The sequence below is a fragment of the Hyaena hyaena genome, unplaced genomic scaffold (assembly GCF_003009895.1).
Source record: "Hyaena hyaena isolate Hyena2069 unplaced genomic scaffold, ASM300989v1 scaffold_456, whole genome shotgun sequence".
NCBI lineage: Eukaryota > Metazoa > Chordata > Mammalia > Carnivora > Hyaenidae > Hyaena > Hyaena hyaena.
The window spans coordinates 128789-272967 of record NW_024081087.1 but is presented as its reverse complement, the minus strand read 5'-3'; the positions used below and the strand labels follow the sequence as shown (position 1 = coordinate 272967).

At 41.3% G+C, this 144179-nt stretch overlaps 4 protein-coding genes across 5 annotated transcripts; all 4 read right to left on the bottom strand.

Annotated features, from left to right (window-relative positions):
* Positions 1 to 38546: 38546 nt before the first annotated feature.
* On the bottom strand, positions 38547 to 51798 carry LOC120246165 (B-lymphocyte antigen CD20-like). 2 transcript variants are annotated; one of them, XM_039253532.1, is made up of 7 exons: positions 51718 to 51798; positions 45664 to 45838; positions 45108 to 45227; positions 43884 to 43940; positions 42114 to 42353; positions 41242 to 41343; positions 38547 to 40356 (listed from the first exon to the last, which is right to left on the bottom strand). In XM_039253532.1, the coding sequence occupies exons 2-7, from the start codon at positions 45820 to 45822 to the stop codon at positions 40141 to 40143; spliced, it is 894 nt and encodes a 297-aa protein (XP_039109463.1). In that variant the 5' UTR covers positions 45823 to 45838; positions 51718 to 51798; the 3' UTR covers positions 38547 to 40140. The 2 variants fall into 2 exon arrangements, with proteins under 2 accessions (XP_039109463.1, XP_039109464.1); XM_039253533.1 differs by lacking the exon at positions 43884 to 43940.
* A 5274-nt stretch (positions 51799 to 57072) lies between these two features.
* Positions 57073 to 75315, bottom strand: MS4A5 (membrane spanning 4-domains A5). The gene is made up of 5 exons (XM_039253589.1): positions 75066 to 75315; positions 73334 to 73462; positions 70934 to 70990; positions 69583 to 69735; positions 57073 to 57219 (listed from the first exon to the last, which is right to left on the bottom strand). The coding sequence occupies exons 1-5, from the start codon at positions 75210 to 75212 to the stop codon at positions 57118 to 57120; spliced, it is 588 nt and encodes a 195-aa protein (XP_039109520.1). The 5' UTR covers positions 75213 to 75315; the 3' UTR covers positions 57073 to 57117.
* Positions 75316 to 85074: 9759 nt separating this feature from the next.
* On the bottom strand, positions 85075 to 106799 carry MS4A14 (membrane spanning 4-domains A14). The gene is made up of 6 exons (XM_039253494.1): positions 106536 to 106799; positions 105129 to 105257; positions 100988 to 101038; positions 97393 to 97542; positions 94698 to 94796; positions 85075 to 87447 (listed from the first exon to the last, which is right to left on the bottom strand). The coding sequence occupies exons 1-6, from the start codon at positions 106671 to 106673 to the stop codon at positions 85258 to 85260; spliced, it is 2757 nt and encodes a 918-aa protein (XP_039109425.1). The 5' UTR covers positions 106674 to 106799; the 3' UTR covers positions 85075 to 85257.
* Positions 106800 to 112614: 5815 nt separating this feature from the next.
* On the bottom strand, positions 112615 to 126494 carry MS4A7 (membrane spanning 4-domains A7). Its single transcript, XM_039253536.1, is given in 6 exon segments — positions 112615 to 112755; positions 114296 to 114424; positions 118005 to 118241; positions 119938 to 119994; positions 121692 to 121826; positions 126348 to 126494. Coding segments are annotated over 6 exon segments (846 nt in total).
* Positions 126495 to 144179: the final 17685 nt, after the last annotated feature.

Sequence of the window (144179 nt, the reverse complement as noted above, 5' to 3'; positions counted from 1 at the left end):
ATTATCTTGGATTTGAGGATTTTCTTGGACAGGGTACCAAATATGTACCCGTATTTATCCAGTGAATACAAGTACATATTCATACATATTCAGTATGAACGTAGGCAAGAATAGATAAGTAAGTCAAATTGTGGGATAGGCAAAGTTCTTTGGTACTTCTTAATTCCTCTGATAATATCACAGATCAGTAAACCAGTTTTGTTTTTCTCGGCCCCCATAAACTGGGTTTAGAAATTCAGAAATTAATTTCATTCTCGTTTTTGTCCTTGGTTCTCAAAACTCTGCATCCTTCAACAATAAAAAGGGAGTCAGTCATGGTATAGCATCCAATATGACTTACTTTTTTTTCTTTTTTGACTTTTTAATTTTTGTCATTTAAATTATTTCTCCACGCAGGTCATGTTGTTAATTTCCCTTGAATTGGTTCTAAGGATAACAAAGACATTACAAAAATATGAGGAAATGTGATGAGATCACTATCCTTCTTGATAATAATGTTGTTAAGACCATTGTTGGGTCTTATTACAAGGACTCCAGTGGCTATAAACCCTAATAGAATATTTTGTCGAAATTGCAGTGAGGAATTTCATTTCACTTATGTATAGGAGAAAACAGTTATATCCTCTGTGTAAACATTACATTATTCTAGTAAGATAAATGGAAATAAATCTGTTTAACAGTGGGGAAACTAAGCGTTTGAGTTTAGTGTATATGTGCAATAAGTATATATGTATATTTATATAAAATATAGTATTTTTGTGTATGGATACCATACTTGCACACATACATACATATGTAGTAGATTTTCATTTACATATAATTAGCATTATTACTTAAATTCAATTAAAAATTTTTTTTTAATGTTTTATTATTTCTGAGAGAGAGAGAGAGAAAGAGAGAGAGAGAGAGGGACAGCATGAACAGGTGAGGGTCAGAGAGAGAGGGAGACATAGAATCTGAAATAGGCTCCAGGCTCTGAGCTAGCTGTCAGCACAGAGCCCGATGTGGGGCTCGAACCCACGAATCGTGAGATCATGACCTGAACCAAAGTCGGATGCTTAACTGAGCCACCCAGGCACCCCTTAAATTCAGTTCTTTAATGAGATGCTAATTAATAGTTTGAAAATTATTTTGCCTTTTGTTTTGTTTTGTTTTTTTGCACTTCCTGTGTCCAGGCAATATGTTATGTGCTTAACATGTGTTTAAAGGTAAACTGAGATACATTAAAAGTTTGAGGAGTTTGAGCAAACATTGATTTGAATTGGGCAACACCAAACTGAAAATAGTTAGGAGCACTCTGTTCTGAAGAGCTAGGGAAAGGTTTTTGTCTAGATGTGGAAGCAAAGCAAGGAAGTTATGTGATTGACTGTAGTTTAGACCGCCGCCTTATTTGGGAGAGCCTCGTTGGGTGTTTGTGGTTAGTCATTCTTCAGTTTAATTTTCTTAGATTGGAGTGCATTGATCCTGGTGTTGATTTCGGTTTGGTTATGTAGGCTATCAAGGCATTAGAGCCACTCTGGTCTAAAGGCGCCCTTGTTCAGCTAACCAGGCTTATCACATTGGCTTTTCCTACTTAAACTTCACCATTGTTATTATTTAACCGGTGAGAATACTGAGGCTTAGAGAGGTTAAGGGCCTTGGTCACAGTCACACAGCTTATAAAGTGTGCAAGTTGCGGTTCAAACTCCAGCAGTCTTGTTCCAGAATCAGTGCCCCTTTGCTTTCTCGGGCTTCTGGAAGAGCTCTGCCTGAAGCCTGTCCCGGAATTGTGTAAGGAGTACTGCTGGTGAAATCACAAGGCCTAGGGATAGTTCTCGGCTCCAGTTCTGGCGGCGCGGACTCCCTTCTACTGCTCTTTGACTTTGCTTTCTCTGATTGCCAGTGCTTCCGTTCCAAAGCGATTCCTCTCAAAGAACCTATTGCCATCTGCTTGACACAGCTCCTAGCAAGATAACTGGAGAAGAAACAGGCTGCTTTACTTAAGATTTCCTTCGAAAAAGGGCTCGTTAACATGGGTAACTAACCGCTAGAATGACCCCACTTTCCCCTTCCCATGCCCTCATTCCTGATCTTATGTTTATTAATATTTATTTTTGTAATTTTTAAAAATGTGTATTTAATTTTGAGAGAGAGACAGAGTGTGAGCAGAGGAGGGGTAGAGAAAGGGGGAGATGCAGACTCTGAAGCAGGCTCCAGGCTCTGAGCTCTCAGCACAGAGCCCTATGCAGGGCTTGAACTCATGAACCATGAAGTCATGACTTGGGCCACCCAGGTGCCCCTTAACGTTTATTTATTTATTTTTACTTATATATTTTTAATATTTTTATTTATTTCTAGGAGAGAGAGAGAGAGACAGCGTGAGCAGGGGAGGGTCAGAGACAGAGGGAGATACAGACTCTGAAATAGGCTCCAGGCTCTGAGCTGGCAGTCAGCACAGAGCCCGAGGCTGGGCTCGAACCCACGAACCGTGAGATCATGACCTAAGCGAAAGTCGGACGCTTAACCGACTAAGCCACCCAGGCGCCCCAACGTTTATTTATTTTTGAGAGAGAAAGAATGTGTGTGTGCTAGGGAGGGAGGGGCAGAAAGAGACAGGCACAGAGGATCCAAAATGGGCTCTGTGCTGACAGCATTGGAGCCTGATACGGGGCTTGAACCCATGAACCCTGAGATCCTGACCTGAGCCGAAGTCAGACGCTCAATGGACTGAGCCACCCAGGTGCCCTATTCTGCTCTTATGTTTAAATTCACCCGTAAAGGGGTGCCTGGGTGGCTCAGTTGGTTGAGTGTTTGACTCTTGATTTCGGCAAGAGGGCAAATGGTTGTGGGAACTACAACTGGTAGGGCCCAGGCAAGAGCTTCAGACATTCAGGCTGATAGCATCACAAAGTAATAATATAATACATTTTTTTGAGCAAATGAATATGTTTTTAGATAATCCAGAATGAATATGATGATCCGTAGATCATCATGGATCCATCCAGAATGATCTGTAAGGCCTTCAAATAGTGATTTAGTATTAGTAATAGGCACATGACTTCTATGCTAGGATTTAATATTTCTACTCCAGTCGCTTTCTAGGTCTCAGATCACAGCTGCATTTTTAGAAAGCTGAGGCAATTTAAAGCTTAAAGTTAAACTTACTTGATTTTATTTTCCACAGGAAGTCTAACACTTAGGTGATATAAGAATCTGGGGCGCCTGGGTGGCTTAGTCGGTTAAGCGTCCGACTTTCGCTTAGGTCATGATCTCGCGGTTCGTGGGTTCGAGCCCCGCGTCGGGCTCTGTGCTGACTGCCAGCTCAGAGCCTGGAGCCTGTTTCAGTCTGTGACTCCCTCTCTCTCTGACCCTCCTCTGCTCACGCTGTCTCTCTTTCTCTCCTAGAAATAAATAAAACATTAAGAAAAAAAAATTAAAAAAAAAAAAAGAATCTAAGGAACAGAAGCTTTGTTTTTCTCAAGCACACGGAACAGCGCCCTCTACAGGGTAGGCACTCACTAGCTATTTGATGAGTGAATGAATGAATGAATGAATGCTTTCCCAGATTGCATAAAAACATGATTGCATTGTTTAAAATGAATCCACTACATAAGAATGTTATGCTTACGGCATTGTTAAAATTGCAGAAGTAAGCTGTCTTTTTTATTTACACTGTAAAAGACCTCAACTTAAAGTACAAATTTTAGATGGTTGAAACCCTTATCTATTAGCATCTTTTGATTGTCCAGCCCAAAGAGGAATCAGATGGGGCAAATCAATTGACACTCTAGATATTGAGATAAGAGACTCGTAGGTGTGATTAAAAGGTACCAGGGCAACTTTCAAGAAGCAAGTGCTGACAGTACTAATATTCTATTACTAAACTCCTTCTTTCCCATCGGGGTCAGGTGGTTCCTTCAACATGGACTACAGGTTTACTGTAGAGAAACGTGATTGTTTGTTTGTTTGTTTTGGAGCTACAAATCTCTGATTCTACCCCAGACCATAAGAAGAGTGGGAATAGGGGTTAGGAACACTGCCTGGACTTGGGAGCCAGACTGCCAGGGTTCAGGTTCATGCTTGCATCTTTGCGAACTGCATGTCTCAATGGCAAGTTTTTAATCTCTCTGCTATGGTTTCCTCATCTGAAAATGATGCTGATATAAAAAAAAATTTTTTTTTAATGTTTATTTCTTTTTGAGAAAGAGAGACAGAGTGTGAGCAGGGGAGGGGCAGAGAGAGAGGGAGACACAGAATCTGAAGCAGGCTCAGCACAGAGCCTGACATGAGGCTCGAACTCACGAGCCATGAGATCATGACCTGAACCAAAGTCAGACGCTTAACTGACTGAGCCCCCCAGGCCCCCCAGAAAATGATGCTGATTATAGTACCTATTTCACAGGGGTGTTGTGAGCATTAAGCGTATTAATTTTACTTAAGTGGGATGTACCTGGCACATAGAGTGGGCTAAATATTTGCTATTATCATTATTACTGCTATTAAAATAAAATGAAAAATAGACTGTGTTTGATGGAAATTTATTTAAAAAATCAGCTTTGCTAGAAATGATTCTCTTCCCTAAAGCAAGCCTTACTTTTTAAGTTGTTTAGCTAGACTTACAGTATGCCACCCCCCCAGGCATTTGGGGTCACTATTTAGTGCCCTCAGACCGTGCATGTCTTTATTTTCATTCAGCTGCTGAGCTTCATGGTGAAGGACACAGCATTCCTGATCACCCAGGTTGCTAAGTAGTTGGGACCCAGGCAGACCAGGAACTATGTAATACTCACCTGACATAATACATCTGCTTTCCCCGATGCAAAAATTCCATTCTTCTCATCTACCTCTTCCTTGGTTTTGATGTCTCTGCCTACTCTTTCCCTATATATTTTGTCTTATTTGGCTTTTAATTTTTTTCTTTTTCATTTTGTTTATTTTAAGAGAGAGAGAGAGAGCAGAAGCAGTAGAGAGGGGCAGAGGGAGAGAGAGAATCTTAACCAGGCTCCATGCTCAGCACGGAGCCCGACTCGGGGCTCGATCCCACAACGCTGGGGTCATGTCCTGAGCCGAAATCAAGAGTCGGGTGCTTAACTGACTGAACCACCTAGGCACCCCTTGTCCCATTTGGCTTTTAAAAATAATCTAGAAACTTCAAAACCACTTTCCATAATGTTATGAAACAAAACCACTTTCACATAATGTTATGAAACAAAACCACTTTCACATAATGTTATGAAATATTTATTTGATCTTTACAATAGTTCTACTGGAGAAAGGCAGATAACAATTTTTAGTCAATCTATCTGTCCTTTTTGCTTCTTCCCCTCTTAATCTAGTTTAGATTCCGCAGTCCATCATTTCAGTAATACTTTTGGCAGTGTCTCATGCTTTTCTGTCCCTTTGGTATTTTATCATCCTGTCTTGCAAAACCCTAATCCTAGATGAAACCAAATCGGCACTTTATCTGAATTCACAGCTGATCAGCCCAAGCCTTGCTGAAGCTCTAAGTTCGTGTTATAAATTTGTGAGCACCGCTTCAAATGTGCCTTCAGTATAGCCTGGCAGTCCTCTTCTGTTTCTCTGATCAGTTTGTTCTCTATTTCCATGACTTCCAACATTACTCTTTCTGTGCAGTATTCTGATTCTACACACGGCCCCTACCTTGGACGTGACCTCAACTTCCACTTATTTAAAAAAATTTTTAAGATTTATTTTTGAGAGAGAGAGAGATAAAGAAAGAAAGAACATGAGTAGGGAGGGGTAGAGAGAGAGGGAGACACAGAATCCGAAGCAGGCTCCAGGCTCTGAGCTGTCAGCACAGAGCCTGACTCGGGGCTCGAACCCACGAATTGAGGATCATGACCTGAGCTGAAGGCAGGATCTTAGAGGCTTAACCAGCTGAGCCACCTAGGCTCCCCGTCACTTCTGCTTTGACAGGGATGACACAGGGAAGGTATCGTAACGGAGCTTCCTACATCCTGGGTACCATTCCTGCAAACCTGTTGCTATCTGCGACAATGACATCTTCTTTTCTTTCTGTTATATGGATAAACCACCCTTCCTCGTCACGTGGGCCTTGCCTCTCATATACACTTTTGATTTCTTGAAACTTCACTACAGTCATCCCTTTTCTCTAATACATTAAACAGCTCTCTATCTTAGCTGGATTGTTCCTATTTAAACATGCCCAAGTTTGTCCTATTTCAGAGACAAAATAGGCATAACTCCAGCAAAACTCCCTCGGTGTTTCATCCTTGGGCTGCTGTTACCCCATCGCAAATGAGTTTGATGTACGTGGAAATAGTCTGTAAATGACAAAGCTCTGTAGCCATCCAGGAGGCAGGGCTTGACGATATTAATGTACAAAATGCTGTGAGCTGTATTTAGTCTTCTGGTCCTTCGCCTTTGCCAGTGTGGTGGTGGTGGTATGTGGGAAGAAACAGTGGCAGGGAAATACATGCAGTTATCAATAGTGACAAACTAAGAAAAATCTCAAACACAGTCTTTAAAGATTAGCAATCATCGCAGAATGTAGAGGACAGTTTCTTAAGTTCCTGCAGAACAGTTGAACCCCATGAGACTGCGTGGTGCTCTTTTTTGTTTTAAGTGGCACAGGCGAGGTGGCTGTCATTTCTGGGAGGAGCTGAGATACTAGTTGCATATATGTTTGAAATAACCAGGACAGGCTGGAAAGAATGAATAAAAGAAGCACTATTGTTACCACAATCTTATTCAGCCCTGGTGCCCAGCCCCTTCTCCCTCCTGTGACTCAAGTGACTCAAGGACAAAGTGGACTCTTGTGAACCCACAGCGGGACTTGGCTGACACTTTTCTGGATTTCTCCAACACATGCTCCAGTTATTTTACAGAGAAGGGGCCCGGCTCACCCTATGGTCTTGGTGATTGCTTGGTTGGCAAAATGGGCTACAGTACAATTTGCGCAGAACTCCAAGACAGAGAAGATAATCAGTATGGCTGAGATTCCTCTCCCAGAAAGCTGAAATCAAGAAAAAACACGCTGAAATTTTGACTAATCAAGAGGGCTTCACGCAGGCCTCAAAAAGTTATTGACTCATCAAATGTGCCGTTGCTTTTGCTCATCTTATTCCGTGATTTTTTCTCTAGTATCACCAAATGCTTGTTTCAAGGAAATGTGAATTAATTTTGAATTTTCTTTAAAATGCCACAAGACTTTCCTTTTCTCCAGCAGACTGTTCAGAAACATTAGAAAAGAAGTGCATTGTTTTCTTTGCAATGAATTTTTTGTTTTTATAAAAATGTTACCTGCTTATTAAAAAAAAATCAAGGCGTATGGAAATAATTAATCATCCCTAATGTCACTACCTAGAAATAAACAAAATTGATATTTTATGCCTATTTTTCTAGAACTCTATGGAGAGGCCCAAAAGGCTGATAGAAAAATGGATGCATGGTGAAACGGCAAGCACTCTCGAAGAATAGAATTGTTTTGTACTTACCGTTTTGAAGTTTGAAAGTCCTGTTTGATTTTATTTAATTAATGAATTTATTAAAAAATTTTTTTAATGTTTTATTTATTTCTCAGAGAGAGAGAGACAGAGCGTGAGCAGGGGAGGGTCAGAGAGAGAGGGAGATACAGACTCTGAAACAGGCTCCAGGCTCTGAGCTGGCTGTCAGCACAGAGCCTGATGCGGAGCTTGAACCCACGAACTGTGAGATCATGACCTGAGTAGAAGTCAGAAGCTCAACCGACTGAGCCACCCAGGCGCCCCTGATTTTAAAAGGATAGAAATAAGTAAATTAAGTCCGTTGAAATTAAAACTAAAAGTGTGTGACATCCATGAAGAAGTTGAAGTAATTTTAAACCTGCCAGTTTTAATTTTAGACAGTATGAGATGATCGCTTATGAAAAGTGAGGGGACCAGGCACTTATACTTGACATCTTTCTCGTCTCACCTTTCAGATTTTGGTGATTATGTCACCTTTCACAGTTTTTTTTTGGGGATGGGGAGAGGTTAACATTAAAAGCTTTATATTCACTCCTGTAGCTGTCATTTTCCCAGCTGTTCAGTCTTATAGTCCCTGATAAATAATTCATTGGTTTAGTGCTCCTCGCTAATCTTTTTAACAGACCTTCTCCCTGCCTTTCTGAGTTCTCAATTTCATTTACATCATGTGTGGTTGAATGTACCTTGTACAATAATTTTATTGGATGTGTTATTCTTGACTCACAGTTTCTTTTCTGTCAAAGACTTTATGACACTGGATGTTTCTGCCTAAAACCTTAATGAATCCGCTGTTATACTTTATACCTTAACAAGGGTCTATATCTATGCCATCTTTCCAATTATTTTACATGTCTTTCTCCCAGATAGGTTATTCCCTTTCAACATAAACATTCAGTTATTCTCTTAGTTCAGGATTTTTTTCTCAGTATCCCTGGATACTTTTTTTCTGTACCATATGTTGGATTCTCTACTCAGGGAAACCAAGCATTATTATGTTGGATGAAACTTGCCTGTCTTCCATGTTTATCATCTTCTTTCTATTTAATATATTTGTCATTTTCTTCTGTGAAGACTGTGATTATGGTTTTTCTCTCTACCATTTTTATATGAGTCCATTCTGTTTCTTGCTGTGTGTGATTTCTTTATTAGGTCTATAATGGTTTGGGGTACTTGATTTCTCTAGTGCCACACAGTCATTTTTTTTTTCTTTTAGAGAGAGAGAGAGAGAGACTGTGCTCATGAGTGGGGAGAGGGAGAGAGAAGAATCCTGAGCAGTTTCCACACTCAAAGCAGAGCCTGATGCAGGGCTTGATCCCATGACCCTGGGATCATGTCCTGAGTTGAAATCAAGATCATATGCTCAACTGACTGAGCCACCCAGGTGTCCCCATTTTATTTTCTTATTAATTAATGATTTTCAGTAGTATAACATGCTCATGAGAACTCTTCTGTTGATAATTGGGTAATGTTTTCTTCCATATATATTTTCTTTTTTATCTATACCACTGACAAGATATGGTATAACATGGCTTGATCTGCTACTTGGAAATTTCTTTTGTTGTCTCCGTGTTAAATTGAAAAACCTATACCTGGGATTGAATTGAATACCAATACCTGAAGCCAAAGAGCTGGGTCATGTGTTAATCACAGAGCAGAGTCATTCTTTCAGAGGACAGGAATTTGAGCTAAAATTTGAGGAAGTGGTTTCCCAGATTACGAACGAATCTAACCACAAGAATGAGGACACTCCGTATATTTCTCGTTTGTGTGACTCACATCTCCATCAAACCAGGGCACATCTTGTGAGGAAGAGGGAAGGCACATGTGTTTGCATCCATTTTATCATCTGATATTTCTTTTGTTCTCATCAGTTGAATTGTATCTTTTATTCAGAATAAATGATAGGCATCTGAGTGTTTCTCCTGACCCATTAACCCATGGGAATCTTAAATTTTCTTTCTTCTCCTCTTCTTATTTTTCCTTCCATTTCTTCCTTCAATCACTCTGCGGTGTTTAGATAGTTTCCCTACCATTTTTTTGGTTCAATTTTCTCATTCTTCAAGTGAACAACTGTATACAGGCTTTGTGTTTGTTCAGATATAGTACAGGTGAATTTTCCTTGATTATTTTTCTACTTAACTATGTCCACTTTGTCTTCCTTGTTTCCAGCTTCAATTTAAGGAATAGATCTAGTTTTCTGTACATTTTGCTGAATGCTAACCATGCAGCTGTCGCGGTGAGAAAAATAGCTTAGCCGGCACTGAGCACAATTCTTCCTAGTGAATGTGGACCCTGCTTTCTGTCTCTTTTGAGAGATGCCTATGCTAATACTTGCTCCAGGGACAGAGGTATATTCTGCTCCTGTGGATTTCTGCTCATTCCTTCATGTTTTCAAGGTGCACTGGAAGATGTTAACGCTGGTGACCTTTCCTAATCCTCTTGAGGTCCTGGGCTACACAAGGGCTTTTAGCATTCAGGTTGCTTCATACTTTCTTAGAATTGCCTGCTCTCCGCCTAAGTCTTTTTAGCTCTGGATTGGAGAGCATGAGCGAGACTTCTCTGTATATTTTCGTTTCCTGCTTTTCTTAGTTTTGTTGCCGGGGAGTAAGAAACCAGGTCAGGAGCTGTGCTCTGCCACCTCGAGACACAGCAGAATCATTTGGCTTTTCACTTGGGTGCCAGTTTAAATGGTGACTTTTGAGCGATGTGTGTTCTTTGCTTTGGTATTACAGAGGAGCTAGATTGTGTTCTTGCTTCACTGCACTGTACTGACCAAGAAGTCCCCTCATATGCTTGCCTTCTTATAAGCATTTCTGTACATTTTGCTCTTGGGGTAATGGTCCGAGTCCATGATATGGACTATGATAATGAATGAGTGATAATGAATGAATGAATGATTCTGTCTTGAGAACATTGAGAGGCACGTGCTTCATTCTGAAGTTGCTTCATTCTTGGAATTTCTCTAATGAAAGTTGAAATCCATATAATGCCCAGTTTCTCCTCATCCCATTCTCGGTCTAAAAGGAAACTACTCAAGAGCTTAACTATCTTTTTTTACACAGAAGTTCATATCTCTGGAAAATACTGTCTGGGCAAATTGCTCGTGTGACCCACTGTATGAGCAGTAGCGGATGCCCGTTCTACCCCAGTCGTCTGTAGAGGTAGCTCTCCCACTTCATTCTACGGTCCTAGACATCACATGATGTGGCAGCGGGGCTACTCTCCGGTCTTGAGAGATAGGAGCGAGGCTGTCTTCCCAGTAGACTCCATCTCCTTTCCTGCGAGGCTGTCTTCCCAGTAGACTCTGTCTCCTTTCCTGCCAGACTCTTGAGGTTCAGAGTCCTTTGGCTTCAGCCCTTCTTTGTTTGAGAGATGCGGGCAGGAAGTACGGATCCCCCCATTTCTCCGCCATCTTGGCCCCCGAGAGCTAGGTGTGAGAACAGCCAGAGAGGAGACGTGTGGTGGATGATGGGATACTTACCACCGCCCAGTAGTCTTGGTTGAGGATCCTACTGATGCTCGCATCCAGCAGCAGCAGTCACTCCAATGAAGACAGAGGTCGCACTGACGATGCTCATTCCTAGGCTGCTTTTAATCTAATGGAGGTGTCAAGAAAAAGAAATCATATGAAGGAGAAAAGAAAAGAAATGAAATAAGAATCAGTTAAATATAACGGTTCTCAATCCTTGAAATCTTGAAAAAAATCTTCAAGTTGAAATGACTTTCTTTCCCCCTGCCTTTCTGAGTTTCCATGAAAACTGTGCTGTATGCAGCTGGAATGTCACATACTTCTAGAATCTGTAGAAAAATGTACATAATACAAAGCAGAAACTCATCCGTTATGTTTGTCTAAAAGCCTCACACACAATAATGATTATGTGCCCCGTTTAAAGTACTAAAACGACAAATAGACCTTCAGTGAGCGTTTTTCTGTGGCAGGCATTACGTGAAATTATTTAAGTACATCGTCTCATGGAACTCTTAAAACCACTGCAGGAGGTAGGACAGCAAAGTGTCCAGTATTATACAGATATAAAAGCGTGTCTGCAAAAACATGTCTGCTGATAAATTTAGAATTGATGAAAACCCTGAAATCGTTCCAAGGACTAGATTTTAAAAAAACCAAACACCCAGGTTTAGAATGAGGAAGTCAGTAGGCTTTTGTGGGTAGAGGTGTATATGTAGAGTACAAAATTTTCCTCAGTTTCTACGAGAAGATTTTGGCCCACCGCAGGCTAATTGGGAAACCAAGCCTTCAGCTGACTTTCGAGCAGTGGATGAGTTCGTTCTGTAGAATTCTCCAGAGCTTCAGCCTGCCTGAGGGTCTCCTACAGGCCTCTAAGAGGCTGCTGGGAAAATTGCTTCAGGTACCATTTTAGTAGCTGTCTTCTCCAAATGGGCACATTCTGTGCTTGGACCGCCTCAGTTAGAGGGAAGGACCCATAAATGATGCAGAGAAAGGGTGCTTCATTTTGTTTTTTAGATTACAACAGGAGTGGTTAATTGAGAGTAGACTGAATTTAGGTTCGTCTAGTCTAGTCTAGTCTCTAGCCTAGTGTTTCTTGAGTCTCGTTCTCCTAGCATCTGGTCTAGGAGAACTTGAGCCGCAGGACCGTCTGTTCCCATTTTCCCATTCTTTCCTCTTGCGCTGGATTAAATCATTCCTGAAACCACCTTGCTCTAGTCGTCCCCATTTCCTTGCACATCACTTTCCTGCCCCTGTTTCTAAAGGGGACCAGGAAATTGTAAAAGGTGGAGAGCTGTGGCCAAGAGAGATGAAAGACCTGTCTCAGTGATTGGTTTTATAAACTTTTTATGTGCCCAGTTGGTGCTTTCAGTGATGATTTAACACACTGTAAAACAAAAGTCACATCGGAGTAAAAATAGGATATGTGCAAATAAAAAATAAAAATACAAGGCAAGGCAGAACTGAGAAATGGCAAATGAATAAGAGAGTCTTTGATACCAAAGTGGCAGGTGGGTATTTCCTGGCTCCTATATTCTGCTGTGGAATTCCCCTAATGTAGTGTGACCCGGCAGAGCCAGGGAGCCTTTAGGATACAGCTACAAACGGGGCGCCTGGGTGGCTCAGTCGATTAAGCGTCCGACTTCGGCTCAGGCCATGATCTCGTGGTTCGTGGGCTTGAGCCCTGCTTCAGGTTTTGGGCTGGCAGCTCAGAGCCTGGAGCCTGTTTTGGATTCTGTGTCTCCCTCTCTCTCTGCCCCTCCCCCGCTCATGTTCTGTCTTTCTCTGTCTCAAAAATAAATAAACTATATATATATATAAAAAAGGATACAGCTACAGACCTTACCTACACCGGTTCCCACGCTTGTGAGTTAAGTAAGAGGGTCAGGACGTGGAGCTGTGCCATTTCCAAGGGGCAGATTGTGTGCACCGTGCTGGGGCACACATACCGTGGAGGCAGCCAGTAGAAGTATTTTTTAGGGAAGGAGTGCTCTCCTTTTGCATTTTCTGAATCCACTTTCTCAATTTTCCTTTCCAGATCAATTAAATGAATCTTTCAAAGAGTTTAAAAAGTAGAGACACTCTGACTTACCAGATGAGGGGAAAACTGCTTGGACACTAGTATAGAGAGAGCACTGTAGCAGTGAACTGTAGAAACAGACACATTTACTTGTGAAAGACAGGTTCTTTGGTCCTGGGAGCTTCTCTCTTAGTAGGAAAGATTGGTCTGTTTATGTTCATCTAGTTTCCCTGTCAAAAGTTCCTCTCATACTTCTCCATTTTCTGGAGTAACTTTCTGAGACTGTTTCCTTTTGACTTTTCCCTTTTCAATCTCTCCTTAGTTTCTTGCACATAAGGAACTATTCTCCTGTGAGCTTTACCGTAGCTGGTGACTTCTGAGCTCACAGCTCTGTCTCTTGTCATGATCTTTTGCATATTTTAATCATGTTCCCTATCACCTCCTTGTGCCTCCCTCCACCCAGCACATACATTTCCATCTAAAACGTCATCAGGAACTAAAACTTTGGCCTGTTGGTTACTCGATCAGAGTACACTCAAGGGCATGAGTTTAAACTGCAGGTTAAAATAGAGAACAAAAGCCCTTCTTTTTTTAATACTCAGCCAGAGCTGATATAGCTCAATTTTGCAGCAGATCAGATGCAGGGCTTATTAAAACATGAGCTGTTGCCTAGGCTTGGGAGAGCGATCTGATAAACTGAGAAGGAGAGGTATTCTAGCAGTCTACTCACAGAGATGCCACCCCAGATCGGATATCTGCTAACAAAAGCAAAGGACAGAAATCCAAAAACTAGTCCATAAATGGAGTTCATTAAACCTAAAATAATTCCGAAACCAATGTGCATCAGTCTCATCAGGATCTGGATTGTCTGAACAAAAGAAAACAGGCATTTTAAGGTTGCTTCCTCATTTTCAGGCACGAATCAGGCATTGTTGTCATTGCTGCTGCTGCTTATTTATTTATTGTCAACTCTGTCAAGATGCTGGGTGTCCTTTACGCATATATACCTGTACTGTAGGAGCTGGGCCACGAAGATTTTGGCATACACTGGAGCCAGGCCCTCGGCCGAGGCCTTGTTTGAGGTATTTGGGGAGGCTTGTACAGATGGCCCAAGGAGAGTTCTTCAGAAGGTGCTACTGGTTAAGCATGCAGTGGTGTCCCCTGAGAGCCTCTAAAAGACTCTTTAAAAATGCTTTAAAAAAAAAGTTTATTTATTTATTTTGAGAGGGCGAGCACACATGCATGAGGGAGGGGCACAGAGAGAATTCATTCTAAGCAGGCTCCACACTGTCAGCCCAGAGCCCAGCGTGGGGCTTGAGCCCATGAACCTGTGAGATCGTGACCTGAGCCAAAATCAAGTATCAGACCCTTAACCTACTGAGCCACCCAGGCGCCCCTAGGAAAAATGCTGTAACTCTGACTTTGTCGGCTATTCCAAGTGGACCTATCTTCTGCTTGGGAAATCCCGGTTGTGGGGAAAATAGCAATGAAGGAAGTATCAGTGAATTTATGGGGCATTAAGTACATGTTTGATAATATTTAAAACACTTCACATTTATTGTTTCACGTAATCTTCCCACCAATTGGATGGAGACACAGAACTGTCTGTCTTAGTCTTCTCAGGCTGCTGTAACAAAATACTGTGCTACCCTCTGGGTAGCTTATAAACAACAGAAATTTATGCCCACAGTTCTGGAGGCTGGCAAGTCCTGAGTTCAAGGTGGTCGCTTTCTGGTGAGGGCCCTCTCTTTGATTCACAGCGGGGGACTCATCACTGTGTTCTCATGTATTGAAAAAGGCTCAGGATCCCTCAGGAACCTCTTTTTATAAGACACAAATCCCATTCATGAGGTTTCTGCCTTCATGAACTAATAAGCATTTCCTAAAGGCCCACCTCCTAATACTGTCATCTTTAGAGTTAGGATCTCAACATAGCAATTCAGGGAGGACATTCAGAACACAGTAGTGTCAAAGGTCATACAATTACTGAAGAGCAGATCTGGAAATTTAGTACAGCATATTGATTCCAAAACTTGTGTCTTAACTATTGAATCCGGCCTCCTTGAAGGTTCAACTTTACCTCTCCACAAAGTCATCTTGATTATATTGGTCAACGTAAACTATCTTTTTTCTTCCTAAATTCTTGTTTTATCTTATGATACAGATTATACACCTTATTAGTAGGTTTCATACTTATTTATATTGTTCTTTTTTTTCAATCACAGGTATGCAAACATTTTCTTATTGGCCAAGACATATTGTCAAAAACAGGAAATACATCTTTGTACCTTTTAGAGCACCTTCCTTCATCCTGGATAAACACATTTGTGAGAAGTAAGTACTGTTAGATTGGGCCTGAAGTTAACTATAGATTTATTGTTTGTTTCTTCCCAACTTTATGTCTTAATCTGCTCAAGAAGATGGCAGATAGAAAGATTGTTGTGTTTTATTTCTTCAGTAACTTGCTATTGAATACAATTAAGTTAAGAAGTGGAATCAGAGTTGGGGAAAAAAAATCACAGCTTCCTAAGCAGTGCTAAGAGGTTTATCTGTTCTTTGAATAATGAATTTTTTTGAAATTCAGCCAACTGTGGATCTCAGGTGAAGCTCCTGTTATATTTGGCTTTCATAGGCTCTTTTCTAGAGCAGCGGTTCAGTCGTCTGACCTCAGACTTCTTATCCTCACCCTTGCTGTCATCTTTTTTTTTTTTTTATATTTTTATTTATTTCTAGGAGAGAGAGAGAGACAGCGTGAGCAGGGGATGGTCAGAGAGAGAGGGAGACACAGACTCTGAAATAGGCTCCAGGCTCTGAGCTGGCAGTCAGCACAGAGCCCAACGCGGGGCTCGAACCCACGAACCGCGAGATCATGACCTAAGTGAAAGTTGGACACTTAACCGACTAAGCCACCCAGGCAACCCCCCTTGCTGTCAGTTAACTGTTGGATTAATGCTGGTATCTTCTTCTCCTGGTAGAACCCGGGCTACACCATATACCGACCAAACTTGCCTATAGGCCAGACTTAGCAGTTCGGTCATTTAACTCACTCTGGAGTCTTGGCCACAGAACCACTTTAAGTTCTGAGTCCGCTGGGGCAGATGTTCCAGTTCCTACCACCTGAAGCCCCTGTACCGTTGTGGTGACTTGGTAAGGCCTCTTCTCAGCTTCAAGTGAGCTGTCTAGAGAGCTAATATTTTATTAAGCACTTACTATAGGCACAGGTGGGGCTGTACAGTGTCATGGTCAGGAGCATGAACTTGGGGTTAGAATCCTGGCTCTGATATCAGCTCTGTGTCTTTGGCTGTTGTTAACCCCTCTTTGCTTTGGTTTCTTGTCTGTAAAATGAGGATCATGGGAGTACCTTCCTCATAGAGTTACTTTGAACATTAAGGAGTTATTCCGTGTAAATTTCTTAGAATTGTATATGTTAGAACTTCATGGGTTGGTTCCATGACTGCCAAGTTGATGAAATATCTTATCTCTTAGTCTTTAACACCCTCCCCCCACACCCCATGAGGTAGATACTAATATCCCCATCGTACAGTGAGAGAACTGCATCAGCACCTACACTGTAACCCTTAGCTTTGAGCGGCTTGGGTGCTACATACATCTGAAAAAGGTGGAAAACTCAGGGGAAAGGTGAAAAACCCATTTTGGAAACCTCTGCGTACAAAGGGATTACTTTTTCAGAGTGGAAACCAATTTTAATTCACAAAAGGTTTTTTTTTTTTAATTTTTAAAAAATATTTATTTTTGAGAGAGAGAGAGGCAGACAAACAGACAGAGTATGACCAGAGGAGGGGCAGAGAGAGAGAGGGAGACACAGAATCTGAAGCAGGCTCCAGGCTCTGAGCTGTCAGCACAGAGCCCAATGCAGGGCTCAATCTCAAGAGCAGCCAGATCATGGCCTGAGCCAAAGTCAAACGCTTAACTGTCTGAGCCAGCCAGGCATCCCCACACAATATTATTTTAAACAAACAAAATAAACAGTATGATAGCTGTGACTCTTGGAGTGACTCCCTGTAGCTCTCTCACGAGTGACCTGTGGATGTGGTCTCTGTGACTTGTTAGTGCCCAGGCCCTACCAATCTGCTGTTTCCCTAACCCTCCCATCTGCCCCTTTGATAACTCTGGGGCCTGGAGCAGCTTTCTTAACCAAATCCATGTTATTCGCCCCTGTGTCTCAGCTATGACACGAGCCTAAGGATGTCATTCAGAGTGGCAGGTGTGAAGATCGGGTTATCCTAATTCCTGTGAAGCTGTTGGATCAGTGCCCATCTGGAGCTTGATAAAAGGCAGCTATCACTTTATTGTCAGAGCCCAAAGTCTAGGTTTAAGAAGTGGATGTGGGCATATGAAAAGTGTATAATGGAGCTTGAACTTGAAAAGTCAATGCCGAGACCAAGGAGATAGGTGATGGGAGCTCATGGTTCAGTAATTAACCAGAACAAGATTTTTCTTAAGGTTTTTTTTCTTTAAGTATTACAGCAATTAAAGGATTTCTCCATGGATGTGCTGTCGTTACCTCCTTCCTTTGTGGTTGATCATTGTCATTTTTGTTTCATTGAGAAATTTAATAAGAAATGTCAAGGCTTTTCATTCCTTTATCAATATTCTTTGATTTCATATCTGCTATTTATTTTCTGGACTAAAGCCTGTGTGTTCCATATAGAATCCAGATTATTAATAGTTTATAAGGGGTAGGCTAGTCTCAGATGCAGCCTTATGGGGCCAAGTTTTGGTTTTAGAAAAAGGATTAAAGAGCTGAGCCAGTCTCGATCCTTTGACTTTATACCAAAATAACTTAATGTATACACAGCTCTCCTGCTTCCTTAGTTTGGTACAAAGGGAAAGGAAGATGCTCAGGGGAATAACTAAGTAATAATCCAGTTGAAGTGAAGATAATCCTGAAAATGATGGAAGAAAAGAGAAACCAGTGAAATGACTGTTTTCACCAATAGCGCCTTTTGTGCAATTTTTTTTTCTTGACCATTGGTAAGATACTTACTATCAGTTATCTTGTCTTCTAAAAATCAGAGCCACTATGATTATTTGTACACCCAAAGAACACATCAAAAATAGTTCCGATGAGATCAAAAGCACAGGAGTGTTGCAAATATAATTGGAAAAATTTGCTTTATTCTAGTTTCTTTCCTCCTCCCTTCTGCATGAATTTCACTTTTAATGTTACAGGGTGAGGATGACACTAGCTTTGAGGAAAGGTTGTAGCACACAGTGGATCCGAGTCCTAAATCATTTCTGCAGCGTCTCCCCGTGCACACGTAAATAGGAATACAGACCTAGTGAAAATGAGTGATCTTCCCCAGCAAGTTTTGCTTTTTTCCCCCCATAACAAAGTGCCTTAATCAAAAAGTGTTACAGAAGCAGTGCTACAGTGTTTCTTCCGTGCACTGTAGTCTCCTGGTAGCCTCATTATCATCAGATCGCTCGCAATGGGACATTGCTTCCCCTGGTGAATATCCTGACATTCTTTTTCACTTCTGTCCTGTTTTTTGTTTCCCCTTATTTCATTTCTTCCCCATTTCTTCCCTCTCCTGGCCTCTTTTCCCTCACTTATCTACTTGGCCTAACTTAGAGTCCCTCCAGTCCAGAGAATGGGATGCTGTAGAGAACCCACACAGAGACAGATCAGCCTTGCTGTTTATGCCCACTGATTTGGGGGAAGAGATAGACAGATGTTTCAGCGGACTTAACTCTGTTCCTTTGGCACCCGTCTGCTTCCTCTTTTTCTTCTCCAAGTTCTGTCTCAGTCTGAGATGTTTATCTGGTTATTATCGGCACTTTTCACTTCCTTGCTTCAAACCAACCTGTCTCCTATTTTTATTTAATTCCAAAGTCCTCTGTCTTTGACTTTTCCACCTCAAGTGGATACATGGGCCCAATTGTAAACTTTGAAATAGGCTGCACTTTCACGCTTTCCTCCCCTTTGTCCTGGGAAGAGTTTTCTGACACACCGAACACGTTAAGTGCTCATTTTTTCCAGCCCCTTGGCATTCTCTGACACTCTTTAGTGCAACATCCTGCTGCATTTCAGCACCTTTTAAGTTAGAGGAACAAAATTGGAAAACGTAGGTAAGAAAAAACAAGAGGGAAAAAATTTCCATACTCCCACCAGCCACAGGTAATCGATGATAATATTATCACTTAGATTTTTAATATTTTGATGTAAATACATATTTTACATAGAGACATTTATGATTTTTGTAGTCACCAAATTAGGATCATAATGCATATACATTTTGTAACCTGATTTTTTAGCCTGATGTTTTTTAAACAGCTTTTCATGTTAATAAGCTCCTAAGTATTATAATTATTTTTTAAAATTTATTTTTAAATGTTTATTTTTGAGAGAGAGACAGAAAGAGCATGAGTTGGGAGGAGCAGAGAGAAAGGAAGACACAGAATCTGAAGCAGATTCCAGGCTCCACACTGTCAGCACAGAGCCCGATGTGGGGCTTGAACTCCCAAACAGTGAGATCATGACCTGAACCAAAGTCAGACTCTTAACTGACTAAGCCACTCAGGCACCCCACTATTGTAATTCTTCTTCTTCTTTTTTTTTTTTTTAAATGTTTTTATTTTATTTTTGAAGGAGAGACTGAGTGCGAGCAGTGGAGGGGCAGAGAGAGGGAGAGAGAATCTGAAGCGGGCTCCAGGCTCTGAGCTGTCAGTGCAGAGCTTGATGTGGGGCTCGGACTCACGGACTGTGAGATCATGACCTGAGCCAAAGCCAGACACCCAACCGACTGAGCCACCCAGATGCCCCAGTATTGTAATTCTTAATAGTGACATTCTATTCTGTTTTGGGGAAGTGTCCTATTACATTTTAGTTATTTATTTTCAGGTCTGTCCCACAGTGACACCTGAATGCCTTCAGGGCAGGGATCCTTGGGCAGGACCACTGTCCCATCTCCAGCCCTGTGTATTGTACAGCATCTCAACCGTGATAAGATCATTAAATGTATGTCGAATGAGGGGCGCCTGGGTGGCTTAGTCGGTTGAGCGTCTGACTTTCGCTTAGGTCATGATCTCGAAGTTCGTGGGTTTGAGCCCCGCGTTGGGCTCTGTGCTGACTGCCAGCTCAGAGCCTGGAGCCTGTTTCAGAGTCTGTGTCTCCCTCTTTCTCTGACCCTCCCCTGCTCATGCTGTCTCTCTCTCTCTCCTAGAAATAAATAAAACATTTAAAAAAATGTATGTCGAATGAGTTAGTGGAGTAAATACAGAGTCCTCTTCTATGTTGTTCCCCCCACCCCCATATGTATTATTGAAGGTTTTCTTTCTCTTGTGGTTTTACATTTTGATGTATTTTTCTAAAATGGAAAGAAGAAGTACTGAAGATTTATGAATGCTGTGAGCTTGGGAAGGTGACAGTTTCAGACAATAACATTATTCAAAGGCTGAAGGTGATTCAGGGAACAAGAAATTAGTGTGGGTTTAGAAGGACCACAGAGTCAGGGTGACCATCTGGCAAAGTATCACATGACTGACATGACTCATGTTATCCAGATAGCAGAAGGAAAAAGGTGAAAATAAATGGTGTTTTTTTTTAATGTTTTATTTATTTCTGAGAGAGAGAGAGAGAGAGAGAGAGAGAGAGAGACAGCGTGAGCAGGGGAGGGTCAGAGAGAGAGGGAGACACAGAATCTGAAACAGGCTCTAGGCTCTGAGCTAGCTGTCAGCACAGAGCCCGACGCGGGACTCGAACACACGAACTGCGAGATCATGACCTGCACTGAAGCCAGATGCTTAACTGACTGAGCCATCCAGACGCCCCTAAATGGTGTTTTTTAAAACCTAGACTGCCTTCCCTTCCCCTGTGGCCTTCCAGACCCACCTCCCTGCAGCAGATCTTACTGAGTAAGACTTCTGCAGTGCTCTGTCCCCTTCCTGGTCTCAGCAGTGTGCAGTTGGTGCTGCTGGGATGCGATTCTTTCATCTGTTATTTTGATTCTTACTCCTTCAACTTGTCTCTACCTTCCAGGAGGGCAGAAGATACAGCATCATTTCATAATGCCTTTTGCCTCACTAGCTTAGGAGCATTCTTGTAAAACTGAGTTTATATGTAAACCAACTTGACAATAAACTATAAAAAAATAAAAATAAATAAAAAGTAAAACTGGAAAAACAAAACAAAACAAAAAATAAATATTAAAACCTCCCCCCATAAAAAGAATAAATAAACTTAAAAAAAAGGAGGCAAATGTTACTAGTTAATTGAAAAAAAAAATGCTTCCTTCATTTTTATAAGGGAAGAAAAAGCTTTCTTAGGTGAATATGGAACTCATTATTCAGAGTTCTGAAATAAGAGCTACCAGGAAATATAAGTATTCCAGAACATGTGTTTTCTTTTTTTTTTATTTTTTAAAAAAATTTCTTATGTTTATTTTTGAGAGAGAGCGAGAGAGAGAGCGCGCGCGAGAGAGAGCGAGAGAGAGAGGGGAGGGTCAGAGAGAGAGGGAGTCACAGACTGAAACAGGCCCCAGGCTCTGAGCTGGCAGTCAGCACAGAGCCCGACGCGGGGCTCGAACCCACGACCGTGAGATCATGACCTAAGCGAAAGTCGGATGCTTAACCGACTAAGCCACCCAGGCGCCCCTTAAAGTTCCACATTTAAATGAGCTTGTTTCTTGGTTATTAATTTGTTTAATATAAATTGTATTGAAGGCAATGCTACTTGCAAAGGATAATGTATTTTAAACTATTTCTGCTTTGTTTTAATCATACTCAGAGAAATCAGTCACACAGCAGTATGTTGATAGGAAAAGGAGAGATTTAGAATATTTTCAGCAAATACACAATAGTTATTTTAACATTCACAATAAAATCATCGATGCCATGTTCTCAGAACACGTCTTTACCCGGCAGTCGTCAGTTCCAACAGTTTATCCAGTAAAGTTCTTTGGGTTAAACGAATGGATTCCAGAAAGATTAACTTTCAGTTTATGAGCTTCTTTTGATGGAATATAAAATTCATAAGGTGATTGGTCATGGCTCTTTGCAGATATGTTAAATCATCCACCATTTCCTTACTGGTTGCTGTTAATATAGATTACCTGCATTAGCATCTGTAAACACTCTGGCTTTCTCACCTTCTGGCATTTGCTTTTCCTTTTCATCTTTTCATGGTAAAGTATTTCGCAGTCCTCTTGGCATAGAAATATTCAGATAATTCCTCTCCAGGGAACTGGTTCTCTGAGATTGTAGGCAAATATGAGCCAACCAGGAGGAGGGGAATCAGCCAGAGCCGAGTGCACTCATGAATGAACGCATGCGGCCTCTGTGGTGCAGCTTTTTACAGGCCTTGGAAACTGGGTGTGTGTGTGTGTGTGGTTTCAGAGCCTGAGTTGTGGCCTCAAGTGACAAGTGCGGTATGGAGAAGTAATTGTGACATAAAGGTGGCAGATTTCATCACCAGATGGCCTTTGAGATTAGTCTTTTTTTTTTTTTCCCACATTACAGTTTTAATTCTTTTTCTGGAATAGCAGGAAAATAATTTTGTGGAACCTTGGGACGCAAGAACACATGTCCTTCTGCTTCTCCCCTGACACCGTACAATCCCAGAAAATAATCAATAGTTGGGAATCTTATAATGATGCTTGTACAGTATGTCTATTTGGTTCAAATATCTTGAACCTGAGAAAAGTATTTGTCTACGAAAGATCTTGAATTCTACTAGGTAAGGATTAATTGGTTTTGTGACTCTTGGTAACACTAATAAAGTGCAGAAGAACAGAGCACATTTAAAAATTCACTAGATATTTACTGAGGGCCAGTTCAGTGCCCGATACTGCCTTGCGTTCTGATGAGTGAACAGGACAGAAAGTACTTTCCCACTCTCGGGTTCTGTGTCTTATAGATGCTTCTCTTTCTACTGTTCTGCATAAAAGCTTCAACTGAGCAGGCCACGTTTCTTCCTAAGATAGGATCCTATCATCAGAACCCTCCAAGTTAATGGCACAAGGAAGGGTAAAGTCTACAGACATTGTCAGATACTTGTATCCTGTTCGTGTCAGGGTGGGGGATATTTCTGAAGTATTAATACCTTTCATTTCACTAGTGGGAACCGATTTCTAACACGCCGAAGCTAGGGAACAAGCCACCGGTTTTCAAAAAAATTATGACATTTATTGCTCTAATTAGCAAAACTGAAACTAACTGCCTCTGAAGAATGTGTTTTGTAATTGGAATGCCAGTTACCCATCGCCGTTGCTAATGTAAACGGTATCTCCACTGGTTTCTGGCTTAATACAGCTAAAAAGTAACCATTATTACAGTGTGCGTTGAAGTGTTTGAACTGTGGATATTGTAACCCTAGACCTTAACCCACAGAGAGTCAGATTGAATGGATCTGAAATGGGGTTCAGAATTTTTAATAATCGTTCCCATTTGCAGGGAGACCACAATATTTTGAGAATCACTGGATTATTATTGTAGAAGCATAGGGGGCTGGATAAAGCTACAGTGACAGATAAACCGTGTACCCATTCAGTGGAATATTAGTCAGTAATAAAGAGTCATAAACTGCCTGTAACAACTGATTGGTCCTAGGAGTATTATGTTGAGCGAAAAAAGCCAATCTCAGAAGGTCACATACTATATGATTCTGTCGACAGTATGTATATTCTTAAAATGACAAAATGCGTATGGTTGGCATGGTTAGTTGTGAGGGAGGAACCAGGAAGGGAGAGCATGAGGGAGTTGCTTTGTGCTTTTGGAAAAGCTCTATAATCTCAAGGGAGTGTTTTGGGGATGGTTTTGACCATGGTGGTCATTACATGAATCTATACATGTGATAAACTATATAAACATAAAAAATACCGTAGGTAAAAACTGGCAAAATAAATCCTGAGGTTTATTATTTGATAGGCATTACACAAATGTCAATTTCCTGGTTTTGGTAATTGTGCTATGATCATATAAAATATGAACATGGGAGAAGCTGAGAGATGGGCACTCAGGGAGTTTTTGTGTTTTAGCATCATGAATCTAAAATAATTTCAAAATAAAAAGTAGAAACAAAAGACGAAACAAACCGAGGTGGATGTGAGGTTCTAAATGTGAATGCTAAAGGTGACGTTTGAAAAGAGAAAAGGTAAGCTGATCCCATGTGGATTCTAATGCAGAAACCCCAGGTTCTGATTCCTATTTTCCCCCTTGCTAGTAGTGACCTTGGGCAAGTTAGTTAGCCTCTCTGTCCTTTAGTCAGCTCATCAGTCAGTTAGTGTTTGATATATAGGGAAAGGCTCAGAGACTTTTGTTTTTCGCTTGGAGAAGTGAGGAAAGAGCCGTGGAGATGTGGCTAAGAGCGGCTGGGGGAACAAGGGCAAGTGCAAGATCCCAGAGGAGCCACAGAAACACCTGCGGGGATTGGGGAAGGGCGCTGGGTTAGGGAGGAGGTCAACCTGGAAGACTAGGAGAATACACAGGTGGGGTTCACCTGCTGGCTTGGAGATGGGGATGTTGGGGTGAATGAAAAATGGCTTTTACCTTCACAAAGCTGATATCCTAATGGGAGGGTAAGTGAATGAAAGTTAATGAAATATGCAGGTACTCTGAAATCCAATTAGGTTTTTTTTTTTTTAAGATTTCATTAAAAAAATATTTTTTTAAATGTTTTATTTATTCCGGAGAGAGAGACAGTGTGAGCAGGGGAGGGTCAGAAAGAGAGGCAGACAAAGAATCTGAAGCAGAGCCCGATGCGGAGCTCAAACCCACAAACTGTGAGATCATGACCTGAGCCGAAGTCAGATGCTTAACAGACTGAGCCACGCAGGAGCCCCTGAAATCCAATTAGTTTATAAAAGAATTTATGGTGCTTGGTGAGGAACGCATCCGCCTTTGAGCAGGACTTCCTCTGAGGTAAGAGGGTCTGTGAGATCTCTGGAGCTAGGAAGCAATCTTTGTTTAAAAGTAGCAGCATGAGAATATAACTTCGGCTCATACTGGGGGCCATTAGTGGCCTCTGCACTCTCACTTGTTGACTCTTCCCCAAAAGAATCCATTAAAAATGATGAGTGGTCGTGTTTGGTGATCGCTTTTCATAATCTCCCCTGGGGTTCTGAGTGGGAGAAATGGAACCCACCCTCTCCCTGTGTTAGGAAACAGAGGCAGAGATGTGGGGGCACACAAGGTTGGTCGGCACCTACCTGCATCCCCAGATGGACACCCTGTTCACTTCCTCCCCCCGCCCCCAGCATGAGTTACTGCTTTCTGGAGTAGGAGATAAAGGAGGTGCAGTGTGGACCTAGTCTCTTGGGGGCCCTGAGTTTTTTCCTCTATGATCCTTTGATTTTACAAGGTAACCGCCCCCCCCAACAGCACACCTTAGTTTTTGCATTATTAATGAAAGATTCTTTTTGTGGGTGTAGTCTGTCATAAGATGTTCACTTTTTTTCAGAGAAAGCAAAAGAGCTTCCGTAGAAGATGATTTTTGGCAGTTAGTGGAAGGTAGAATATTTCAGAGAGAAGAGTCATCATTTAAGTGTAAAGAACATAGCCAAACAAAGAAGCCACCTCTCAGAAATTTTCAGTTCCAGACTCCTGCCATCCATCCAAGAGTCAATATTCACATCTGAACTGCTGTTTTTTTTCTTTTTTTTACTTTAGAAAATGTTTACTTATTTATTTTGAGGGGGAGAGGGAAAGGGAAAGAGAGAGAGAGAGAGAGAGAGAGAAAGAGAGAGAGAATTCCTAGCAGGCTCCACGCTGTCAGTACAGAGCCTGATGCAGGGCTTGACGTCACAGACCACAAGATTGATTTTGAGCGCTTAACCAGCTGAGCCACCCAGGCACCTTGCTTTGTTATTTTTAAAAATATCTCTGCCAGAACTTCTATCAAGAGGCAGTCCTATATTGTACTTCATTGATTTCTGTCACATCATTATTGGTAGACTGCACCATGACTTTATATAACACTAAGAAAGTAAAGCAGTGCCACTTAACCTGTGAGATTTCAAAGATGTTGTCACGTGAAAAAAGGTGAATTATAGAATTGACATAAGATGGCGCATCTTTAGGAGGAAGACAGAGATTTTCCTTCCTAGCCTTAAGAGAGATAGTAGGAGAAAGGGTGAGGCATTTGTGATTAGACTGAAGTGTGAATCCCAGCTCCCCTCTTACCGCGTGTGTGACCTTGGGAAGTGACATTTCTTATAAGTCCATTTCTTCATCTGTAAGATGCAGTCACAACCACCGCAGCTGGGTTGAAGGTGAGGAGTAAATAATTTACTGGGTAATAATGCTTCTCTCCAAATGCCTGTTACATGGTGTATATTTTTTAAAAAAGTAGTTTCTCTTCCCCTTATTTAAACCATATATTTATATTTCTTGTTTTAAGTGCATTTCCTCATTTTGGTCCTCTGATGTGCAGGCATAATTCTAAATTGAGATGCCTTATAAAGAGAGGTCTTAGGGCAGCGCATTGCCCTTTCCTGCCACTGCTGTCCCTTTGCTCTTTGTCCTCCTTCCTGCCCTGTGGTTGAAATGTAGACTTGAGTGACCATGACCTGACTGATGCATTACCTGGACTGCTTTGAGCCTACACAGAAGCGGGACGGGCTCATGAGCCACTGGACGTCTCATCCAGTCCTTGATTTTACCTCCTCTCGTTAAGACTCTGCCTCCATCGTAATCTCTGATTGTCTGTGAGATGTCTCGTGGGCCACCTCAATCTCTGCTTGCTGAATATCCAAAAAGAGCAACTCTCGTTTCTTCTATTAAGGACAGTGGCTTCACTCAGCAAGGTTATCCCCTATGTTCAGGGCCTTCCTCTTAGGTAATGCTACAGAATGCTGTTAAATACTGGCTTTTCATTTTCTCTTTTCTCTCTGATAACATTCTAATCGTATCTTCTTGAGCTCATTGTATCTTTTCTGTCACCAAATCTATTAAATTGCCTCTTCATTATTTCTTTTATTTCATTGACTGAGAAATTATAGCATCCACCTTCTTTAAAGGTAGCCCCCTCAAAAAACATTTAAAAACCCAAGAAAAACAAAGAAGAAGGAATAAAGGAAAGAAAAAGAGAAAGAGAGAAAGGAACATAGTTTTATCCTACACTATTTGGATATTGTGGTTTATTATGTTATGCATTTCTACTATGTTTCAAATATCTAAGAGTATTAATTTACTAAAAGCATAAAGAAAGGTAAAACACATTTTAGTGCACAAATAATATGAAACAAAAAAGGGAAATTCATTGAATATATTAGAATGCTTTTCCATTTCACTAGCAATAAATTATTAAGCTGACATACAATTTTCTGCTTAGTGAATTAATAAAGAAGAGAATATGAGAAAGTTGTAATTTATTAAAATTATTCTAAATTTAGTGAGCAGGGTACACCTATCTTTTAGAGTGACTGTACATCTTTTCTACAAACGATATAGAACAAATTGTCACACATGAGAAAAAGTATTGAAATCCCTTTGATTCAGTATTACCCTGACTTCTAATGTAAATTTATTTAATAAAGGGATAAAAGGAGAATACAACTGAGCATTTTTTTTTAGTAGTTATGTGAGAAAACAGATACATAGATGTATAGATAGCTAGGTAGAGCATACAGCCAGAATCAACTGTAGTGTTCACCAACAGGACAGTTGGGTAAAATAATTTTGGCATTTCTAGTGTAGCCATTAAAATGAGGATATAGAGGGGTGCCTGGGAAGCTTGGTCAGTTTAGTGTCTGACTTCTGCTCAGGTCATGATCTCATGGTTTATGAGTTCAAGCCCTGCTTCGGGCTCTGTGCTGACAGCTCAGATCCTGGAGCCTGCTTCAGATTCTGTGTCTCCCTCTCTGCACCTCCCCTGCTTGTGCTCAGTCTCTCTCTCTCTCTCTCTCAAAAATAAATAAACATTAAGAAAAATAAAAAAAAATAACATGAGAAGATAGAAAGATAAAAATACATACACAAAACCCATTAGAAATGTTACGCAGAGAAAAGAGTATGTCTGTTAATTAACAGGAATACAAATAACCATTAACAGAACTGATTTTCAGACATCATTATTTAATAAAAATTGTTTGAGGTCCTTCTCTGTACTACACACTCTTAAGTGCTGAACGTTCAGTGATGAACACCGTACACAAGTCCCAGCTCTCAGGAGCGTGTGTTTCAGGAAGGAGAAGCGAACAAATAAGGATACGTCAGACTGTGGCAGAGTATCAGGCAGAGAATTACGATGAAGTGCAAGTGTGTAAGAGAATGAGGTGAAATCGGGTGGTAAAACAGAAAATTCAGTTTTATGTTGTTTTCCTCCCCATCCTTCCTTCAAAATTCTTGAAATAATAATGGCTTTACAATTCAGAAGTGCCTTTTAGAAGCTGTTTAAAGTGATAAGAAGTTATCTAAATTCTTTGATCTTAATCATTTGGATTCCATGGAAGGAATTTAGACCAGTGGTTCTCAAACCAGAGCACAGTAGAGTCACGTGAGAGTTTAAAAATGTTCAAATTTAATTCAAAGAAAAAGACGCGTGTGTCTGCTTCATTCAATAAGCTTTAATAAAGTTTCCTACCGTCTTGTGACTTGGATTGTTCCTGTCATGAACTTAGATTCACTGCAGCTGTTTCCTGCGAATACAAAAGTGTAACTTCAGCCAAGTTTCATTTCCTACGAAGATAAAAGCACAGAGCTGTGGATGGATCTCTCAGCAGCTCTTGCACCGCAGGAGCTGCTGAAAAATGCCGCCAGAGTCACAAACGCTAGAGCCTCTAGACGCCGTAGGGCCAGCCAGGTCTCTCCACCTTGGTGTCACCTGGTCCCTGGTCGAGTATGACTCCTGGCCCTGAGGCTGTGGCCCACAAATCTGTTTCAACTGCGTTCGCTGTTGGTCGTTCCTATCAAAGCTGAAAACAGACTGGTGTGAAGATCAAGGACGTTGTAAAAGCCATTGTGAGTCAGCTGGAAGTGCTACAACTGAGCCCCAGCTCTTAAGAGAGCACAGGTGTCCCCCCGCCCCCCGCCTTTGCCGCAGCCTCTTCACCACTCACGAGTGACAGCAGCTTAATGCATCTGAATGGAGTAAACCCCACAAAGGCAGGAACGTTTGTGCTGTTCACAGCGTACGGCTTCATCACTTAGAACAGTACCCATGGTAGGTGCTCAGCAGATGTTTGACTTTGTTAAATGAACATACCCTCAGGCTTGTCTGTGCCCGCAGGTTTTTTTTTTTTAATGTTTACTTATTTTTGGTAGAGAGAGAGAGAGAGAGGGCGGGGGAGGGTGGAGAGGGAGACACAGAATCTGAAGCAGGCTCCAGGCTCTGGGCTGTCAGCACAGAGCCTGACTGGGGGCTCAGACTCTCAAACGTGAGATCATGACCTGAGCTGAAGTCGGACACCTAACCGACTGAGCCCCCGAGGCTCCCCTGCTCTTATCAGGTTAAATGTCTTCCTGCTGCATCCATTTTTCAGTGAATGGCAGTCTGCCGTCTTTCCTGAATATCTTCTACAGTTGATCCTCCTAATGCTGCCAGTGACCTCCCAGTTCCTGAACCCAGTGGCCTCCATGCGCCCTCATATCTTAGGACGCTTCCCGCCAACACCACTCTGCTGCCTTCTTGCCCCTTTGAGTCACATGTCCTTCCTCAGCCTCCAACACGGGACATACTCTTAAGTCCCCTTCCTGCTTTCCTGGATGTCCTCAATTCCATCCTCACTGATTTCACTGTCTCTGGCAACAGCTAAATGTTGGGCCTTCTTTGCAGAGTGTCACCTTCCCCTGGGAGCTCCCATTCATTAACTCTTGTCGGTTTTAGGCAAATCTTTTGTGCGATTCCATTTTCAATCCTGTTCTCCCAGCTGTTTTCAAACTTGTTTTTGCAGGTATTTGCATATCAGAATGAACCTTCAGTGTACAGTGAGAAATTCTAGATCCAGTCCAGTCTGAGCTCGTGATCCAATTCTCATGCTTCCAGTTTCTCAGCTTCCCCTCTCTCTCCACCAGCCCTGTCCTCGTTTCACACCCTTCCTACCCTGTCATCCAAGCTCAAAGCCGGGGGAGATCTTTGATTTCTTCCCTTTTATAGCCAGTAAAGTCCTACACACCCATTAAGTCCTTTAAATATCTTTAAATACACTTTAAATATCTTTAAACACTACCCCCTTCTCTCTAGTTGATGCAGGTCTAGTTTCTTATTTACTCCTGTTGTTTCTCTTATTTTTTCCACTGTTATTTATAATTTCTTTCTTTCCTCCTCAAACATCTGCAGCGATTCCCTGATGCTTGTGAGTTCAAGTCCAGATGCTGTGGGCACTAAAAATTCTGCACAGTGTGATCCCAGCCTTTCTCTACTGCCTTGGGTATAATTACCCACTAATTTAACCACAACCCATCTAGGTGATTCTGTTACTGTCTGTGAACACAACTAGGATGCTTCTGATTTCATCTTGTATAGGTATTGCCCTGCTTAACTTGGAGTATTTGTTCCTTACTCTCCTACTATAGAATCTCTGCCTATTCTCAATTCAACTCAAATCCCTCCCATTCCATGAGATTTTCTTATGATCCACTACGCCTTCATAGAGCTCAGTCCTATCCTGTAACACTCTCGAGCAGTTATTTTGTGCTATGAACTAGGACATTTGACTGTTACTTAGTCCTTCCTGGCTGTCTTCTCTCTCTCTTTTTTAAAAATTTTTAAAATGTTTTTTTATTTATTTCTGAGAGAGAGAGAGAGAGGGAGAGAGCATGTGCAAGCGCATGAACAGGGAAGGGTCAGAGAGAGAGGGAGATACAGAATCTGAAGCAGTCTTCAGGATCTGAGCTAGCTGTCAGCACAGAGCCCGACGCAGGGCTCGAACCCACGAACCGTGAGATCATGACCTGAGCCGAAGTCGGACGCTTAACAGACTGAGCCACGCAGGCGCCCCTGTCTTCTCTCTCTTTAAAAATGATTTTATTGGAATTCAGACATGATAAAACTCACCCGTTTTAAGTGTTTTTAAATATATTCACCAAGTTTTATAACCATCACCACTATAAATCCCAGGGTATTTTCATCACCTCCAAAGGACACCTGAATTAGCAGTTACTCTACATTTTCCCCTCCCCTTCTAGCCTTTGGCAACCACTGATCTACTCTCTGTTTCTATAGATTTGCTTATCATGGGCATTTTGTATAAATAGAATAAGAAATATGTGACTTCTGTATGTGCCTTCCTGTACTTACCCTGATGTCTCTAAGGGTAACCCATGTTGTGACATGTACGTGTTATGGCATGTACCAGTACATTGTTCCGTTTGATGGCTAAATAATGTTTTATTCTATGGATACACCACATTTTCTTCATCTGTTCATCAGTTGGTAGACATTTGGGTTGTTTCTGCTTTTTGCCTGTTATGAATGATGCTCCTGAGAACATGTGTGTAGAGGCTTCTGTGTAATTGTGTGTTTTCAGTTCTCTTGAGACTATTGGTGAACCACTGGGTCTTATAGTAACTTTACCTTTAGCTTTGTGAAGAGCTGCCAAAAACAGTGTTAAAGGAGTTACACCATTTTCTATTACCACTGGCACTGTATGAGATTTCCAGTTTCTTCAGATACTCACCAATACTTCTTACTTCCGTTTTGCTTATAGCCAGCCCCGTGGGTGTGATGTAGTCCTCATTGTGGTTTCAATTTGCATCTCCCTAGTGACTAATGGTGCTGGGCATCTTTTCATGTGCCTCTTGACAATTTCTTTGTTTTGCTTGGAGAGATATGTATTCAGACCCTTTGCCGCTTTTTAAGTTGGGTATTTGTCTTTTTCATTGTTGAGTTGTAAGCTTTCTTTATGCTTTTGGAGACTAGCCTCTTATTAGACCTAAGATTGACACATTTTCTCCCCTTCAATGGGTTGTATTGTTACTTTCTTTATAGTGATGTTTGTAGCGCTGTTTTTTTTAAGCACATAAGTTTTTAATTTCAGTGATGTCCAATTTATTTTTTCATCATTGCCTTATCTAATGGCATGAAGTTTCCACCTAGGTTTTCTTCTAAGAGTTTTCTAGTTTGAGCTCTTATGTTTAGGACTCTGATCCATTTTGACCTAATCTTGTGTATGCTGTAAGTGTCCAGTTTCATTTTCGTGTGGCTAACCAGTCTTCCCACCACAATTTATTGAAAAGATTATTCTTTTTCCATTGAATTTTCCTGAACCTGTACTGGTTATCTTTTTTACTCCAACAAAATAGTTTTTATTTTATTTTATTTTATTTCATTTCATTTCATTTTACTTATTATTTTATATTATTTTACTTTATTTTATTTTTTATTGAAGTAAAATTGGCATACAATATCCTGTTAGTTGAAGGTGTACATATAGTGATTCAGTATTTTTATACATTATGAAATGACCCCAAATTAGTCTAGTTACCATCTGTCACCATGCAAAGTTATTACAGTATTATTAACTATATTCCATTCCCAATGCTGCACATTACATCCCCGTTACTTATTTATTTTATAACTGGAAGTTTGTATATCTTAATACCCTTCATCTGTTTTGCCTCCCCCCCCCCCCAAGCCCCCGCAATCCTTTCTCTCTGGCAGCCACCAGTTTGTTTCTTATAGCTAGGAGTCTGTTTCTGTTTTGTTTATTCATTCATTTTGTCTTTTAGATTTCACATATAAGTGAACCATATGGTATTTGTCTTTCTTTGTCTGACTTATTTCACTTACCATAATACCCTCTAGATCTATCCATGTTGTCTGGAATGGCAAGATTTCATTTCGTTTTGTTTTCTTTCTTTCTTTCTTTCTTTCTTTCTTTCTTTCTTTCTTTCTTTCTTTCTTTCTTTCTTTCTTCCTTCCTTCCTTCCTTCCTTCCTTCCTTCCTTCCTTCCTTCCTTTCTTTCTTTCTTTCTNCCTTCCTTCCTTCCTTCCTTCCTTCCTTCCTTCCTTCCTTCCTTTCTTTCTTTCTTTCTTCTTTCTTTCCTTCCTTCCTTCCTTCCTTCCTTCCTTCCTTCTTTCTTAGAGAGAGAGAGAGAGAGGGAGAGGGGGAGAGGGAAAGACAGAAGTTTAAGCAGGCTTCATGTTTGGTGCAGAGCTTGACACAGGGCTCAATCCCATGACCCTGGGATCATGACCTGAGCCAAAATCAAGAGTCAGGTGCTCAACCTCCTGAGCCACCCAGGCACCCAATGCCCCAAGATTTCATTATTTTTTGATGGCTGAGTAATATTCCATTACACACACACACACACACACACACACACACATCCCTTACATCTTCTTTTTCCATTCGTCTGTCAGTGGACACTTAGGTTGCTTCCATATCTTGGCTATTATATATAATGCTTCAGTGAGTATAACTTGCCTATATCTCTTTGAATTGGCATTTTTAATTTTCTTTGGATACTCAGAGTTGGAATTGCTGGGTTGTATTATAGTTCTGTTTTTAATCTTTGAGGAACCTCTTTATTGTTTTCCATAGTGGCTGCACCAGTCTACATTCCCACCACCAGTGTATGGTGATTCCCTATTCTCCACATCCTCACCAGCACTTGTTATTTTTTGTCTTTTTGGTAATAGCCAATCTGATCTGTGTGAGATGATACCCGATGTGGTTTCCATTTGCATTTCCCTGATAATTAGTGATGTTGAGCATCTTTCCATATGCCCGTTGTCCACCTGTATGTCATTGGAAAAATGTCTATTCAAGTCCTCTACCCATTAAAAATATTTTAAATATGAAATTGTGTAAGTTCTTTATATATTTTGGATATTAAACCCTTATTGGATATATGACTAACAAATGTCTTCTCCCATTCAGTAGTTTGCCTTTTTATTTTGTCAATGTGTTTCTTTGCTGTGCGAAAGCTTTTTAGCTTGATGTAATCCAACTTGTTTATTTTAGCTTTTGTTGCCCCTGCCTGAGGAGACTCTTATACCAAAGTATTGCTAAGATCAATGTCACAGAGGTTACTGCTTATATTTTCTTCTGGAAGTTTTATGGTTTCAGGTCTTACATTAAGTCTTTAATCCATTTTGGGTTTTTTTTTGTTTTTTTTTTTTTTTAAATTTTTTTTAATGTTTTATTTATTTCTAGGAGAGAGAGAGAGAGACAGCATGAGCAGGGGAGGGCCAGAGAGAGAGGGAGTCACAGACTGAAACAGGCTCCAGGCTCTGAGCTGGCAGTCAGCACAGAGCCCGACGCGGGGCTCGAACCCACGAACCGCGAGATCGTGACCTAAGCGAAAGTCGGACGCTCAACCGACTAAGCCACCCAGGCGCCCCGTCTTTAATCCATTTTGAATTTGTTTTGTATATGGTGTAAGATAGCGGTCATTCTTTTGCATGTAGCTATCCAGTTCACTCAATTCCATTTACTGAAGAAACTATCTTTTCCCCATTGTATATTCTTGCCCCCTTAATCTAGATTAATCTATAGACCATAGAAGTGTAGGATTATTTCTGGGCTTTCTATTCTATTCCATTGATGTATACTTGTTTTCATGCCAGTACGATACTGTTTTGATTACTACAGCTGTGTAGTAAAGTTTGAAATCAAAGACTGTGATAACCTCCAGCTTTGTTTTTCTTTCTCAAGATTGTTTTGGCTATTTTGGGTCTTTTGTGGTACCATACAAATTTTAGGATTCTCTGTTCTAGTTCCGTGAAAAATGCCATTGGTATTTTGATGGGGATTGCATTGAATCTGTAGATTACTTTGGGTAGTATGGACATTTTAACAATATTAACTTTTCCAGATCATGAGCACAGTATATTTTTTTCATTTATTTGTGTCATCTTAAATTTCTTTCATCAATGTCTTACAGTTTCAAGGTACAGGTCTTTAATTTCCTTATTTAAATTTATTCCTAGGTATTTTATTCTTTTTGATGCAGCTGTAGATGGGATTGTTTTCTTAATTTCTCCTTCTGATAGCTCACTTTTAGTGTATAGAAATGCAACCAACTTCTGTATGTTAAGTTTGTATCCTCATTTGTTAGCTCTAAGAGTTTTTGGTAGAATTTTTAAGGTTTTCTATATATAGTATCATGTTGCTTGCAAATAGTGACAGTTTTACTTCTTTCTTTCCAATACAGATGTCTTTATTTCTTTTTCTTGCCTAATTTCTATGTCCAGGACTTCTAATAACCATGTTGAATAAAAGTGATTAAACTGGGCATACTTATTCCTGATCTTAGAGGAAAAGCTTTCAATTTTTTCATTGTTGAGTACGATTTGGGCTGTGGGTTTGTCATAAATGGTCTTTATTATGTGGCGGTACCTATTTTCCTTACCAACTAGGTTGTGAGTTTGCTTATCTTTTAATACGTACACTTTTAAGTCATCTCCAATTAGCACTACAATTTTTGAGGACTTGGAGCTTCCCTTCAGTATACCCCTCTACACTTAACAGTATGCCTTACCCATAGTAGGTGCAGGTGGATATTTTCCTACTGTCTCTTTCTCCAACCAGATAATAAGGCTCCAAGAGGAGAGATCTCTGCTTACTTTTGCTCCTCATAGCCTGTGATCAACAAATATTTTTGGATGAATGAATTAATGATTTTCCAATGATTAGTTTGTGTCTTTAGATTTTTGTTCTCTCTTGCAGCAGAATGCATACAAGTTACGAATAATTTTTTTCCTAGTAAATAAGGAAGGGAAGTGATGAGTGAAGAGCAAAGATAGCTCCAGAGGATGATCTTAAACTAGCTTTGATTTTGCCACTGTATGATCCTACCATAGTCATTTTATGTTGGTCCTCATTAGCTCAGAACACACAACCAGGTTTTAAAAGAAAGGAAACCTGTTTAAGAAGTTTAGATTTGGGGCACCTGGCTTGCTCAGTCAGAAGAGTACGTGAGTCTTGATCTCAGGGTTGTGAGTTTGAGATTACTTAAATAAATAAGAGTTAAAAACAAAAGCACTATAGACTTAACTTAGGAAAATTTCTGATTTGAACCTTCCCCATCAGTGTTTCAGGTTTTTTGCCAAGAATTTAAAACATATCACAAATCAAAACCACACTGAGATACCACCTCACGCCACTCAGAGTGGCTAAAATGAACAAACCAGGAGACTCTAGATGCTGGCGAGGATGTGGAGAAATGGGCACCCTTCTACACTGTTGGTGGGATGTAAACAGGTGCAGCCCCTCTGGAAAACAGTGTGGAGGTTCCTCAAAAAATTAACAATAGAACTCCCCTATGACCCAGCAGTAGCACTGCTAGGAATTTCCCCAAGGGATACAGGAGTGCTGATGCATAGGGACACATGTACCTCAATGTTCATAGCGGCACTGTCAACAATAGCCAACACATGGAAAGAGCGTAAATGTCCATCAACTGACGAATGGATCAAGATGTGGTTTATCTATACAATGGAATACTACATGGCAATGAGAGAAAATGAAATCTGGCCATTCGTAGCAATGTGGATGGAACTCGAGGGTGTTATGCTAAGCGAAATAAGTTAGGCAGAGAAGGACAGATACCATATGTTTTCATCTATAAGTGGAACAAGAGAAACTTAACAGAGGACCATGGGGGAGGGGAAGGGGAAGCAATAGTGGGGGAGAGGGAGGGTGACAAACCATGAGAGACTCTTGAATACTGAGAACAAACTGAGAGCTGATGGAGGTGGGAGAGAGGGGAAGGGGGGTGATGGGCACGGAGGAGGGCACTTCTGGGGATGAGCACTGGGTGTTATATGGAAACCAACTTGACAATAAACTATAAAAGAAAAAAAAGAATTTAAAACCTATCAAATCCATAAATGAACTCATGCTAAATCAGTCTGAAGTTACCTTTTATATGTATTGGATCTTTGACTATTCTCTTGTCAAAGTGTAAAATTAATTTCCTGGCTTTTAACATATGTCATCACTTCCTATTGACAGACTTTGTCAGTGTTTGAAGGGTAAGCCACATTTTGAATAATGAGAAGAGGAAGTGTGTGTCTTGCTCATGGTTTCTGCAGCTCCAAAAGTGATTTGCAAAAAAAAAAAAAAAAGAAAGAAAGAAAAAGGCCTTTAGTACTCAATTATAGGGGAATATTGATTATTCTGTACTGATTCAATGAACTACTAAGTTGCAACTAAGTAACTTATGAAGATTATCAAGAAAGAAAAATATTTATGATATAATGTTAAGTATAAAAAGCAGATTATAGGGGCACCTGGATGACTCAGTCGGTTAAGCGTCCGACTTCGACTCAGGTCATGATCTCACGGTTCGTGGTTTCAAGCCCCACGTTGGGCCCTGTGCTGACAGCCAGGTGAGAGCCTGGAGCCTGTTTCAGATTCTATATCTCCCTCTTTCTCTGACCCTCCCCTGCTCACACTGTTGCTCTCTCTCTTTCTCAGAAATAAATAAAACGTTAAAAAAAAGCAGATTATATTATGCAGTGATTGAAACCAGGTACAATTATGTAGCACTATGAACTGGGGTGATCATCCATCTTGGTTTACCTCTGACTGTTTAGGCTTTAGCACTGAAAGTTCTGTCTCTCAGGAAATCCCTCAGTCCCGGACAGACTGGGATGGTCAGTCACCCTATTAGGAACAAATTGCCAAAGAGATAATTGGGGAGAAAAGTCATAGCAACAATTTTCATTCTTCTTTAACAAGACATTAATGGCATCTCAAAAGGAGCTACGTGAGGTCAGTACAAAACCGATTAAGATTTGAGATCATAAAAAATGAATAAAATAACTAATATAACATTATGTTAATTATACTTGAACAAAAAATATATATATAATGAAATTTCCTTTTTTTAAGGTTTTTTTTTTTTTATATTTATTTGAGAGACAGAGACAGCATGAGTTGGGAAGGGGCAGAGAGGGAGAGGGAGAATCCCAAGAGGGAGAGGGAGAATCCCAAGCAGACTCCACACTGCTTGCAAAGAGCCCAATGCGGGGCTCAAACTCATGAAACCAAGAGTTAAATGCTTAACTGACTGAGCCTCCCAGGCGCCCCAATAAAATAAAATAAAATTCTTAAAGACCAATGGTTTTGGAGAGGGATCCTCTATGTATATTTCAGAAATGGGGAAAATACTATAGAAGTGAAAGCCTGTCTTCTTTGAAGATTTTCTCATTAATTTTTTCCTTGGGTCTGCCATTGCTCTCTTCCCTTTCCTCTACTTAAGGCAGAAGTGCCTGCCACCTATTTCAGGAACCTTCCAGAGTGCTTACTGTGAGAAATTGGTTATTCACTTATTAAATCTTCTGTGAAAATTTTCCTTGGGATTGCACGTGTGTAAGAATACACTGACACCCAGGGGCACCTGGATGGCTCAGTCCGTTGAGCATCCAACTTCAGCTCAGGTCATGATCTCACAGTTCCTGAGTTTGAGCCCCATATCGGGCTCTCTGCTGTCAGCACAGAGTCTGCTTTCAGATCCTCTGTCCCCCTGCCTCCCACTCTCTCTGTCCCCCTCCACACTGTCTTTCTCTGTCTAAAATAAAAATAAAAATTAAAAAAGAATACACTGACATACATAGTTGATGTTCTGACATCCCACAGCTCAAACCCAAATTGGGTTTATGTGAATATAAACTGAAGGCTATAGGAGCCTCCCTGGTGGTCTGACGTTACAATAGACTGGGAAAACACTGTGTTGGAATCATCTGTTTTAGACAAGAACACAAATATAGTTTTATTTATTTAAAGCTAATTTTGAGGACTTTACATATAATGTTTCACCTTTTTTTTTCTAAGCACAGGAAATATCTTCAGTTGGTGGTCCCTAGCAAAGTAGAAATATCACAAGGAGGGGAAATTACTTTGTCTATTTACGTAACAGAATCTGGCAGCATTTAACATATAGAAAATGCTCAAATGTAATTGATAGATTACAGACATTCTTCCTATGTAGGTTACTAGTATCTCTGAATATGAACAGGAACTGAGAAATAGGGTAGCTATTGCCTGAGATTTGGCATCGTAACTAATTCCGTTATTTTCAAACGCGATCTTCTTTTCTGAGAATGTCCATATACTTAGTGTCTTCATTATGTCATCTAACAACTAAGTATATATTAATGATATGAGTAGTTTTCCAAATGTTGTGAATGTCTATGTCCTTTTATTCCTGAGAAGCAAAACTTGATTTCTGACTCCTTTGTGTCTCTCTGAACACCTATTTCGTGCTAATCGGAGAGCAGGTGCTTCTTAAAACCTGTTGACTTGGCTCAAGTTGTTTATACAGGCAATGTGGTTATTTCAAACATTATAGGATTTGAGTAAGAAGATCTGGGTAGGAAAGAAGGCTCTCAAAAATCACTAGCTGTGACCATTAACAAATTACCTTTACTTATTTTTAAGTTACTTAGGCTCTTTGAATCATTTGTAAAATATGGAGAGGGATTTTTTTTCTTGATTATGGAAGATCAAATGTAACTATCCCATAAACTACTCTGTGAAATGGAAATTACAAATACAACCGTTGATTATCATTTCAGATGTGGCTATTCATTATGGCATCTTCTTTGATTCTTTCTTCTCTTGCCTAAAGGCTGAGAGTAGACAGTGCAACCAAAAGCCTAGAGCAGGAGTCAGGGAAAGTTAAGACAGAAACAGATGTGCCCATTTATAAGCTGTGCTATTTGTATGAAGAAAGGGTTGGGTATTGGCCACTTGGAGGCTCCCTGATGGGGTGTGGACAGTCTAAGAATGTACCGCGGCGTCAGCCCCATAGAAAGATGGCCAGACTGGTTCCTTATTGCACCTCATTATCGTTAACTTTTTACTCTCCTTAGGATAATGGTGCAAAAGGGACTCCACAACCTATGTGGACGTGGAAGGAATTAAAGAAAGTGTAGGGATGGCCTGGACGGTGATTTATCTTACTCATCAGAGACAGAGTCTCTGGTTCAGAGGGACGAGGCAGATCATCTGCTCCCACTACTGCAAAGCCTCACCCAAGAAGGAGGCTGGTGAGAACTGACAGGTGTGCGGCGCTTACTCCACCCTGTTTGAATCTAAGGAAGCTGCCCCAGACAGGAAGCATGCCTACACGGTCGCCTGCCATGGCTGGGTTCTCTGCGTGAGAGAGCGAGCGAGAGCGAGCGGGTGTGAGTGAGCTGTGGTCACTCCGTGCAAAGGCCAGAGAGACGTGTGGAGGGTGCCTGCGGAGGGCCTCAGGAAATGAGGGTGACTACATCTCTTCGAAGCTGTGAATACTAATGCCTAAGAAAAAGAGACAGAAGACAGGAAAAGAGTAGTTTAAGGAATGCTATCGTTCTCTATTGGCAAAGATTCCTGTTCTGTGGGAGGTTCTGGAAAGTTCATTTCTGTTCCCTCCTCTTCTTCTTGGACTGGAATGATTTCAATGTCTTCATTCTTTGGTTGGGGAGGTATTTCAGTCAGCTCAACCGCTTCTTCTGTTACTTCAATTGGCTGTTCCTTTTTTTCTTCAGCAGCTAACAGGACAACTACATCCTGGAACACAAAATTGAACAAGCATTTCTGGACCTTTACCTTTGGCCATTTGTCAACAGTCTCTATGAATGTCTATCAAAGATCTGCTGTTTTCTATGCTGTTTATGTTATTTCCTATATGCCTCCAAATACCTGGGCTGATTTCCCAAGTGCTCAGATCCTTTCCAAATCACCTATCAAAGCTCATCTTCAAGGTGCGCAGATATTTGCCACTTTGCCTGGAATGATCACACAGTATTTGGGAAAGAACGCTGCAATAATAGAGGAATTTAGATTCAAGTTTTGAGTTGCCTTTTATTGGCTATAACCTTGGGAAGGTAATTGTCTCTCTAATCCTGTTTTTCTCATCTGCAAAATGAAGGAATTGTGACAGTCTCTAAATTTTATTGTAAATCTAACATTCTGTGGTTCTGAAGCAGTTGATAATAGATCTGTCATGGAGATATTTGCATCTTCCAATCGTGGAGCCTCTTTGACCTATAGCTTTGGAAGTGGGGTCTGATGAAAGGTGCCAGTGGGGTGGGGTGGGGAGGGGATATTGGGAAATGAAGTGGGCAAACCAATGCTTTCATCAGCCTGTCCTGCTTCTGCACGTTACGTGTGGGATTGCGAAATCAAGATGAACACCTGGAGTGAGGCAGAACTGAAGGCTAGTCAGTGCACATATTACAAGGCTGTATCCTCTGTCTAACCTTTAGATTTACTTCAAATTTCAAGACACTTTTTCCTCATTATTGGTATTTTCTGCTTTCCAGAAATCTGCCAAGACCACTTTTCGTGAAACTTTTAGTCTCAAAAGTTATGTTGGATTACATTCCCCAGAAACGATTTTTTGTAGACATGATTTCCTAGAGGGGCTGAGACACGGTGGCTACTACTACTTACAGCTTTAGGTTTGGAGCACAGTTTTTTCCATTCATTCTCAACAATGCCAGCTGTCACAAGTTTTTGGAATAAGGTAAAGATCACCATCACGGCAAAAATGCTCTGAAGAACACAGAAAAAGTGAGGGCAAGAATGTAATAACGACTTAAAGAATGTAATAACAACTTAATGGTTGGTACTCACTAAATGACTCATGGCTAAAATTAAGTGATTACAAGATCAGTTCTGTAGAAGATGGGTCCTTTAGAAGATGAATTCTATAGGTAATGACTAACTGTAAGCACTACTAGTATCTTTATAACCCCAACCCTTAGCCCAGCTGCTGACATGCCAGAAAAACATGCGTTTTATCAGGGGCAGCTGATAAGAAATAAGGCAGCAACAATTAATGGAAGAATCAATTCTATGTAGGAAAAATTAATCAGCGACTCTCAAATTAAGTTTAGGTAATATGGTATCACAACCAAGGAAACCTGTCTATACTCGAGAGGTGCAGTTTTCCCCTTCAAACTCTACACCTAAAACTGGAGGCAAGAAGTGTTCATAACAACTTAGGTAATTCTTCAGTGTTCATCTTAATCATACTAATACATGTTAACCAATACTAACATAAAAAGTGAAACAAACACATAGCACCTTCTGTGTACCAGCTAACTTATGTTAACTTATTGCTCAAAACAGCCCCATGAGATAAATACTGGCACTTGCCCCACCTTACAGTTGAAGAAACTGAGGCAGAATGTGGTTAAAATTCTTGCCCCCAAGCCATATAGGCAGCAAGTAGCAGAGGTAGCCAGTCTGGATCCAGAGTTGACACTTATAATAAAAATGCCAAACTTCTTCCCTGAGAAGAAATCCAGCCTCACACTTACCAAGAAAACAGATCGTATGCTGTCACAGTATTTTATCGACAGAGAGTTTTTCTCAGAGGGCTTACTGTCTGGTTGACAGGTGTGTATGTCAATATATGGCTTGGTGGCTTTAATAAGATTCAAATTCTCCATTTTAAAAAAATGGGAAATTGCAATATTAAATATGTCCATGATCAAAAGAATTAATCCAGAAATAGCAGCAAAGAGGCCCAACGAGTTCATTATCGTTTTCGCTTTGACCTGAAATGGAGACATAAAGATGTGTTATTGGGGTTTGATTTCATTTGGAGAATACAAGCGAGGAAGGAATCCCGGATCCCACCCCTCTTATTCATAAAGGCACTGCACCCAGATCATACTAAGCCACACTTCCCCAAGTGGTTTTTAATGCCCTTGTCACCGTAAAATGAAAACCTTCATCTCTCACTCCTGTTCCTTCCTCAGTCTTCCCCGTCTCATTTTACCCCATCACATTCAATCAGTTTATCAAGAGAAAATTTTAGGAATAATCCTAAATTCTTCTATTTTGTACCCTTGCGGTTCCTTTCACTGCCCCTGCCACCGTGCTGGTTGTCGTTTGGTAAATATTGGCTAAGTGAACATAAATAGTCTTCAGGTTATATCTGTCTGTGTTAGAAGCTAGAGGGAAGAGAGGGAAGGATGTCCGTCCATCACATTGAAGTGGGCTCGTACTGTGGGTGTGGGGAGAGAAAGAGCAGATGGAGCCCTCCGGGTCTGTACCATCAAGTAGAAACTAACAGTAGCGAGAACAGCCCCACCTACTCTTATTGACATGGGTTGCAGTCAACCTCAGTCTACCATCTTTGAAAACATAATTAGGGCTGATGCCTCTGGGTAGCATAGGGGAAGGGTGTCAGAATGAGTATTCTACCTACAGAGATGATAGAAGGTCAAAACAGGAAAGTATAAGTGAATAGTGTGGGATTGTTGATGATTATTTTAAGACCTACAATAGTTCATCCCTGGCTGAAGGACAAGTCAGTAGGACTTGCTGTATCTGGAGAATAAAACAACTTTATCTTCATAAACATTTTTTTTTTTTTCAAAAACTGAGTTTATTGGACCACCTCTAGAGAGGAACCATTTTCAATCCACTCCATCCATCACTGACTTTGGGAGTGTCACAAGTTAGTAATAATAGCTTATTATTAGTAAGTATAAAAAACTCGGAGGAGGAAACTTGCTGGTAAGCTCATGACCTAGGTGTAAATGTGTTGGGAAGGCTATTGGATGAGACCCTCAATAGCTCCTTATGTAGCCTCTGAAGCATGCTCATGTATATTACTCCATTACATCCTCATGACAATATGGTAGCACCGTTTTATAGAGGTACATAGAGGTAAACTGACTAGCTCACTGCTGAGTTAATCACAGTGTTGAGTTAATCACAGTGTTGAGTTAATCACAGTATTGATTAGAGTTTTCCTAAATGGTGGTCTAAGAGAACTGACACAGCTTTCAAAGAGATCTGTTAGTCTCAACGCGTTTAACATCCATAAGACCATAAGCATGTTGCTGTTCATCGGTCTGCCTTTAATTCTGTTTCCGTGGACATAATTCAGGTAGGTCTCATTTCCAAGTTTTTCATGAATACAGTCACAACAGCTTTGTAGAGGATCTTTTGCCTTTTGGGATTAGGAGAGAACTCAGTGCTACTGTGATTCCAAAGGTGTGGAACAGTTTTTGTTTTCAACTGAGAAAGTAGGTCTTTCTCTGACGTGTGGGGAAGAAGGACATAAGATTACTTGCCAAGCTTTTCCTGGGGTTTTTCTCCGCTGCTACCAGGAGTGATCCAGAAATGATATACTGTGAAAAGAGAGGTGGTAGGTGGGGAAGACATGAGGTACATGGGAGAAGAGGCAGACAGGGAGGAAGGCAGAGAGGGAGATCACTTTTAACATGGAGAACTGGTTGTTAGAAATCTATCCATACTTCCAACCACTTTCACCAAACCGTCCAGCCATTTTTGCAGTATTCATTCATTTTTCAGCAGTCGTATTTCCCCTTTGTTCACGCCCAGCTATATTTAGTTGATGCCTTTTATGCAACCAACTGGGAAGCTGTGACTAGGAATATAGTAAGACCAGAGGCAAAACCCAAGTTTTCGTGTCAATGAATACTAACACTGAATTTACAAGCTTTATTTTTAGTTTCTCGTTTTTCTTTTTTAAATTTGTGGAATTTCTCTTTGGAGTTCACAGTGATTTCAGTGATTCTGATGCCAGTGAAGAATGAATCAACGTGGCCTGAATGCCATGGGCACTCCATTAAAACGTTTGCTGCTACAGGAAGTGATGGTGATTATTTCCCATCTTCCTTGTTTAAGCTATGAAATGGAGGGAACTCTTGTTCTCATCCATCTCTCTTTGTTCTGAACATCTCAATCCTGGGCATATCTTTTTAGTAGTAACTATGAAAGTATAATGGGGATATAAAGGTGCCCGCTCCAGACTACACCCAGACAAGTTACAAGCTTGGAAAACGTGCACAAAACAGCCGTAAGGATTGCTGCTCTGCTGATAAGCCCAAGCAGATTCATTTGCGATGGGACTGCTTTCACCACCTGAGACAGTAGCTACACAGAACTGTAGGAAGAAGGAACAGGTGGGAGGAAATGGGATGCGCCTGCTCCTTCCTGCTTCTGGAACCACCCTGTTGTACAGTCCACATGTTTAGTGTCCTTCTCACCCCTCTCCACATTGATTTAGGAGAGTCCTGCTTTGAACGATCTTCCTTCCCTGTGTAGATCCATGCAGGGCATCTCTCTCTGAATTTACATGAGGTGTGACCACTGACTCCATGGGATTCATGCTCAATTCAGTCAACCTCTCTTTCCACTAAATTACTTTCACCTCATAAGCTATTTCCCAGCCACATACTTTCCTCAACCAGAAATAATCTCGCATGTTACTGTGGAGCTTTTAAACCTCTTTGTCTGCATCACTACCCTAATGGCTGTTAGCTGTTACTCACCAGAATACCTCCCCAGAGAGGGTACCACACAGTCATACAGATGGGTGCATAGACCTCCATGTGGATCATCAGGAGGCCACCTAGGGCCATGTGGAAGAGCCCATTCATAATCTGGACAGCCTGTAGAGAGAATAAGGGGACTGATGAGGAACTGGAGTCATCATCAAGTCAGAAAGCGAAAGCTGGTGGCCCTGGCCCCTGACCTGGGACTGTGTAAAATGCCTAAAGGAAGTGGCCAAGGTGCCAAGACCTTTGTCTTGTTCAGATCCACTTTCCTCATCACCTGGGACATTTCCAAGACAGATACGTCTGGGATGCTGGTGACAAACTGGGATGTGAGACCCTTAAGTATGCAGACTGCAAAATCCAAAGGAGATGTAAGATCACTGTGACATCTCTGCACATCCCCGATTTGGCACACTGTGTCGGACATAAAGGACACCTCATGTTGGATCAACCACCTTCTAGTTGGATTGCATTCTGTACCTGGCTTGTAGCCTCTGCCTGTTGAGGCCAGAGAGTCTTTACGATATGGACTGGAGTGCAGCTGACTTACCCCCAGTGGCTTAGATTCCCTCATGAAGAAGCTTTGTGTAGGGCCCACCACTGAAGACATCTTTTTGGGAATTATTTTTTGAACAGGATGCATGGCAGTCGGGCCTTTCATAACATCTTCTGGGAGAGTCCCACTCATCGAATTTCTGGGTGTCGCCATTTCACCCTCAGAACTCCTAAAAACAAATAATAAAACAGGAAGAGGGAGAATAGGATTTTCAGCAGTCTTTTGTCTCCTGTATCTTGAGTACTTTCCCCTATATTCTCTCCATGAGTGTCGTTGAGAGTAGACATGGACTTTTGCCAGTGGCTTTGGGTCTGAGGCCGAGCCTACTGCTGTGTTCTAAGACAAGATCTGAAGGGGGCATCTCAGGCAAGGACACAGGGCCCCTGGAATCCCTGCCAGTATTCTCAACAATGATGTCTGGTGCATCCTTTATTGCCGAAGAGAACGCCATGCTCATGTGTCTACATGCCCTGTTTGTCTCTCGTCCCTGAACGCTTTTCTTATGCTCTCATGTTGGAAAGTGTATTTTGTATTGACTTCTCCTTGTCCTTTGGCTTCTCAGCGTTTGTACATTGTGATGGGCCAGAGGCATCATGAAACATAAGTGTCTGACTTCGGCTCAGGTCATGATCTCGTGGCTCAGGAGTTTGAGCCCTGCGTTGTACTCTGTGCCGACAGAGTCCCTCTCTCTCTCCAGTCGTTCTCTCTCTCTCAAAAATAAGCATTAAAAAGAGAGAGTATGGTGAGGACTGTCCTTCGAGTTAGCAGAGGCCGATTCTAGTCTTCCTTTACCACCAACTCTGCAACCTTGAGTAATCACTTTAAGGAGGCTCTCAGAGGTTGTACATAAGACTGTGGCCTCCTGACATGGGTTGTCTAGGTTTAAGTCAAATTCTTTTTGTGGTGAAACTACAGGCAAGTTCTTTAAACTCTGGGCCTTACACCTTTCAGCTATAAAATGGGAATAATAGTTCTTGTCTTACGGTACAGGGTTTCTGTAAGACTCAGATGGACTGATGTCTGTGTGTGGCTGGTGGCTTTTCATTGAGCATATCTCAAAGGTCAGCTCCTCAGAAAAGCCTTCCGCAAATCCTCAGTCCACAGCGCAGCCTTTTTCACAGCGTCCATTTGATTTGTGTACGTGGCACATAACACTGTGGGGAATTACCTTGTTTATCTGCTTGCTTCTTTATGGCCAGTCTCTTTCCACTAGAATATAAGTGCCCTCAAAGCAGAGACCTTGTCTCTCTTGCTTAATCCAAGCGATGCCTGGATTGAATAGTTTCTTAAAATTGCCCAGGAAATAAATGTATGTAAAGCCCCCGTATCTGAATAATCATGACCTGTTTTTGTTGCTCTTCTGGTTTTCAGTATCATTACCTCTATAAGCATTAGTTTCTATTTTTTCCCCTCATGGGGAAAATGAGAACATCCCTGTCACAGACATGTTGTGGGAAGTAAGTTCAGACATGAAAATGCCTCCTACGTGGGGAGAAAGTGGCAGTTGCCATTTGTTCTTAGAATTCATGATTTATTCATTTCTCAGGTTGGTGATTATTACCAAGACCCTTTCCAGCTCTCATGGGTTTTTTGTTTGTTTAAAAAATTTTTTTTTTTACTGTTAACTTATTTTTGAGAGAGACAGAGCGTGAGCAGGGGATGGGCGGAAAGAAAGGAAGATACTGAATCTGAAGCAGACTGAAGGCTCTGAGCTGTCATCAGCACAGAACCTGACATGGAGCTTGAACTCACACACCATGAGATCATGACCTGAGCCAAAGTCAGAGCTTAACTGACTGAGCCACTCAGGCGCCCCCCTTCCCCTCCCCCAGCTCTCATGTTTTAGGACTGTTCAACTTTCTTCATCTTGCACTTTCTCTTGGCATTTATATGTTTATGTCAGTTACTTACATGGAATCTATCAGGTCTTTCCTGGGCCCTGGAACTCTCTTTAGATACGCATCTTGGGTCTCGTCTTTGTTGGCTGTAAGTCACTAAGGAGCCTTGGAGACCAAGACTGTCCAGCTTGCGTGGTACTATACAACGGTGCCTGTACCGAGCCTGGCACTGTGGTATAGGACAGGCACTTGGGAGTCACCCAGGCCTCACCTTTGCACCCAGTGTGTAGTTAACAAAGAGGTTTCACGTCCGCAGTTCACTGAAGTCTCCCAGAGTAGACAAGGGGTGGATCATTGCTACTGTTTTGTAGAAAAGGTGGCCAGGGCACAGAATAGTTCAGTCCCTCGTTCCCAGTTCCACGACTACTGGAGATCAAAAGCGAGGGCTTGGACCTATCCAACGAGGTATCTGTGGCTGCTTTGTCCCCTGTGTGGGACAGGGGGTCAGCCTTTCACTTACAAACCTCTGCCTTCTTCAGCTGTGTGTGCTGTCTGGATGACTATAAAGTGATCGAAGCCCGAATACCTGTCAGGACGACAGGGGAGGCTTCGGCTTGGTGCTCTGCACTTGATCCCACCCTACCTGCCAATCCCCAGATGTCGTGTGGTTTGGGAGGTCTTGGTGCTTTGCACACAAACTACCCGACAAGACCCCTAGCAAATGGGAGTGCAGTAAAGCAGGCCGCTGCGGAGCCTCCGGGTGATTCTGGCCAGCAGGCAGGACTTGGGGAGCTGGTCAGAACCTCTGAAACCATCCTGGTCATTCGACAAATGAGGAAACCGTGGCCCGGGGATGGGCTGCGCCTTGTCACAGACCTTACACTTGGTGACAGAGCCAACCAGAAGGCAGTCACTGTGGCTCTGAGGCCGGTGCTCTCTGCTGCCCCACGGCCACACCACGTCGTGTTGTTGTTTATGGAGCACCTCTGTGTGCGGGGGTTACTGCACATCCAGCCCCTGGGCGCCCCACACCTGTCTTACCCAGAAGGCATCTTGTCTTTTTTTTTTTTTTTTTTGCAGATGTGGACATGCAGGTTCAGAGGTTTCCCATTTGTAGGAAGGGAATGGGCCGGGAGTCACCACACTCCTCTCCCAGAGGACTCCTTTTAGCGAGGACAGCTTAAAGAGCAAAGGGCATCAATTATCTGGACAGAAGGAGAGGACAGGACTAGTGTTGTTTGGATTTCGCCTTATTTTTCAGCTGCCTAAGGCTGAGTCACTCTTACTGGTGAGATAAACCTCTCAACCTAAGCAAATTCTACTGTGGCTCTATCTGTAATGGCTGATGGCAGTAATGACCACTGTGGGAGGGGGGGAATATTTTATTTCGCTGTTAAAAATGTCTCAGGGCACCTGGGTGGCTCAGTCGGTTAAGCGTCTGACTTTGGCTCAGGTCGTGATCTCACAGTTTGTGAGTTCGTGCCCCTCATCGGATTCTCTGGCATCGGTGTGGAGCCCGCTTGGGATTCTCAGAATTCTCCCCCGCCCCCCCCCCCCGTCTCTCTCTGCCCCTCTCCCATTTGCGTTCTCTGTCGCTTCCAAAAGAAATAAATGCACTTAAAAACATGATGCCTCATTATGGCAACTATCCTTCAACACATATTACTGTAAAATAGTAGTTTATAAACACAAACATACCCATTTCTATGTGCTATTTCATTTTGTATGGAAATAAACTTTCTAAAACACATACGTATTTTTATGCGAGGGCATCGTAGAAGACTAGGAACTGAAAATCATCATTGTGTGGGAATACATAAAATTAGGCCACATATTCCCAAGGATATTGTAGATTCCTGCAGCTTTTCCCCATCATTGTTTCTTAATTGTTTACGATGACTTAAACAGGGCACAGCACACGGCTCTGCTCAAAGCCTAGGTGGTATATCCACCGGGGTGACTGAGCACATTGGCCCAAATGCGGTAACAGTAGGATTTTGTGCTCACTAAACTATATCACCATCAGGGCTCCGTTTCCCTGACACTGCCCCCACTTTATTGCAGTGACTTCTGCAAATCTCTTCTGGTTTTTAAAAGGCACCACCACTTCTGGGTGCATCCGCTGCAGAGCAGTCTCACTGCCTTTATGGGTTTTGGTTTGAATAATGACTTTTTAGGTCCAGTAATTACATCATTTAATGAGAAGTTCAAAGCTGCCTAGCTTTCGTTACCTCAACTTCCTCCCCTGCCACTCAAAATAGTTCTGCATTTCTGTCCTTTCTGGTCCTGTGCGCTGAGGTCCCAGGAGGAATGTTCTCACTTCCATTCCATTCCCTCTGCCTGGGCTCCCCAGCCCGTCCCCAGCCCCTCTCCTTCCTCCAGGACATCAGTCCCAGAGAAAGCGGGTCTTGCGTCTTCAGTCTGTGTGCATAGAAGGTGCTAGTCCCAGCTCTGCGGCTGGCTACTTCTGTGATCTCACTACTCAAAGTACTGTCCGAGACCATGGGAGAATTTGCAATGTACAATGTACTAAATATTCAAAGGATACCTGTATCTTTTGTAGGATTACAATGTGCTGCAGCATTCCTTTCCCAGAGCCCCTTCCTTTAACCCAGCGGCCACTGCCCTGGCTCCCCTCTGTCACCCCCGCGTCTTCAGAGCCTACCCTTCCCCTCTGTTCCTCCACTTGCTCACCACCCACCCTTCTGGGGGCCTCACAGCCTGTGGGCAGAGGTGCTGGGCCGAGGCTGCTCTACATGGAGTCAGCGGCCTTTCATCAGGCACGAGCGCTCAGATGGCTTTATTCCTGTCCCCCTGGACCCAGGCTCCAAGAGTCAGAGCCACGGTTCTCTCCAGGCCATTCACCTCCATGCCCAGTCAGGGCCCAGGTCCTGCGGCCTCTTCCTCTGTAAGGTTTCTTATCTTGGGCCACTAAACCAGGCCCCAAATCACTACTTTAAGTCCTGCTCGTCCTGAGCTTCAGCTCTCTGTCTTGCTGTCATGGCCTCCTGGCCATTCCTCAAGGGCTGTCACGCTAGGGTGACATGGAGAACCTGTTGTCCATGCACCATGAGCTTAATAAACATTAAACTGAACGACTTCCTCCAGGAAGATTCACACAGAAACATGCAGGATGTTGGACCAAAAGGTGATGGTTTCACCCCACCTGATGATCAGTGACATCAGGCCGTTCCGTGGAAAACGGGAAGGCAGTCACATTATATGCTGGATTCAGGGAACAGTTATGACTGGGCTAAAACTCATCTTTGTTGCCCTTCATTAGCTCTTCCTCCTCTGCAGGGCCCACTCTCACTGCAGGCTTCTGTGATGGCTTTGAGGTGGGATTTTGTGCTCAGTTTGATGTCCTCCACACCCCCCTCCCCCCGTCATTCGTTCCCCTGCAGAAAATGTTAGCCTGTGAGGTTTAACTACATCGAAGGGTATTCACATTTAGCAGCGTATCTTTGGAGACAAAATCATTCAAAGCAAAAGAAATGGAAATATTTTCATTATAGCCATGGCTGATTATTTTCTTCTTCAGTGCCAAGGGTTCTGAGAGCTTTGGGCTGTTAGCTCAGTTAACCATACATAAAGCGGTGGGTGTTAACCATCGCTTCCATCTTGTGGGCAAGTAAACCCAGGAATGTAGGAGTTTGGTAACTCGCCTGCGGGCTTATAGGTGGCGGAGCTCTGGTTTGGGCCCAGCAGAGTGGTAACCACGCTCCCGTCTACATGCTTCAGTATGCTGCTTTTGTTCAGTGACTCCCAGTTCACTGGCCAGGGTCTTTCTTGAGAGATGGAGTGGCTCAGGAAGTAGGTGGGCAGCAAAGCCTTGTACCCTTCCTCAAATTGCGACACTGTCAGAAAACCTGACCGGGGAAGGCCTAGGGTGAAAGCCAAGAATCTCTAGTCTCCAAAACCATACTATGCTTTAGGCATCACTCCCTTGTAGTCATTTAAAAAAAAATTTTATTTATTTATTTTGAGAGAGAGAGCGCATGCAGGAAGGGCAGAGAGAAAGCACGCAGGAAGGGCAGAGAGAGAATCCCAAGCAGGCTCCACACCGCCAGTGCAGAGCCCACCACGGGGCTCTAACCCACAAACCGCGAGACCATGACCTGAGCTGAAATCAAGAGTTGGGTGCTTAACCGACTAAGCTATTCAGGCGTCCCCTTTTTAGTCGCTGAAACAAAGCAAACTGGTCCCTTACCTGAATGTCTGAGGCCTTTGGTCTCGAGGCTGGTTTGGATGCTGGCTGCCAAGTTCACTTCCACTGCTGATGTCTTGGGTACACAGGAGGTGAGTGACACAGGGCAGGCCTGGGGCCTCTGATAGATACCAGGTGACAGGAAATCAGTGGCTTCTGCTACCTTGGCCTTTGCCCCAATCACTTTGGTTTAATGCACACATGCCAGAGCCAAAGGATGTACAGAAAAGTTTCTGCCTTACCACGAGGTTTCACTTCTTGAAAAGGGTCCTGGGGGACTGCCTGGCGTACTTTACGCTACCCTAATTAGAAGAACTTTGCAGCCCCCACCCTGTAAGCAGGTGTGGATGGTGGGTCCCCAAGGGCAAGAAGGGCTCTAGAAATTCTCTACAGATGGGCTGCTAGGACTTTTACCTTTTTACTTCACTTTTAGGAGCGAGGAGGTGGGAAGAAGGCATTCAAGCAGAGAGATTCAGGAATCAGGATGCCTGGTCGCTTTGGAGTATTGCAGGTATCCCTCTGCAAATATTGTCCACATTTGCCCGCACTTAAGGTCCTCGTGGGAGCATGTATGTCTCATGTGGGATTTTCTAGGAATGGCCTAAAATATAGCTTGGTGTTGGAGAGCACGTCCCCAGAAGCTTGAGGCAAGAGCTGCATGATTTGGGATACAAATTCGAGTTGCACATTTACCTACAAACTCACTTTTCCCTCCATCTTTCTGACTCCCTTGCATCCCCTTTCTTTTCAGTCTGGCCTGGAGCTGTGCCAGGCATAGATCAAATGAGGGATGGAGGATGCCGGTGGCCAGGAGAGTATGAACATTTGGAAAAGGAATTTTTGCCCGAAGCTTTTATGCCTCCACCATATACAACCTTTATGCTCATACTGCTGGATTTTTTCTTCTTGCTTTTTAATTTCCTTGTCCATTGTTTTATCTTATTAGGGACTCAGGGCCATAACTAGGCAATTTTTTGCCTAATCAAAAGGGCCAAAATGTGGCAGCTCTGCCGCCAAATCTGAGGTTAATTCCTGTTTTCCCTCCATCTCTTCCTCTCTCCCTCCCTTTCTCTCCCTCCCTCCAATCCTTTCTCTCCTCTCCTCCTCCCTCCCTCCCTTCTTCTTTATTTCTCCTTCAGACTCTCTTCTTTTTCTTTAAGATGGTTCAGATCAGAGAGTCATAACCAATGGGTAGTAGTAGTTCTGGAGTGGCTGGTCTGGGTGCAACATAAAACCAAATGCCAACTCCCCACCATTGAAGGAGTCCATCAGTGGAACAGGCTGCCATTTGAATAGAGGACTTGCAGTCATCAATGTCCATGATGAGTGAAAGGCATGCAGTCGCTTCTCATACATTTCATAGAAGAGGAGTGGAAACATAGGCTCCACCATCCATCTAAGATTCTGGTTGTGGCTCTGAGGATCTGCTGAAGTGCTTGAATGGTTGGTGGCAGGGATGATAATTACACGAGACCGGAGTTATAGATGATGGGGAGGTTGTGAGCTTGGAGTCCAGGATGGCGGGTGGTCATTGGAGCCCACCTTCATTTCAGTGAGCATGGAAACAGGGTCCGGGCTTGGCACATGTATGGAATCAGTGAGGCTCGGACTGGGCTTGCACAACCTGAATTTCACATCCTTTTTTCGTGTAGGCCCTGTTCTTCCCATGTCTGTCTCAGAGTGTTTGCTACCCTGCCTTTGGTGGCCAGTGACATCAGTTAGGTGGCTCTATGTGTGATCCCTCCTGAATAAACTTGAATTTGAATCTATATAAACAAACTTTCACTTTACCTTTGCTGGTTTGGATTGATTAATCTTCAGTGCTCGAGTGTCTTGACATCCCCGCCACAGTTTGGATTTGTCAGTAGCCTTTGCTCTATAATATTTTTTCTCTCTGTAATATTTGAGGGTATTAGTTCTATTACACATTTAAAAATCTCTCCCCCTCTGAATTAAACCTCCTGTCTTTACCTGGCTGCTTTCTTGCTTCCTGATGATGATCTTTCTTAAAATCTACACAAAAGTTTATTAACTAAACTTTAATTTAGTTCCATTTGCCTTCCTTTTACCCCCTTACCTCCTAACATACCTACCTTTTTTTTTCTTTTTTTTAATCCTTGGGACGTTTTGCCTCTCTTATGAAAATTATGTCCTATATCACAATGATTTCTGTCCCTGCCTTACTCAGTTGTTGGTCTCTATGTCCCTTGAAAGCAGGGCCAGTTTTTCTGATTGCTGAGACGCGGTGGTTCGGTTTTGGTTCTTTGTCCCCATCCAGATGATTATCACAATGCTATCCAGCATCAGGGGGTAATATTATGGTGCGTTTCCCAAGACAAGGCGCCGCTCAGCAAGACATTGGGACCTCGAATTATCTGGTGTTGGAGGGTTTCGGTTTCAGAGAATTGGCGAGGCAGAAGCAGGGTTCCTCAGAGGCGAAACTAAAGGTCTTTCTGCAGACAGATCTTGGTTATGACTTAGAAAATGTCAGTATTGTATTTGTAAATCATTGATGCTAAAGGAAAATGTAAATTCCAGTGGGTAAGAGCTTTGTAGTAAGTGAGGTCTTCCTTCTGATCTGAGGAACTGCTTTATATTTTTAACAGGCAGTAGCATTAGTTGAGCACCTACTTATATGCCAAGCACTGTCCACATAACACCTGTAGTAGTGATTCCATTTTATAATTGTGGAGACGAACATTCAGGAAATGAGGAAAACTGGCCCCAAGCCACATAAGTGACCAAATGTGATGTTTAGAAAGCAAGAAACCCTCAATTATAAGTTTAAAAGAAATTCTGCCATTTACTACCTGAGTTTTAAGTTCCAGGCTCTGGTTAAATTAGTTCACATTTCATTTAAGGCTCCTGGTAACCCCATTCAGTAGGTATTATTGTTGCATTTTAGTCTAGGAATTTAAAGCTCACAAAGGTTAAATGACTTGTCCAAGTCATTAAGCTTTAAATTGCAAAACTCACATTTAGACCTAAATCTGACTTAAAAGGCCTTAGCGTTAGGCGATGGCCTTCGCACCCTTAAATAGATCTCATATATCCACATATCTCAACCTTACCTGGGTGCCAGGTAGTTTTCATCAGAACATGACTCCACTGGAAATAAATATTTTAAATAAAGAAACTATTTCTCATCAGAATCTTACTCCCCTGACTCCTGCCCTCACACATGGACGCCTAGGCCTTTCTCCTTCCAGCTTACGTCCGAAACGAAAACCCAGTAGTTGATTTCTTTGCCTAGGCTAAACGTTTTCCGTGCCAAAAGCAGCAAGGGATAATGAGATTTGGAGTTCGGAGTCTTGCTTCAAATCGTGGTTCTAAATCTTACTCTCTTTTGTGGTCTGAGAAAACTCAACCACTTTGAGCTTCGGTTCTCATGCTTGAAGTGCATGCTGGATGTGCCTACCTCGGAGGGCTGTCCTGACAGGTGGAAGATCCCCAGCGCTTAGCAGGTACTGCCAGCGGAAGGAAATGCAGTGTAAGGCAGCCGTCTCTGCATGCAGCCTGGGAATCTCCCGGCGTCCTTGAGGCTCTTGGAGGGTATCTGTGACCTCAAGACAACTTTCAGAATAATACTAAGACCTTAGTTCCCCTTTCCACAAGTTCAGAGCGGTCGTCTCCACAGAACACAAGCCATCACATCAGACTGAGTGCAAAAGCAGTTACCAGAATCCAGTTACCTTCCGTTAAGCTAGGGAGAAGCTCTGCACTGGAATCACCTGGAAAGCTGTACAAATTATTGATTCCCAGCTCTCACCATGTTCTTATTTGATTGCCATCGGGTGGTATGTGGTGCATTAATGGGGGGGGGGGGCATTTATAAAAGTTGCTCGGCTGATTTGAATGTACAGTAAAGTTAAATGGGCATTTGATTTTCAATGGGTACAAAGTTTTTGTTATGCAAGATGAGTAAGTTCTAGAGATCTGCTGTACAATAGAGTACTCAGTGACTAATACAGAATTGTACACTTTAAAATATGTTAAGAGAATAGACCTCACATTAAGTATTCTTGCCAAAAAAAAAAAAAACCAAACAAACAAAAAACCCCACAAAAGGGCACAAGGAAATTTTTGGAAGTGATTAATATGCTGAGTACCTTGATTATGGTAACAGCATCAGGGAATATGTATACATTAAATGTGTGCTTTTTTTGGTATATAAACTATACGTTTAAAAAGCTAAAAATAAAAAGAATGTTAAACAACCTAAAAAAAAAACCCAAGACCATTTGTAAAACTATGTAACAGTACCATTCTCCACGCTCATTTTCTGTTTTCTTTTGAAAGAAATGTTATGTTAATAAAATGTTACGTTACGAAACCATTACCTGTGTAATGTGTACTGAGTCTTGAATCAGTTTTTCAGAGTGTAAAGGGGTCCTGAGACCAAGAGTTTAAGGGACGTTGGTACAGGGCTGTAGGGATTAAGAGCTAGACCACCCGCTGCTCTCGTGGCTCTGCCATTACAAGTCTTGTCACCAGGGCCACTTTATTTACCCTCTCTTGACTTCAGCTCCCTTGCCCGTGAAATGAATATAACAGCAACAGTCACCTCTTAGATTTTTTGTGAGGTTAGATGAGTCACACACTTAAAACCCTCAGCACAGTGCCTGGACCGCTCTAGTGGCTTTTACCAATATATACCCTCACTGTTAACCCTTCTGGTCATTATGAGTGGCTGGCATTGATGATCTTGCAGTATCATTGTCAAATGTGTGGGCCGAACCATTCTTCCAGCCAACTCATTTTCCTATACAACCATGGAGAAGGAGCCGCTAGGTAGAGTTTCTTGCACAAATCAGCAGGACACATCGTGGACCCGGTCACTCCACACCGTGGGCTTTGGTTCATTTCTCTGTTTGTACAGTGGTGATGCCACATTGCTAGCCTTCAGTTCAGTGGATGGGTGACTAACCAGGGGCGGCAGCAAGTTGACTGTGTGGTTTGGGGAGAGGAGAACATGGCATTGCAAAGAGCAGGATGTGTTTTATTCACCAGAATGTTCCCAGAGCCCACCCTCTGAAGTCATTCCCCTTTGGCTTCAGACAGTTGCCAGCCTTAAGAGTCTATGTTCCTGGGGTGCCTGGGTGGCTCAGTCAGTTAAACATCCAACTTCTGCTCAGGTCATGATCTCACGGTTCATGGGTTCGAGCCCCCTATTGGGCTCTGTGCTGACAGCTAGCTCAGAGCCTGGAGGCTGCTTCAGATTTTGTATCTCCGTCTCTCTCTGACCCTCCCCTGCTCACACTGTCTCTGTCTTTCAGAAATAAATTTAAAAAACATTAAAAAATTATAAAAAAGATTCTATTTTCCGTCTGGCTTCTCACAAACAGAACTCACTCTCGGTGATATTATAAGACATCTTTATTCCCACAGTGCGCTTCAGCCCCATTAGTCACAATTGCAACAATAAAAGCAACTCCTCAGAATTGAGAAAGACAGAGAGATGAATAATTCAATAATGCTGAAGGCCATCAACATAATCAAAATTCCCTAGAACAGAAGAAAGAAAAAAAAAAGAATCATAGTATTAGCACAATAATGATTATTCTGATGACAGGTAGAAATGTCCAGGTCAAAAAAGCCCTCCCATATGTCTCGAGTGGATCTGATGCTTATGAAGTTAATTAGGGGAAGATCATGAGAATATACAGCTATTTTAACACAGCACAGGACAGCCTATTATTTTCTTAGAGAAAGTCGTACAAAACAATATATGTTCTGTATTATATGCAGGAAATGCTCTATTTCATAAATATATACAGGTACCCAAAAAAATGATGTCAAAAAAGCGGTCTGTTGAAGGAGACAGATTAAGACATAGGAAAAAAATAGAAGCAAAAATAGAAAAAGAAAGTAAGTAGAGGGGAGAAACCCTACAGACCCAGAAAAAAGAGGAACATGTAGAAAAAGGCGTATAGAACAAAGCATGGGCTAATAGTACCATCTTCTGTTCTTTTTATAACTGCCAGAGACCTTTAAAATGCTTTGTATCTTGGCATCAAAGAGCATGAACAGGATATACACTTTGTTAGGAGCCCAGAGGCGGGACACACAGGTGTTGTGCCAGTGAAAGTTTGTGAAGATCATAGGGCTGACATTCTGTTCTGCAAGTCTGTCTACATGTTTTGAGGATATGTTGAAAACCTTGTTTATTTTAGAGTCACATGGTTTTTATTTTATTTATTTATTTATTTTTAATGTTTATTTATATTAGAGAAAGAGTGCATGAGCAGGGGAGGGGTAGAGAGAGATGGAGACAGAATCTGAAGCAGGCTCCAGGTTCTGAGCTGTCAGTCCAAAGCGGGGCTTGAACCCATGAGCCGTGAGATCATGACCTGAGCTGTAGTTGGACACTTAACCGACAGAGCCACCCAGGCACCCCAGGCACCCCTCTTTTTTGTTTCTCAGTAGCATCCTGTTGTTTGAATAATCAGTTTCTTTAGCCACTCTGTTGTTGATAGACATTTGAACTGTTTCTGGTTTTTACTATTAGAATAGGTTTTCTATAAATATTTTTATATTTCTTGTTGAGACATAAAATAGGCCTGATTAATTTTGATAAAAACTACCAAATAGTTTTCCAACGTGGTTCGGTCATTTTACATTCCCACCAAAAATGTATAAGATTTCTATTTGCTTTGCATTTCTGCCAACATTTGGTTTTTCCAGTCCTTGTAATTAAAGTCATTCTGATGTGATACAAATATTGGGTTTTGAATTTGCATTTCTCTCATAACTAATAATGTTGAGCAAATCTTTTCATGCTTACTGGCCATTGGCAGGTCTTTCTTTGTGAAGTGCTTGTTCAAATCCTACTCTTTTTTTTCTTTTTTTTGTCTTTTTATTATTGATTTTCAGGAGTGCTTAATATCTTCTGGATATGGGTCTTCAGTCAGAGAGATGTATTGAGGAGATTAACTCCCATTCTGTGCCTTGCCTTTTCATTTACTTTTTTAAAAAATTGAGTTATAATTGGTACATAACCCTGTGTAAGTTTAGGGTATACAATATGTTGATTGATAGACTTAAATATTGCAGTATGATCCCCGCCTGGTTAGCTAATACTTCCATCATGTCACCTAATTGTCAATATATTTTTTTGTGGTGAGAACATTTAAGATCTAATCTCTTTGCGACATTAAAGTATATAATACCGTATTGTTAACAGAAATGACATTGCTGTGCATTAGACCTCCAGAGCTTATTCATCTTCTAGCTGAAGTTTGAACTCTTTGACAGACATCTGTCCGAATTCTCTACCTCACAGTGCCTGGTAACTACCATTCCACTCTCCATTTTCATGAAGTTGCCCTTTCAAAACTCCCCACATAAGAGATAACATACAGTATTTGTCTTCCTCCATCAAGTCAGATGGAGATTTCACTTAGCATAATGTCTTCAGATTCCATTCATGTTGTTACAAATAGGTGGATTTCCTTCTTTCTCATCACTGAATAATATCCCATTGTAAGTGTACCACATAAATATCTGTTGATGGACATCTTGCTGGTTTCCATGTTTTGACTATTGTAAATAAGCTGCAGTGAATATGAAGGTGCTCATATCTTTTGGAGTTAGTGTTTTCTTTTCCTTCTTATACATACTCAGAAGTGGATTTACTGGATCACTTAGTAGTTTTATTTTTAATTTTTTGAGGACCCTCTGTATTGTTTTCCATGGTGGCTGCACCAATTTACATTCCCACCACCAGTGTACAAGGGGTCCCTTTTCTCCACAGCCTCACTGACTCTTGTTATTTCATGCATTTTAGATAATAGCCTTCTAACAGATGTGAGGTGATATTTCATTGTGGTTTTGATTTGCATTTCCCTGATGACTCATGATATTGAATACCTTTTCATGTACTCGTTGGTCTTATGTATATCTTCCTTAGAAAATGTCTATCCTAAAATTTGTATGGAACCACAAAAGACCCTGAATAGCCAAAGTAATATTGAAGAAGAAAACCAAAACGGGAGGCATCACCATCCCAGACTTTAGCCTCTACTACAAAGCTGTCATCATCAAGACAGTATGGTATTGGCACAAAAATAGACACTTAGATGAATGGAATAGAACAGAGAACTCAGAATTGGACCCAAAAATGTACAGCCAACTAATCTTTGACAAAGCAGGAAAGAGTATCCAATGGAAAAAAGACAGCCTCTTTAACAGATGGTGCTGGGAGAACTGGACAGCAACATGCAGAAGAATGAAAGTAGATCATTTTCTCACACCATACACAAAAATAAACTCAAAATGGATAAAGGACCTGAATGTGAGACAGGAAACCATCAAACCCCTAGAGGAGAAAGCAGGAAACAACCTCCTTGACCTCAACCGCAGCTTGACACATCCCCAAAGGCAAGGGAATCAAGAACAAAAATGAACTATTGGGTCTTCATCAAGATTAAATGCTTCTGCAAGGCAAAGGAAACAATCCATTAAACTAATAGGCAACCTAGGCAACCGATGGAATGGGTAAAGGTAGTTGCAAATGACCTATCAGATAAAGGGCTAGTATCCAAAATCTCTAAGGAACTCATCAAACTCCACACCCGAAAAACAAACAATCCAGTGAAGAAATGGGCAAAAGATATGAACAGACACTTCTCCAAAGAGGACATCCAGATGGCCAACAGATGGATGAAACGATGCTCAGCATCCCTCCTCATCAGGGAAATACAAATCAAAACCACACTGAGATGCCACCTCACGCTGGTCAGAGTGGCTAAAATGAGCAAATCAGAAGACTCAAGATGCTGGCGAGGATGTGGAGAAACGGATACCCTCCTACACTACTGGTGGGAATGTAAACTGGTGCAGCCCTCTGGAAAACTGTGGAGGTTCCTCAAAAAATTAACAGTAGAACTCCCCTGTGACCCAGCAATAGCACTGCTAGGAATTTACCCAAGGGATACAGGAGTGCTGATGCATAGGGACACATGTACCCCAATGTTCATAGCAGCACTCTCAACAATAGCCAACACGTGGAAAGAGCCTAAGTGTCCATCAACGGACGAATGGATCAAGAAGATATGGTTCATCTATACAATGGAATACTACATGGCAATGAGAAAGAATGAAATCTGGCCATGTGTAGCAACATGGGTGGACCTTGAGGGTGTTATGCTGAGTGAAATGAGTCAGGCAGAGAAGGACAGATACCATATATTTGCACGTATAGGAGGATTAGGAAGAACTTAACGGAGGACCATGGGGGAGAAGGGGAAAAATAGTGGGGGAGAGGGAGGGAGGCAAACCATGAGAGACTCTTGAATGCCAAGGACAAACCGAGGGCTGATGGGGTGGAGGAGAGGGGAAGGGGGTGCTGGGCATGGAGGAGGACACTTCTGGGGATGAGCACTGGGTGTTATATGGAAACCAACTTGATAATAAACTATTTAAAAAAGAAAAAAAAGAAAAAAAAAGAAAAATGTCTATTCAGATCCTCTGCCCATATTTTAATGTTTTCTTTCTTTCTTTTTTTTTTTTTTTTTTGCTATTGGGTTGTACAATCTCTTTATATATTTTGCATATTGGCCCCTTATTAGATATATGACTTGTAAGTATTTTCTTCTATTCCATAGGCTGCATTTTCATTTTATTGATGGTTTCCTTTGTTCTGCAGAAACTTTTTATTTTGATGCAGCCCCACTTGTTTATTTTGCTTTTAGTGCTTTTGCTTAGGGTATCAAATCCACCATCATTGTCAAGGCTGCTATCAGAGAGTTTACTACCTATGTTTTCTTCTGGGAGTTTTATGGTTTTAGGTCTTAATATTCAAGTCTTTAATCTATTTTGAGTTGATTTTTATGTATGGTGTAAGATAGTGGTTTAGTTACATTTCTTTGTATGTGGCTGTGTAACTTTCCTAATAATCATTTTTTGGAGACACTGTCCTTTCCCCATCATATATTCTTGGCTCCTTTGTGTAAATTAATTGATCGTATACACATACGTCTATTTCTGGACTCTATTCATTCCGCTGGCCTGTGTGCCTGTTTGTCTACCTTACCATGTTTGATAACTACAGCTTTGTAGTACATTTGAAATTAAGAAATGTGATGCCTTCCGCTTTGTTTTCCTTTCTCAAGATTGCTATTTGGGCTCTTTTGTGGTTCTGTACAAATTTTAGGATTAGTTTTTATTTCTGAGAAAAATGTCATTGACATTTTAGTGGGGACTGCATTGAATCTGCAGATTGCTTTGGGTAGTATGGACATTTTAACAATATTAACCCTTCCAAACCATGAACAGGGGATATCTTCCCATTTATTTGTGCCTTCAGTGTCTTTCATCAATGTCGTCAAGATCTTTTACCTCCTTGATTAAATTATTCCTAGGTACTTTATCTTTTTTGATGCAATTGCAGATGAGATTTCTTAATTTCCTTCTCATAGATCTTTATTAGTATATAGAAATGCAGCTGATCTTTATATATTATTTGGATCCTGCAATCTTACTGAATTCATTTTATTAGTTCTAATACTTTTTTGGCGGAGTCTTTAGGGTCTATGAAAAATATGTCATCTGCAAACACATTTTTACTTCTTCCTTTCTGATTTGGGTGCTTTCTCTTCTTTTCCTTTCCCTTCTCTTCCCTCCCCTTCACTCCCCTTCTTTTCTTTTCATTTTTTTTTCCCCTTTTTTCCCCACAGTTGCTCTGGCTAGGATTTCTTGTACTTCATTGAATAGAAGTGTTAAGAGTAGGCATCCTTGTCGGGTTCCTGTGGGCTTGCCATATATGGCCTTTATTATGTTGAGATACGTTTCTTTATCTCAGTGTATTGAGAATTTAAATTAAATTTAAATTTTTCATGTTGAATTTTGTCGAAGTCTTTTTTCCATCTATTGAGATGGTCATGTGATTTTCACTCTTCATTATGTTATTGTGGTCTGTCATATTGACTGATTTGTGTATGTTGAACCTTGTGACCATGGAATAAATACCACTTGATGATAGTGTATGAGACTTTTAATATACTATTGAATTCAGTTTGCTAATAATGTGTTGAGGATTTTTATGTCTATATTCATCAGGAATATTGGCTGGGAACTTTCTTGTAGTGTACTTGTCTGCTTTTGGTGTGGGTATTCCTGGGCTTATAAAATGAATTTGGACACTTCTTCTTTTTAGCAGAGTTTAAGAAGGATTGATATTCATTCTTCTTTAAAAATGTTTGGTAGAATTCGCCAGTGAAGCCATCTGGTCCTGTATTTTTCTCTTTTGGGAGGTTTTTGATTACTGATTCAATATTCTTCAGGGCTAATTTGCCAATGCCAATTGTTTTCAGTTTGTACTGGTCTGATATCTTTATTTCAACTTTACTTTTAAAGAACATTTTCACTGGACATAGAATTCCAGGCGTTATTTTATCTCAGCACTTTAAAATATCATTCCACTGTCCTTTGGCCTCGATGAGCCCTCCAAGTGAAAAGTCAGTTGGAAGTTTACCTTTATTCCTTTGAATGGGATGTATTCACCTCCACCCCACCCCCAGCTTTCTTTTAGGTTTTGCTCTTTATCCCTTTCCCCCTCCCCTTGCCAGCAATTTAAGTATTGTGTGCTTACGTAGTTTTCCTTTATTTTTTAATTTTTTTATTTTTTGATTCCTGTCTTGTCTTCATCCCTTTTAGAAAATCACCAGCAATTCTCTGCAAGTATTGGCTTGCGCTGCATTTTCACTTTCTTGTCTTTTGGTTCCTCAGTTATATGTAAGGCACTTTATGTTCTAAAGGACAATGATATTTCATATCATTTTCTTCTCTTCAGGCATTAGTCTTTGTATTGTATACCGATTCTCTTCCTGGGTGCTTCTGATGTGTCTGATAGGCTGTTGACCCCATCTGTGGAGTGCTTAGTTTCCTTACCATACTTTCCAGTTCTACAAATTCTAATGGCTTTTTTCTAATAGGTGTCAATTTGCCTGCAAGATTCTCCAGTTTGTTCTTTCTTGAACATAATAGCCATCCATGTTCATTTTCATGACCCTACCATTGGGTCACCTCTGCGTGGTTTCTAACATTGATTATTTTGTTTTGTTTTTGTTTTTCAGATGTTCAGCCCTATCTTCTGGCATGAGTGGTTCTTTCTGCTTTGTTTTGTTTATACTTTTTAAAAAAAATTTTTTTAAATTTATTTCTAGGAGAGAGAGAGACAGCGTGAGCAGGGGAGGGTCAGAGAGAGAGGGAGACACAGACTCTGAAATAGGCTCCAGGCTCTGAGCNGGAGAGAGAGAGACAGCGTGAGCAGGGGAGGGTCAGAGAGAGAGGGAGACACAGACTCTGAAATAGGCTCCAGGCTCTGAGCTGGCAGTCAGCACATAGCCTGATGCGGGGCTCGAACCCACGAACCGCGAGATCATGACCTAAGTGAAAGTCGGATGCTTAACCGACTAAGCCACCCAAGCTTAAATGTAGTATACAAAAACTGGGACAAATTCTAAATTATGTTGTCTTCCTCTGGAGATGATGTAATTTTCTTCCATCAGACAGATTAGGGGAAGGTTACCTTGATCAGGATAATTAAAGGATGAATTTCAGTTTTGTGATGGCTGATCTGTTTCCTATATCCTTAGTTCTAGGGTGTAGTCTTTCTTCAGACGTGAACTTTGGGGCGGGGTGGTGGGGGGTTTACCAGACTCCACCACTGCTAACTCTGAACTATTTGTGTGTGTTCCCAGCACTGCAAGACTGCTGAGATCTTTTCTAGGCCTTTTAGCTTCTTAGCTTCGTATCAGCTTGGCTTTTGAGCTTTGCCTCCTACACATGGTAGGAGTCAGCAAGTAACTTGTGGAGGAAAGTGATGGAGAATTTTGGGTTTACTTCAATGTGTCCAGTTTTTACATGATCCTTGCACTTCAAATCCTGGCTGCCATGGTATCTTTCATGTGTATTGCAACAGCTGGACATTTTTTGAAATTTTAATAAGCCTTTAATAAAAGTGGTTTTCACTAGAGGAATGCCCTGATATAAATTACTCTGTCGTAACCATCATAAAAAAGGGTGTGTATATTTTATGAGTGTTTTCTGTAAACCAATCATTGGCTATTTTACTCCATTCTATTGTATGCATCATTTTTACTAACTTCTGCTCTTGTCATTATATATTAATTCCTTTAGTCTTCTTTCTTTGGGCTAGCTTTTCTGTCCTTTAATCACTGAGATTAATGTATGGACCATTGTTTTTCAAAGTTACATAATTTAGTATCTGTATTTCTAAGCTACGAATTGCCTTAAAGTATTCCTCTAACTTCTGCCCTCAAATTTTTGAGCTTTCATTTCAGAACATGTTTGGGTTTTTATTACAATTTTTTCTCTGATCTGGTAATTCCTTTGAAGCACACTTCTTAATATCCAACCACATAGGGGCTTTTGAAATTATTTTAAGTCATTGTTTATGGTTTTATTGCATAGGACATACACTGTGACTTCAGCCTTTGTTTTTAATTTGGAATTGTCATATTTACCAATATATAGTCATTTTGGTTTGGTTTGGTTAGTATGTGTTACAAAAATGGGTATTCTGTTGATTGGTGGTGTAGTAGACAGACTACATCTGTTAGCTCTAGTTGTTTACTTTTGATGACACCATTAAGTTTTAAAACATATCAGAATCTATTAAAGTTCTTCAAACCTTCTCCCTCTTCTCAGGGAAAACTCAGGCCCTTAGCAAACACAAATAACAAAACCATGGTTTGCCCCTTTCTATACTTACATGTTCATTTTGTCTGGTATTTTAAATACTTTATTTTTACTCTCACTGTTTATTATGATTGCTATATTACACCAGTAGCCTTCACTCATATTTGCCCACATGTTTATCACATTCTTTGTTTTTCCTTCCTTTTTGTGTCTCCTTGTGCTATTATTTTCTTTGTACTTGGAGTTCATTCTTCATTATTCCTTTCATGACGCTCTGCAGAAGGGAAGCTCAATTTTTGTATCTCTGAAGAGACTTTATTTCACTTCATTTTTGTAAGATGTTTTAATGCGCCATAAATGGTTCGCTATTGGTTGGTATTTTGTTTGTTTGTTTGTTTGTTTCAGAACACTGAAGCTATTGTTCAGTCTTTGGCTTTTATTGTTGCTTTTGAGAAGTTAACTGCTAGTCCAGTGGCTTCTACTTTTTCCTTGTGGTAATTTTCATAGTCTTTAGTTTTGGTTAAGATTACTGAGAATTGATCATGAAAAGAAACCATGATTGAAAAATAACTGTACTTCGACCCAGCAAATTGATAAACTGCACCAAATATGCAAGACCAAATATCTAAGTTCAGGGTTTTAACATTAGGTTCCTCAGAGCCTTATGTTCAGGGTAAGACCACAGAGAAATGTTTTAGTGTTAATTCCGTGTGAATTAATGTTTTCCAAAAATCAGACCACTGACTGTCCCTGGAACTATTCTCATTTGCAAATCCAACCGGATCCTTTCCAGACTACTGTTACTATCCCCTAAAGTTACCTTGTGACTACTCCAGCTGATGAAATCCTAAAAATGCCCTTTTCTGTTTCCCCCTATTATGTTGGAGACCCTATGCTCTCCTTGGATTAGCAAATTTAATACATTCAGCCTTTAACTATCCTTGACTTTCCTGGTAGTCGTTGAAGGTGCCAGACAGTCACAGAGACCCCAAGAGAGGTCTAGGCAGACCTCTCACCATTTTGGTTCTGATCCTTTGGCTCATTTAGTACCTCTTCCACTGAATCTGTTTGAGCAACCCTGTCCAGGGTTTGCACGTCCATGTTGGTGAGGGGCGCCTGGCACTTATTTACTGAATAGAGTTTATTTGTCCTAGAAATCAGGTCTCCCAGGACTTTTTCATTATCTCTTCACATTTATTCTTGTTTACTTTTTCCTTGGTGGGGGAGGGCATGGGGAGGAAAAAGATGGTCTGCCAAAGCTTTGCCACTAACCATCCTATTTGCCCATCTGCCTTTTGTCTATATTTTTGTGTATCTATAAGAATAAATCATGGGGTGGCTCAGTTGGCTAAGCGTCTGACTTCAGCTCAGGTCATGATCTCACTGTTCATAAGTTTGAGCCCTGAGTCTGGCTCTGTGCTGACAGCTCAGAGCCTGGAGCCTGCTTTGGATTCTGTCTACATTCTCTCTGCCCCTCCTTACTCGCACTTTTATGTGTCTCTCTCTCTCAAAAATAAACATTAAAAAAAAAAAGAATAAATCTTAGGGAAGGAATTATTATAGATTTAAAATTCTGTCTCCTTATTCAGCCACCAAGACTAATGAGAAAAGGTCTTTTTGACCAGCACCCATTCTAGGACCAATTATCTTGGATTGCTCAGTAAAATCTTGTAAAAGATTTTAAAAGAATCTTGCTCTGTAAAATCTTGACAAGACCTTTTCCAGTCTTGTCTATGTGTAGGAAATTGGTTGTAGGAGAAACTCTTCTTCATATATTCCACCTGTTGGAGGCTGCTGATCTCTTGTATCAGCAGATGGGTAGATTTCCCAAGGCCCTCGCTATCCCTGATATCGTCTGGTATCCTCATAGCTTCCTGGTAATCATTGACGAAATCCTTAGAAATTGATTCTGTGTTATATCTCAGTGAATCATATGACTTCTTTTCTGGTAACTCTGATTATATAATAAATTTGTTATCCCCTGCCCCCCCCCCCCCCCCCCCCCCCCCCCCCCCCCCCCCCCGCAACAAATGTGGATTACTTCCATCGCCAGCCAGCTAATCATTTTTGTGTCACCTTAGGTAAGGGATTGGTTATTTTGGAAATACTACCAGGGAAAGAGTATACTTGAGTCTTTTTTGCATGCAATCTTATGAAAACCTCCACCACCACCACCACCACCACTACCACATTTATTACAGATACCACACTATAGTCCTCTAGAAACTTTACAGAAGCAAATTATCTAAAAGATTAGGACAGCTGGGGTGCCTGGGTGGCTCAGTCAGTTAAGCGTCTGATTTCGGCTGAGGTCATGATCTCACAGTTCATGGGTTTGAGCCCTGTGTTGGGCTCTGTGCTGACAGCTAGCTCAGAGCGTGGAGTCTGTTTCGGATTCTGTATTTCCCTCTGTCTCTGACCCTCCCCTGTTCATGCTGTCTCTCTCTCCTTCAGAAATAAATAAAACATTTTAAAAAATGATTAGGACAGTTAATGCACAGGTAGCCCTGTGCGCCTCAGAATTAGGAACTAGACTGCATCCTACACTCAAGATGACCAGAAGAAAAGTACACCTCCTTCAAAATGACAGATGCCATTGATGGTGATGGGCTTATCATCTTGGCTGTTTTATATCCTCTGTGCTAGTTCAAGGTTTTAGATTATTGGTAGACAACCCTACATACACAGTACTACCATGGCAGCCTTCCTTGAATATTAGTATTGTCATGTTCCTTCATTCACTCAGACTGACACTAAGGGACAAACTCCTGAAACTGACCCAAGAGGAAATAGAAAATCTAAATATACTGACAGCAATTTTAAAAACTTCCCACAAATAAAAGCCCAGACCCAAGAGACTGTGCCAGTGAGTCTTCCAAATGTTTACAGAAAATCTGGTATCATTTTCCACAAAATTTACCAAAAAGTATAAGAGAAAGGAATATTTTCCAACTAATTCTATAATGCCAATATTAACCAGACACAGAACACAAAGACATCACAAGGAAAGGCCTATATTGACTATAGGCCAATATCTCTTATAAATATAGATGCAAAAATCTTTAACAAGGTACTAGAAAACTGAATCTGATAACATTTATAAAGGATTATACACCATGACTGAGTGGGATTTATCCCAGAAATGTAAGGTTTAAGACAAAAAAGTCAATCAATGCAATACAGCATAATAATAGAATAAAGGACAAAGTCCACATGATTGTCTCAATAGATCAAGAAAAAGCATTTCACTAAATTCAACACACAACAAACTAGGAAGAGGAAAAAACATATTCAATCTGACAAAGTCCATATAAGAAACCCTCAGCCAACATCATACCTAATGGTGAAAAACTGCATGCTTTCCTTCTAAGCACAGGAGAAAGATGAGGAAGGATGTCTGCTCTTGCAACATCCACACTTTACTTTTTTTAAATGTTTTTATTTTGTTTTTCAGAGAGAGAGACAGAGTGTGGGCAGGGGAGGGGCAGAGAGAAGAAGATGAATCTGAAATATGCTTCAGGCTCTGAGCTGTCAGCACAGAGCCCAACATGGGGCTTGAACTCATGAGCTGCCAGATCATGACCTGAGCTGAAGTCTGATCCTTAGCTGACTGAGTCATCCAGGCGCCCCACCATATTTTACTCCTGTAAGGACTCCCTTTTCCTTAGGTGATTATTTTCCAGCTTTCTCTGAAAATTTTGAAGGGTCTTGTTGACTGTTTTCTCTTTCCCTGTAGATTTACATATTTTACATTCCCCTAAACTAATATTAGTGGTGTTTTGGAAAGATCAGAAATAAATGCCTATTTTCAATATACACCATGTTTTATCAGAAGTCCAGTCTAACTATTAAAGCCAAAACCAAAACCATGAAGACTTTCCACTCATGATTCTAATGTACATCTAGGGCTATGAATACCACCATTCTTCCCATTTCTTCTTATAACACTCTATCTTTAATATTATACTCATTGGCATATGCTTTACCTTCTCTACTTATCTGTGAAATCTTAAAGGTGGGGGTCGTAATGTGTTTATTTTTCTATTCCACAATGCCTGGTATACCTATAAGATACTATTTTTTCTGTAAATGTTTGTAAATAAAACACATGTGTCTATAATGTTATTTAGATTTTGCTGATGGGGTACTAATACATCTTTATGATTACCCCCATTATCCCTTACTGTAAAAATGCAGCATACTTACAATGAATAGGGTAGTAATGGCCTGACACTGACTATTTGTGTTAACATAGCCACAAAAGTAGTTTTGATCTAGAATGAGACCAAAGGTGATGAGAATGATTCCAGCTGTTGCTCCCAAGGCACTAAGAGAATTCATTACTTGGGTCATCTTCACCTGAAAGAGATGAAGAACATAACACGCCGGCTATAGACAAAGCACTGGTGGGGAGACTCAAGAGAGGGTGTTAGTCACAGTCTTGCAATGCCGCTAAGCAGCTGTGTGATCATATGTGAGATGCTTCATTCCTTTGGGCTTCAGGCTCTCAGCCTGAATAATGGGATCCAGTGAGCTTTGAATAGTCCTTCTGTCTTCCATGATCTGCACCCAAGTTAACTCCCACTTAGTTGGGAAAGGGGTGCACAGCGAACAAAAGAGGTACTTAGGTGTTGTCTCATTGTATTGCATTTTGGTGCTCTGGTTAAAGTCATGACCTAGTTACATTTTTGTTTCATGACTCTAACAAAACATTGTATTTCTTTGCAATTTTTAGTTCTTCCTACAACTTCAAACCTACAGGGGACATCCTGGGCTGGAAATAATTTATTGGCTTGTTAATTAATGTCTCGCATTTTTTATTCTTTGAGAAAAGTAAAAATATTCTACTCCTCATTTATCTGTAAGTTAAAATCTTGCACTCATTAACACTGTATTATTTATTTTGAACTTCTCCTTATAAAGGTTTAATTAGGTTGTCTTCACGATATGCCTGTCATGTGAATTAATAAATGAGTGCCTGTTGAAATGTCTGGCAGGAGGTGGCACCAAAAATACTTACAAAAAGAATGAATGAGTGTGTCACTGGAATACTGCGGCCCATTTTACCATTTTGGGTATTTATTCTATGTTTCAGTGTTTTCATAAATAAGAAACTGGATGACCTAGAAAACTCTTCTGGCACCAGGGGCACCTGGGTGGCTTGGTTAGGTAGGTGTCCAACTTCAGCTCAGGTAATGATCTCGCAGTTTGTGGGTTTAAGTCCTGCGTTGGGCTCTGTGCTGACAGCTCAGAGCCCGGAGCCTGCTTCAGATTCTGTGTTCCCCTCTCTTTCTGTCCTTCCCCCACTTGGACTCTATGTCTCTCTCTCTCAAAAAAATTAACACTAAAAATTTTTAAAAAAGAAAAAGAAAACTCTTCTGGCAGTAGTGTTTTATGATTCTCTGGACAAAATAAAACCCCAAAAGCCATTGATTGGTATCAGCACTTGACAGTTTGTGGAATTATTGTGGTTTAATGATTCTCCAAATTCATTTTCAAGCCTAGACTTAATTATTTCAATGCTATACATTTTTAGGAAAGGAGAAATCTAACTCACCAGACTTGCTGTGGTTTTTCTTTCCAGTGCAACTAGGAAGGCTCCAGAATTAATGAACTATTAAAAAGAATAAATATCTTAGTGGTGGGCTTGTTTAGCTGATGCTCAAGAGGTCTCAGAGAATAGACCTCAAAGTGTTTGTTGTATATGCCTTCCTAATTCATACAATCCTCAAAGCAGCTAGCAGGATGAGATGCCTCAGATGATTGTCCACAAATAATTAGTGGACACAATACTGAACTAGAAATTAGCTTTAGTCTTAACTACCTATTTGAACATGAGATTTTTTTTTAATTTTGCTGGGCTTTGGTTTTCTCATCCATCTTCCTTTTATAGCTGTTGTGTACTCAGCTTTGGTATCATGACACACTGGTGTCAAATCAGTTCACAGCCAATAAGATCAGATTCTGTCATCCTTTTAAGAAACATCCTTCATGCCCACTTGCAAACCAGTGTGTTCTCTCAGCTAATAGACTGAGCATTCTGAAAAAAAATCCCCAGGATTTTCATGGAGGTAAATTGTATGTGGTAGCATCATTGCCTAGTAGAAACTTCAGATGGGATGACAGCACACCCGTTCTTAAGTTCCTTGTCCCACTGCCTGATATTTCTTCAGCCTCATCTCTTACCCTCACTCTCTGTGCTGAACTCTTACAGGTCTCAGAGTAGAAAGCATACTCCCATACCTTGAGCCTTTTCCTCATGGTTCGCCTTTGGCATGCAGCAAGGTATCCCTACCCCTAACACCCAACCATTCCCCGCTCCCTTCCTCTGTGTGTGCCCTCCCCCTGATTAACCACTGGTCCTTTAAAACTCCCTCAAGCTGGAAGTATCCCTGGGCAACCTCCCCTCCTTGCTGTGGGTGCCCTTCCTCTAGAGACAGCTTGAGTGTCTGTTATCACTCATCACACCATATGGCAATTATCTGACTCTCTACTTGGGAGACTCTGAGACTGAGAACTGCTTTTTCTATGAATTCCCACACACTGTCTATTCTCTGGCACTATACAAGGTCCAAAAATAATATTTATCGAATGTTATGAAATTGGATTAAATAAATTTCTCTGTGCAGCTCAAAGATACATCTGAGAAGCCTTCCCTGTTTCTTTACTTCTCTAAAGAGTCCACTGATCTTTCATCTCCACTTTCGTGAGCACTTTCTACACCTCTGTGGTATTATTAGTCATAGTACCCTGAAATGACCTGTTTACATGTTTGCTTTCATGGTAAACTGAGAGTCCTTTGAAGGAAGCGCCCATGTATTATTATTTTTGTTTGCTTATTGCCCCCCCCCGCTCCAGATTAATTGAGATATATTTGACATGCAGTGCTGTTTAGGACATACAGCATCATGATATGTGTTAAATATAGTGTGAAATGATTACAATAAGTTTACTTGACATCGATGATCTCATATAGTTACAACCCCCCAAAAAAAGAAAAAAAAAGAGGAAAAATAGCATTTTTCTTTGTGATAAGAACTCTTAGAATTGACTCTCTTAAAAACATATCATATAGCAATGTTGACTATAGTCATCCTATCATACATTGGTCTTATAACTGGAAGTTATATTTATTTATCTTATAACTGGAAGTTTGTGCATTTTGACCACCTCCCTCCATCCCTTCTCTCCTCACTCTCTGCCCCTGGTAACCTTAAATCTGAGCTCTCTTTCTGTGAGTTTTTAAAAAATTCTAAATATAAGCGACATTGTGTAGTATTTGTCTTTCCCTGTCTAACTTCTTTCACATAACACAATGCCCTCAAAGTCTAACCATGTTATTGCAAGTGGCAGAATTTTCTTGGTATTTTTATGGTTAAATAATACACACACACACACACACACACACACACGTACACATATATATACTTCTTTATCCATTCATCTGTTGATTGACACTTAAGTTGTTTCCATATCTTGGCTTTTTTGAATAATGCTTCTATAGACATGGCGGTGCAGATATATTTTTAACATAGTGTTTTCATTTCTTTTGGATATATTTCCAGAAGTGGAATTTCTGGATCATAGAGTAGTTCTATTTTTAATTTTTTGAAGAAACTATACTATCTTTCATAGTGAGGGTCCCTGTATTGTTAACTTTTGGATCCTCATTGCCTTCCTCTATATATCTGGTCTATAAAGATGGCAACTCATTTTGAATGAATGAATGGATAAATAACATCAGGACCCAAGGAAATGTTCGCAAAGGTACTTCAAAGCCCAATGATGGAACATCAGCAACTCTAATGAATTAATGGGGAAATAATTTCAACAGTTGATTTTTATTTTAACTTTTCAAAGCATACCATACAACTGAATGCAGCTCACTTTGTAATTAAGAACTCCCTAGTGTTCCTGTTGACATGGCCTCAAATTGAACTCAATTGCCTATACTCACCAAAACAGAGCTCCAGAATGGATATCCTGAAATAAATATAAAGGGGAACCTTGGGTATGGGTTTTCAAGGGTGAAAAGAAAAATGACTCCAAAAGAAAAGTTCATCAGTCCAAACAGGATCTGGATAGCCTGTAAATAGAGGAAAAAGTCATGGTAAGGAGAAAGCCAAATGGTAGGTTCCCGTTTCAAAAATGTGCACGATCCTCTTTTGGTTAAGAGGATTTGGCAATTACTTTCCTTATAAATAAGGGGAGGATAGTAGAAGCTCTTTTATAATGCTCCCTGTCTCCCCTCTTCCCCGCCCCCGCCATTTATGGCTCATATAAGATGCTACATTGAAATATGGTTTTTAATATTATCATTTTATTATTTCTAAATTATGTATTTATTCTTCTCAATGAGAGAAAGTAGATTGTGGTTATTTCTGTAACCCCCATAGTACTTAACATAATTTTTTACACATAGTTCAAACCATATTTGTTAAAGTAATATGAACTCTTTATTGGAAGTTTGAGTACCATTATATCTGAATAGAAGCAGAAGCAGTTTAGACTGTTGGCCCTTTCTGGCATGTCAGCAGGCCCTCTTTCTCTACTTTTTTGGTTTTTTTTTCTGGAAAAAAAATCATTTTTTTCCAATTTTCCATTCTTGAAGGCTTGGGATTGAAAAGACAAATAATTCATAAGTGGGGATGAGCACTGGGTGTTATATGGAAACCAACTTGACAATCAACTATTTGTAAAAAAAATAATAATAAAATAAAATTTAGGGAAAAAAAGATACAGGCACTATCACAGCCTCAAACATACTGAATCACATTATCTGAAAGGAGGATTGGTAAATCAAAAATAATTAATGTTCAAGAAATGGATAGGTCAGTGGATAGATGAGCATTTATAGTATTAAGGGGATTTTCTGCAAAAGCCCCACATATAAAAATACCATATCATGTTATCAAAATGAATTCTGAGTTCTGAGTGAGAAAATATAAAACTGTAGAACTCAGTACATATAGAACATGATCTATTGACTTCTACTTGATTTTCTTTTCCTTTTCTCTGAACTTGACTAGGAAAAAACTCCTTGTTGGTCATTTTGGAGATTTTTACTTTCAACTGTGACCTTGAAGAGCCCAGAGGATTATTTTCCTCTCCATAGAAATTTGTACATAGTTGGTTTAGGAATGTGATGCATACTTCCTGAATTGAATGGAAATAAAAGTTGGGATTAGCCTCTACCTTGAAACATTGCACCACCAGGTATTTTTTTCCCTTTCTTCTTCTCCCAAGCCCCATCTTAGTTCAGGCTTCTGAACAAAGTAATAGAACCCGTAACACCCTGCTGGGGTGGCTGATTAAGCCCCTGGTTCATTGACTGGGTGGCTTATAAACAACAGAAATGTATTTCTTATGATCCTGGAGGCTGAAAGTTTAACACCAGGGTGCTACACGGTTGGGTCCTGAAGTAGACCCCTCTGGGTTATAGGCTGGCAACTTCTCTTTTGTAACTTCACCTGGTTGAAAGAGAGCTGGCTGCCTCTCTGACCTCTTCTTATAAAGGCACTAATTCCCCTTATGAGAGTTTACTATCATGAACTAATTACCCCCAAAAGGTCCCACATCTAAGCACCATTACATTGGAATTATGGTTCCAACTATGAATTTTGGAAAACACAAACATTCAGTCCATAACACACCCTCAGTAGAGTATACTTAGGGCAAATCTTACTTACCCCTAAGATTTTCATTTTTGTGGTAAGTGATTTTGGAAAAGGGCTGCTAGATTCATAGACTGTAAGCTCCGGTGACTGAAATTCTGGAGCAGTGATCTCCGGAGGAAATAACAGAAACACAGGATTGTGTGAAGAAGTTGAATCCATGATGGTGTAGTTGATATTTTAAAATGAAAAAATGTTCTTGTTGATACTTTCATCTAGACCATGTTCTTCTCCTGTACCAAGGCTGTCTGGAGCACTGGTATTGTATGCTTTGTCTTGGAATTATAGAACCATAGAGTCATAGAGTCATGGAATCTCAGGGCTGGTTGAGATCTCAAGGTTAGTGAGTAAAATCCCCAGGACCTGCCCAGTAGTCCTAGTGCAGTCAGGAACTCACCGTGACCTTGGACAAGTCATGCCCGTCTCTTGGTTTCAGCCTCCATATATGCACATTGATCAGGCTGGGCTAGATGATCTGTGAGGACATTTTCCTTTCCAAATAAAGGAGTATTATGGACATTAATTCTAGTCCTCTTTCATCAGGAGGTCAGGTACTCAGAATTAATTAGTAATCCACCTCTCGAAGTATATAGTGTCTATTCAGGTTGTCACTTTGTTTTTGCCACTTATTTTATTAGCTTTAGCTGTGAACAAACCCCCTCAACACTGAGAGGTGTCGAGTAACTACCATTTGATTTTGCTTCCAATTCTGTGTGTAATGTGAGTGGTCTTACTGGTCTGGTCGAGCCCAACTCTTATCTGCCAGGTTTTCTCTGCATCTGTGGTCAACCACTGGGGTCACCAAAGCTAGGTGATTTAGTGCAGCCTCAGTCACTTAGCTGGCAGTTGGCAGACTCTTGGTTCTTAACTCGCAGATGTTTTCTTAACTTCTGCAAAATCATGTGTGCTAATCTCTCATTGACTTAAGCAAACTGCAGGGACAACTTATATTTAAGGGTAAGGAAACAGACTCCATTCCTTCATGGGAAGATCTGTACTGTCATATTGCAAGGACATTGATGAAGGGGGGAGAAAAATTGTACTCATTTATACACTTTCCCTTGTCATCCTCTGGTGTTTCCTTTTTTTTCCTTCTATTTCTTTCTTTTTTTTTTTTTTTTACAGTTTATTTATTTTGAGAGAGGCAGAGAGGGAGAGAACACGAACAGCAGAGGGATAGAGAAAGAGGAAGAGAGAGAGAATCCTAAGCAGACTCTGCACTGTCAGTGCACAGCCTGATTTGGGGCTCAAACTCACAAACTGTGAGATCATGACCTGAGCGGAAATCAAGGGTCAGTTGCCTAACCGACTGAGCGACCCAGGCGCCTCTGGTGTTTCCTAATAAGATCAAGTCTCCCTAAATTGAAAATCCTGATGTGACAGCCTCTAGCCACTTGGCAGTTATTACATACTAAAGTACTAATCCCCTTACAGTTTTTTTTTTTTGAATTTACTTTCTTGCATTCAGTTTTCCGGAACATGGAATCCTAATGGTGATCTTCCTTTATGGAATCTTTTGAGAGTCTCATGCTCTACTGAGTGAGCTGGCTGGCTGACTGTGGAAATCCTTTGATACTGGATTAGTGGTCTCTGAATTAAGCAAACTCTATTCCAGTACACTTCGTAATATACCTTTTCATTCTCATTACTCATGTTGTAGCTTTCCTCTAAACCTTTTCCAATTTCTCTCTCTCTCTCTCTCTCTCAGCATGGTGATTAGGCCAGTGCTATAATAGCCATGAAATGGTAGAAAGATAACCTGAAGTTTTGATTATGTTTAATTCATGCAAGCGAATTCTGGAGATGCAGTTCTGAAAGTCTCAACCCCTGGAACATAAAAACCTAGAATTAATTCCCAGGCTTTTATTTACTGTGTATGAAGTCTTGGCTAAGTGCATATTAACTTACATATTCCTATTAAGTTACTATTCATTAAAATATTGCATCTTTTATCTAAAATTGAGAATAAAAATTGTTACCTTATAGGGCTTTTGTAGGTGAATTATAAAACATCTGGCAGATAGTGGATTCTAAATAAATTGTAATTATAAGAATAGTAGCAATTAGCCTTATTTTTCATTATTGCTATTTTAATCATGGCGGCTAAATGCTTTGTTTTGCTTTATGTTTGCATTATTTCCGAAGTTTATTTTGGTTGATTATTTATCAGCTAAGTGTTCAATGTATTTTTGTGAGCTTAACTATAGGAACTTTAGAAATGGCCAGGAGTTATTTTACCTCATTTCTACATTTCAGGGTGGCCATGGAATGCCATGGCCCTCCTGATAATAAAGCACCTAGGCCCTTCAGCACATGAATAAGACAAATTTGTGCCCTGCCTTTCTTTTTTCCCATATCTTTCAATTTCTTTATTTTCCAAACTGCCAAAACCTCCACTTTCCGTGAGAAATGCTCAAGCTTTAAAGTGGTTTATGGAATAATATATAATATCCCTGTATCCCTCAATGTTCCCAAATCAAGCTTCATTTGAAGCCTCTTACTGCTGGCTTTTCCAGGGACATTACAATGATCCAAGCGACCCACCTTCTCTGATTCACAGTTACTGTGTCAGGTCTCTCATTCCCTCAGCTGCCCTAGTTCCTGTGCTAGAAAGTTCCACGAAAGGGCCCCTGTGCTCTTTCTCTTATCCCTTCCTTTCTGTAGCTGAAGCTCAACTTTGCTCTTAAATTTCTTGTCTTTCTCTCTGTTGCAAAATCATCCCCTTTTTAAAGATCCATATTCAAACTCTAGATAGTAGCAGCCAACTCCTGTGACTAGATGTCAATCCCTTGGGCATTTCCAGATCCTCTAGTTTCCTCTTGCTCTTTAAATTACAGAGATCTCATCCCGTGAATGATGGTAAAACCTAATGTCCCTCCCAGATATATCTCAGAATCCAATTACCCAGCTGGATATGAGGGAAGGGGATTATTTTAACCAGGGACTAAGGGGCAAATAAAATCATTGCCCAGAACATCATATAAGTAAAAACATACAATATATCAGAAACTAAAAAGAAAGCCCTTAGTCAGAAAGTAAGAAGGATACTGAAATGTAGGGTTTCTTTCTTTTTATATTTTATATTATTTATTTTTTTAGAGAGAGAGTGCAAACAGGAAAGGGGCAGAGGGATGGAGGGAGGGACAGAGAGAGCGAGAGAGTCCCAAGCAGGCTCCATGCTCAGCATTGGGCCGGTTGCGGGGCTCCATCCCACGACCCTGGGATCATGACCTGAGCCTAAAACAAGAGTTGGACACTCAACAACTGAGCCACCCAGGTGCCCCTGAAATGTAGGATTTCTTAAACCAGTAATACAGTAAGTATATCTAACAGAGAAGCTCACGGATGACAAACACTGTGTTCCAACCTTTCAAAGATAAACTTTTCTCATATTTCCCTCTATCATATGAGCAGACAACCAAAAATAACTCGAAATAATGAGGAAATGTGAAATATAGAAACTGAAAGGAAGAAAAGTCAGACTAAAGAGAAGAAAACTTGGCAAAAAAAATCCATTAATATACTCAGAAATGTAGGAAGAAATATTGCATCCATGAAATGGGAAGAGAACACAATACAGTGGAAACAGAGAACAAATAGATCTCTTGAAAATGAAAATAAGCATTGTCTGGGTGGCTTGGTCGGTTAAGCACCTGATTCTTGTTTTGGCTCAGGTCATGATCTCACGTGTTCATCGGATTGAGCCCCATTTTGGGCTCTGTGCTGACAGCATGGAGTCTGCTTGGGATTCTCTCTCCCCCTCTCTCTCTCTACTCCTTCTCTACTCACGGGTACTTTGTCATGCTCTTTCTCTCTCTCCTCTCTCAAGAAATAAGTAAACCTTAAAAAAAAAGAAAGAAAAGAAAACTGATAGCCAAAAAGAACATCTCAGTAAAAGTGTTGAGATGTTAAGTAGAGAAAATTAACTAGAATGTAGGGGGAAAAAAGATCAAGGTAATGTAAAATAAAGAAAATATAATAGTAATAATAATAATAATAATATGGCTAGTTCAGGGCATTCAATAGCAGCTACAGAAAGAGAAAAGAGAAAAAACAGGAGAAAATCACTTTAAATTTTACAATTAAATACTCAGAAGAACTGATGAAAATAGAGCCACATGAATAAATTTCAGTACAGTTGGTGCAAACAAAACACCCTTTAAGATTCCAAGAGGGAAAAAAACCCGAGTCACACCTAAAGGGCGAGAAAGCAGAATGGCTTTGGACTTTTCAAAGCAATTGAATTGAGAAGACAATGAAGACTTAAACTTTCAGAAGAAAGAGCTGTTCTATTAAAGAATTTTATAGCTAAGACAAACCACCAAACTTTCGAAGATACCTAAATTGAAACATTTTCAGACATACACAGTTTCCAAATTTGATCTTCCATGTGCTTTTTCTCACAGGGCCGCTGGAAACATGGAAGGGTGTTCAAACTCATCAGCCATTTGGGAAAATGTAAATTAAAGCCACAAAAATAATATCACTACAAATTTATTAGAACAGTTAAAACAGAAAAGTGATAATACTAAATGCTAGTGTAGATGCAGAAGCAACCTAAGGATCCATAGAAAGATGAATGGGTAAAGAAGATACGGTGTGTGTGTGTACACAAACATACCCGCATACACAAATACTAGGAAGCCATAAAAAGTGAGATGAGATCTTACCATTTGTAACAACATGGATGGACCTAGAAGGTCTAATTATGCTAAGTGAGATAAGAGCGAGACAGACAAATACCATACGATTTCACTCATATGTGGAATTTAAAAAACAAATGTACAAACAAAGTAGAATCAGACCTATAAATACAGAGAACAAACTGATGGTTGCCAGAAGGAAGGGGGTGAGGGGGACAGGAAATGAGTGAAAGGGAGCAAGAGAAACAGGCTTCCAGTTACAAAATGAGTAAGTCATGGGAATAGAAGGCATAGCATAAGGAACATAGTCCTTGATACTGTAACCTTGTTGTATGGTGGCAGATGGTGGCTGTATTTGTGGTGAGCGCAGCATAACATATAGAGAAGTTGAATCACTGTGTCACATGCCTGAATGTAATGTCACATTGTATATCAACTATACTCAAGTAGAAAAATTTTTTAATCAATAAATGTGTTATACCCATATATGGCAAAAGAGTGGAAAAGTTGACTGAAGTGTTTTGTTTTGTTTTGTTTTGTTTTGTTTTTCATAGCAAAGGAGGATAAGAGAGAAATAGGTAAAATATAAAGAAAGGCTGTTTGAAAACTCCAGAGATAATAGAAAAGAGATTTGGGGATGACAGCAGTGTTCCAGTCATGGAGGGTGAGTAGGCTGGGTTTCTCCAGTAGAAGTTCCTTCAAAGTGATAAAATTGATATGATTTGTAATATGGATCAGTGTATTAAGAAATTTAGAAAACTGGGGAGTTTGAAGTTGAAAAAGGAGTAAAGAAGAAAAAAAGCAAGCAAGCAAGAAAAGAACACCATTCCAAAGGAAAATACACTGCAGGAGAAAGAATAGTTTATTAAGTGGCTCAGTTCTGGTGGCATATATAGTTATAAAGAGATAAATAACGCATGTCTCTGTGCCCAAACTATGAGTTTACAGAGAGAATGGAGGATGGGGAACAATTATGTGTGTCAGCATGGTGGGGGGCGGGGGTTGGAAAGAGGAAAGTAAGTTAAATTTTGATCTCCCACAATGAGGAGATCAGGGCTTCTTAACTTTCTTCACATAAAGGCAATCACAGAAAATGATATGTGTCTGGTGCATGGCTGAATTTAGAGGTATTTAGCTCCACATGGAGCTACTTGTTCCTCAAGATAATTTTGTATGACTCGTTATTTTTAAAACCATGTGAATATAGAACTGTGGTTATTGGAACCCTAGAAAATGACTACTTTGGTTGCATGTGTGACAGGTCAAGTTCATAAAGCAAAAGGAAGAATAGTGTATCAACATATATTGAATCATCTTTCTTCTTCCTTAATTGTGCATCAGGGATGTGATTGGAAGAATTATGGCACCCAAGAAAATTCCATGCCCTAATTCCCAGGACTGTGAATGTGAGACAGGATACCACACCCCAAAATAGGTTACCTTGAATGGCAAAAGGAACTTTACTAGGGAGATCATCCTAGATTATTTGAGTGGGTCCAGTGTAATCTTGGGACCCCTTATAACTACAAGCAGGAGAAGTTTGAGAAGGATTTGACAAATATTGGTTGGGCTGCAGATGGAGGGGGCCACATGAGAAGAAATGGAGGTGGCTTCTAGGAGCAGAGGCCAGCCCCCAGCTGGAAGCCAGCAAGGAAACAGGGTCCTCTAACCTCAGAATTGAGGAGCTGGGTTCTTCCAGTAAGTCTTCCAACTTGTGGAGGATCCCACCTCTCAGGACCACAAACCTGGCCAGTACTCTAAGTTTAGCCAAGCAAGCCTCTGAGCAAATAATCTAACCAGGCTGTTTACGACTTCTGACGTACAGAGACAGCTAATAAATTTGTGCTTTTTTAAGAAGCTACGTGTGTGGTAATGTGTTACACATCAATCGCTAATACGAGGAGGGAAAGGTAAGGCTGTTACCGTTTCGAAAGGTTTCTTTTCCTTAGTGGTTCTATTACTCCGAGTAGGCTAACCTCTATGACAAATAATTCCATGCTTGCTTTGGCCTCATACCATAACAGTTTTCTCTTTTGGGTCACAGTCCAACTGAATGTTCAGCAATGGACCTAATTATGCTGTTATTTATGGACTGGGCTCAGATATTCACACATCTTAGCATCGTCTGGGTCCTGGAGTCTCTGCATCTGGCCAGTACAAGAGGGAGGAGAGACTATGAAAAAAAAAATACAGGGGTTTGAAGGGCCACACCTAGGGATGGTGAACATGGCCTCACTGACATTCCATTGGTGGTTACCTTGTCACCTACTCAGATCCCTCTCACCTGCTGTCATCCATAAGTGGGAAATTTAATCTGGCAAATGACAGTGTAAGCAGTCAGCTCATTTTCCCCCCACGGTCTTGGGAAACTGTAGGTATAAGGTAGTATTTGAAAATCAACTCTTCCCGAAGGACAAATACCATATGTTTGCACGTATAGGAGGATTAGGAGGAACTTGACAGAGGACCAAGGGGGAGAAGAAGGGCGGAAATGGTGGGGGAAAGGGAGAGAGGCAAACCATGAGAGACTCTTGAATGCTGACAAAAACTGAGGACTGATGGATGTGGGGGGGAGGGGGGGATGGGCATGAAGGAGGGCACTTTGGGGATGAGCACTGAGTGTTATGTAGAAACTAATTTGACAATAAACTATTTGTAAAAAAAAAAATAAATAAATAAAGTCACCCTCAATTGGTTGGAAAAAAAAAAAAAAAGAAAATCAACTCTTCCCAATTTTACCAAAACAAACCTAACCTAAGTTAGGAGTAAGATAGTTAAAAAAAATAAAAATAAAAACAAAAAAAACACACACAAAATTAGATTTCCTTTAAGTACATCATCAGTGCTCTGGCTCCCTAAAGCCTTTTCACCCTGTCTTATAAAGAGCCACTTCATACATTTCCATTCCTTTATTGGCTCCTAAACACATTTGATTTTGTCAGCTCTAGACTCAAACTCACTGATGGGACAGTACAAGGTATCTCAAAAAGGAGAGCTATGGGAGAGATTGCCTTTGAAAAGCAGAGAAAAGTGGAATTCTTGCAGAATGGAAAGTTGCATCTGGGCCCCAGGGGGCATTCAGGACTTCTGACTTGCTCCCTAGAATCCTTCTCGGTGGGATGGAAAAACCCCTCAGAGGATGATTTTGAACGTTCTTCCATTTTTACATTGTAAGTCCAGACCCTAGACACTGTATTTTTGCGATTTTGGAAAAAGATCCTATATTCCAAATGTGGTACAGAAGCATCAAATTCACAGGACACTTAGGGTCTAATATGAACCAAAACAATGAGCTTCTCAGTGGCAAGTGGTGTGGAGCAGCCACTGTGACAGGGATCACCCCTCCAAGGACTTATACTATTTTAAGACCTCAAGACCTTATGGTGCATAGTGCATCAATGTGTGTGTGTGTGTGTGTGTGTGTGTGTGTGTGTGTGTGTGTGTTGGATGGGTATGGAGAAAAATGGGCAAAACTGACTGCATGAGTTGGAGTCTCAAAGAATATGATGAAGAATTGCAAATATCTATTTCTTGAACACTCGAGTTTGTGGACTGAAACACATCACATAAGCACCATGTAAACATGTGCTAATAGGGGGGGGATTTGTTGGTATTATTCAGAGTCAGTTGAATACAACTCTACCCTTCCACAGCCTCTCTTTCTCTTCCTTTTGTCTCTCTGCAGAAGGGGATCCCTCCCCTCCATGCCTATGCCACCTGTTTTACCTCTCCCAGTTCACAATCACACACCTCTGGCCCACCTGGTTGTCCCTGTGGGCCCCTGGAGACATCTCTGTCACTCTGCAGCCCAGACTCTTGGAATTCTAAGTCCTCTGACCTCAATACTGCTGTTTGAAGGACAAGGTAAGTTCGGGTCCCCCTACTTCTCCACCATGTTGGATTCCTCTCCAGAATTAGTTGAATACAAAGTGGCAACCATTTAGGAACTAGAGGCCACTTCAGGTAGGGACCCGACCAAGGTTGAACCTCCTTGGGAAGCTTGGGAGGCTAATCCTTACTACAGAGGTGAAGGCAACAAGAAGCAGATTGCCAGTCGCTCTGGCTCTGTGCCTCATTCTGGTACACATAACTTCACTCGCCTCTAGGTGGAGAGTTTATGTTTTTAAAAATGACTGAATGCCTTTTAAAAAAGACGTGAAAGCAAGTCTTTTGTGTGGGATTCTTATGAAGACACAGATAATGACACAGTACGGGGTGACTCAGAGGATGGGAGAGAACTACAAAAGTGTGTGAGATTTCAGAAAAGAAGGAAGTTGGAGAGAGAACCCTGGAAATATTTATCGTAGACTTTCTGAAATGGGAAGAAAAATGCAGAAGCCAACAAGTGAGATAAAGAGAAAGGAGGGTTACCAGGTCCAAATGTATCAAAGAAGTTGAGGAGAAAAAGATTGAAAAAATGTTTTTAGATATGGAGGATTCAGGGTAACTGATGGCTTTTCACCAGAAAATTTGGCCATCAAAGGTCAATTTTCTTTGACCATTGAGGATGAAATTATATGTCATGAGAGTTGTTAAATTAGAAGCGAGTACAGGGCTATGGAGGGGAGCAGAAGTTCACTGAGTATATCATGGTCTGTCCTACATTCTGTTATGACATCTTCATCCCTGCCCTTCCCTGCCTCCTACTTCCCTGTCTCTAAATACACTTTATTCTCTCCCTCTCCATTACATTCTGTACTCATTGCCATATTATGCCTCATTAATAACTAGGCAAACTTAGAATATATATCCTCAACATAGATATGCAGAGCAGGGAGTAAATTGGGTGATTGGAATCAGCAAACCAGGGGAGTGGCGGGATTGGTTTTTATTTCCCACAGATTCTTTTGGTTCTTGCGCCTTTTGAGAGCCTACACAGACTTCCTTCTGGTTGACTTACTGAGCCCCTGTAATACACAAGAGTGAGAAACAAGGAATATTAGCACTGTAGCAAAGCAGGTCCATCAAGTATTAAGCTGTAAAATAGAAATAGACTCATAGACAAGAGTCTATTTCTCTATGGTGGTTGGGGTGGGTGGTGTGCAAAATAAGTGAAAGGGATTAAGAGGTACAAACTTCTGGTTTTAAAATAAATAAGACATGGTGATGAAAAATACAGCATAGGGAATATAGTCAATAATATTGTAATAACTTTGCATGATGGTAGGTGGTGACCACACTCGGCCGTGGTGAGCATTTCATAATGTATAGAATTGTCAGATCACTATGAGGTACACCTGCAGCCAATATCATATGTCAACTATCCTTCAATAAAAACGTAGTAAGCTATAAAATGAATTGGTGATCATAAGTTGAAACACTAACACCGATAACAGCGTTTAAATGTGAATTACTCCTTCAAACCCAGAAAATTCTGATACGGTGTTAATATTTGTTGTCATTTTATTTTAATTAAGGACAAGTGTTTTGCATGCCCTTTGTTTTTTGGTGGGTGAATAGGTAGCAACCATACTTGAGAACATAGGTTGGAGGAGACTATATTGTTTTTCTTTATTTTGGTCCCGTACTTGGGAGCACTGTGGAATTTGGGTAGATTTTCCATGTTAGTCAGAGTCCTCAGATTGCTGTTGGTCTTTTGGGGAACATGATGGAGAAGTTAAAGTTGTATCTTCTTGGTATGAAGTTGAGCAAATTGAAATGTTTTTTCGCACATCTTGTTCTGAATTTATATCAGACATATAGGCAGAATGTGCGTCTTGGATTGAGCTTTGACAGGACGAACAGCAATCTGGCTTTTTATCTTCTGACTGATGCTTGTGTAGGTTTTGGTATTTGATGCTTTCTGGTTTGCTGTCTCTTATTTGCATGGTTTCTGTTTGCATACCTTCTTTTTGGATATCTGTGGACTTAAGGTCTTGTTGTTTCTCCTCTTGATACTGACTGTCTTCCAATGGAATGCTTTGTAATTGCTGATGTCGAGTTATGATGTGCACATTTTGGCCTTCTTGGTGTAGAGTTTTCTGCTTTTGGGATTCTTTCTCTAATAGATCTTGGGTTTGCCAGACTTGGGATTCCCACTTCAGAGAATGTGGAATTTCAAATTCCAGATCTTGTACTTTCCGCTCTTTGTTCCTCCAGCTTTGACTTCTCCAGTCTTGGGATTGTTGGCTTAAAGATTGCCAAGCTTGGTATTCCTGGATCTGGGATTGCCAGTTTTGATGTAGCTGCTTTAGGGACTTCTCTTGGGCCTGCAGGTTTTCAACTTCCTCATATTGGGGTTGTTGCTTGGGGGGTTGCTCCATATCAGTCTGTTGAGCTTTATCTTTTCTGTCCTTGCGCTGTTCCTTTGGGGATTTCCCCTTTCGGACTTTCAGATCTTCAGCTTGCTCATGTTGGGTATGCTTCCTGGGAGGTCGCTCCATATCAGTCTGTTGAGCTTTATCTTGTCTATCTTTGGGTTGTTCCTTTGGGGGCTTTTCCTCTTTGTCCTGTTGATACTTACGGTGTCTACTTGGGGATTGTTGCCTTAGGGATTGTTCCTCTGAGACCAGCAGCTGGTCTTTAGCTTGCTGATCTGAGGACTTCTTTCTGGTTTCCTGAACTTGGGTTTGCTTATCTATGGAGTGCCTCTTTGGGGATAGCCAGTCTTTGATGTGCTGGTCTAGGGATTTCTTTTTTAGGGGTTGCTGGCCTTGCGTTTGCGGGTCTGGGGGGTTCTGTTTTGGAGTTTGCTGGTCTTTGTTTTGCCACTCTAAATCATGTGACTTTAGGGATTGCAGGTTTTTATTTTGCCAGTTTAGGAATTGCCACTTTGAGGATTTCTTGCTGTGGAATTCTGCCTCAGATTTCCAGTCTTGGGTCAGTAATATGACTTCTGATTGCATGTCTTTATATGATAAACGTGCAAGTTGCTGGGTTTGGTGTTGCATATCTAGGGTGTGCTGATCTAGACGTTCCATATTAGAGGACTGTGCTGCATGAAAGGCTGGGGCATCCAGTAGCATGGGTTGTGCTGGCAGAGCTTGTGGTTGGGAATACAGATCTTGGTAAAGTATGCCTTCAGATGGTGGATTTGGGGATAGCATGCCTTGGGATAATGTGTTCTGGAATGGCATGCCTTGGGGTGCTGCATATTGAGATGACATGTCGAGGGACTGTATATCTTGGGATGGCATGTTCTGGGATTGCAATTCCTGTGATGGCATGTCTTGGTATGGCATGTCTTCTGATGTCAGGCCTTGAGACTCTGTGTCATGGGATGGTGGAGGTGGAGATGCCTGGACTGGCAGAGCCTGGGGTGGTAACACTTGGAGTTTTTTTATAGAACTGGATGGGAGAACTTGGAGTGGTGAAGTTTGGGACTGCAGCAGTTGGGTTGGCTGTTCTGGGTGTTGGGCCATAGCAAATTGCAGGTCTTCATCTTTCAGTGGTTTGACGTATGGAGTCTCTTCTGTGGGCATTTCCTGCAACTTGGGAGGCAAAGATTTCAGCTTAGGTCTTTCCTCATAAAGTTTTGAGGGTGGAGGGATACTTTTCTGTTGTTCTTCTAGCATGGACACAGAAGATGTGTAGTAACTATTACTACTTCTCCTCCTCGAATGTCTGAAGGCTAAAGGATTTCTTGTGATTCTTAACTTGAAGAAAGTATAGCCTCCAATGAAAACAGGTTGTATGTTTGTTGTTGAATCAGTAGTGGAGGACTGTTCTTGAAGCTCAAATTGTACTACAGCATTTTCTTCAAGGACAGATAGTTCACTCTCTTCAGTGACATCCGAAGACAAGAAAAATACAATCTAGAAAACCAAGGGGGATAGAAAACATCAATGTAATAATCACCATTGATGTTCTTTTCTTCTTGAATTCCCAAATTATTTTTCACTTCTGCCTTAAGATAGTAGGTAGGACACAGCATCTACACAAGGAATTATAAAACAAATACCAGTACTAGCCACTGCTGTTACCATCAACTCATTGGTTTTATGTTGGACAAATCATCACTCACTATTGTCTTAAATATTGAAAAGGAGAATTTGATTAAGATTGTCTGAAGTATTCTTCCCATACTTAATATTATAAAGCTTCTGAGAAATTTAAAGTAATCCACTCAACATTCATATATTCAGTTTTATAATGACTTACTGTCCACCTACTGGGTGAACTAGTTACTAGAGATCAAAAATAATTGGAAGTGTGTTTTGTCTATAAGGTGCTTGCAATTATTGGTATACCAAGATATAAATAGAAAGCAATACGGTTTAGCAAATGTTATTATAGAAATAGTAAGCGCTTTCTGGGAATGTAGAAGATGACCTAATTCTGAGTGCCAGGAAATGCTTCGTTGAGGAATATGTTTGATCAATGTCTTATGGGTGAGCAGGAATTCCTTAGGCAAAAAGGTAAGATGAAGCAAGATAGGAGTCACAATCCAGGTAGAAGAAACAGTGGGTCCAAAAACACAAGGCTATGATGAAGCATAGTGTGATGGGAGATGATATACAGATAATGTTAGATGGTATGCCAGCTGCTATAAATCGAATGTTTGTGTCCCTCCAGATTTATATGGTGGAACCTAATCTCCATTGTGATGGTATTTAAAGGTAGAATCTTTGAGGAGGGATTAGTTTGTGGGTGGGGCCCTTGTAAATGGAATTAGTGCTTTTATTAAAGGGACCCCCCAAAGAGTTCCCTTGCCTCTCCCTCCTCGTAAGGACACAGTGAGACTACCAGCTATGAATCAGGCAACAGGTTCTCACCAGACTCTGAATCTACCAGTACCTTGATCTTGGACTTCTCAGCTTTCAAAACAATGAATAATACAGTTTTGTTGTTTAAGCTACTCTGTCTTTAGTATAGTAGCCCAAATGGACTAACATGGAAATTGATGCCAAGAAGTAGGAATACTGCTGTAACAAATATCTAAAAATGTGAAAGCACATTTGGAAATGGGTGATGTTTGGAGGCTGGAGGAATTTTGAGGTACATACTAGAAAAAGCTGTTATTGCTATGAATGAATCATTAAGGGCAATTCTGGTGAGAGTCCAGGAAGAAGAAAGGAGAGCTGTAGATAAAGCCTCGGTCTTCTTAGAGAACACCTAAGTAATCCTGAATGAAATGTTGGTGGGAATAGGGGCAATAAAGGTCATTCTGATGAAGTCTCAGACAGAAATGAGAAATACGTTGTTGGAAACTGGAAGAAAGATGATCTTGGCTATAAAGCGGCAAAGAACTTGGCTGAATTGTTTGTGTCCTCATGTTTTGTGGGAGGTAAACTTGCAATACTGAAGGAAATGATGGAATTTCATGTAGTAAATAATGAATGTTATTAATAATGAATGATAAATATCTTATATAATGAAATTTAGCTGAAACTTTTTTTTTTTTGAGAGACACACACACACAGAGCATGAGTGGGGGAGGGCAGAGAGAATCACAAGCAGGCTCCGTGCTGACGACACAGAACCTGATGTGGGGGTCAAACCCATGAACCATGAAATCATGACCTGAGACCAAACCAAGAGTCGGATGCTTAACCATCTGAGCCACCCATCCAGGTGCCCCTAGCTGAAGCTGTTTCTAAGCAGTGTTGAAAATGAGGCTTGTCTCCTTCAGACAGCTAATGGTAAGATATGAGAAGAGAGAAATTGAATTCTTTTTTTAAATCTTTTTATAGTTTATTTTTGAGACAGAGAGAGAAAGAGCACGAGTGGGGAGTGGTAGAGAGAGAGAGGGAGATGCAGAATCTGAAGCAGGCTCCAGGCTCTGAGTTGTCAGCACAGAGCCTGACGTGGGGCTTGAACCCACGAACCATGAGATCATGACCTGAGCTGAAGTCAGATGCTTAACCGACTGAGCCACCCATGCGCCCCGAGAGAAATTGAATTCTTAAGCAGAAAGAAAGCAGGACCCAGTCTATCCATATTGAAAAAAAAAGAGAGAGAGAGAGAGAACACTAAGAGTATGACCAAGTGACTTGTTTGATAAAGAAATTGATATAGATCAGCCATCTCAACAATAACAAGAACCTATTCTCCAGACAATGAAAGAATGACACCAAATGGGATTCCGAGAGCACCAGAGCTGGCACTCCTGCCACGGGCACACAGGACAGGAGGCCTGGGAGAAGAATGGTTTCAAAGGCTAGGACCATCTCTCTGGTTCAAGCCAGGCCAGAATGCCCCCTCCTCCCAGTGCCTCAGAGGTGGGCGCTGCAGAAGGCTGCTGCTGCATGGGCTGCACCCAGCTGAGCTATGGGAGTGTGACCCCCTCCACCGAGGCTTCAAAATCTGCCGAGTGACAGAGCACGGGCTTGGGATCCCACCCAGCAGAGCCACAGGCATGGGACTTCAGCCTGGGAGAGCCACAGGGCCCAGGCAGAGAGCTGCTGCAGGGGCGGAGCTCCCGTGGAGAGTTACTGTGGGGCCTTGGTGCTGAGCCCTGTGTGCTTGGCGGCCAGAGCATCGAGCCAAAGAGGATTACTCTGGAGCCTCAAAAAATCTGTTTGCCCTGTTAGATTTTGGGAATGTCTATCCTATGCTTGTCACAATACTGTAGTTTGGAAGTTTGGTCTCATCAAGTATTTGGTTTCATAGGCTCATAGCTAGGGCGGAATTTGCCTCAGGATAGATCAGACATTGAGTCTCACCTCCTGTCTGATGTAGATGATATTTGGATGAGACTTCAGACTTAGCCTTTAAAGTTAACGCTGAAACAAGATAAAGACTTCTGGTGCTACTGGGGTGGAAGTAATATATTTTTCATGTGAAAAGGGGGAATGGGCAGGGATGGAATGCATAGACTGAATGTGCCCCCTCTAAATTTATAATTTGAAACTTAATCCACAGCATGAGGGTGTTTGGAGGTGGGACCTTTGGGAGGTGATGAAATCATGAGGGTGAAGCTTTTATGAATGAGATAAGTGCTTTTATAAAAGAAGCCCAGAGAGCATCCTTGTCCTTCCCACCATGTGAGCCCACAGTGAGAAGATGGCATCTGTGAACCATCTGGCATCCACTAGGCCTGAATCTACTGGCATCTTGACCTTGGACTTCCAGCCTCCAAAACTCTGAGAATTTTTTGTAGTTCGAGCCCCCCAGTCCATGGTGTTTTTGTTATAGCAACCTGAAGGTACCAAGACACTAGGCCAGGAAATTTGGGCTTTCCTTTACAGGTAAATCAAATCTATGGAAGCTTTTTAAACAACTAAGCGACAGCATCTGATAGAATCTTTGGCCAGTGCTTCCCAGTCTTTACTTTTTTTTTTTTTTTTTTTTTTGAGAAGGGCTGTCATTACAGACCAGTCCGCCGAGTTTTGTCATACTGTGTCCTTTCTAAGGTCATCCATAGAGTCAGAATCGACTACTTGTCTGTTTGATAAAGTGATTGGAACTCTGAGTGGTTAAATGACCTAATGATGGTTACCTCTTTGATTGATGGCAGGCCTCAAATACGACTGCCACATTCTCTTATATGACACATTGTCATTCCCTACCCTCTAACCTGTTTTCATATCTTTATTTTATCACCATGGGAGGGGTATTTATGTGAGTATAAATAGTACTTTAGGGGAGATTTCTGCATTTTTACTTACCATAAAATTTGTATTTCATTTGAATTGTAATTCTCTTTCATTTGTTAAAACAATGATCTGGTGGCATGAATTGTAATTGCTTTTACTTTATTCAAGATTCTAAGTGTATGATTTTAAATTTGCTCATCCCTAATGGTAACAATGATTACCAGGTGCTGGACAAAATTCTAAAGTCGTCTCAAGTAATTATTATGACATCCTTATGAGGTTATTTTCCTTCCTTTATAACTGAGAGAGCTGAGATTCAGAGGTGTTAAGTAACCTGACCATTGTCACAGAACTATTAACTGGTGAGGCTAGGAGTCATACACTGCAGTTGAATTCTAGGTCCTGCACTTTTCTCTCTACTCTAATCTACTCTAGTCTAATCTCTAGTATATGCTTCTTTATAATAATGACTTCAATTACACCTTACTACAGAGTGGCTGTTCCTGAAGACTATATAAAATAATGTTTTGGGCACAGTGGCTTGAGCAGAGAAGTTGTTGGGTAAATATTCAGAGTTTACTTTCTCTTTCCTCTTCTTGGGATCAGGGTGCATACTATATAACATCTTTGCATTCTCTGTTGTACTTTGCACATTGCTATGCCACTAAAAAAAGCCCTTTCATGGGGGCGCCTGGGTGGCTCAGCTGGTTAAGTGTCTGACTCTTGATTTCGGCTCAGGTCATGATCTCATGAAATGTGAATAATCAGTAGATAATGGAAAGTAGATGCAGAGACATAAACTAGAAGTTACGAGGGGCTGGAAGGAGGAGGAAAGGGGGAGATATGTTTTATGGTGCAGAGTTTGTATGGGGATGATGAAAGAGTCCTGGGCATAGATAATGGTGATGGTTACACATTATGAATGAATTTAATGCCATTGAACTGTATACTTGTAAGTGGCTAAAAGGATAAATAGAATGTTATGTATATTTTGCCACTAAAAAAAGGACTACTATATGAAAGCTACAGAAATTAAGACAGCATGGAATATGTGAAAGTATAGACCTATGGATCAGGGGGACAAAATAGAGCACCCAAAAGAGACCTTCTATAAACATGAAGTCAGTTGATTTTCAACCAAGATGCCAAGGTAATGAGGGAAGACACTGCATTTTTGACAAATAGCATTGGCATAGTTAGTTATCTCCACGGCAGGGGTGCATGAACTTCTTACCTCAGAGCTATATAATATCTAAAAGTTAACTTGGAATCTGTTAAAGATCTAAACACAAAAGCTAAAACTATAAAATTCCCACAAGAAAATAGAGACAAAAGTCCTTATAGTCTTCTAGGCAAAGCTTCGTTGGAACACTAAAGGACCAACCAAAGAATAAAATAAATCACAAGTTGTTATTTGAAAGAAACTATTAAGAAAATGAAAGGGCAAGCAAAGGCTGGGAAGAATAGTAGCAATACATATATCTCAAAACAGGGCTTCTATTAAGAATCATTTAAGTTCTTATAATTCAATAAGATAACGTAATAAAAGTTGGCTAACAGTTTAAACAGACACATCTTAAAACAAAAGGGACGATAAACACATAGAGTGTCATCTCCTTTTACCATCAGGGAAATGCAAATTAAAGCTACCATGAAATTCTATGACATACACACTAGAATAGAAAAATTATGAACACAGCTGGCAATCCCAAGTGTTGCTGATTATGCGGAGCAGCCATACCTCTCATATATTACTGATAAGAATGCAAAGTGATACAGCCACTTTGGAAAACTGCGTGATCCATTCTTAGAAAGTTAAGCATCCATTTGCCGTGCCATCTAGCAACCAGATCGTGGATTTGAGAAATGCAAAAGGGAAATGACACATTATGTCTACACAAAGGTGTGAACTCAAATGTTCAAGCAGATTGTGGCATGCCCTCACATAAAAGGAATAAAGTACCGATACATGTGACAACGTGGAGGAATCTCATGAATATGCTGCTTAGTGGAAGAAGCCTAGACACAAAATGTACTTATTTATGATCCATATACATGAAGTTTGAGAAAATAAAACTAATCGAAGTGATGGAGGTACTGATTGCAAGGAGGTTCCAGAGAACCCTTCAGGGTGATAGGAATTCACTGTATCTCAAATATGATGGTAGCTAATTCAAAACCCCTGAATTACATACATTTAAAATAGGTGCATTTTTTAGGGCGCCTGGGTGGCTAGTTGGTTAAGCATCCGACTTCGGCTCAGGTCATGATCTCATGGTTCGTGGGTTCGAGCCCTGTGTCGGGCTCTGTGCTGACAGCTAGCTCAGAGCCTGGAGCCTGCTTCGGATTCTGTATCTCCCTGTCTCTGACCCTCCCCTGCTCATGCTGTCTCTCTCTCCCTCAGAAATAAATAAAACATTAAAAACAATTTTAAATAGTTGCATTTTATTGTTAGTAAATTATACTTCCATGAAGTTGATGTAAAAAAAAAGTGGGGAAAAAACCCCACTTAATATGGGTCCTGGCACTGTTTTTGGGATTTAGAGACCAGGCTCTGGAGCCACATTATTAAAAAAAAAAATTTTTTTTTAATGTTCATTTAGTTTTGAGGGAGAGAGAGATAGAGCATGAGCAGGGGGAGGGGCAGAGAGAGGGAGACACAGAATCCGAAGCAGGCTCCAGGCTCTGAGCTGTCAGCACAGAGCCCAATGCAAGGCTTGAACCCAGGAACTGTGAGATCAGGACCTGAGCCTAAGTCAGCAGCTTAACTGACTAAGCCACCCAGGTGCCCCTAAAGCCACATTATTTGAGTCAGAATCCTGTTCTGCGAACCTGGAGAGGTTACCCTTTGTGTTTTAGTTCTTTCATATGTAAAATAAGGGAGTCTTGATGGTTTTGTTAAGATTGAGTTAGTGGTAAGTGATTGTAACAGTGACCAACACAGTGAACATTCAGTAAAAGTTAAGCTGTAACGATTATAAATAACAGGAGTATCGCTGTTAAATATTTTTCTTCTCCACGTCCCCTGTGGGGAGGAGACTGACTCACACACCCTTGTGGCCTAGGTAGAAGCTCCCTGTGTCACAGTAAATTGGGTTCCCATTAAGTCTGTTTCTCTTCATGTACTTTGGCAGGGATATAAGGAGCTATGTCTGAACAGAGATGAGTAGATAGCAGAGAGGGCAGGAAGAAGCATGGTTCAAGAGACTCTAGAATGCCAAGAACAAACTGAGGACTGATGGGTATGGGGGGGAGGGGAATGGGGGTGATGGGCATGGAGGAGGGCACTTGTGGGAATGAGCACTGGGTGCTATATGGAAACCAACTTGACAATAAGCTATTTAAAAAAAAAAAAAGCATGGTTGTCTCAAGGGTGGAGCGAGCCATCACTGTTAGTTAAGCTTGTCTCTCCTTGACCTTCTTCACCTTAGAAGTTTCAGTTCAGCATCTGAGAATACTGCTCTGACTAATAGGTCACCTTGCAGTGTCCCCATAGGAACCCATTCTTGCAGTAATGTCCAACGCACCTCATCGGAGGTTGTCCAGCATTTGCTTCTGAAGGAGGCAATGGTCACAGAGATGCCGAGCTCTACTATGCTGATGATCAGTAAGACTGACAAAATTCCCTGTAAATAGTGAGGATAAATATATGGCATTTGGAATGAAAGCTATATCGTTTTAAAGGTAAAAGCCAAGGACTATTTACACTGTATGACCAAGTAAGGGATAACCCATATTTTAGATGCTCCTGTAGCCATCAGTGACTGAACAGTTTTCATCATGTCTTTTTGATGAGCAGAGATAACAAACCTTAATGCCTATAGGGGACAGGCAACCATCCCAAATGAATGAAACAGAAGGGGAGACGGTAGAGAATAAAGATATTCCTAGAATGTGTCCATTACCCAGTACTGAGCAATAGTTCCCATGTGGGAATATGGACCCCGGGATGTCTTTCTTCTTTCCTAAGGAAGCTGAATATACACATTTTTAATGTGAACATTTCCAACTTTTCCTTCACTTGTGTGAATCAAATAGAGCAGATCTGCAGGCTGGATATAGCTCACAGACTGCTGATTTGCACACTCTGCTTTAAGGTAATAGTTAGATGGAGAAGCAGCATATGAAATAGCATGGTGTCAAAAAGCTTAGACTGAAAGAGGTGGGTGCAGTCAGGTCCAACTTAACTTGGTTAAGTGACTGAGTCTCTAATTCTTGGTTTCCCTATAATCCATCCAGAAACCTGGATTTCCCCCTATTTGTTGGTAAAACTGGAATATATGAAATGCCTACTGTAAATTTGCTGCTGAACAAGATAGACCTGCTGCTGGTCATTGTAAGACTTGCATCAAACAAGGAAGGCAAACAGTAACAGATAATTAGACAATTATTTGCTTAACTAAGCTGTGGTAAGTGCCATGAAAAGGTATTGGGAGCTATGCACTACTCTAAGGAGAGATCTGAACACATCAGCCCTGGGAAGAGTAGAAGCGGGACCAGGAAGGACCTCCTAAATGAAGTCAAGTTTAAACCGAGTTTAAAGAAGGAGGGGGGAGTTTTAATTGGGTAGGTGGAAGAGGGTAGGCACTGGGCTGGGGAATATTTGAAGCAAGAGAAAGCTGGTCTTATGGTCCTGGGGCAGTGGGTATTTAGCACATTATGGAATTTGGGGAAGTGCCAGAAGTGTGGAATGAGAAGGGTAAAGATACAGAGTAATGTTGGCAAGGTAGGTGTTATAGGCTTTTGTAAACCTTTTAACATTTGTGTCTTAATTCTGTATTTCACAAGAAGCCCATTAGTAATGTGCTCAGATCTACATTTTTAATTGATGCCTCTGACTACAGTGTAGACAGTAGGTTTGTCTTTGAGACAGAGGATATCCGTTCAGGAGATGTCTAGAGTCCACTGTTCTGGCTTGTGTGTTTTTTTAAAGCTTATTTGCAAGGCTTGAATTACAGTAAGGAATTGTGGAGTTGTATACACATGAGGTCTTGGAGTGGATCGTTCATGATTATGTATGTAGGAACTAATCCTGCAAAATTCCCTATTCATGCACAGCTGAAAGGAGACAGCAGAGTTTTATAGATCTGGAGATTTAACCCTTTCGGTATACAGTTTCTTCCTGATTCATACTAACATAATGTATAGTAGTCGTCTCCTGTCCACTAAAAAAAAAAAGAATAAGGGATTATAATGTACCGTATTCTTGGTCCAATTAGGAAAGGATTGTGTTCCTTACATAGTGTCCTGGCTTTGCTTAGTAACTTTTTTTTGAGTCTAATTCTGGAGTTTACCTCAGAACACATGGGAACGTTCTTAGGCTCTTTTTTATAGGTAATTATGAGGATTAAAAAGATCTCATATCTGGTAACTGGTAGTTCTTTTCTCTTTCCTTCTTTATTTGGGAAGACAATGTCCCGTGATTCTATTTCACATCAATCCAAACAGGTCAACTCTCACTACGTTCTAGGACCAAAGTCTTCAAGATGTGGCTGATGGAAATAGAATGAAAGCCTAGGATTTACTTGGGGAAGTAAAGGGAGAGGACTTTGGGAATCACTGACATGTATTAAAAAAAGTCACTGAATACTACTAGATAAATATTGAAAATTACACCTACAATTGTATTTCCTGGCAAAGATACATCTCATCTGCTGTCATGAATAACACTGCTACATTTATGTAAAATAATTTATGTTCTAAGATTATTAAAGTACATTATTAAGCAGCTTAAACACTTTCTCCCACTATATTTTGTTTTTAGTATTAATTGAGTAAACTTTTTAGATTTTGTTCCTCTTTAATTCTAAAAAGGTAAAATTTAATGCAGTCCATGTCCGTACTAATAGTAATAGCCAAAACCTATTGACTGTTTACAGTATGCCAGGCAGTGTTCTAATTTAAGTAATCTTCACAACAACGCAATGAGGGAGGTATTCTTATTATCTTCATTTTGCAACAACCCAATGAGGGAGGTATTCTTATTATCTTCATTTTCGAGACAAAGAAAACTGGGGCTTAGATAAGATATATTAGTCCAAGGTCACAAGTGTGTAAGTTACACAACCAGGATTCAGACCCTGAATCACAGTATCTTTTTAAGAGTTCATTCAAATGCTGACTCAACTTCCATTATTAGAATCAAATTTAATGACTTGATGCATCATGAACATAGCTCAGGTAAGATTGTACAGATTCACCGTATGGAGAAGGACCACTTACATTGAACAGGATTCTACCTATGACACATATTCCTTCGAGGGAAGGAGTCTGGCAGTACTCGTGCTGGTGTCTGTAGCTGATAATGGTTAGGGTAATCCCAGCCACTGCAACCAAGGAACTGATGACATTCATGGCTGTGACACCTAGTCCCTGGGAAATAGTTTTAAAAATAATATTAAAATAAATAAAAACCAAACCAAATCAAAAATTCCTTTTAAGGGGTGCCTGGGGGGCTCTGTTGATTGAGCATCCAACTCTTGATTTCTGCTCAGGTCCATGATCCCAGGGTCATGGTTTTGAGTCCCATCATCAGGCTCTGTGCTGAGTGTGGAGCCTGCTTAAAGATTCTTTCTCTCTCTCTCTCTCCCCCTCCTTCTCTGTCCCTCTCCCCTGCTTGCACTCTCTCTCTCTCTCTCTCTCTCTCTCTCAAATAACAAAATAAAAAATAATTTTAAAAACCATGTGCTTTAAAAATTTTTTTAAATCCTTGTAAGAAATTCTTAGTGCATTTGTCTTTGCAGATACCCCTCAGGGATGAATTGCTCCATCAGGTCAGCATGCTGAAAAGGCAAGATAAGTCAAATCCTGATTCATCAAAGTCAGAAGACAAACTAAGTTTTAGAATGAGCCAGGAAGCCAAGAATTAGAATGAGTGGAGAACGAGTGCTCTATGGTTAATGCTAAATAAAACATTCATTTTACCCAAATGCACCATCTTTCATAATCTACAAGCAAAATGGTGTATTAGAAGATATCTTGGCCTTATAATTAGACTTCATTTGAGTCCTAGTGAACGAGGGCCTGGTAAAAAGGTAGCTAATTTCTTGGAAGCTCAATTTCTACCTCGAGAAATGAGAATAATGTCACTTAATTTTAGGGCAGTATCCATTTATTAATTTTAATAAATGTTTAGCATACCCCGACTCTGTATCCAGCACTTCATTAGGCCCCTGGGACACAAAGATAAACATATTCGATGAGGTCCTGCCTTCCTGTGGCTTACATTCATTCCCCCAGAGGATTCAAACAATAACTGACCAAATCCCTAACATATTTACAGATTGCTACAAATTTGGACTGGGGTTTAATGATTTGCTTTCTTGATTTCAGTGTCCCAACATGGAAGGTATTAAAAGTCTAGATTGCCCCACCAAATTCCCTTCATTCACTTCATATATATATATGTATACATATATACACATATACATATGTTCCTTTATAACATACATATTCACTCCATACACACACACACACACACGTATACACACACACATACATATGTTCCTTTATAACATACATATATATTCTACTCCATATGTGATATGCCTTGTAACATATACCTTTAAATGAAGGGCCAGGAAGGGGGTGTGGAAAGGGGGTGCAGGAGTGTCTTATTCATAACCTACTTCCAGGACTGCTTCTGCTTTTTTTTGTTTTTTGTTTTTTGTTTTTTTTTTTTGTTTTTCTTTTTTTTTTACAAATAGTTTATTGTCAAATTAGTTTCCACATAACACTCAGTGCTCATCCCCACAAGTGTCCTCCTCCATGCCCATCCCCCCTCCCCCCCACATCCATCAGTCCTCAGTTTTTGTCAGCATTCAAGAGTCTCTCATGGTTTGCCTCTCTCCCTTTCCCCCACCATTCCCCCCTTCTTCTCCCCCTTGTTCCTCCGTCAAGTTCCTCCTAATCCTCCTATACGTGCAAACATATGATATTTGTCCTTCTCTGCCTGACTTATTTCGCTCAGCATAACACCCTTATGACCCAGCAATAGCACTGCTAGGAATTTACCCAAGGGATACAGAAATGCTGAGGCATAGGAGCACATGTACCCCAATGTTCATAGCAGCACTCTCCACAATAGCTAAAACACGGAAAGAGCCTAAGTGTCCATCAACAGATGAATGGATCAAGAAAATGTGGTTTATCTATACCATGGAATACTACATGGCAATGAGAAACAATGAAATCTGGCCATGTGTGGCAACATGGATGGACCTTGAGGGTGTTATGCTGCTTCTGCTTTTTTAAAAGAAAAACAAAGAAACAGGTCGTATCTCAACTCAGTAGATATTTGCCATATCTTGACTGCATTGTGCCTGTGGCGACGGGCAATGCAGTGATGCATTTACACAGCCTGTCCTCTCCAGGAGCAGCTGTGGCTTAGTGTCACAGGACTATGACCTAATGCCTGCCCCAAACACAAGTCTTTACTACAAACAGACATTCTGGCAAAAATGCACAGGACTGTACAGATATTCTGTCTCTTTCAAGCCTTAGTCTTTTGCTCTTTCTGGGCTCTGTTCTGGCTCCCATAGGACGTTTAATGGGAGGAAGTTTCTATGTAAGCAAACCCCCATGACTATTTCACGTTCTAGTTTATGAAGAACATGCCAAGCCTTTTGTCTCATCTGATCTTCATTACAGTTTTGTGATGCAGGCTCACCACCTGTTATCCCCACATCACAACTGGATAGAGCTCAGGGACTTGGTGGTGGTGAGGAATCCCACAGTTGGGGGGAAGAGCTGGGATGGAAAGCCAGGTCTTCTGATGCCCAATTCAGTGAGCCAGCCTCTGTGCCATCCTGCCTGCCTCTGTCTGCATAGCTCTCAGTGAGCCAGGGTTAGGTCTGCCTATCCGTAGTTCGTTCCTCAGCTCTAAAGAGAACCAATATGGAGAAAAGAACAGCATTTGGGGTTTTACCTATATTGTCTGTACTTATTTCTATGGGTGGAAAGAGATGGGGGCTTTCACCCCCCCCTAGAACTTCCTATAGTTTGTAGCTATCCTTAGAGGAAAATAGCAGAGGACTGTAAAAACAGTTAGAATGGCTCTAAGAGAAGGCTCACATATCCGTAGCCTTAAAAAATGAGAGTCATTAGAAGGTAGTACAGACTTTTAAGTATCTTTTGTATGTAATATCTTATTTAATTCTCAGAATAGCCCTTTGAAGAAGGTACTTTCCCCTTCAAGTTAACACAGCAATGAGTGATAGCCTTGATTCTACCCCAGAATGACCTGCTATCAGTGTCAGACTCTTTCTTTCAGACCCTGGGCAGGTCCCCAAGACAAGCTTCCGTTGGTGGGGGTGAGGAGTAGGGAGATTACAGTGATCCTGGGATTGGTTTCGGTTAGAGTAGAGCTTCTCAACCTTGTCACTACAGACATTTGGGACTAGATCATTACTTTTTGTTATGGGAGACTTTTCTGCGCATTTTAGGATGTCTAGAAAGATTCCCGACCTCTACCCACTAGCTGATAATAGTACCCTGCCGCCTGGTTGTGACAGCTAAAAATTTCTTCAGACACTGTCAGATATTTCTGCAGGAGGAGGCAAAATTATTCCCAGTTAAGAACCTTGTACAATGATTTCCAACAAGCGACTCTTTTCAGTTTACTTGGCCATGAAAATGGAAACCAGTAGAAGGGTGAGGGCTAATGGTGACATGGGCAGGTAGGGATGACCTGAAGTGCGAATTTGATGTCTAAAGATTTTCTTGGGAGATCCTTTGTTACTAAAGACTTTGTATAGAAAGATGTTGTAAAGCAAGGAGGAGGTTTTAAATTTACATAGAAGTCGCGAAAGTAACTTACCATACATTTCTTGTTCTCATTGATTCCTGTGATGTATCCCGTAATAACAAACTGTTAAGAAGAAAAGAGATAAAAGTTAACAGGTAGCGTGTTTGACTCACTTACAATATAAATTCCTTTGGAGATTATGTTGTAACCTCTATGTCTGTGAATCTCCCCAACTATATAGTCTCTCACTTGAGCATCAGGGAGGAAGGAGGACAGACACTGATGTAAGAAGAAATACTGCGTTGGACATGCTCAGCACTGAACAACACCCCTTTGCCAGGGTCAGCTGTGAGAGGCAGGCCCTTCTCTAAGGGCCACAAAACACCACCCAGATGTTTGGCCCAGCTGGGCTCTAAATAGAAAGATAATCCTGGACTCTGGGCCTGGAAGAGGGAATGGTGAGCTGTGTCTGCTCTGAGAAGATGGAGGAAGACGCTCAGGGCAGAACTTTCTAAAGGCTGATATACGGGTTGGAATCTAGTATAGTTATCTCAGTCACTTCTTTTATCTGGAACATAGAGTCTAGTAGAACCCAAGGAAAACTGAGAGCTCTGTCACTCAGAGTTGAGCACCTTACTTACTTGAATATTCTGGGAATGGGGACTTCTCCTGTAGGAATTTGTATTGAACCTTGAGGACATCTGGGTCTCATTGTTCAGGGACCTCAAGGTGACACGCAGAGATCAGAAAGTTGCCTTTGATACCTCCCTCCACTTCACTGCCCACAACAGATCACCACTGGATCTACCTCCAAATCGCTCTCAAAGCTTTCCATCTCTTTCTATCTCCACTGCAGCCCATCTAGGTCAGGGAACTATCTTTCCTCCCCTGGATTCTTGCAGCCTCCTTTCAACTGATTGTCCCAGGTTTGCTGTTATCATCCTTGAATTCATTTACCACTCAGAAAACCCATGATGTTTTAAAGGTAACAAGTCTTCAAATGTCACTCTCCTCTTTAAAGATTATCTGTGGATTTCCCTGTTCTCATACTGTCCATATTCTCAATGTGACCACAAGGGCTAGCACAACCTGGTTCTGTCCTATGGTTTTGGCCTCATTTTGTGCCCCAGTCTTCTTTCTGTTGTTCTTCCCCATATCAAGCCTTTCACTCATGGTTTGTCTTCACTAGGCGATGCTTTCCTTGCATTTCACCCAGTGAACGCGTACGTGCAAAGCACTTCCCTGACCTCCATGCCAGGTGACTCCTCCGTTAAATCTTCACAGGGCATCTGGAACTTCTGTCTTGAGTACTTAGTGCAAGTGAAATAATGTATCTGTGGTTATTCTTACTTTTCCACTTCCAGCTTCCCTATTATATGACAAAGTCCATCTATTTCTTTTTAAAAAAAATTTTTTTTTAATGTTTTTTATTTCTAGGAGAGAGAGAGAGACAGCGTGAGCAGGGGAGGGTCAGAGAGAGAGGGAGTCACAGATTGAAACAGGCTCCATGCTCCGAGCTGGCAGTCAGCACAGACCCCGACGCGGGGCATGAACCCACGAACCATGAGATCATGACCTAAGTGAAAGTCGGACGCTTAGCCGACTAAGCCACCCAGGGACCCCAAAGTCCATCTATTTCTAAGAAGAGCAGCCCACCACCTCCCTAATTAAGAGAGCCTTGTTTGCCAGTGCTCTCAGCACCTACAACACTGCCAAAGATAGACTGTGTGCTCAGTGAGTAGCTTCTCAGTGAAGAGTGGAGTTTTAAAGAGCAGAACGCCAGAACCTCACTAGGACCCATGTGTGCAGGTCACACAGAGTCACACTAGGGAAGTTCTGTCGTGAAATGAGGCGGAGAGCTGGCCTTTTTGACTCTCTACAGTGGGGCATGTGTAGTTTGAAAATTGTAGTTTATATTATAGTATTTCCATTTGGACAATGAACATACTACTAATTGTTTTTGAAATGGAGAATATAGAAAAGGCATGGAATATTTATGTTTATCAAAAGAGCAAGTTTTTCCAAAATGTGAGGTATAACCATCCCAGACTTTAGCCTCTACTACAAAGCTGTCATCATCAAGACAGTATGGTATTGGCACAAAAATAGACACATAGACCAATGGAACAGAATTGAGAACTCAGAAGTGGACCCAAAAGTATACAGCCAACTGATCTTTGACAAAGCAGGAAAGAATATCCAATGGAAAAAAGACAGCCTTTTTAACAGATGGTGTTGGGAGAACTGGACAGCAACATGCAGAAGAATGAAACTAGATCATTTTCTCACACCATGCACAAAAATCAACTCAAAATGGATAAAGGACCTGAACGTGAGACAGGAAACTATCAACACCCTAGAGGAGAAAGCAGGAAACAACCTCCTTGACCTCCACCGCAGCAACTTCTTACTTGACACATCCCCAAAAGCAAGGGAATCGAGAGCAAAAATAAACTGTTGGGACCTCATCAAGATTAAAAGCTTCTGCACAGCCAAGGAAACAACCCAGAAAATTAATAGGCAACCAACGGAATGGGAAAAGATAGTTGCAAATGACATATCAGATAAAGGGTTAATATCCAGAATCTATAAGGAACTCACCAAACTCCACGCCCGAAAAACAAACAACCCAGTGAAGAAATGGGCAGAAGACATGAACAGACACTTCTCCAAAGAGGACATCCAGATGGCCAACAGACACATGAAACGATGCTCAGCATCCCTCCTCATCAGGGAAATACAAATCAAAACCACACTGAGATACCACCTCACGCCAGTCAGAGTGGCTAAAATGAGCAAATCAGAGAACTCTAGATGCTGGCGAGGATGTGGAGAAACGGGCACCCTCCTGCACTGTTGGTGGGAATGTAAACTGGTACAGCCCCTCTGGAAAACAGTGTGGAGGTTCCTCAGGAAACTAACAATAGAACTCCCTTATGACCCAGCAATAGCACTGCTAGGAATTTACCCAAGGGATACAGAAATGCTGAGGCATAGGAGCACATGTACCCCAATGTTCATAGCAGCACTCTCCACAATAGCTAAAACATGGAAAGAGCCTAAGTGTCCATCAACAGATGAATGGATCAAGAAGATGTGGTTTATCTATACCATGGAATACTACATGGCAATGAGAAACAATGAAATCTGGCCATGTGTAGCAACATGGATGGACCTTGAGGGTGTTATGCTGAGCGAAATAAGTCAGGCAGAGAAGGACAAATACCATATGTTTGCACGTATAGGAGGATTAGGAGGAACTTGACGGAGGAACAAGGGGGAGAAGAAGGGCGGAAATGGTGGGGGAAAGGAAGAGAGGCAAACCATGAGAGACTCTTGAATGCTGACAAAAACTGAGGACTGATGGATGTGGGGGAGAGGAGGGATGGGCATGGAGGAGGACACTTGTGGGGATGAGCACTGAGTGTTATGTGGAAACTAATTTGACAATAAACTATTTGTAAAAAATAAAATAAAATAAAATAAAATAAAAAAGAGAAATAGCAAAAAAAAAAAAAGCAGGTTTTTAATAGAGACAGTAGTCTCATCCAATTATTATTTAATTTATCTGTGCATTGAGTGATGCGTTTTCTGAGTGGTAAATGAATTCAAAATGACAGCTTCCAGAGGTGGGGAGTAGGGGCGATGGAGAATTGGGTGAAGAGGAGAGGGACGTACAGGCTTTCAGTTAGGGAATGAATAAGCCACAGGGATAAAAGGCACAGCATGAGGCATATAGTCAGTGAGAGTGGAATTACGTTGTAATGGTGACAAAGGCTAGCTACACTTGGGTGAGCACAGCATCGTGTACAAACTTGTCAGATCACTATATTGTACACCTGAAACTAATGGAACTTTGTGTGGTGGCTCTACTGAAATAAAAATTACTTACTCTCAACCTCCGTTTCCGTATTTGCCAAAGAGAAAGTAGGATATTTGCCCATCTGATCTCCCAGATGGGCGGTAAGGAGCAGATGACTTACTCTGCACACAGGGCTTTGGACACTTTTAAACACCATACACCTAAGGGCCGATATTACTGTGGTGATGGTAGTGCAGTGACCAAATGGAGTCGCTTCTCTTGCCACAGAAGGGACCAGCTATCTGGTCTCCTTGGGGACCGTATTCATGGGCTTCTTCATCCCAGGACCTGACGCAGTTCAAACCAGTCTTGATAGTAATTTCACAAAAGCTCCTAACTGACAATACTCACAATAAATGCTCCCCAAAATGGATATCCTGTGAGGAAAACGAGGGGAAATCTCTGGGAGAAATTGAAGTAATTAAATGCAAATATAGTTCCGACACCCACAATGATCAGCGCAAGCAGGATCTGGATAGCCTGAGAGGAGAGAAATGGGTACATGAGGTCACAGGTGCCCCAGCCTCTTGGGACTCTCCCGGGGCCCCTGGGACATCCCGCGATGCTTATGTCACACATCCCTCCACGTGAATGCCTTCCTCTTCTGTTTGCCCACCTCCCTCAGAGTTTCAGAAAGTCCAGTGGCTCTTTCTTCATCGCACTTACCTGGGTCCTAAAGGTTCACATCTCTCACTCTCACCCTTCACTGCCTATTATACCCCCTGTACTACCGTTTACCCTGCACCAGACAGAGTACATGTTTCCATAGCCAGTATATGCTTTTGGAGTTATGGCTCAGCCTAGTTCCCTAAAAAATCTGCGAGGTTTGCTGATGTAGAGTGGGGGAGCTGGGGTGAGGTTTATGTCTCGTCTGGTGTCCAAACAAGGGCCTGTCCAGAGGTGAGAGTGACCCAGCGGGCTCACACGGCTGCGAGGAGTCTGCTCCACAGTGCTCTGGCAGTGCTGCTGGCTCTTCTCAGGACACAGCTCCTCCTCCAGCCTTCTGGGTTTTTCCCCAGCCCACACCTCTATAGCACCACCCAAAGTAGTACTTTTACTCTTGCACTAAAGATAGAGGCTGTGTTCACAGCCCTCCTCTCGGTACATGCATGACTGAAAAATGTTGGCTCTGTCTTTTCTACACTGTGGCTCACTGTGAAGCTTTGAATAGAGTTTTCAAAGAACCCCCAACCCCTGTAACAGCACAAAGGGGAAGTTTAACCTCTCCTCAAATGGCTTTTAACACCAAGGGACATGCCCCCAGGTTCTGAAGTCACCTCCACGCTAAAATATTGGGGGAAATTATACCAGTTTCCTGCCTTCGTCTCTGCTGGGATTCAAAGAGCAGTATTAACTCTACATGAAACAGTGCTAGGATTCCCGCAGGGCTAGGGAAGTTGTTAATTACAGGGTTAAATAAGCCCCCAGAAACATTTCTAAGACACGCGTATAAATAAGACATTTCTAAGGCAAACTGTGTGCATTTCTAACAGAACTTTCATTTCTCTTGTTCATCAAAATGTAGGAAAATGATACGATTGGCTACATACTGGCTCTTCTGCTGAAGATCTGCTTCTTTGCACAAGCAAATAACTTAGAGGTTTTTATGATTAATGAAGAAGGAAACATGGTAGACAAATGGGGAGGGAAAAAAAGGGGAATCAAATCCCTTCCTGAAAAAGCATCCATCCAGACACATTTGGGGAAATAGCTTCCTTTCTCCCTTCCAGGAAAACCCATGGATGGGGGAGGACTTACCCCCAAGACTTTGGGCTCTCCCTTCAGGAAATCCAGCAGAGAGGTCTGAGGCTCATAGGGAAGTGCAGTCAGTACTGTTTCATTTGGTTGTATCACCATGATATGGGACGATCTTTTGACCTCAGATGAAGACCCCATGATTCAGTGGCAGAGCTCTGTTAGAAGAAGTGATTGAACGTCACAGCTAAAATCATGGTCTTCCATCAGCCTCACATGGAGTCCTTAGCAATGAGCCTTGGCAGGTGCCCTACTCACTCCGACAGCCACAGAACCACAGTCATTGAGTCATAGAGTCTTAGAATTCTAGAGCATATCCAGCCCCTGGGATCCAGTGAAAGGTCCAGTGGTCCAGAAGACCTACTTTCTTGTCAGTTTGTGTATAAACAGGTGGTAAACACACACACACAAAATAGATGATGTATGTGAAAACAAATCCCAGTTCCTGTGCTTATGAGATATAAAGGAACTGAAACTTACGGAATATCTATTCTGTTCTAGATTCTGTAGACAGTGTTTTGTTTTCATATCTATTAACATGTATTCTTTTAACAGGCCTATAGTGCTGAAAGTGAGGTACAGAAAGATTATGTTGCCCAAAGTAACATACTAATGGAGAGGGAAAGGAGCCAGACTCCATTTGTCTGTCTAAAATTTGTGTTTCTTCCACCCTCTTCCCGAAGGGCTGCAGCTAATCCTATTCAAGGCCTTCCTGGTTTAAACAATGCAAGTACGCTGAAGGGAACATTAAGTGCCTTTTGGAATTTTGATTTTCATGTTTACTCCGTTATAGTCCTGTATCTGTTATGATTTTAACTATTAAAATGTCCAGACTCCAGAGAGAGTGTATTTCTCAACACAACATTTTTCTGTCAGTGTGTATTCAGGTACATTTTCATTTAGGTGCCCAACGTGCAAGGCAACATTTTAAGCGATCAAAGTGTGGGACACGTCCATGTTTAAGTCCTAAGCAGAAGTGATAGATCATTAGAATCACGTGGAGAAGTCGTGAAAAGCATGCCGTGGCAATAAATGGGAGGTGGACCCAGGGTGGTGCTGACTCACATGGCGGCCACACTCTGCCAGAAAAGCACCTGTAACCAACCATTGTGAATATTTGGTGATTAAGGAATTACTATAGATTTAGCATTTTATAACCCACCATGTTAATTTGCCATTCACATGTGGATATTTTCCTGCCTTTTATTTAACATTTTGGGAAATTTGACGGGAGCTTGGGCTGACTAACAGCGTATAGTTTTTCCTGTAAAATGATGCAAAAGGAGTGTCTTCATGAAGAAAACCTGATTTTTAGCGAAGAATAACTGATGATAAACAGGAGAAACTTATCATTTTATTTGGCTTGGTCCTTTCGAAAACCACATCTACTTTTATGATTTCCACAAAGTTACAGTTGTCAGCCTCTGCCTTTCCCCACTGCTTCTGACTTTCAAGCCTCTTAAAGATGGGTCCTCTCATATTTCAGTCTGTGGACTCAGATCAGAAGACAGGAACTGGTCTATTCCACGGAGAGGCAAGATGACAGGGTCTCTGGGGGACAGCTGCCAACAGCGTGAGACTCTGGGTAGAAATGGTGTTCCCTCTTGCTGTCAACCTGCAGAAGACCACTCTCGGGGTTTCACAGGTAACATTTAGCTCTCAGTGCCAGTGCTACTTTAAGTAACGTGAGATATTTACTCCCTCACAAAGTTCATTCTTGTGCATGTGCTGCCGTGTCGCTCTCCCAGCAACTTTGGGAGGCAGGTTTTATTATCACACTCATTTTAAAGAGGAGGAAACAGGTCCGATGTTAATGCTAGTAAGGGTTGAAGCCAAAACTTGAGCTTGGATTTTCCTTCCATCTTCCATGCTACAGTCTAGTATGTGTTCTTTTTTCTTTTTTTTTTTTTTTTAAGTTTATTTATTTGGGGAAGGAGAAGAGAGAGAATGTGAGCAGGGGAGGGGTAGAAAGAGAGAATCTCAAGCAGGCTCTGAGCTGTCAGTACAGAGCCTGATGCAGGGCTTGAGCCGAAATCAAGAGTCGGACGCTTAATTGAGCCACCCAGGCGCCCCTGTATTCGCTTTTTTATTGTTATTAACTACCACAAATTTAGTGACTCAAGACATCACACATTTAGTGTCTTATGATTTTCATGGATCAGGAGTTGAGGCAGGGCCTAGCTGGGAGCCTCTGTTCAGGGTCTCACATGGATGCCTATCATCATGGTGTCAGATGGGGTCGTATTTTCATCTAGAGTCTCAAGTGGGCAAAAGCCGCTTCCAAGCACAGTCAGGTTATTGACAGAATTTATTTCCTTGTGGCTGTATGACTCAGGGCCCTGGGTTTTTCTGGCTGGATGCCCTCAGTTCTTTGCTTTCTCAACATGACTGCTCACATCAGGCCACAAGGGAGAATCTGTCACCCACGCTGGCTAAGATGGGAGGAAGGATGGAGAGTTTGTGATAAGGATTTGAATATGTGTGGCTCAGCCACTGATTTTGTTATCTTTTGGGGAACCTGCAATTTTATTCTAAGAAATTAAGAGAACACAGAGTTCTAATATGTTAAATATGTGCAATGTCTGCTTGGACTTGGTTGAAACTGCTCACTCCTTTTCTTGCCATGAATTTATTAGGCTTTCCTGATAATGGTTCTTGTCTGATTGAGTCCCCAAAGTGAATATAGCAGTGAGACAAAAGATAGTAAAAGAATGACCCCCAAATTCCTGGCTTTAGAGACTGAGCAGATGGACAGACCATTTATGAAAGACAACCAGGATGAGGGAGTGGAGGGAAGTTGCAAATGAAATGTGTGATGTCTTACAGCACCCACTATCAGTTTGGAGTATTATTCCAGATAATTCTGAATATATTCCAGATAGTATTATTTGAAATATTATTCCAGATAGTTCTAAATATAAATCTCCAGATATTCTTAAGGACCTTTCTATTACCAGAGAAACAAACAAATAAGAAATGGATCCTGGATTAAATATTTTATTGTGTTGCTTGGCTTACAAAATAAGGAGGAATCTCCAAGGCCCTCCACTCCCAGTGTAAAAATACTAATACACACACACACACACACACACATACACACACACACACATTTGAAAACACACAAACAGGAGTTGAAAACCTCAGAAGAGAGTAGTAAGTGACTGCCCTAGCTTATAGATTAGGGGGGGTAGACATACAATTAACAAATAAATAAAATACATAGTATGTCAGATCATTGTAAGTTATTTGAGGAAAAAATAAGCAAGTGATGGGGAGAGAGGGCGGTAATTTTATGTAGGTTGGTGGGGAAAATTTTACTGAAACTAAGAGATTTGAAGAAAGACCTGAAAGAAGTGAGAAAGGAAGCCATGGAAATAATTGTAAGAAACGTATTCCAGGTAGAGGGCCTGCCGATGTAAAATAAATTTTTTAAATATAATTTTAATAATATTTGTCATATTTATTTATTTTTGTGAGAGAGTGAGGGAGGAGCAGAGAGAGAATCAATGCAGAGCTTGGTGCAGGGCTCAAAGTCACAAACTGAGACCATGACCTGAGCCGAAAGAAAGAGTTGGACACTTAACCGACTGAGCCACCCAGGCACCCTCCACCCCGCCCCTGATGTAAAATGTCTAAAGAAAGAATATGTCAAGTGACGGCAAAAGGCCCATGTGACTGGAGTGGAGGGAGCAGAGGGGTGTAGTTAGAAGGTCAGAGCAGAAATGAGAGTTCAGGTCCTTTAAGGACATTTAAGGACTCTGACTTTTATTTGGAATGAAATGGAGTGGGTTTGAGCAGAGAAATGATCTGATCTGATTTCAGATGGAAAAGTAAATAAGCTCTCTGCTGTGCGGGGAACAGACCGAGCAGTGTGGGTGCCCCTCTGGTTGGCTCATTGCAATAATGACAGTGGCAGTTGATGAACCAGAGTGCCCATGAGATGGTGAGAAGCAATCAGACTCAGTATGTTTTGAAGCTGGAACTAACAAGTTTTAATGCTAGACTGGATGTGGTGTATGAAAAAAAATAGAAGAGCCGAAGATGACCCCAAGGCTTTTGGAAGATAATGTTTGAAAGAGATTTGACTCTGGAGAAGGGAGGGATGGCTCAATAATTAGACAGGCCAACAGGTCAAAAGTGGCTTTTTCAAAAATGCTTATGTAACATAGAAGCAATAGAAACAATAATATAACATATTATATATATGTTTTATATATATATATATATAACATATTATAACATAGAAGCAAGAGAACACAAGTTATATATATATATATATATACACATATACACAATACCAGCATCCAGATCAAGGAAAAGAAAGTTTCCATGAGCCCATAGACCCTCTGGGTTCCTTTCCAGGAATCACCTACTCCCAAAGGTGATCACTATCCTAGTTCTGACACCATTAGTTCAGCTTGTGTTTAAATTTTATATACACAGAATCATACACTATGTACTCTTTTTTTTAATGTAGCCAAATTCTTTTTATTTATTTATTATTATAATATTTTATTTTTTAATTTACATCCAAGTTAATTAGCATATCGTGCAATAATGATTTCAGGAGTAGATTCAAGGGATCCATCCCCTATGTATAACACCCAGTGCTCATCCCAACAAGTGTGTCTTCCTTAATGCCCCGACCCATTTAGCCCCTCCCCCCACCCTTCCAGAAACCTTCAGTTTGTTTTCTGTATTTAAGAGTCTTTTATGTTTTGTCCCTCTCATTGTTTTTGTATTAATTTTGCTTCCCTTCCCTTATGTTCATCTGTTTTGTATCTTAAATTCCTCATGAGCAAAGTCATATGATATTTGTCTTTCTCTGACTGACGAATTTCGGCTTAACATAATTAATACCCTCTAGTTCCATCTGTGTAGTTGAAAATGGCAAGATTCCGTTCTTTCTGATTGCTGAGTGATGCTCCATTGTATACATATACCACATCTTCTTTATCCATCCATCTGTCGATGGACTCTTTTTTTTTCTTAAATAGTTTATTGTCAAGTTGGTTTCCATATAACACCCAGTGTTCATCTCAACAAGTGCCCTCCCCCATGCCCTCAATGGACTCTTTTGTATATGGTTTTTCTCCCCCTGAACATTATGTTTATGGAATTAATCTATATAGCTGCATGTAATTATAGTTTGACCACTCATGTTACTGTTTACTACTCCATTGTATGACTATGCCACAATTTTTATTTCTCTCTTCTATTGTTTATAGTCATTTAGATAGTTTCCTTTTGGAGGCAATTATATGTATTACTTATATGACCATCTCTATATATGTCATTTGGAAAACATGTATCAATGTGTGTAGCATATTCCTCTGCGGTTAAGACCCAAGGCCTAGACCCAGGGGACAATATTAGAAACCTCTTTATTGGGTAGGTCAGGTTGTTTACTCCAGTACAGTAATAAAATTATGGCTAATTTCTTACTTGGTCTAGAACTTAGATGGGGAAGATCATTGTGGTAAATTATAATCTTTTAATCCAGATATTTAAGAGTAAAGTCATTAAATGAGACCGAATATTGAGCCACATTCACTTAACTCCATTGACAGAAATGGAGCCATATATTTTTTATTTTAATTTAAAAGTTTTTCCAATCCCTAATATATAATTTTTAAGCAATATGAGTGTGAAAATAATACAGAAGTGGAGGCTGCAGAGCCACATGACTTAGTCACTTCACACCCAACACAAGCGTGCACATTTTTCTTCTTATTTATGGGTGAGTGAACCACTCTCTGTGTTCAGTTTACCCACCTGGGATTTGAGAGATTACTTTTTTTTTTTTAAGTTTTTGTTTGTTTGTTTGTTTTTGAGAGAGAGAGAGAGACAGCATAAGCAGGGGAGGGACGGGAGGACTGGCGGGTTCCCAAGCAGGCTCTGCACCACTGTCAATGCAGAGCCTGATGTGGAGCTCAAACTCACTAATTGTGAGATCACGACTGAGCCACGCAGGTGCCCCGAGAGATTACTTTCAAGAGCAATGAAATTACTCCCACTGAGCAAGTGCAAAACAAAAACTGTTTTCTAAAAGTTTATTTTAGTGTCTAGAGTAGCTGAAATTTCAGGAAAGTCTAACCACGCTTTGCCAGGAGCTCTGACTTTCTCCTCCTTTATCTTCTGAGGCGTTACTCCTATCCATGACCTTGAAGGACTTTTTGACATGTTGGATATGACCTTGTGATTGAGGCAAGGAAAATGTACCCTGGAAAAGACAAAGTTTATTGGTAGTTTTTAAACTCTGATTTTGGAAGCTTTCTTTGATCCATATTTAGAATGCATTTCCCCCAAATGTACAATAGTAGCCTTTCCAACTTTACCAAAATATAGAATTGCATCAATATTTGTTCAAACAAATACCATTCTTTGATCTGCTAATCACATTACCATTTACTAATAAGTTCATAATTGAATCATGATGTATTCCATCCCCTTAAATAATTTTTTTTAAAAATATGTCTTTTAGAGGAAAGAGTATTTTTAAATTATATGTAAGCAGTATTTTAATTTTTTTTAATGTTTTTTATTTATTTCTGGGAGAGAGAGAAAGAGACAGTGTGAGCAGGGGAGGGTCAGAGAGAGAGGGAGTCACAGACTCTGAAACAGGCTCCAGGCTCTGAGCTGGCAGTCAGCACAGAGCCCGACGCGGGGCTCGAACCCACGAACCGCGAGATCATGACCTAAGCGAAAGTCGGACGCTTAACCGACTAAGCCACCCAGGCGCCCTGTAAGCAGTATTTTAAAATTGTAATGTCATGCCCTAAGAAGAAGCAGGGAAGAACACAGGAAAGCATAAACAGCACAGAAAAGCCCTAGCAAGACCTTACTGCCTTAGCAAGGGAATGGGGCCATGGAGACTCGAGGGAGGCAGGTGGCTGTGTTCACTACAGAGTGGGGAGATGCAGGCTTTCATTCTCAGCCCATCAGCTACATCATTCTTCTTGTGATTTTTTCTGAGCCTTGGTTCTTTTCTAAGGGGTTGGGACAGGCGATTTCTTTTTTTATTTTTAAGCTTATTTATTTTGAAAGAGAGAGTACAAGTGGGGAGGGGGCAGAGAGGGAGAGAGAATCCCAAGCAGGCTCTGCACCACCAGGGCAGAGCCTGATGTGGGGCTCGATCTCATGAACCACAAGATCATGATCCCAGCCGCAGTTGGACGCTTAACCAACTGAGCCACTCAGGCACCCCTGAGGCAGATGATTTCTTTTCTTTTCTTTTCTTTTCTTTTCTTTTCTTTTCTTTTCTTTTCCTTTCCTTTCCTTTCCTTTCCTTTCCTTTCCTTTCCTTTCCTTTCCTTTTCTTATTTTTTAAAATGTTTTATTTATTTCTGAGAGAGAGAGACAGCGAGAAAGGGAGATACAGAATCTGAAGCAGGCTCTAGGCTCTGAGCTAGCTATCACCACAGAGCCCCATTGCAGGGCTCAAACCCACGAACCGTGAGATCATGACCTGAGCTGAGTCGGATGCTTAATCGACTGAGCCACCCAAGCACCCCAGGGGCAGGTGATTTCTAAAGCTATTCTAGCCATTCTAGTAAACAGTTCTTATGGTTTGCGGGCCAGAAGGCACTAACTAATAATCTCAGATACCAATGTCATCATGAAGGAGCCCATTCACAGAGCTGTCTCCTCACTGTGAAAGTTGACTGCTACATGGACCTTATTGCCTCCTCTTGCTGACCAGAAACATCACAGCTCAAATGTTGGGACCCAGAAAGTGGCATGTGACGTGTCAGACTACTCACTCCTGGGTTCTAGGAGTACATCTGTTCCCACCAAAGGATGGAAGCGTATGTAGCCTTTAAGAGTTCCAGCACAGTGAAAATGAGCATCACCACCTGTGAATCAAGCACCACCTGTGAATCAAGCACCCCCTGTGAATCAAGACAGGAAAGGTTGATGCCGTAAGCTAGCCCTGTGCCTGACTCAGGGGAGACTGGGGGTGAAGGCTTTAGCCGTGGAGAAAATAAGGGACAGAAAGAAATAAACAACAACAGTTTCATCTCAGAGCCGAGATATCCCACATTCTGAGATGAGAGTAACCCTTCCTTCATCACTAGTTGTTTGTTTTTACTGTTACACGATATTTCTCATGTGGGCTTGATTTATTTCTCCAGAAACAGTCTCGGTTCATTCCTTCCATCTGAAATCTCTTATCTTTTTTTTTTTTTAATTCTGAAATTTTCCCAGTTTTTTCTCTTTGCATACTTCCTATCTCCCTGGCTTTCTTACGGGAGCTCATGTTAGGTGTATGCTGGTTCTTTTCAGTTCACTGTTTACCCTCTGGCTGTTAACGTGTCACTCATATTTTTCAGATTTTTACCGCAATGTGTCATGCTGTGTGTGATTTAATCAGGCCTCAATTTCATTTCACTGTTCATTTCTTCAGATACGTTGAATCTCCTATTTAACTGATAATGCTAAATTGTTCATTTCAAAGATTACAATTTGCATTTCTAATCATACTGTTTAGTTCTTTTTCAAATCTACTTGCTCTTTTTTCTTCCTGTCATGTTATCCCATGTGGGGTTTAATTGAAAACATATTTTCATTATGGTCTTCCGAATTAGTATATAGCCTCCAATTCTTGAGGAACTAACTTTCATATTTGCTGCTGTTCCCCATTTTGTCTTAGGTTTTTCGAAATATTTTTCCTCTCAGATGATGTCAGTATATGTGTGAGTGGGGGAAGATTTTTGGTATGTAGGACCCAGACTCATAAGTTGGGTTTATGGATGACTCCCTAGATGGAAACTTTAGGTTTGGTTTTGACAGAACCTCAGGAGATCCACAGACCCAGGAACAGTTTTTAAGTTAATCCTGGTATTTGAGGTTCATTTATTTTCTGTATAATTTTGGGTTTGGATACCACCCATACCCGCACATGGCTTGGTAAGATGATTTCATCCTAGAAACCTTTATGGTAGAGTTTCTTTAAGCTTCTTGGGATGTTGGGCAGTTTCCCTTGTCTTATTTTTTTTTTTAAATATAGTTTACTGTCAAGTTGGTGTCCATATAACAGCCAGTGCTCATCCCAACAAGTGCCCTCCTCCATGCCCATCACCCATTTTCCCCTCTCCCCCACCCCTCATCAACCCTCAGTTTGTTCTCAGTATTTAAGAGTCTCTTTATGGTTTGCCTCTCTCTGTGTAACTGCTTTTTTCCCCTTCCCCTCCCCGATGGTCTTCTTTTCAGTTTCTCCTGATCCACATATGAGTGAAAACATATGGTATAAGAGCTAGTATCCAAAATCTACAAAGAACTCACCAAACTCCACACCCAAAAAAAATAATCCAGTGAAGAAATGGGCAGAAGACATGAACAGACACTTCTCCAGAGAAGACATCCACATGGCAAACAGACACAGGAAATGATGCTCAGCATCCCTCCTTGTCTTGTTTTCATAAGTAGGGTGAATATTCAGTCTGTTTCTAACGTTTTCTTACGACACTCAGGGTGGACCTGAAGCATTTCAGATTTGCCATGGACATTAAAATGTCATTATCCCAGCTTCTAACAGCTGTGTTCCCATCCAGGCATCCCTGGTTTTCTGATCTCAGCTCTTATTTGGTTCCCTGGCTGCAGGATCCTTCTTAGCTCCTGACCTTATGATGCCTTTCTTCCTTGATCTTCTTCCTTCCACCCTCTCTTCCTTCCTTCTTCCAACCTCAGATACATATATTTTAAGTGTCTCAATGTGTTACTTTGTTTGTGTTATCGTTGTGTTAATAAAGAGTGGATGTTTGGAGTCAAGTCTTCTTATAACTTCTCTGATTTTGCAGGAAGTTCTCTGGTTGTCTGAGAGGAGGAATCAGTTTGACGTATTAAGTTTTGTTTTTATTGAGTTAAGCCCCCCGTGCCCCAGCAGGGAGGATGTCTCCCTCACCCTCCTGGCTTTGCCTGATGTCTGCCCTGCACCAGGCTTATGCTATCTCCTGGGCTTCCTCGCACTGATTTCTAACCAGATGCATTTCTGGGCCCTTTCACTTCCTCAAGCTCCCGCATCAAAGGGGTTGCTTTTGGCAACCTCTGGGTCACATGGGCAGACTCACAGAAGTCTGTGAGTCTGGAAACTTGCACATGTGTCTGAGATTCATGAGCTAGATCCAAGAGATTGCATCTGTCTCCCCGGCTTCTGGAGTCCAAAGGAAGAAATTTTGCTCCTTAAAAGGCCAAAGTTTATGGTTTTAAAACTATGAGCCTGTATACAGAGGATTGACGAAGCCAGGATTTTTATCATCAACGGATGGTAACCATCCAGTGTGTGGGGGAAAGTGGCAAGAAAATGCTTGCCCAGAGATGTTGGCATTTCTTCTAGGAGTTGAATCCACTGGTGGTTCGCCCCCCACCCCCTTCTCACTCTGCCAGCTCTGGGCCAAAGTATAATTATGTGTTTGGGCTTTAAAAGTCTTTATTCTGTAGCTAAATTAATGAGGATAAAACTAAAATAAAGAGGGATATTTCTGCCTGCGTCGAGGGGGAGAAAAATGCCTTTACAACAAAGGAGGCACTCTGAGAGCTAAACCTATTGAGAATGGAATATTTTCTATGTAAGACAGACTGCTGACCTTATCTTCTTTATCCACTTATCCAACCTAAGTGGACACTTAGGTTGCTTCCATAAACATGCTGCAATAAACACAGGGGTGCATATATCTTTTCAAACTAGCATTTTTGTTTTTCTTTGAGTCAATTCCCAGGAGTGGAATTACTGGATCATACAGTATTTTTATTTTTAATTTTTTGAGGGCCTTCCATACTGTTGACTACAGTGGCTGCACCATAATACATTCCCACCAACAGTGCATGAGGTTTCCTGTTTCTCCACATCTTCTCCAACACTAGTATCTTTTTGATACTAGTCATTCTGACAGGTGTGAAGTAATATCTCATTGTGGGTTTGGTTTGCATCTCCCTGCTGGTTAGTGAGGTTGAGCATCTTTTCATGTGTGTGTCGGCCATCTGTATGTCATATGTGGGAAAATATCTATTCTTCAAGTCCTCTGCCCATTTTTAATTGGATTATTTGTCTTATTAGTGTTGGGTTATAGAAGTTTTTATATATTTAGGATATTAACCCCTCATAGGATTTATCACTTACAAATATCTTCTCCCAGTCAGTAGGTTGCCTTTTCTTTTTGTTTATGTTTTCCTTTGATGTGCAGAAGCTTTTTATTCTGGTGTAGCCCCAATAGTTTATTTTTGCTAATTTCTCTTGCTGGAGGAGACATATCTAGAACCCGTAGCCCTTCTTGATTTCCTTTTTTGACTTGGCACAATGCATCCTCTATATTTTGCAGTATGCTGACCAGACTCAACCACAGTTTCTGTGTGTGTGTGTGTGTGTGTGTGTGTGTGTGTGTATTTTTGTCTACTTCCAGCCAATCAGATCCAACAGGGCACAGACTGCTGAAAAAGCAGAGATTATGCAAAGGAAAGAAACTGATATTTCACAGGCAAGATATTCAGTCTGAAACTACTTATCGTCAGATTGACACTAGCCAGCAGACAGTCTTTGAATTCATAAATTGAATAATAGTACCCTGAATAAGGCAATGAGGATGGAGATTCCCTTTCTGAGTCACACTGTCAAGAGGCAGTCTCCAAGGCTACCAGGCCATCAGCAAGAAGGAAGAGGCCTCCTCCAGTAGTGAGAGAACTCATCGCGCTTGTGGTCAGGCTGCTCATGGCCTGAAAAAGAGAATTTGCATTGGGATCTCACAACGGGAGCAGCACGTGATACTGTTAGCCATCATTCATTGCTCCACAACGTTGCTTCCCTGAGTCTGTTTCCCTTCTAATCTGTGTACTCGTAGGGGGCACAGACTGTGTTTTATTCATCTCTGTATCCCTCTTCACTATCTAGTTTTTCACCTGATATAATTAGTAAATGTTTGTTGAGTGAGAGAATGCATGAATAATTCCTCCTCTGGTATAGGGGTTCTGGATCCTTGGCTGTCTGTACCACCGGAAACAGAGATGGCACTGTTGACTTCCTCAACTGCCTTAGAGTCTTCTATTGCTTTAAGCCCTTCTAGAATATGGCCTTAGGTCCCTCCTAGACCCATCTGTGGTGTTTATTTCTATAAAAGAGAGACTTGGAGAACCTAGAATACCTAACGATAGGTGGATCAGGCCCAAGAACCATGTTCACCACATTCTGATTTGGGTCTTAGTCTACATTTTAGGTTCTCACAGAATATGATTCCTCTGCAAAGGCACTGATGTGCCAGACTCTGTGCCAGGTTCCCGGCACATGCTTATTTCTATTTGAACATCATTCAAGGATATTGTGTGTTGGGAGGGTGATTGCTCTGCCCCCTTCTTCTCCCTTGGCCAGGTAGCTGTGTGGCTTCAAGTGCTGAGTTACCAAAGGAAGAGCCGATGGAATGGACAGTGCCTTTGCCCAGAGCTGCCACATGCACAATGGAGTCCACACATTGTCTTGTGTCCTATGTGTGGAGCCACATTGTGCTGAGTCATCCCAAGGATTGTTTTCCCTTGGGTACTCAGGACCCTTGGGAAGCCACCTGTGAGAGCCACATGTTCATCTTCCACATTTTACAAATAAGTTTATCTGAAGCTCAGATAAGGAAGGAATTTTTTCAAGCACACATGTGGGTCAGTGACAGATCTGGGACAAGAGTTACCTGGTTATGACTCATTCCAATGGAATGAACTCTGTCCACTGGTTCTGGGGTTTAGATTCTAGCTTCAAGAATGAGAAGCATATATCAGCCTCATACACCCATCTTATATGCCCTCAACCATAGTTAACTAGACCTTGGATCTTCCTGAGTCAGGATGTGGCTTTTCCCTAAGTCATCTTTGTGAGTACGTGGCAAGGGAGAGGGAAAGGTTACCATGAAGAGAGTCAAAGATCCCACCCACACACTCCTGACTTTTTTCAAGAAAGTGGCTACAGTCTGTTAATCCCTTGTTTCTGAGGGGGTGAAGGAGCTAGCCACAGGATCTAAGCCCACACACCTCTGCCTCTGACCTTGCCACTTAAGGAAATTGGCTCATTCTGAGACAGGTTTTTCCAGAAAAGGAAGTCTAGGTTCTAGATGGTCATCTACCCTATTCAGGGACAAGATAACAAACTGTAGACTCCATGATTTATTTAAAATTGTCTACCATTTAAGCAACTGAAGTAAACCTTGAAATATGACCCAGGAGTACATTGCATAGGGGAAGAGTACTGGTCTAGGAAACAAGGAATTTGTTGTTTACACCCAGTTCTACCAGTGCACCAGCAGTGAGAATTTTCTCCCCTTCTCAGGGTCCTACTCCCCTAAACTGTCAAATGGAAACTTTGAACTAGAATTATTGCCTCTGAAGTTCCTTTTATTCCAATGAGCTGAAATTTGATGGTGCTCATACTTACAAAGGGCCTAGTTGACTTTTTCCCAGAAATGATTGAGAGGAATCCAGTAATGGCAAACTGCTCAGAGAAGAGAGACATGATCAGTTCAATTGTCTTGTGGAAATGTGGCCACCATGTTATTATCAATCAGTGAGTAAGTAATGTAAAGCTTTTAGAGAGATAACACTGTAGGGGTGGTGTGGGTCCAGATAAAGAGAGAGGCCTTATTTCTACTCTCAGGATGCTTAACATTGACTTTGGAGAATGGGAAGCTGCATAGAGGATCTGGATTTATGTTAGTGAAAACCACCATGAGCTGAGGTGGCCTGGAGAAGAGGTGTACACAGAAGGAGGAGAGCAGTGTGCTAAGTTACAAGGTGGGAAGAGAGGAGGTTGAGGAAGACCAATGACTTGAAGGGATATGAAGGTGGGAGCAGCCAACAGTGGCACTTAAGAAAGAGGCTCTGATGACATAAGGTACAGAGACATGTGGGCTTCAAGCATCGGTGTAGGAGGCCTGAGTTAGACTGGGAGTTGAGGAAAGTGGGGAGTACAGGGTGGGGTGTGAAGGCCCAGAAGTCAGTATTTTTTTAAGCTTATTTACTTTGAGAGAGAGAGAGAGTTGGGAGGGGTGGAGAGAGAGAGAGAGAGAGAGAGAGAGAGAATCCCAAGCAGGTTCTACACTCAGCACAGAGCCCAGTGAGGGGCTCAATTCCATGAACCATGAGATCGTGACCTGAACTAAAATAAAAAGTTGGACGTTTAACCAATTGAGCCACTGAAGTGCCCCTAAAAGTCAGTATTTGATCCCAGTAGTGTAAGGATCCAGCTGGTGGAGGGAGAATGTTCTGAGAGACTGAAACATTGGTTAAGCTGTGCCTTAGCGATTGGGTAGTCACAGACAAAGAAGGTCAGCATGAGCTGTTTCTGCCTTTCATAAGGGAATGTGAGAGCTCAACTACTGATAAGGTAGAGAAGTAAGGATAGATTATGCGCTGGAGGCAGGAGCAGGGCTTCCTTGCATCATTGCATAGTTTGTGTTCACATAAAGGCTATATCCATACAGTGGTGATGCCCTGATAGAATTCATCTGCCCAGAATGTGTGATTTTTTTCCTCCTTTGTGTAAGATACTACTTGGAAAAGAAGTGGCCCTTTGTGGGAGGCATGACTAGACCCTGGCTAATCTCCAAAGAAAAGGACCTTTCTCCATGAGCAATTAGATGGAAAGCAGCAAAAATGTTTTCCAAGTTGTCAGGGCTACTTCTGAACACATACCAAGAGTGTCCTTGCTTCCCATGAATTTTACCATTGCCGGTTTAATTCTCTGCAAACCTGTGGCATCTACCTGTGGTGCTCATTTTATTTTAAAAATGATCTTTTCACTCTACCTGATAGATGGATTATTCTTACACTGGAAGGAATGCAGTGGCCTCATCAAGGCCCAAAGAAGAATGTGAAAAGTCTTCCACTTTTCCAGAGGTAGGCTGTGAGGCCAGCTAAGAAATGTTGTGCCAGGATGCCCACTGTATTACCATCTTGCTCCTGCCTTGACCAGGTACTCCCTGGGATGCTGACACAGGAGGAGAGATTAAGCCCCTCTGCTGCTCTTTCTGAATTGGAGAAACATGACATGGGGTGATGACAGAGGGAAAGTCAGAGACCTTGGCCACCTTCTTCTCTCTCCCCACCTCTTGGGACTGAGTCACTCCATGACTTAGTACCTACTTAGCATTTAAAGAGCATATCCTTTCTTGGAGACCCCATTCTACTCACACACAGAGCTCCTACTAATGGGTACCCAGACATCAAAATAGTGAAAAGTGTTGGCTTGAACTGGGAAGAGTAAGGAGCAGAAACCAAAATTGCCCCCAAACTTGACATCAACAGGCAACACAAGATCTGGATAATCTACAAGAGACAAGAACGGAAATGCTAGGAACATACCTTGAACAGATGAAAGTGATTATTTGAAAGTACACTGTGTTTTATAAGGAATATAAAATATGCTATAATTTGTCATATTAAAAAGGAGGAAAAAAAGTATAACAAGGAGCCAGTAAGCATTTTCTATGAGAAACTAATGTATACCAAACTTCTTCCTTTCTGATAGGGTTATTAAACTAGAAAATCAGGAAGTGATCATATGCACTTTTTAACTTTATTTTGAAAAAGATAGTTGACATTTTTTGTTGTTGTTGTTCTAGGAAAAGTATGTGGAGAAAATTGTTCTGGACAGTAGTCCAGTTAGATGGATGTAGAAAGCAAACTTACCAAGGGAGAGTTAATGCTCAATTTCAATTGAAATAAAATAGAGCCATAATTTATCTTATCTTCTTCATCACTGAATTTTGTTAATAATGACTATTTTTATGACACCAATGATAATAGTCTATATTTGTTGAACACTTTCTACACTCTGGTTATTTATCTCATCTTGTTTATGGATGAGAAAAACAAGGCACTGGGAGTGAAAATAGCTTGTACAAACCCACACAAATGGCTAAGTGGAGGAACTAGGACTTAGCCCCTTTACTTTGATCTAGAATCCACACTCTTACCCACTGTTTAATGCATATGCAACTGAAAGACAGTACAAAAACATAGGAGAAATAACTTATAGTCAAGAGAATTAAACCATTCATACAATTAATATTTATTGAATATTTATCCTAGGCCAGCACCAGGGAATGAAGCAAATAAAAGTCACTGCCACTGGCCATGTATTATGTCCTTTACAGATACATTCCTTGGAAAGTAGAATGAGTTAGGAGCAAAGCAGTAGGAGGTCCGAGAAGTACTGGGGAGAGAGTGCAAGCCATGTAGGGCTTTGTAGGCTATTTTATCAACTTTGCCTTTCATTTTGAGTAAAAAGGGAAGTGAAATGGATAATTTTGATAAAGAGACTTCTATTTTTAAAAGATCATTCTACCTGCTGTGTTGAGAATAGCTTATAAGGAAACAGAGCAGGGACATCAGTAAGAAGGGTGTTGTAGTAATTCACAGGTGAGATGATGTTGACCCGAAAAAGATGTTCATAGTGGAGGTAGTAAGAAGTAATTGGATTCTAGTAGCACTATGAAGATTAAACCTGTAAGATTTGCTGACAGTTTGAATGTGGATTATAAAAGAAAGGAATGAAGATTGCTTCCAAGGGTTTTGGCTTGTGCATCTGAAATGATGGAGCTGACATTTATCTGAGATGGGGAATGTTGTAGGAGGGGTGGGTTTGGGGACAAAGATGAGGATTTCAGTCTGGGACAGGTTGGGGGAGAGATGTAGATGTCCAAGTGGATACATGAGTCTTAAGTTTAGAAGAGAGAGCCACATAAGGGAAATAATATTTTTTTTCCCCAAGTCCTAAGTGAAGATCATATTTAAAACTATATTCCTGTCTGGGTTTGTCACTGCGGCAGATATAGCAACAAATGGGATCAAGGATTGACCTATGGAGCACTCCAAATTTAGGATCAGATAAATAAATAGAAGCAATAAAGGAGTATAAAAGAAGCATCCAAGAGGGAAGGAGGAACACCAGAAGAATGTGATGTCCAAGAAGCCATATGATTAAAATGTTTCAAGTAGGAGAGGCTAGTCAACTGCGTCGAACACTTCTATTAGTTCAAGAGCATTAACAGTGGAGACCTAGAAATTGGGTTACCAACATGGAGCAAAGGGGACAAATCCCATTGAATGTGTTTTAAGAAAGAATATTATTCAAGAGGAACAGGAAACATTGACTTCCTACTTCATAAAGGAATGTTGCTGAGAAGGCAAGTTGCCAGTGAGGCATTAGCTGGAGGGCATGTGAAGTTAAAAGTATCTTGTTTCTGCCCTTTCGTTCTCAAGATAGGAGACATTGCGTAAGATTCTGTGCTCATGGAACTGATAATAAAACATTTGCAGAGAGAATGGGGAAAATTACTGGAACAAGTGATAAGAGAATGGAATCATTAATCATTAAGGCACAAAGGAGGGTCATCATTAATTAGAAGATGGGCATTTTGTTAGTAATGGGCAGGGGAGAGGGAATATATGGCACAGTCGGGAGTAATTGCAGATGTGTGGCAGCTTGTGGACATTCTCTCCAGATTCCCTCAATTTTCTTAGTATTTTAGGAAGCAGGATAATCAATGGAGAAGTATTGAAACCTTTCTAAATAGTTTTCTGGGGTAGCAGGAAAGTGAATGGATGAAGGTAATACCATGTTTTTTTCAAGCAACGTTTATAGTCCATTTGAGCTTATGGTCATAAATCCAAAGTGGAGTCCATGTGTGTGTTTGCAGCCAAGGTTAGTTGCATGGGTTCAGGTGCAGAATAGGCAAAGGGGCAGAGTTAGAATTAAATCAATGTAGTAGCTTTCCCTGAAGATTATGCCATAAGGGGGACAAAGCTGGTCATTGTGGTTAGGTGAGGAAGACTCCATGAAATAGGGATATTATCAGTAACTCTCAGTGAGGTTAGAGAAAGTGAGAGTCAACATAGAGTCAGAGGGACTGATCAGGAAAGAGCAGAGTTGGTGGACTGTGGGATGCTTCAAATGTAGATAATGGTGGGTTTATTGCTGGTAGTATTGTTAAGGTCCAGGGTACAACTCAGGGAATGTCTGTCTAAGGGAGGAAGGGCAAGATACCTGGGGAGAAGAGGTCATGATATTGGAGGGATTATATACATGAGTATTGAAATAGCCAAGACTTATAATAGGACTTCTACCCTGGGAGTGATAGTGATTGAGGAGTCAGCAAAAAAGAGAGCAAAAAAGGGGTAATGATTTAGAATCCTTCTGTAGAGCAAGAGAAATGTGACAATGGGGCTCTGTTTTTTTTTCTTCTTTTAACTGTATAGTTCATCTATTATCTTAAGTGTGTAAAATAGTGTCTGGCACAATAAAGGTGCTCAAAAAATGACAGCTGAGTGTATAAATGAATAAATGCATTTCCGGTATCTCTTATTGGTTGCTGAAGCACACAGTGAAATGTGTTTGTGATTCTAGGCCGTAGGTAGGCTAGATTTTAGGGAGCAGCACAGATCTACACAGAACCAGTTGTTTGGAAGAAGTAAATTAAGGAGTGAGTATTGGTAAATGCTGGTAGAATGACAGACATTACTTGGTTTTTATTTCCAAGCAACATAGTCATTAAACCATTTTTCTAAGGATGGTAACTTTTTAAAATTGCCGGTACATCATTTAATGTTATTTTCTAAAACGCTGATTCATTTTAGGTGTTTACATGAAACTCATTCTTCTAAAATTTTAATTTTCCTATCAATTCTCGATTATTCCTAATATTAGAATTACCTAAAAGAACTTTTGAAGTTCATGACTGTTAACAATTGCTTGAAATAATTATTTGTTTCCAGTGCTCAAAATATAGGTAACGTTTTTAAAAAGATCTCTTTTGGGGAGAAGACTGAAGTAGGTCTTCAGATAATACATAAAAAGGGTAACTATGTTTTTTTTTCTTTTTTAAGTGGGATACATAGTTGGATGACATGAGATTTTTTTTAAAGTTTATTTATTTATCTTGAGAGAAAGAGAGATCATAGGCTGGGAAGGGGCAGAGAGGAGGAGACTCCCAAGCAGGCCATCAGCGCAGAGCCTAATGCGGGGTTTAAACTCACATACTGTGAGATCACGACCTGAGCTGAGATCAAGAGTCAAACACTTGACCGATTGTGCCACCCAGGCACCCCTGGATGACATGAGATTCTAAAGACACTGAGAGGAGAGGATTGATCTAGAAGTGCCCCTGAGAAGCAAAGAAGAGACTGCCTTCACTTCCGTGCCCAGAAGAGAGGGTCACAGTGGAAACAGTGTCATTGGGAGCTAGGTTTCTGTTTGCATGATCGATGAGGAAGCCTTTGAGAAACAAATCCGGGAATGAAGAGGAGCATGCTGTTAACTGACCCTGAATTCCAGAGGACACAACCAGGCAGGGTTCCAAAGTCGGAAATGAATAAGAGTTGGGTCTTAAAAGGGGATATTCAGAACCAGGTGGACATTAAAGGCCTGAGTATGAAGGAGGATGACCGGGACATTGAATGTCTTACAGTGAGACGAACAGGGAGAAAATGTATGGTGAGGTCAGTCCAGATTGTCTCATCTCAAAATGGTTAAGAAAGGAGCTCAAAATAGATGGATCTAATTTAATCATGTTGATTAAAATCATGTGGTTAAACCAAAACTCTACTACATTAAAGACAAATTACAAGGGACTTTCTTGTGTAGATGTCAAGTGGAGACCTAGTGGTTTTAGTTTACAGAAAGGCCTGAGGAGGACACATTCTTCCCATAAAGCCCCATTTCATGGCCCAGTTGGCCTGGAGGCAGAGAAAGAAATGAGAGGCTCTCCCAGATCCACTCTAGATCTGTGGTGTGGGTATGTGCACAGTACTTCTCCTAGGGTTCCCCTTCCAGTGACATGGACTTACTCCAAGGACTGTAGCTTCTTTTCTCAGATTGTTCGGGGGGTTGTCTTCTTTTTGGTAGCTGTGTTTAGATTTCTCTCTTTGGGGGATGATGATGCCATTTGGAGTAAAGCTGTCAAAGGTTCCCTTGGTCTTGGGCTGTGATAGCATGATCCTGACAATGCTGGAAGAGGCAGTGAGCTCAGTTAGGACCCAAGGTTCAGTTTAAAGATATGAAACCATCTAAGATTTTTCTCCATTGTCGAAAGCATGGCCTGTCCTTTAGGAACAAAACTGAATGTGGGGAGCAGTAGAAACATTGGAAAGCTAGTGTGCTTGGCACAATGCATCTGTTGTGGACAGGAAGCATGTCACTGGAAGAAAACTGTAAACATTTAGAGGAGCCCTGCAGTTGAGAGATGAACCATTCATATAGAATTTTCCTTGCAGCCTTGAGTGGATCCACCACTCTGGTCTTCCAACAGCCCCTGCTTCCATAGCCTCCCTCTTGTACCCGTGTACCTCTGCTTCCCCTGTGCCGCACTCCCACACCACACAGCCCAGGGTTGTACTTTTATGCTGCACCTTTACTGCTCAGTACTGAGCACCCACTGTGAGTCTGGAGCTGCAGTAAGAGCTTTGCATGAAGATAGGTGTTATTGTTAGTTGAATTCTACAGAGAAGAATATGAGGCTTAGATTTTCCTCTATGGTCAGAAACAAGACAGGGATGTCCACTCTCCCCACTGTTATTTAACCTAGTCCTAAAAGTCCCTACCACAGCTATCAGACAACAAAAAGAAATAAAAGGCATCCAAATCAACAAGGAAGAAGTCAGACTTTCACTATATGCAGATGACATGATACTTTGTATAGAAGATCTGAAAGACTCCACCAGAAGACTGCTAGAACTGACACATGAATTTAGTAAAGTTGCAGGATACAAAATCAACATACCAAAATCTGTTGTATTTCTGTACATCAATAATAAAAGCAGGAGAAAGAGAAATCAAGGCATCAACCCCATTTACAGTTGCACCAAAAACTATAAGATACCTAGGAATAAACCTAACCAAATGATTAAAAGACCTGTACTCTGAAAACTATAAAAAAAGAAATTGAACATGACACAAAGAAATGGAAACACATTCCATGCTCATGGATTGGAAGAACAAATATTGTTCGTATTATTAAAATGTCTACAATACCCAGAGAAATTTACACATTTAATGCAATCCCTATCAAAATGTTAACATTTTTCACAGAGCTAGAACAACAATCCTAAAATTTATATGGAGTCCCAAAAGGCCCCAAACAGCCAAAGCAATCTTGAAAAAGAAAAGGAACATGGGAGGAATCACAATTCTAGACTTCAACTTATATTACAAAGCTGTAATGATCAAGACAATATGGTACTGGCACAAAAGTAGACATATAAATCAGTAGAATAGAATAGAAAACCCAGAAGTGAACCCACAACTGTATGGCCAATTAATCTTCAACCTTGCAGGAAAGAATATCCAGTGGAAAAAAAGACAGTCCCTTCAACAAATGGTATTGGGAAGACTGGACAGCAACATGCAAAAGAATGAAACCGGACCACTTTCTTTCATTGTACACAAAAATAAATTCAAAATGGATTAAAGACCTAAATTTGAGATAGGAAACCATTAAAATTCTAGAGGAGAACATGGGCAGTAACCTTTTTGACATTAGTAGCAGCTTCTTACTAGATATGTCCCCTGAGACAAGGGGGAAAGGCAAAAATAAACTATTGGGACTTCATCAAAATAAAAAGCTTCTGTATAGTGAAGCTCTCATCCCCATGGGATGGGAAAAGATCATTGCAAATGATAACCTGATAAAGAGTTAGAATCCAAAATATATAAAGAACCTGTAAAAAAACTCAATACCCAAAAACCAAATAATCCAGTTTAAAAATGGGCAGAGGACATGAATATTGTTCCAGAGAAGACATACAGATGGTCAACATCACTGATCATCAGGGAAATGCAAATCAAAACTACAATGGGATATCACCTCATATCATACCAGTCAGAATGGCTAAAATTAACAGCAGAGGAAACAACAGGTGTTGGCAAGGATGTGGAGAAAGGGGAACCCTTTTACACTGTTGGTGGGAATGCAAACTGGTGGAGGCACTGTGGAAGACAATATGGAGGTTCCCCAAAAAGTTAAAAACAGAGGGACACCTGGGTGGCTCAGTCAGTTAAGTGTCCAACTTCAGTTCAGGCCACGATCTCATGGTTTGTGTTTTGAGCCCTGAGTTGGGCTCTGTGCTGACAGCTCAGAGCCTGGAGCCTGCTTCACATTCTGTCTCACTGTCTCTGCTCCTTGCCTGCTCACGTTCTGTCTTTCTCTGTCTTTCAAAAATAAATAAATGTTAAAAAAGTTAAAAATAGGGCTACCCTACTACTCAGTAATTGCACTACTAGGTATTTACTGAAAGGATACAGAAATACTTATTCAAAGGGATACATGAACCTGGATGTTTATAGCAGCATTATCAACAATAGCCAAATTATGGAAAAAGCCCAAATGTCCATAACTGTTGAATGCATAAAGAAGATATGGCGCGCGCACGCGCGCACACACACACCCCCCTGGGATATTACTAAGCCACCAAAAAGAATGAAATCTTGCCATTTACAGTGTCATCAATTTTTGTTAAGCAAAATAAGTCAGAGAAAGACAAATACCATATGGTTTTACTTATATGGAATTTAAGAAACAAAACAAATGAACATAGGAAGGGAAAAAGAGAGGAACACCAAGAAACAGACTCTTTTTTTTTTTTAAATTTATTTCTAGGAGAGAGAGAGAGAGACAGCGTGAGCAGGGGAAGGTCAGAGAGAGAGGGAGTCACAGACTCTGAAACAGGCTCCAGGCTCTGAGCTGGCAGTCAGCACAGAGCCCGACGCGGGGCTCAAACCCACGAACCGCAAGATCATGACCTAAGCGAAAGTCAGACGCTTAACCGACTAAGCCACCCAGGCGCCCCAACAGACTCTTGACCATAGAGAACAAACTGATGGTTACCAGAGGAGAGGTGGGTAAGGTGGGTTACATAGGTGATGGTTATTAAGGAGGGCACTTAGAGTGAGCACCGGGTGGTGTATCTAAGTGTTCAATCACTAAATGCTAAACCTGAAACTAATATTATACTGTATGTCAATTAACCAGAATTTAAATTTTAAAAAAAGACAGTGAGGCTTAGAGAGAGTAAATAGTTTGCACAGCATTGCATATCTAGCATATGATGGAGACAAGATTTGAACCCCAGGCATTGTAATGCCATGGCTCTTCTATATCCCTGGTGGGTGTGGTGCGCCCATCTAGCCACACGTGATGCTCAGCCCCTCTGTCCTCCCTTCCTCATAGCTGAGGTCCATTGGCTACCCTTCTCCGTATTCACCCACAGGAGCACTTCTGACCTTGGTGATTTGTTCCCATATTCTGGGAACTTGACTTCTGCTGCACTCCTGTGGTTTGCTAGCCCAGATCTGCTCAGTAGACCCTCTCCTATTTCTAGTCATCATCCCCAGTCTGTCAGGGTTCATCCACACTGTCACAAACTTCAGAATGTCCTCCTTTGTCAAGCTGACCATGAGGACACTGTGCTAAATGGAACAAGCTAGTCGCAGAAGGACAGGTACCGCGTGACTGAATTTATACAAGATATCTAAAATAGACTCACAGAGGCAAAGACTGGAATGGCGGTTGCCAGGTTCTGAGGGAGAAGGAAATGGAGGGTTGCTATACAATGTATAGAATTTCAGTTGTGCAAGAGTCGTTCTAAAGATCCGCTGTACAGCACCAGGGCTTTAGTAGACATACTGTACTGTGCACTTAGAAGTCTGTCAGAGGGTAGATCTCATGTGAAGTGTTCTTACCACAAGAAAAAAAACTAAAAGAATAAAAAGAAAGAAAGAAAGAGAGAGAGAGAGAGAGAGAGAGAGAAAGAAAGAAAGAAAGAAAGAAAGAAAGAAAGAAAGAAAGAAAGAAAGAAAGGAAGGAAGAAAGGAAGAAAGGAAGAAAGAAAAAAAAGTCTCTATAGTTCTGGATCTTTTTCCATAGGATTCCGATAGGATTCCTTCCTGTATATTTCATTCCTGACACTCAGGGACTACAGGATCTACTGGGCTCTAGTCCTGAAGCCACGACCTTGATGCCTAGTTGGTACCCTTACATGTTCTTGATACTGTGTCTATTTATTTTCTTTTATTAATTTTTAATTGTTTTGTTGAAAAGAGTGTATCACCTAGTAATTACAATAAAAAAAGGGAATACATTTTGAAGAAAAGGAAGTTCCTTAAATCTCAGCTACTGCACAGCAACTAGCATTTCATACATATCCTTTACAGTTTTTCATTTTCTCCCTCATCTTTCTTTCTGTATGTTTAGACAACATTCATCGTTCTACATAAACAGAGTGGTTCTACCCATGCCATTTGAGAAATCTTTCTGCACTCAACCTTAGTCTGTGGGCATCTCTGACATTCACGCATGCAGATGATAAAAATCCTAAACTTAAAGGCGACCTGGTAAATTCTGATACCTGATTCAGTGTGGATGAACCTTGAAGACAATACTGCTACATGAAGGAAGCCAGTCACAGAAGGACGAATATTGCCCGATTGCACTCCTGGAAAGCACTAAGAATACTCAAATCCATCAAGACAGGAAGTAGAGAGATGGACACCAGTGGCTAGGAGGAGAGGGAAATGAATTAGTGCTCAGTGGACATGATGGGGTTTCCATTTGGGAAGATGAAAAAGTTCTGGAGTTTGGTCATGGGGATGATTGCGTAAGAATGTATATGTACCATACGCCACTGAACTATACCCTTAAAAATGGTTAAAGTGCTAAATCTTGTTATGTATATTTCATCACAATAAAAAAGCCACTGTATTCAAATTAATAGATATTTCAAGATTCATTTAACCAGTTGTGTTATTTAGGTTGTTTCTCCCCCCCCCCCCCCCCCGCTTTTTATTACCGTTGTGAACAATGCTACAGTGAACATCTCTGCACTTTTGTGGTGTCTCGCCTATTCAATCATCTCCTTAGAGTAACATTTAGAAGTGGATGTACTGAGTTTAAGGCTATGATAATGTGTATTGCTGCTTTTTAGAGGGAATTCTGTAGAACCAGGATTCTTTATGGTTTCACAAGGAGCCTCCCGACGGATGCCATCATCTTCAGAATCCACAGTCTGAGAGGGATGCTTTGTCCCTCCACAGTCATCAAGTGGAGGGAAATTTGGGGTGGTCCACAACATTTCCAGATACTTCTAAAACCCCCATTTGGGAGACAAATCATAGCTTAGAGGACTACTAACTGCTCTGCACATAGCTATTTTTCTCAATGACAGAAATAGATTAGAACAGCTGGCTCCTAATGCAGGCTCCAGTCTAATCGCACATTATTTTCTGAGAGCATATTCTGTGTAAGACTGAATGACATACCAAAAATGCGGGGAACTGTAGAAAATTGTCACCTCAAGTCTTTAAGGAAATCTAAGGATTGTTTCACCCAATTCTCTTGTTTGGGAAGTGAGTAAACTACAAGCCAGAGCAGGGAATTGACTCACCAGTTCAGGCAAGTGCTCAGAAGAAAGAATAAGAGGGATTCCTGGTTGGCTACTCCAAGGACATCTCCCCGCAAAGTTCAAGATCCAAATGAACGTGCCCACCTATTCCTGTAGCGCAGTCCTCTGAGTAGTGGCTGGTGGGGCATCTCTCCGCTTGGGAGCTCTCAGCAGAACCTCCTACTGGCTGTTCCTACCAGAAGAGCTCCTCTGCTCTCCAGCCTCCAAGACTTCTGTCCTTCTCTCAGAGTCGTAGTTATGATGACACAAGATCTGAACTTCAGTGTACTTACAGTCAATGCATGAAGAGTACCTCTGCTTCCTCTTCATAAAGTTCAAGGTCTGGAAAATGATACAGACTACAAGTAACACATATAAATAAAGAGCTTGTGAAAACTAGTGACTTGCATGGTCCCAGCTGGAATTTATTCCCCCCATTCCTAAAAGTAAGTCAATCAGTTTATCCCAGCCTGAGTCTTCTGCCTACTAAAGAGGGATGGACAGTAATAATTCCACTGTTGGCTGTTGGGAGAACTAAAGAGAAAGGATGTGAAGAGCTTACAAAAAGCAGGCACTCGATAAGCAGTGATCACAATGATGTTCATTTCGGATTTGGGAAAATTTATGTATTTCCCCATTTCCCAGGCTCTTGGCAAACTGAAAGCAACCTAAGGGGACTTGCTACCCAACTGGCACTTCTTTGGATGCCTCTTTGTTCTCTGCCACTGGCTTTCTTTCTTTGTGCTCTGGGAAGTCCAGGCACATCTTGGGAAGGATGCAATGGATGGGGATTGGAAGAGCCACCTGGCTGCATACAAACTCACATTCTGAGAAGTATAGGGTGTTGGGGGGACATTGTTGCCACTTATCAAAGCCTTTTAAGTCTGCTTGAACAGCAGCCTCTGCCCAGAATGCTCTGGGAAGTGTGGCCCACAGCAACAGTGGGCATCATGACATGCTCCATACTTTCTTGGTTTCCTAATGGTGACAAGGCTCTGTGCTGAGAGAGGAGCAAATCTAAGCCACGGGTGTGTAAGAAACTCATAGAATACTTGGAGAGAATTTTAGTCCAATCCTTTTGTTCTTCAGATGAAGATACAGCTCACAAAACCCCCCACAGATCACTCATCACGGGACAAAAATCCAAGGCTCATGGAAACTGGGTCCAGGGGCACCAGGGCAACAGTCTGTCACTTTGTCATCAACTTCATCCCCATGGCCAATGTCATCGCCATTGAGGAAAACCTTCATGGTCCAGACCTTCCTCTGGGTCTGCTAACTACTGAACAAATTGTCAAAGAAAGATGCTGGTCATTGGGCTTCCCTCACACCTCTTCTGAGTCTGAGAAGGAACTGGTGGGAAGATCAGTTAAATATCCAGTCAGTTTTCTCATGTCTAAAATGATAATGAAAAGATTTTCAGAATTTTTGTGAGGATTCAGTCATATATTGTCACATATGTAAGTCTATATAATGGGCTCAGCATAGAGTCTTGACATATATTAGAATTAAAAAAAACCCCTATATCCTTTGCTCAACATCTTCTCCCACCCCCTTTATAGAAAAGTATATTTCATGTCTCAATGTATAGTTTTCCTACATTAACTCTAAATCCATCCTCCTGGGCATCGATTGAAATATCCTCAGCCCTTTGCAGAGTCCTAGTGGTCGAGACGGCGAATGATTCATAGTGCTGAGCTTGCTTCAAGGGTGCAGATGAGTGATTTCCCAATTTTCCACCCTCTCCACCCCAGGCTGACTATGAAGTCAGTAAACATGGAAGTGGATTTCAGATCTCTATGACCTTCAGCAGAGATTTTTTTCCTCCGGAAATAGGGGATCCTGACTATCCTGGAGAGGCTCCCAGAGCAAGGTTCATTATTCTCCTTGGCATTTGAGGTCCTCTTTCTTTCTCTCTTTTTTCAATAATATATTTTTATAATAATATAATTTTAATAATGTATGCATGTATTTATTTTCTAAATTTACATCCAAGTTAGTTAGTATGTAGTGCAATAATGAGTTCAGGAATAGAATCCAGTGATTTATCCCCTATATATAACATCCAGAGCTCATCCAAACAAGTGTCCTCCTTAATTCCCCTTATCCATTTAGCCCATCCCCCTTCCCAAAACTCCACCAGCAGCCTTCAGTCTGTTCTCTGTATTTAAGAGTCTCTTATGTTTTGTCCCCCTCCCTGTTTTTATGTAATTTTTGCTTCCCTTCCCTTCTGTTTGTCTGTTTTGTATCTTAAATTCCACATATGAGTGATATCATATGATATTTGTCTTTCTCTAACGAATTTCACCTTAACATAATACCCTCCAGTTCCATCCACGTAGTTAGAAATGGCAAGATTTTTTTTTATAATAGTTTATTGTCAAGTTGGTTTCCATATAACACCCAGTGCTCATCCCCACAAGTGCTCTCCTCCATGCCCATCACCTCCCTTCTCCTCTCCCTCACCCCCATCAGCCCTCAGTTTGTTCTCAGCATTCAAGAGTCTCTTATGGTTTGCCTCCCTCCCTCTCCCCAACTATTTTTCCCCTTCTTCTCCCCCATGGTCCTCCATTAAATTCCTCCTAGTCTGCCTATATGTGCAAACATATGGTATCTGTCCTTCTCTGCCTGGCTTATTTCGCTCAGCATAACACTCTTAAGTCCATCCATGTTGCTGCAAATGGCCAGATATCATTCTTTCTCATTTCCATATAGTATTCAAAAATGGCAAGATTTTGTTCTTTTTGATTGCTAAGTAAGTTTATAGCACTACTATAAACATGGGGGTGCCTGGGCCCCTTTGAAACAGTACACCTGTATCCTTTGGATAAATACCTAGTAGTGCAATTGCTGGGTCATAGGGTAGTTCTATTTTTAGTTTTTTGAGGAACCTCCATACTGTTTTCCAGATGAGCTCCTCTTTTCTGTCTTTCTGCTCAGCTATCCATAATGTAGATTTTCATCATCATGGGAGCTATATGGTAGCAAGTTGGGTGCTCCACCATCAGGAAGAAGAAGAAAGATAACAAAGAGGCAGATTAGCACCTAAATAAGAAATTAACACACTCCCAAGAGTCTCCAGCAAAATTCTTCTTAAGTCTAATTGGCCAGAACCATGTCACATTGCCATTTCCATCCAAAAGGAAGGCTAGAAAATACCAGGTTGTTTGTTTGTTTGTTTGTTTTTAGCTGTGCACTACACCATTCTTGAATAAAGTCACCATGAGTCTGTAAGAAAGATAGGGAGACCCAGCAATGAAGAAGCAAATTATCTTCTTACAATTAGTGTTGAATTTGCAAGATAATTTCTATTGAAGAATGTATGTGTATTTATCTTGGTGAGCTGGATTCTTTGCAGGATTCACATAAGCTGATTATGAACTCATAGCTGAAACTATTTGAAAAACTATGAAACACATTTAAGACTTTATAAGATTTCTTCCTACCTTCTTAAACTAAATAGTAGCTGTGTAAGGATATGAAACCATTTTATTCTCACTTAGCAGATATTATTAAAATGCATTTGAGGGATGCCTGTGTGGCTCGGTCAGTTAAACATCTGACTCTTGGTTTTGGCTCAGTTCAAGATCTCACAGTTCATGGGTTTGAGTCCGGCATTGGGCTCTGTGCTGACAGCACATAGCCTGCTTGGAATTCTCTCTCCTTCTCTCTCTGCCCCTCCCCCAGACACACTGTGTCTGTCTCTCTCAAAATAATAAACTTAAAAAATGCATTTGCAAGAATTTTATATTTCATTTTTAAACACACACACACACACACACAGAGCAATATTATATCAAGTTTTAATGGCATTTGAAAGACCAAAATTTCTTCATCATTTTTCCCCTATAATTTTGACTAGCAATTAATTTCGAGTGTGAAAGGTAACTATTTCTAAGAAATAAATCAACACTGAGTATTGTGTCTCATTACAACGGATTCAACCCACTGAAGTGGATAAATGATTATAAATTTTGAACAGTAAGACTTATTCTAAATAACTCATTCTCCCCATCGAGAGTGCTAGTTTTCAGTCTTCAGTTTACATAACCACTATGAATTGTCCTTCTTAGCAGTTGGAAAAACCCTGACTTTCCCCACTCTGATTTCTTAATGAACTTCCTCTCTGGGGTATTTCCTTACCAGGCACATCTATAAACACAACTCTGATTTCTTGCTTGCTTGCTTGCTTTCTCTCTGTCTCTCTCTCTGTCTCTCTTTTCCTTCCTTCCTTCCTCCCCCCTCTTTCTCTCACTCTCTCTCTCTTATTTATGTTTGGTAGCTCTGATGATGTTTATTTTACTCTTTGACACACATCAAATCTTATCTGATAATGGGATTAAAATCTTATGAACCTTCTGGTTCAATACACATGTGATTTCAGATTCTTAATGGTTGAATTTTGAAAAAGCCATCTTATTGATGTGAAATGTCACCTTCATTTAAGTGGGATTCAGACAAAACTCCTTCACCATTTAACTGGTTATAATCATACTAATTCTTGGCACTAAATAGTCAACTAGATTTACTGCCACATATATAATGCTTTTCATTTAAATTACATTTATTTGGGGGCTCCTGGGTGGCTCAGTAGGTTAAGCGTCCTACTTCGACTCAGGTCATGATCTCACGTTTGTGGGTTTGAGCCCTGCATCGGGCTCTGTGCTGACAGCTAGCTCAGAGCCTGGAGCCTGTCTTCAGAATCTGTATCTCCCTCTCTCTCTGACCCTCCCCTGCTCGTGCTGTCTCTCTCTGACTCTCAAAAATAAATAAAAAACATTAAAAAAAATTTTTTTTAATAAATTACATTTATTTGTGATTATTTTTATTGTAGCAAATAATACTGCCCCAAAATTTACAGTGGTGACATTATATTTTAATGCATTTATTTAAGTTGAAAAAGTGAATTAGTTAAAAATAGGTAAATTCCTACTGGTCTGCAGTCATGTTTAATTATAGAATTTGGGAATAATACACTTCTTCTGAGGACAAACATCCCAATTCTTCTCTAAGGAGCATCCCATGGTGTTAAGGAATTTAATAGCTCAATTCCTCAAGCATGACTATAGTAGGAATATGAAGAAAAACATAATATAGCACTTTTTCCCTTTGGGTTTTCAAAATCTTCGCAACTTGTACTTTGAATAAGCGGGACTCACAGAATTCAAAGAAAACAATCTTATTCTTTCCCCACCTCAGTCCTGTCCAAACATCTTCAATAGGACTCTAGCTCCCCTGCTTCTTATTTAAAACCTAAGGCAAGTTGCTTACAGGGAGTAAGGAGTTCAAGCCACTTGAGTATTTAAAATGTACTGTTTTACATAAGAGTCAAATTTCAGCTGTCATTTACTGTGAAAACATCTCTCAGTTTGGGTCTGCTTTAGACAGGGCACCTACTGTGGGAAGGAGAAAAGAGTACTCTCTCTTTTTCTCTGAGAGTCCTCCCCAGCTTGCTAAAGGGGATTTCTGTTCCTTGCAGAAGAAGGGGCAGCAACGAGGACAGCTGAAGGGCAGAAAACATCTTCCTCGATTGGTACTTCCCCACCTTGACGTCATGCTGGTAGGGGTTGAGCTCACTGGGGGTCCATCACTGGGATTTGTTGGCTTGGCGCCTTCAGGATTCTAAGGCACTTATTAGCTAGGTGCTCATGATCCCTCCTAGAGATCACCCCAGAGAGTCCATCAAAAATCTCCAGCCTCATTTTCTTCAAGGTCTCCTCACTTCACCTCATGTCCCTTTAGAGCAAGTCTAAAACCACTAAGGTGGTTTTTTCACAAGGCTTACATGTGGAAGGACAAGCCATCCCCAAACTCTTCTTCCCGCTTAGCTGCGGCAGACAGACTCTAGTCTACTAACGCTCTAATGCTTCCTGCTTCCGGTGTTCAGGCCCTTTTGTAATTGCCTCCTCTTGAGTATAGGTGAGACCTATGACTTGCTTTGAATAGATAGAATACAGCACAGTGACAGAATGTATGTGACTATGTGCATGTGATTACATGATCACATTACAGGGGACTAGCACGTCTTACTTGTGTCTCTTCTTGCTGGCTTTGAGGAAGCAGGCAGCCATGCTGGGCAGCTCCATGTGGCCAGGGACTGTGGGCAGCCTTTAGGAACTTAGACTCTAACCAACAGCCTACAAAGACTTCCAGGCAATTACTCAGCAAAAAATAAAAATAAATAAAAAATGGTGGGGGGCAGGGAGGCTCTGTCCTACAGCTACAAGGAATTGGATTCTGTCATCGACTGTGGAAACTTTTCCCAGTGAAAGTGAGTCCTTCTCGCAGACAAGCCTCAGTTGAGATCAAAGCCCTGCCAACACTTTGATTGCAGCCCAGTGAGACCCTGAAGCAAAGAACCCAGTTAAGCCATGCCGAGTCCTGACCTACAGACACTGTGAGATAATAAAGTCATGTTGCTTTAAACCTCTAAGGTTGTGGTAATTTGTATGCAGTGATAGATAACTATACTGGCCATCAGAGTCGAAAGCCCTAGCCCTGGCCTCTTTTAGTTCCTCAGAGAGTATTAGACTCAAGTCTACGAACTTCCCCAAACTGTGAGGCTCTACATTAAGCTCCCCAGGTGGTCCCCTTGCCACTTGTCTCTGAGCCTAGAGATGAGGGGGTTCTCGTTCCTTCTCCTACAGCAGGAACAGGGAGGTGGGAAACTCACAGAACCTCAACAATTTTCTTGCGGTTAAATTGTCAGTAAAGTTTTCAAGCGATAGTCTGTTGCTGATGAAATTCTCTGATTTCCAACTGATTTTTTTTTTTTCTAGGAGAGAGAGAGAGAGAGACAGCGTGAGCAGGGGAGGGTCAGAGAGAGAGGGAGATACAGACTCTGAAACAGGCTCCAGGCTCTGAGCTGGCAGTCAGCACAGAGCCCGACGCGGGGCTCGAACCCCGACCCGCGAGATCATGACCTAAGCGAAAGTCGGACGCTTAACTGACTAAGCCACCCAGGCGCCCCCCAAATGCATATTTAAATTTCTTTTGTAGGCTGGGTGAGAAACCCATTTTTGACTATTTCTTTTGCAACTTATGCTCGGATGAATGGCATTTCAGTTTGTAGATGGGAGCGACCATCAACCCTGGCTAATCAAGAAGGGGTGGTGATGGATGGGAGTAGTCCCCCCCCCCCCAGGCGCAGGCAGTAAGGGGAAGCGTGGTCTGTAGAAATTTTGAAAATAATAACAGAACTGCTATCTGCCTTACAACATCCACGTGTAAGCAATTCTAAACAATACTGATAATAAAATACTCTCCGGAAAAAAAAAAAATCTTTCTTTGATGTAAATTTTGAAATAAAAGCGAAAGCGGCCTGTTTTGGGGCACATCGGTCCCACCTGTTCCCCCCTTGACACGATACTGGGTTATCTTTTTATTGGAACTGAGCACAATCCCCTGCTATTGTGAGTCCTGGAAACATCCAGAAGGGACAGCTTGAGCTTCTAGACTTTCCAGTGCCGTCTGCTCTTCCGCGGGACACTTTGCTGCCATCTGCTGGGAAACTGTGAAAAGTACATCAATCTGCGATGGTTGCGAAAGTGCAGAGCCTCAGACGTGTGTTGGACTGCGCGTGCCTACGCGGTGGTGCTGTGCGCGTGCGCACACTCAACGTCCGGCATTATCTAATAAAGAATTCGATGCAGATCTTCCACCTTGCTTTTCTTTTTGTTTGGGCTGGCGGGAGGGGTGCCAGGGAGTCGCTGGGGTGGGCCTCTGGATTAGTGTTGGGTGCGAAGTGGGGAAGAAGTGGGGAGGACTCTTCGGAGAAAGTGAAGGAGTCGGGCTGTGGCTGGGTGGACTCGCTTTGCCGTCCTGGGAAGCATAGCCGGGAAGGAGAGGAAGAGGAGGAGGCAGCTCATGAGTAGGGAGGAAGGGACTGTGCCAGGCACCCTTGTAAGCACTGGCGCATCATTTCCCCACCCCCTTCGCTCTTCCTATTGTGCAAAGAGAGGAAGACACTGGGGAGTGAAGGGACTCACCCGAGATCAGATTTTGTGTGTGTGTCCTTGAGGAAGTAAATGGAGAGGCGTCCGGAGGGAAGGTGCGCAGGCCTCTGATCTGCGGGGCTAGACGTGCGCGCCCTGCCCTCGCTGAGCCCACCCTGACCCTGAGTGAGCTCGCGGAGGGGACTCTTGGCAAAGGGACTCATGGGAGTGCCCAGGTCAGTGGCCCCAGGTTCCAGGCTTGCCCACGCGATCAACCTCTCTGCTGTGGTTCCCCCAGAAACAAATGCAGGTGGGCAATTTCTATTTTCTGTGAGGGCATGAGGAAGGGTATTTCCTTTGCTTGTGCCATTGAAAATAAGCATAAATCTTACACCAAGCCAGCTGCAACTGTGTCATTGGCGCTCATGCTGGAGGTCACAGCAGAATGGCACCTGCTAGTCACTGCATGTGTCTGAGACTTAACGTCTTTGCCGCCTGAGTTTTCGAAAACATTCCTCCAGTCTCAGCGTGGGGTGAGGAGGGAAAGGAAAGCATGATTGCGACTGATTGTTGGGAAATGGAAACTTGATACGGTTTCATGAGGCTGTTTTCCAACTGCTTTCAATGTTGAGACGCAATCTACTGCTTGATTAATATAAAGTATCTTTGAGGCCGAGAGCTTTCTTTTCCATCAGTTCTGAAGAGAGCAGTCCCTCAGCCTTTGATGATTCACATGCATGACAATGACATTTGGTCCTGCAAATAGTACTCTCACTGTTATTCAAGAGGGTACCCTGAAACACAGAGAGAAGAGGAAGAAAGAAGATGAAACAAGAAGTATATATATTATTGGAGTGCCTGGGTGGCTCAGTTGGTAAAGCGTCTGACCTTAGCTCACGTCATGGTCTCACAGTTGGAGAGTTCGATCCCCACATTAGGCTCTCTGCTGACCGCTCAGAGCCTGGAGCCTGCTTCAGATTCTGTGTCTCCCTCTCCCTCTGCCCCTCCCCTACTTGCGCGCTCTCTCTCAAAAATAAACATTAAAATGTTTTTTAAAAGGAAGTATATATATCATTTATGTACACCTAACCCATGTACTTAATATATGTCTACACACACATATGTATACTTCTTGTTTGATATTCTCTCTCGAATATCTTAAATTTCTTAAAACATTTATATATGACATTCAGGAACTTTCATAAGCTGCAGAGCAGTATTAAATTGGTATGGTAAACAATAAGTGTCCATAGGAGACTTATAGTTTCTTTTTTCTTCTCATTGTTTGTGTAGTGGTTCTGAAAGGATCAGGTCTCTGCTTCGCAGAATGGTAGGATGATAAATGTTTGAGAATAATTTTTAATGTTCATATTGTAAGTAATAACATTTTTGAAATACACAGAAGTATAGGGAATAATAAAAATGGATAGCTACCTATTTACCCTAGAGAGTCAAGCATTTTCATTATTTTCTGTATTTATTTAGATTCACCCTTTCCCTGCTCAGAAATTAATGGGTGCACACAGCCTTAAAGCTTCTATCTTGTCTCCTTCCCTCCTTCCCTAGAGGTATCCATAGTGAGGGGGGAACTTCTTTTGTCTCTAACTCCACATTTTCTGTGGCATAACTTCTCCTTAACTCCCAAGTCTTCTTCAGAGAAGGAGTGATGTATAACTGCAGAGTTTAGAATCAGGGATTGGGCTTGTACAGCTCAGCCCCCATGAGTTCATTCATTCATTCATTCATTCTTTTCTTCCTTCCTTCCTTCCTTCCTACTTTCCTTCCTTTCCTGCCAGATGTTTCCTCTTAGAGGAGAGGCCTGTGCTGCCAGTGACTGGTTATGAGTTATACTGATTAAATTCTATTTGGCCTTGAACTGAAGGAATGCTTTTTGCTTTCAGCTTGCCACGAATAAAGTGATTTTTTGTTTGTTTGTTTTCACCTGAGTATTTGCTAGGCCTTATTTTTCAAATGGTTTCTAAACATGGGATGAGAAGAAAGGGGTATTATTTAGTGGTTCCCGAATCCCCCTAAAATCCGTGTCCAGAGACTAGAAACTTTTAAAAATATAAGTAAAAACTGGCATTTGGAGGAGTTTGAGGCATCTCTTGTAACCTTGATTGGGTGGCTTCAAGTCAATAATCGGTTGAGTTCAGTCTTGATTAGAGGTTGGCAAAATGAGAGTACATCTGTTGGGTGGGTCAGGTAATGCTGGGAGATGAGATGAATGAGCCTCATTTGGACAATGGACACTTCTGAGACACTGAGAGTCTTGAAGGCTAATATCGGGAGAATGTTAGGAAGACAAAAATGTCCAGGCCAGAAAACAAGAATATACTCTAATCAATGAACAGCGCCAACCTTTCATCAAAGATAAGGGAATGGACCGATTTAAGAGGCAGATGAATTGCTAGTAGCTCAGTGCAGTCTTTCAGAAAGTAGGAAAACTATAGAAGGATATAGAATATTAGGGTCATTTGTGACTACTGCAGAAAGAAATGCTGCAGAGAAAAGAAACATTTCCACTACTTTGAGGTACCGTGGTATTTTAGTGTGAAGTATCACCACTGGGCTGGCTCAGTCAGTTAATCGTCTTGACTCTTGATTTTGGTTCAGGTCATGATCTCACAGTCATGAAGTCAAGCCTCAGAGCCTCATGTCTGGCTCAGCGCTGAGCTGAGCATGGACCCTCCTTGAGAGCCTTTCCGTCTTCTTCTGCCCCTTCCCCATTCATGCTGTCTTTCAAAAAAATAAATTAAAAAAAATGAAAATAAGTAAATAAAAGCTAAGAAAAGGCTAGAACAGAGCACACAGGCAGAGGGACTGGCCCTCCCTAGCCTCCCCGGGGGCCTCTGGCGTCACAGGCATTAGATAGAAGCTTATGTCCAGGATTTCCATCAGAGGGATTCTTTGGCCAAATTGCATGAGGACAAGGGAAATTGCACCCACGAGCCTGGTTTTATCATCCTAAGTGATTCCATTGCAAAAGCAAGTGGCCACAGCTACTGTGGGAAAAGACTGTATTGCTAGAGAGATCTCACACTTGATGCAGCACGAGGGGTCGAGGAACACAGAAACCAGAGAGGAAAAGGACATGAAGAGGTTCTGAATAAGCTCAATGGGACAGAAATGCCACCGGAGTGACTTCCTACCTGGGGTGGCCACAAATCTCTAAATTTTGCCAAAGTACCTGTGATGGTTCGTTTTATGTTGTCAACCTGACAAGGCTCAGAGATGCCCAGAGCGCTGGTAAAACATTATTTCTGCGGGTGCCTATGAGAGACGGTGTCTCCAGAAAAGACTAACATTTGAATTCGAATCTGCCAATTAAGTAAAGAAAGATGGCCCTCCCTGGTGTGATGAGCATGGACTCAGTCAGTATGCTGAAAGCCTGAGAGAACAGAGAGGGAGGGGAAGGGTGAAAGTGCTCTCTCTGCTTGAGCAGAGGCATCCATTTATTCCTCTCTCAGACACTGGCACTCCTGCTTCTTGGCCTTTCGATTTGGAGTGAATGACACAGCCAGCTTTCCTGGCTCTCTTGCAGGCAGTGGGCTGTGGAACTTGTCTGTATCCATAGCCATGTGAGCCAGTTGCTGCAATTGTTGTGCCCGATTCGTGAGTTCCCAGAGACCTCCAAGGAGCCAGCACCAATGCAAATACAAAAGGGTCTTTATTACAAGCTCGAGCAGGGGCTCACCCGTCTACCGGTGTCATGGCAGCAGGGTGAAGCCAAGAACAATAGAGAATAGGGTTTTTAAGGAGTAAGGGATGGGGGTGTTACAGTACGTGTAGCATCATCACATAAGCACCAATTACAATTGTATAAAACCCTTGGTAACAGCTTTGACCATTCAGTATCTGTGAGGTGTTCATTACTTTTGGTGGGACCCAATCATGATTTGAGGTCCTTTGAAAATTTGAGAATCCTTTGAAAATGACCAATTATGAGGTGAGTTTAAAGGGCCCACGTAGGGTTCTGGCAAGCGGTGAGAAATTGGCTAGTTTGTATAAAATAACTGTTTGCAGTTCCCAGCCTTGACTCAGACCATAGGAATGTTTTTTTGATTAGCTGATCTGAGGGCGGTCCGAGGATGGCTTTAGCCTTGAACAATCCGAGGCTTTTCCTGGAACTGGTACTGGGGCTACGTGCAGCCCGAGGTTGCTCTTAATGGAGGACTTAATTTTTGGCTCTTCACAATGCATCTTCTTTTCTCTCTCTCCCCCTGCTGCCCCCTTCCTCTCTCCCTCCTACTGGGTCTATTTCTCTAGAGAACTCTAATATAGTTCCAGAATGTCTCAAAGCCTACCTTGA

Bases quoted from the DNA above. Each gene is read 5' to 3' on its own strand.
- LOC120246165 (XM_039253532.1), bottom strand. From the start codon at position 45,822: ATGGCGACACCCAGAAATTCGATGAGTGGGACTCTCCCAGAAGATGTT. The intron at 42,354-43,883 runs GCAAGTAATCTT...TCTCCATTTCAG, and splicing joins AAAACCCCAGGAAAAGCTTG to GTCAAAGCGAAAACGATAAT. The intron at 41,344-42,113 runs GTAAGTGTGAGG...TGTGTTCTTCAG, and splicing joins GCATACGATCTGTTTTCTTG to AGCATTTTTGCCGTGATGGT.
- MS4A5 (XM_039253589.1), bottom strand. From the start codon at position 75,212: ATGGATTCAACTTCTTCACACAATCCTGTGTTTCTGTTATTTCCTCCG. The intron at 69,736-70,933 runs GTGAGTTAGATT...CATCTCTTTCAG, and splicing joins GAAAAACCACAGCAAGTCTG to GTGAAGATGACCCAAGTAAT. The intron at 57,220-69,582 runs GTAAGTATGCTG...CTTCTGTTCTAG, and splicing joins CCATTACTACCCTATTCATT to GGAATTTTGATTATGTTGAT.
- MS4A14 (XM_039253494.1), bottom strand. From the start codon at position 106,673: ATGGGGTCTTCATCTGAGGTCAAAAGATCGTCCCATATCATGGTGATA. The intron at 101,039-105,128 runs GTGAGTATTGTC...TCTTCTTAACAG, and splicing joins CATTTTGGGGAGCATTTATT to TTTGTTATTACGGGATACAT. The intron at 94,797-97,392 runs GTAAGTGGTCCT...CACTATTTACAG, and splicing joins TAGGTAGAATCCTGTTCAAT to GGAATTTTGTCAGTCTTACT.